Source organism: Mirounga angustirostris, unplaced genomic scaffold (genome assembly GCF_029215605.1).
Source record: "Mirounga angustirostris isolate CCGP_5_RB_7025 unplaced genomic scaffold, mMirAng1.0.hap1 SCAF_4, whole genome shotgun sequence".
In the NCBI taxonomy this organism is placed as follows: domain Eukaryota; kingdom Metazoa; phylum Chordata; class Mammalia; order Carnivora; family Phocidae; genus Mirounga; species Mirounga angustirostris.
The window spans coordinates 1580757-1715804 of record NW_026991712.1 but is presented as its reverse complement, the minus strand read 5'-3'; the positions used below and the strand labels follow the sequence as shown (position 1 = coordinate 1715804).

General features: G+C 61.2%; 9 protein-coding genes across 16 annotated transcripts; 2 read left to right on the top strand and 7 right to left on the bottom strand.

Annotated features, from left to right (window-relative positions):
* Positions 1-929: 929 nt before the first annotated feature.
* Positions 930-12911, bottom strand: ARC (activity regulated cytoskeleton associated protein). Of its 5 annotated transcripts, XM_064587796.1 has the most exons (3): positions 10817-12911; positions 10546-10669; positions 930-10318 (listed from the first exon to the last, which is right to left on the bottom strand). In XM_064587796.1, exon 1 carries the CDS (start codon positions 12721-12723, stop codon positions 11521-11523), a length of 1203 nt encoding a protein of 400 aa, XP_064443866.1. In that variant the 5' UTR covers positions 12724-12911; the 3' UTR covers positions 930-10318; positions 10546-10669; positions 10817-11520. The 5 variants fall into 5 exon arrangements, with proteins under 5 accessions (XP_064443866.1, XP_064443863.1, XP_064443867.1 ...); XM_064587793.1 differs by having other exon boundaries at positions 930-10669; XM_064587797.1 differs by lacking the exon at positions 10546-10669.
* Positions 12912-35995: 23084 nt separating this feature from the next.
* JRK (Jrk helix-turn-helix protein) lies at positions 35996-50698 on the bottom strand. Of its 2 annotated transcripts, none has more exons than XM_045895790.3 (2): positions 50617-50698; positions 35996-47741 (listed from the first exon to the last, which is right to left on the bottom strand). In XM_045895790.3, the coding sequence occupies exon 2, from the start codon at positions 47323-47325 to the stop codon at positions 45730-45732; it is 1596 nt and encodes a 531-aa protein (XP_045751746.1). In that variant the 5' UTR covers positions 47326-47741; positions 50617-50698; the 3' UTR covers positions 35996-45729. The 2 variants fall into 2 exon arrangements, with proteins under 2 accessions (XP_045751746.1, XP_064443861.1); XM_064587791.1 differs by lacking the exon at positions 50617-50698 and adding an exon at positions 50403-50585.
* Positions 50699-56928: 6230 nt separating this feature from the next.
* On the top strand, positions 56929-60037 carry PSCA (prostate stem cell antigen). Its single transcript, XM_064587438.1, has 3 exons — positions 56929-56980; positions 58138-58374; positions 59395-60037. Exons 1-3 carry the CDS (start codon positions 56929-56931, stop codon positions 59607-59609), a joined length of 504 nt encoding a protein of 167 aa, XP_064443508.1. The 3' UTR covers positions 59610-60037.
* Positions 60038-66151: 6114 nt separating this feature from the next.
* On the top strand, positions 66152-70416 carry THEM6 (thioesterase superfamily member 6). Its single transcript, XM_045895801.3, has 2 exons — positions 66152-66764; positions 68880-70416. The coding sequence occupies exons 1-2, from the start codon at positions 66252-66254 to the stop codon at positions 68991-68993; spliced, it is 627 nt and encodes a 208-aa protein (XP_045751757.1). The 5' UTR covers positions 66152-66251; the 3' UTR covers positions 68994-70416.
* Positions 70417-72891: 2475 nt separating this feature from the next.
* On the bottom strand, positions 72892-74388 carry SLURP1 (secreted LY6/PLAUR domain containing 1). Its single transcript, XM_045895561.2, has 3 exons — positions 74297-74388; positions 73828-73947; positions 72892-73482 (listed from the first exon to the last, which is right to left on the bottom strand). The coding sequence occupies exons 1-3, from the start codon at positions 74355-74357 to the stop codon at positions 73283-73285; spliced, it is 381 nt and encodes a 126-aa protein (XP_045751517.1). The 5' UTR covers positions 74358-74388; the 3' UTR covers positions 72892-73282.
* A 4653-nt stretch (positions 74389-79041) lies between these two features.
* Positions 79042-81015, bottom strand: LYPD2 (LY6/PLAUR domain containing 2). Its single transcript, XM_045895560.2, has 3 exons — positions 80955-81015; positions 79803-79922; positions 79042-79314 (listed from the first exon to the last, which is right to left on the bottom strand). Exons 1-3 carry the CDS (start codon positions 81013-81015, stop codon positions 79109-79111), a joined length of 387 nt encoding a protein of 128 aa, XP_045751516.1. The 3' UTR covers positions 79042-79108.
* Positions 81016-84327: 3312 nt separating this feature from the next.
* Positions 84328-90801, bottom strand: SLURP2 (secreted LY6/PLAUR domain containing 2). The gene is made up of 5 exons (XM_045895558.3): positions 89589-90801; positions 89464-89500; positions 87870-87908; positions 86285-86456; positions 84328-86022 (listed from the first exon to the last, which is right to left on the bottom strand). Exons 1-5 carry the CDS (start codon positions 89765-89767, stop codon positions 85886-85888), a joined length of 564 nt encoding a protein of 187 aa, XP_045751514.1. The 5' UTR covers positions 89768-90801; the 3' UTR covers positions 84328-85885.
* A 149-nt stretch (positions 90802-90950) lies between these two features.
* On the bottom strand, positions 90951-97106 carry LYNX1 (Ly6/neurotoxin 1). Of its 3 annotated transcripts, none has more exons than XM_045895810.3 (4): positions 96951-97106; positions 95532-95714; positions 95213-95314; positions 90951-95004 (listed from the first exon to the last, which is right to left on the bottom strand). In XM_045895810.3, the coding sequence occupies exons 2-4, from the start codon at positions 95581-95583 to the stop codon at positions 94808-94810; spliced, it is 351 nt and encodes a 116-aa protein (XP_045751766.1). In that variant the 5' UTR covers positions 95584-95714; positions 96951-97106; the 3' UTR covers positions 90951-94807. The 3 variants fall into 3 exon arrangements, with proteins under 3 accessions (XP_045751766.1, XP_045751768.1, XP_054368398.1); XM_045895812.3 differs by having other exon boundaries at positions 96929-97087; XM_054512423.2 differs by lacking the exon at positions 96951-97106 and adding an exon at positions 95847-95870.
* A 9374-nt stretch (positions 97107-106480) lies between these two features.
* LY6D (lymphocyte antigen 6 family member D) lies at positions 106481-107792 on the bottom strand. Its single transcript, XM_045895809.1, has 3 exons — positions 107686-107792; positions 106938-107036; positions 106481-106716 (listed from the first exon to the last, which is right to left on the bottom strand). Exons 1-3 carry the CDS (start codon positions 107735-107737, stop codon positions 106481-106483), a joined length of 387 nt encoding a protein of 128 aa, XP_045751765.1. The 5' UTR covers positions 107738-107792.
* Positions 107793-135048: the final 27256 nt, after the last annotated feature.

Sequence of the window (135048 nt, the reverse complement as noted above, 5' to 3'; positions counted from 1 at the left end):
GACACAGCAGGAGGGGTTGCATGAACAGGCTGGGAAGGCCTGACTCATCTCGGAGCTGAGGCAAGGACCAGAGCTTGAGACTTGGGGGCGAGAGGGAGGGGGCATGCTGGAGTCTTGGGGCGGGTGACAGTGAGGATCAGGAGGTAAGGGTGGGGGGGTCATTCCAACATACCCGTGCCCCCCCCACCTGCCTTGGGGAGCCCACAGTCACGGAGCTGTGAGAGCAGCAGAAAATAGGGCCAAGGTGGAGGCTGTAGGTGGGTCCAGGAGGAGAGAAGGGGGAGAGCAGGAGCCTCACAGGTTGACAATCCCCCGGGGAAACCCCTCCAGGGAGGCCTGAGGTGCCTGAGGTTGGGGTTCCAGGAAGGCTTGTTGGGGCCAGGGTCGCTGTGGGCGAGGGCAAGCACGAACCATGGTTTTCTGCCCAAGATGAAATGCACCGGGGTCAAAGCTGGCACTTACCTCCTGCCCCAAGCCTTGGTCAAACCCAGGAAGCTGTTAGGACCGGGTCGGGGGAGACTCAGAGAAGCACACAGATACCGGGCAGAAGAAATGCTGAGACCAAGCTTGAAACAGACAGGGTGTCGCCCATGCTCGACACTCCGTGTGTTCTGCGGACCAGCGGGCTCTGCACTGTGATGGGTTTCCACGAGCAGCCGCTAGCATAGCTGGGAAGTGGCTCAGAGGCCTCCCGGAAGGGTGGCAGCACGTCCTGCCGAATTCTCAGAGATGGGGTCGAGCCTCTTCCAGAGCGTGGAGCCCTCTGGGGTCCCTGGGGCTCCCTGGCTGGCTGACAGCAACCCCCCGGACTCGGCGCCCTCACGCAGCGGTCAGGCTCAGCAAACCAGCCCCTGCCCTCCCCGGGGCTGTCCCCTGCCGGGGGCCTCGCTCCCCTGGGTGAGGTACACTGCACATGGCAACAGAGAGAGCATGAGCCACAAATGTGACTTATAATTTTCTAGTAGCCACAATAAAAAATCAAGAGAAATTCATTTTAATTATGCATTTTTTTAACCCAATATATCCAAAGCCTGACCCTGCGCAGGAAGCACTCCAGAAGGGGAGGGAGAGAGAGTCTTCAGGCAGGTGTGATCTATAGGACCAGGAGGTGTCAGAGCGGGGGAGCAGGACGTGCTGGGGAGGCACAGCCCTGCTCTGGGAGCCTGCTCTGCTGGGGCCCAGGGCTCGATGTGGGTCAGACCCCCCTGAGCCTGCATCCCATCCCCAAGCACTCAGCCCCACTGGCTGGCCTGGTGGGGGCGCCGAGGCGGAACTGCGGGAAGGGAGGAGCTTGGAGGCTGGCAGAAGGCCGGCCTCTGCGGCTCTCCTCGGCTCTCCTCTCCCACCCATGGGGCTCATCGGGACTCCAGCTCGGAGCTCCCAGGCACTGTCAACACTGCAGCACGAGCCCAGTGCCTCAGCCCATCCCCGCCCCGGGGGGCCCCTCTCCCCTCGGCTCCCCTCCGTCCTCCGTGGTCTGGGTCCCAAGAGCAGCGGAGGGCTCTGGAGATGCCGGGGTGGCCCTACTGCTGCTGAGATGGGGACGCCAAAGGGGAGGAGAAAGCCCAGGGGACAGCAAGGCCTTGTGCCCAGTGAGCCCCCAGGGCCTGCAGCTCCGGGCACCCCGCACTGCTGGGGGGCTGAGGCCAGCACTAAGTCAGCTCCGCAAGCCACCTGAGGGAAAGGAGGGAGGCCCTGGAGTCGAAGGACAGGCGGAAGGAACGGGGCCGCGGGGGGCCAGGGCTGAAGTGAGGCCCCTGCGGGCCGTCCTGGGCCCTGGTGCCCGGCCGGGACGGAGGCACCCAGGAGGGGCGGCCATGAGGAGCAGGGCCTTGGCAGTGATGGGGTCACACCCCTGCTGGGGAGGCTGGGGTAGCGCGCGGTGTGGGCTTCCCACAACCACCTCCCCCCTGCTCCTCCTACTCCAGGCCACGCACCCCAGGGGCCCTTCTCAGCCCCCGTCCACACCTCCCCCACCACACACGCGCACATGTGCACACCCCCTACCACACAAGCACACACACACAGGTGGTCCTGAAACTCATCCATCACGGATGCCATGGGTACCACAGCCTGGTTCCCATAGCAACACCTGGATGACGGGACAGGGGAGAAGAGTGGAAATGCAGAGAGACATTAAATAAAGAACAACAACTTCAAAACATGAGCATCTGGGGAGAAATAAGCGTGGAGGGATGGCCTTGAAGGCCGGCCAGGGGGAGCCAGAGGTGCCAGCTGACATCAGGGGAGGCGTTGAGGTCTAGAGGCCCCAGACCCCAGGCCGCGTCCCCTCCTGCACCTCCCACCGAGAAGCCTCCTTCTGTGCCTCTGTTCCCACAGGTGCCTGTCTCCAGCCCAAAGAAGGACTTAGGATCCCAGCCCCAGGCAGTGGTGCGCATGGCCACGTCCCATCTGTTCTTGAGGGAGAGTCCTGCACAGCAGTGATTTACCCGCTCAAAGGAGCAAACCCAGTTAGGGTCTCCTCGGAGGCTTAGAGGAACAGCAGGAATACACAGAGTTCCTGCCTGCCAAGGACAGGCTCCAGGAGATGTGGGGGTCTGAGTGGACCCCAAGCTCTTGCTTCATCCAGGGATCAGAGGAAAGCAGCGTCTGCTCCCCGAGGCCAGGTCCGAATCCTCACGGACGAGAACTCTTTGCACAAACAGTTTCACTGCACCTCATCCAGGCCTGGCCCTGTTTTGAGGGCCGTCGGGGCACAGGCGAGGCCTCAGTCTGCAACCCCAGCCACCGTCCCACCCCCGGGTCCCTCTGGCTGGGAGGTGTCAGAATTTCCTCTAAGGCCCTCCTGGCCTCTGTTAGGTGGGGCCGGTGTCTCCTGTAGTGGGAGAGCAGAGCCCCCCCCCGGGGGTGGAATCAGAAGAGGTTCTCTGAGCGGCACAGCCAGCGCCCACCCACTCCATGGTGGGGGTACCCCTCGTCCCCATTTCCCCTGAGTGTGAAGACAGACTGACATTTTCTGGCAGAATTGTACCAAGCACAGGGCAAAACAGAGACAAGATAATTACGAGGATAACAGAGGCTAAAAATAGCCTCCTTCACAGCCCAGACTTCTGCCATGGAAGACGCCAGACGAGCTAGCAGCAGGAGCTCAGGAGCCCAGGGCCCGCCGCGGAGGGGCAGCCCCCAGTGCACAGAAGGGCAAAGAGGGGGGCACAGGGCTGCCACGACGGTCTCTGTCTTCAGAGAGCGCCAAGCAGGTGCCAGGACAGGGAGGGCCAGGGAGGGCCCACAGAGGTGACACCAAGGGTGGGCTGAAGGGTGGTGGCCATGGAGGGGAGGACAAGAGAGAGCAGGGCTTTGGGGGATGAATAGAAGTCCGGCAGATGGGGTGGAGACTGGAGTCTCATGGGCAGCTCTGTGGCCCCGCTGAGACATCGAGAGAGGCAAGTGAGGTGGCAGCCCAGATGGCCTCAGAGGTCCCTGCTCTGACCCTCCTTCTAGAGCCATTTTGTTACTCTTGCAGTGAGGCGCTCACTCCCTCCTCAGGTTGCTGCTGTCCTTGGGGAACAGCCTCTGAGCGAGACCCCCGTCCTTTGGGCACCCTGAGCCAAGGCTTGTCCTGCTCTGAATGGGGCCGCGGCTCAGAGACGGGACTGTGGCTGGCAGCTAGCAGCCACCACGGTCAGAGCCAAGCTCAGGACCCGGCCATGGACAGGGGAAGGGACTCAGAGAGGGACACCTGGCACCCCCAGCCCTTTCCAGGGCTGAGCCAAGGGGGCTGTGCTCAGAGGTCACTCGGTGGGGGGCCTGTGCCCAAGGTCCAGAACTCCTGCAAAGAGGCAGGTCGGAGGGAGGAGGCATTCTGGAGCAGTTCCAGGTGGACAGAGGTGGGCGGCGGGAGAGAGCGGGGGAGAGCTGGCAGGGGGCAGGGGCCAATGGGAGAGAACAGGGGAGGAAGTTTTGCTTCTAAGGGATTCTGGAAGGACACAGTGGCTGGCAGGACGGGAGGGGCCAGAGGATGCTGGAGAGAGAGAAGGAGGCAGAGGTAGGGGCAGAAGGGCAGGGGTAGAAGGAGGGGGACAGGGAGGTCTGCAAAAGGGGGGTGTGGGCGACGGCATGGCATGCCCCGGTAGCACTGTGGGGTGGTGGCCAGGACAGGGGGTGGGTCTGGAACTGGGGCTCTCTGCAGAGGCAGCGGGAGACACTGGGGAGCTGGGCCTTCCTCATGAGCTGTTTGGTTTCTTAAAGGCCTTTGTATTCCAGGATGAGGGTCTCCGGAAAACAAATCAGCACAAACGAGACAGAAAAGCAGACGCAGTGGGGCTGTGGGAGGAAGCATCTCAGAGGGCAGGAGTGAGCGGTGCCTGTGAGCAGTCAGAGCGAGCGAAGAGCCATCTGAAATTCTGGGAGAAACAGAACATAAGAAAGGAAATGTCATCACAGACCACACCCTGGGGGAAGAGCGCACACTGAGTCGGAAATCCACGGAGGGTGCCGGCCTCTAGGGAGAGGCAGGTGCGTGGCGGCTGGGGGGGGGGTGGCGGCTGGGGGGGTGGCGACTCCAGGGCAGGGTGGCGGCTGGGGGGGTGGTAGCTCTGGGGCGGGGTGGCTGAGGCTGGCACAGGGTTAGTGGCCGGCCCTGGGGCAGTTACAGAAGAAACACGGGACCTAAGCCAGCTTGCCCTGGGGCAGGGGCTGGGTGGGGGCATCCCGGCCCTTCCTAGGCCCCCAGCTGGGACTTGAGGGTCACCGTGAGGGGGGGGGGTCAGGCCTGGGGAGCCGGGGTGTAGCCTCACGCAGCGTCCACTGGTTGGTGGACTCGGGGGTGCAGAGAAAAGAGCGGGACTGGCCAGCAGTGGTGGGGGGTCCTGAGGGGCTTCAGGGGAGCAAACCCCACCCTGCCAGTGGCTTTGCTTCTGGAAAGGCCACCCCCACCCTGTGGTCCGGCTTCAGCGGCACCCTCAGGCCAAGCTGCCCCCAGGCGGCCCGGGGTCAGCACTGGGGTTACCGGGCCATCTGGGTAGGCCGGGTTTGGACTGGCTAAGAGGGGGAGGGTTTGGTGAGCAGGGGCGCCTGCGTGGGGCTACACAGGGCAGGAGAGGTGGGAAGACAGAGGATGGGGCCCAGGAAGGAACTCTTGCTGCCTGATGTCCTGCTTTCACTCTGGTGAGAGGTTTGGCCTGAGGTGGACCGAGACTCGAAGGAGGCTATTTGGTTCACCTGGTGACTCCCAGCCCCCTGGGACCTCAGTCCCCCATCCGTACAGGCAGCCGGGCAGCCTCCGAGGCCCCATTGCGGTGGGAAGTGAGGACCATGTGGGGCCTCCAGAGCCACCAGCTGGGGGGCTGGGTCTGCCTGGCCTCCGTCCTGGAAGAAACAGGCTAATGGAAAGTAGGGCGCTGGCTGGGAGCACCACAGCATGGGAAGGGGGTGCTCGGGGGTGCAGGGCAGCACCGCAGGGAGGAGAGGAAAAGCACAGGGAGCCTCACGGGGACAGGAGAGGTCAGCTGGATGGTGTTCCCCAGTCACTCAAGGGACACGCAGCTCTGAGCACAGGGATTGAAGGCCCCTTGGAGGGAGCTCAGCCGTCCTGGGGGCTGCACCCGGGACCAAGGGCTCAGAAGTCACTTTGGTCTTTAAATGAGTGCTGGAGCTCCAGATTACAAATCCCGAACCAAATTTTCTGATTCTAAGGGACACTTAGCAGTGCTACACGTGTGTAGCCCGTTGAAGGGGACTTTAATGTTTGGTCCCATTGATGTCTTCGAACCTTTTAAACTACATCCAGAAAATCCAACATATTCTACGGGGAATCTATTTTTTCAAACTTTGTGAAATTTCTAAATACTTAAAAATTATTATAAACTCGGGGCGCCTGGGTGGCTCAGTCATTAAGTGTCTGCCTTCGGCTCAGGTCATGATCCCAGGGTCCTGGGATCGATCCCCGCATCGGGCTCCCTGCTCAGCGGGAAGCCTGCTTCTCCCTCTCCCACTCCCCCTGCTTGTGTTCCCTCTCTCGCTGTGTCGCTCTCTGTCAAATAAATAAATAAAATCTTTAAAAAAAAGATTATAAACTCAATAAATTAGGCTAAAAAATATGGTGATTCTTAAGCTCTTTCCAATGTTCCAGTACTATACATAAAATTATATGGTTTCTACCTAAAGTCACAAGTCTACACCAGCGACCCCATGAGACACTTCATGTCAACATCATGAGCTTCTCCCTTATTCCTATCAGCCCACTTCTCTCCAGTAGGAAAATGCTTGAAATATGAAGCACATATAAATTCTTGACAAAAATGATAACATTTTGAGTTTGATTCTGTTAAATTTCTATGTTAATCCTAAATCCCCTTGAAGTTAAAAGTCCCTTATGGACTAGAAAGAGTCACATCATCTGTGAAGTTATAACACCTGGGAACAATTCTCAAGAGCACCCTCACTTCTGATGCCAACTGCAGAGTCTGGGGTCCCCGAGACCCCGTCGGGTCCGCTGATTCTCTCGAAGGGCTCCCAGAACTCACGAGAGCTGTCATGCTCACAGTTACGGTTTATCACAGGGAAAGGACCCAGACTGCCATCAGCCAGGGGAAGGGGTGCCCAGAGCAGGGCCCAGGAGGGTCCCTACTGCCCTCTCCCCGTGGAGTCGCGGACCCCAAAGTGACAGCACATATGAGTGTTGCCAGCCGGGGAAGCCCCCAGCCTCGGTGTCCAAGGTCTTTATCCGGTTCCCGTCACGCAGACCTGGTCGGCTGCCCGCATGGCTGACCTCAGTCTCCAGCCCCTCCAGAGGGCGAGCTGATACCGTGTGGCCCAGAGCCTCAGGAGAACAAGGACACTGGACCCAGGATGTCCCCGGGATCAGCGGTGACCTCCCAGCAGCTGAGGACAGAGGCCAGACCTCCCTGGGGCAAGGCGAAGTTCACATTACCCCAAACAATTTTCCGTGTGGTCTTCTGCCCTCTGGCTGTCCACCAAAATCCTCTCTCCCTCCCTCCTACATGCAGCTAGATGTGGCCATGTGACTGCATGCCCTGGGGCTGGTGTGGGTGGCAGTGATGGGCCTCTTCCCTGGGCTTCTCTGAGCCTAAAGCCTGTGGTATGCCCTTCCTGTGTCTTTGCCCTTCCTCTGGCTTCAGCCAGCAGACAAGGACAGTGGCCTGGATGTGCCAGCACACTTGCAAGGTCTGAATAAGCCCAGGAGCCCAGGCACCAGCCACATGCTCATGGGACTGCAAAGAAGCCAGTTTGTTGGGCCTCTTTGTTACAGCAGCTTGGCCTCACTCTGACTCATACACTTTCCCAAGCCCGTTTCTCAGGCTGGCCCTTGCGGCTTGCTTAACCCCCCAGGGCTAAGTGCTCACCCCCAACAGCACATTAAGGGGACATGCAAGACCTATGTCTCAGCTGAGCCTTGAAGGGACAATAGGGAGTAACACTCTGAGCACCTCCCCAGCCTGAGCCCCCTGCCCTCTGACCCTCATGCCAGCTCTATGTGCAGACCTGACCTTAGAGAAAAGGCAGCCCTGGGGCTTGAGCCCACATCCACATGGCTCAGAAGCCCCGCAGCAAGCTGGATCTGTAGGCTGAGCCCCCGCAGGGCTTCTGGACACCCTGTCTCCAGTTCCAGCTCTGATCCCCAAAGGGAGGCAAGCACGGCCCCGCCCTGTGCCTCAGTTTCCCCACGCGCTTGTTGAGAGGGGAGGCTGGGTAGTCTGTGATAATGGGCAGGCAAGACGGGGAGGAGTGAGTGAGGCCTGTTCTGGGAACATCCTGTTCCGTTCCTGGACGTGGCTGGGTCTGGGCCCCTGCAGCCCTCTCCACCCTGCCCTGCTCCTCCCTTGGCCTCGGCCTCTTCTCTGAGGACACAGAGATTCGGAGCTGCATCTCCAATTACATGAAGTGCTCAGATAGCCTGTCTCACAATCATCCAATTACAGGGAGTAGCTTTTTATTATTAAAAAGAAAAAGCACCTACAGCTTCCAGCTTTTGATGTGAGCTGGAGTGTTTCTCTGGGAGAGATCACTACCTCTCAGACGTCGCTGTGCGGCCCTGGCCTTCTGTTCCTGTCAATTTCCCTTCCCCATTCTTGTCAGAGCTTCCGTTATTTAAAAGAAATAAAAGGGAAGAGTAGGGAAGAGGCCACCTTTTCACCATGGAGGGCCTTGCTCAGGGCTGCCAGCCCCCCCCCCCCCCCCCCGCAGAGGTGACGACATTTCCTCGTGGCAGGTGGTTCTTTCTGCCCCCACTCACTTCCTGCCTCCGCAGGTCTCCTCCCTGTGGCCCGGCAGGGCTCCGTCCTCCACAGGACCCTGCAGCAAGGCTCTAGCAGGGGCAGCCCTCCCCAGGCTGGCTATGCTCGCACTACCCACACCTGCCTTCGCCCCCTGGCCTGGCACCCCCTGGAGCAGAGCAGCCCCTCTGGAGGGGAGGACCTGTGCTGGGTAGGTGACCAGCATCTGCCCATGACTGGCATTTGTGGTGGTCAGTTTTACATGTCAGTCTCGCTAGGGAACCGTCCCCCGGTATTCAATCAAACCCTAATGCAGGTATTGCTTGGAAGGCCTTTTGCAGGTGTGACTGAAGCCCATAATCAGTTGACTTTACATAAGGATGATCACCGAGGTCATCTGGGTGGGCCTGGCTCAATCAGTTGACGGGCCCTAATTGCAGAGCTGAGCCATCGCCGGGAAAGAAGAAATCCCACAGCAGCTCGGCCTGAGTCCCGGAGGTCCAGCCTGACCCACAACTGAGCAAGCGAACTCCTCGTAACCAATGGCTCACTGTCCGCCTCCACTGGGCCTGCTTCTCCTTGATCACTGCCTGGTCCAAGGGTTTGAGCCCTCTCCAGTCTAGCTCTCCCTCTCTCTCAGGGGCCTTGGGACCTCACAGAAGCTGGTGAGGTTCCATGCCACCCACAGGGCACGAGATGGCCCTTGTCTCTTGGTTCTTGAACCCACACGTGGATTTATATTAGTGATGGTTTGCTCATTTGGCAGATGAGGAAACAGGCTTGGAGACAACACGTTTACGACCCAGGATTTGTCAGGGTCACCTCCCAGCAGGGATCTTGCCTTGCCTGGGTCCCCAGGGCTTGATGCTGGAGGAGGCCCCGAGGCAGAAGCCCTGGGCCTCCATGTGGGCTGAAGCTGGCGGAGGAGAGCTCTCAGGACACCCCCACGCCCCAGCGGGCAGTGGGCAGAGGATGCTGGGGGGCAGTCCTCAGCTTAGCCAGAAGGAGGTCTCCACCAGTCTCTCCCACAACTGGCTGCCTCAGGCGTGGAGGCCACAGGGCATGGGCTTCCATGAGCGGAGCCCCTAAGGCCCTACTGTCCTGAGGATCCAGGACCCTGACCAACTGGCCTGCGGGGTAATGGGGCTCCCTAGATCCCCAAAGACCCTTCAGTCTGCACTCGTGTGGCTTCTGGGGACCACCACCCTGAGCCACCTCCCTCCAGAGCTCCATGCCAGCCAACGAGAAACAACTGCACACACCGAGAAGTTCCACTGTTTTATTAACAAAATCTTACAAAAGAGTCTGTCTTCAGGTAAGGTGACAGGGGTACACACAGCCTGGCCCGACACTGAAGGCCTGACCTGCTGGGGACCGGGGCGGGGGGGGGGGGGGACTGGTCACACCCTCTTGAGGACCCCAGGGCCTCCCTGCAGCCTATGCCAGCCTATGAGTATGGGTTATGGCTTATGTGCAAAAATAAAATCTGGGGGGGGGCTGGCAGGGGTGCAGGATGGAGGGGCTGACAGAGTCACCTGCAGCCATCAGTCCCCTGAATGTGGGAACCCCCACTGGACAGGCAGAAAGGAGAACCCCCAGCCAGGGCCTGCTCGGGCTGCAGACACGAGTGGCCGGCCAGCACTGGGGCATTGGTGCCGGGGGAGGTGGGGGTCTGGGCCCCGGCTATGGCGGGGCCTGGCAGAGAGCCTGCCTAAGCCCCAGGTGCAAGGCTTCTGGGGTCTCCTGGGGCTGGGCCTGGGGCTGCGGGCAGGGCTGGGGCTGGGGCCTCAGCCTCAGAGCTCCTGGAAAGCTCTGGCAAGAGAGGATGGCCGCCGTGCCGTGGGCAAGGGTTCCTGGGCTGGAGTGAGACAGGGCCCGAGGTAGCAGACCCCACCTCCAGCCACAGCGGCCGTGGGGGCAGGCAGGCTGGTGGTCAGCGGGGCAGGCCTAGTGGCAGGCCCTGGCCCTCACGCTGGCCCGTCTTCATCACCAGCTCTCTGCCGGGCCCACCCTCTCTGCAGCAACTCTGCGGACCTCAGCGTCTCCTTGTGTGGGCAGCTTGCAGGAGGAGAGGGAGGGGCAGGCCAGGCGCCGCAGCGAAAGCTCTGTGGGAGCCTTGAGACCTGAAAGAAAGACGGGGTGGGGGGGTGGTCAGAGACAGGCCACAGGCTGGGAGGGGCTGCACAGGAGGGGTACAGGATGGACACTATGGGGCTGCTCCCCCAGGGCCAAGCCCCCATGCTGGGCTGCCTCTCAGCTTGCCCAGAGCACTGTGTTGGGGGGCGCAGGGCCTGGGATCCTGCGGTGGGGGGAGCAGGGACAGGGTCTCAGTGGAGAGAGCGGGCTGTACCTGTCGTCACTCTCCTGGCTCCTCAGCTGAGTTTGAGGACTCAGGCCCCGTGAGACCCTCCCCCGGCTGCGGGTGAGTCATCCAGCCCAGCGATCCTTTTCCAGGCTGGGGTGGATCACTGGTGCTGAGGAGAGAGAGAGCACGGGGTCGTGTGAGAGCAGGCTCCGCCGTCCCACCGCCCCGCCGCCCCGCCCGGCCCTTCTCCCCGATTCCTTCCCCACAACTCCCCGCTGCAGCCCCCCCCCGCCCCCAACCCATCCCTGCAGCTAACCTGCTGGGGCTGACCTGGCCCCGGGGCCCTCCCTCCCCCACAGTGCCCCCTGGCGGGGGTGCCTTGGGGCCGGGGCTCACCTGAGGAGCCAGGAGGCACCCGGACGCCAGGTCTGCTGCGGCCGTCGCGGGGCTGCCGCCGCAGCGGTCGGTCGCTCCGGAGGCTCTGGCTTTCGGCAGCAGGAGGGAGCCTCGCTGCCTGCGGCTGGCCGGCTGCCCTGGGCAGCGCAAGAGCGCCAGCCGGCTGCACAGCAACTGCCAGGGGAAGGCGGCGCCCCAAAGCCAAGGTTCCTGTGGTGCTGCTGCTGTCTTAGCTTCTGCTCTGGGGTGTCCCTTGGGCTCGGGGTTCACTGGCCTGGGCCATCTGGACATTGATTTCTGAGTGCCCAGGGGGCCCTGGGGGTTGAGCAGAATACCGATGCTGGGAGGTCCTGGGGTGGCCAGAGAGTGTGCAGGATGGGGTCAGAGACCGGAAAAGACAGACAGAAGGAGGGTGACGGGGCAGGGGCCCTTCGCTGTTTGGGGGATACTGCCCACAGCTGGATGACATGTGTCTGTGTGAGTCAGGCTGGGAGGCTGAGGTTGGGTGCCCAGCCAGGTGAGGATGAGGGGCTCCGCTGTGCAGGACTCAGCCCAGCTCGACAGTCCTGGTTGGCAAAGGCCACAGGCGGGGTGTGGTGGGCAGGCTGGGGCCCGGGCTGGCCTCTATTCGGGCTGGGTCCGGTCACTGGTTACAGACTCGTTGGTGAGGGCTGGCGTGAGCGCCTCGGCCTCGGCCTCGGCCTCGTCCTCGGTGGGGAGGCGGGGGCCCACGGGCTCGGCCGCCTGCTCCAGGCCATCCTGCACTTCCATGCCCCTCTGGATGAGCTGCTCCAGGGTCTTGGGCAGTGGATGGCGCAAGAAGCGCTTGAACTTGGGCTGCAGGGTGCCCACCACGTACTGGATGATCTCCTCCTCCTCCGCGTCCACATAGAGCGTCTGGTACAGGTCCCGCTTGCGCCACAGGAACTGGTCCAGTGGCTCCCCCTGCTTCTGCGGCAGGTCCAGCTCCCGCTGGATGGCCTCCCGGGACAGTGTGCCCTCGCTGTACTGCAGGAACTCTTTCTTGAACTCCACCCAATTCTTCACAGAGCCCTGCTTGAACTCCCACCACTTCTTGGCCGGCCCGTTCATGTGGTTCTGGATTTGCGACAGCCAGTACTCCTCGGAGCCGCCCACCTGTCGCAGGTACTCCTCCAGGTGGCTGAGGAACTCCCTCGGATCCTCGAAAATCTGCGTGTCCACACCGGGGCTGGGCTGCCCGTCCTCACCGGGCCCCCAGGGCGGATACTGCTGGGCGTCCACGGGCTCCTGCCCGGGCAGCTCGCCGGTGGCAGGCGGCGGGGTGATGGCGTAGGGGCTGACGGTGTAGTCGTAGGCATCCGCCTCCTGGCAGTAGCCCTCCGGACCCCCGACGCCCACGGAGACGGTGTGGCGAGCCGGGTCGTTGCCCACCGGGTACTTGCCGCCCATGGACTCCAGGCGGTCGGCCCACTTCTCCAGCCGGTAGAAGACCTCCCGCCACACATGCATCTCCCGCTTGACCCAGCGCTCCAGGTTGGCGATGGTCTCCTGGCAGCGACACAAGCAGGCCTTGATGGACTTCTTCCAGCGCTGCGAGTCGCCGGTGGGCACGTAGCCGTCCAGGTTGCTCTCCAGCTTCCCCACCGACCTGTGCAGCCCCTTCAGCTCCCGCTCCACCTGCTTGGACACCTCGGTGAGCAGGTGTCGGTGGGTCCTCCGCACGTGCTCCAGCATCTCGGCCCGGCACTTACCGATCTGCAGGATCACGTTGGGCTTGGCCACCGGCCCGCCCCGCGGCCCGGGGTAGGCGTGGAGGCCGCCGCTCGTCATGTGGTCGAGCTCCATCCGTGCGCAGGTGGCCGCGGCGATCGGACTGGCGAGAGGCGGCAGGCGGCAAAGTCCTCGTGGACCGGCCGTGCGGTGGAGCCAGGACGGTCCCTTCGGTCCAGCGGCGGCAGCGGCGGCGCCAGAGCGCGGAAGAGCGCGGAGGAGCGGCGAGGAGCGGAGAGCCGCGGCGCCGAGCTCTGCAGCCTGCAGCCGCCGCCGGCTCTTTATGCGGCCGCGCGGCCGTGGGCGGCCCCTCGCCGAGCCCCCGCTCCCATTGGTCCCGGCCGGGCGCCCCGCCCCGCGCGCCCCGCCCCCCGCGCCCGCCCGCGCGCCCGGCGCCGGGGGAGGACCCACCCCCTGCACGCGCCAGCGGCCCGGGTGACTAATCCGCCTGCGGGCTCCCGACGCCCCCTCCCCGGCTCATTGAGCCTGCGGGGCGAGGGAAGGTGCCGGGACCCAGCGACACCCCCCTGCCCGCGACCGGCGGGGCGGCGCAGGTGTGAGCCCGCGGGGGCCTGGAGCGGGTCGTGAGCTGCCCCCACCCACCCAAAGGTTAGGAGGAAGCCCCTACCTCCCCCAGGGTCTCCGGTGGGCCCCCTCCTCTCCAGTCTCCCTCCGTACTAGGGGGCGGGGTGGTGCTGGACTCCGCTCTCTCAGGGCCTCACTGCCCCCGCCCCCGCCCCTGCCTGGTCCGGCGTGGCCGGATGTCCAGCCACGGAGGAGCCCTGGCGACCACCCCGACAGCCATCCATACCCTCCCTCCCTGGAGCTGAAGGCTTCAAGGAGCTTTCCTGTGCCGGGCGAGTGCAAGCACGCCCAAGTGTCCCCAAGTCCCCAAGTGTGCTTTCCCAGGTGTGGCCTCTAGCTCCTGCCTACCCCTGTCCTGGGGGCTCTCAAGTCTGGGCGCGCGGGGCTGGTCCTCCCTCCTGCGTGTGTGGATGTATGACACCAGTGTGGCAGTGGCTGGACAGGACTGCCCGGTGCCCCCACTCCCACGCCTGTGGTGAGGGCCAGAACTTCTCCATGCAGTACCTCCAGAGAAATCTGGAAGCTGCTCCCTGCGGATGTGGAGGAGATGAAGGGGTCCTGCTACCTGAACCTTCCAGGCCACGAGGGAACCTGGTCAGTAGCTCCAAGACTTCGGAGAGGATGGAAGAGGGTTGGGGGGAGGAGGGGGAAGGAAGGAGGGGAAGGACAGAGAAGGAGGAGGAGGGGAGGAGGGGGAGGGAGGAGAAGGGGAGGAGGGGAAGGAAGGAGGAGAAGGGGAGGGAGGAGGAGGGGAGGAGGGGGCGGAAGGAGGAGGGGGAGGGAGGGGGAGAGGGAGGGAGGAGAAGGAAGGGAGGAAGGGAAGGAAGGAGGAGGAGAGGGAGGGAGGAGGAGGGGAGGAGGGGGAGGAAGGAGAAGGAGGAGGCGGTAGCCGACGGAAGGGGTGCTGGCAGCCTTATGCAGTCAGGAGAGGCAGAGAAGAGCAGAACACCATATAAGGAATGGGGCTCCGGAAGCTGAGATTCCCTCGGGAGGGAGGCCCCTTCTGCCTCCCTGGCAACAGTGGTGGGGGAGGGACATCCTTTCTGGGTTACCCCAGGTTGGATGCTTAGGGGTTCCAGGTCCTCTGATGTTATGCGGGCACAGGTAATGCATGCTGCCCAAAGCCAGAGGCAGACACACAACCAGTGAGTCAAGCCCCCCTAGCCCCTGCTGTCAGTTTCCCACTCCCTCTCTCAGAAACACACTGCACACTCATGGCCTCCTCTCATACCCCCCACCCATCCCCCAGACACACTCATACCCCACCCACCCATCCCCCAGACACACTCATACCCCACCTACCCATCCCCCAGACACACTCATATCCCCCACCCATCCCCTAGACACACTCATAGTCCCCACCTGTCCCCCGATCCCTGTCCAGCCCCACTCTGTCTGACTCACACACTCTCTGGAATCCCCACTCCCTGCCCCTCCACCAGGCCCCTTCTCCCTGCTCTCCTGGAAACCCTCCTCCCTACCCCAGAGCCAATCTGTCTCTTTCCCCCTCTGAGCTTCCACCCCTAGTTGGGGGGAAATGTCTTTCTGGCAAAAACTTGCCCAGAATCGCTCTCCTGGCATTTCTAATTAAAGGCGAGTGGGTGGGCAGAAAGGGAGGGTGGAGGGGCAGCGTGGAGTAGGAAGGGGGAGCCAGGCAGAGAAGCTGCGAGAACAGGAATCCCAGAGCTGCCCAGCCCAGTCTGCGTTCCTGGGAACCTGCCTGTGCCCGTGTGTGCGATGTCTTTGTGGCCGGGAGCGTGGCCAGGCCCACAGGTGTGACTGGCTGGTCACCACGGGGCCTGCCTGTAGCTCTGAGTCTGTGTCCACGTCTGGGGTGAGCTCGGGCTTGTGTCTCAGGGCCGTTGTCAGGGAAGACACCTAATAAGCCAGCTGGGCAGGGACCACACTCACGTGCACATGTGTGTGCATGTGTGTGCATGCGTGTGCATGCGTGTGCAAGCAGTGGGAGTGCCAGAGAGCCAGCACGTGAATGACCAGTGGCTTACAAAGACCATGTCACACCTGAGGATGACACTGAGGCCCAGGTCCCCTGACCAGCTGGGTGGCCTGGGCCAGGGCACAGTTCTCTGGGTCTCAGGCCCACAGTGACCTCCAGCCCCCACTCCACCCGACCCAAGCCGGCAGCCGTCGGGCAGGGCTTCCTGGAGCGGGGAGCCCAGCTGGGACCTAGAGGGCCGGAGGGGTTGACCAGACCCAGAAAAGCAACGAAGCGCTAGAGGGGCTGGGGGCTGGGCAAGCATCCCCTTTGTGGAGGGCCCAGGGTGGGGAGAGGATCTCAGACTCCAAGCCCTGGGTGCCCCCCCTCCCAGGGACAGAGCAGCCTGCTGCGGGCACGAGGAAGCACAGTCCAGCGGAGGGGGGTGCTGGCGGGCACGGGGAGACCTGGCAGGACCTGCGCGGGGGCTGCACAGTGCTGGCCGTCACAGGTGACAGGCGACAGCCTTGGCATGGGAACACTTAATTGCTGCCCAATTATCGCCCCAGAAGCCCTCAGCACACCCCCGCACCGGAGCCTCGGGCTCCGTTCTTTTGCTGCCTCCGGAGAAGAGGTCAGGCTGGCTCCCCACCAGCCAGGATGGGGGCATCGGCCCCGCCCTGCTCTGCCACCCCCCTTTCTCCACAAGCAGGGGTGAAGGTACAGAGTGCGGCCTCCAGCCCCTAGCCTCACCCAGAGCAGGGCAGCTCAGGGCTGCAGGGTGGGGAGAGGGAGGGGAAGCTGTGCAGGGGGGAGGCCTGGGGGATTGCCACCCCCCCTTAGAGCCAAGCTGGTCAGCTGCTCCTTGGACTGCCTTTGAAGGAGGGGGCTCTGTTGGCAGGGAGGGCAGGCCAGAGTGACCACAGGGGGAGGTCTGCAGGCAGCAACCCCCCCAGCCCCACCCCGTTCTGTCCCTTTGGGGTTCCAATCTTCTGCCGCTAGGGTTCCGGGCTCCCAGACCCCGGGTGCTGGTCCGTGAGGCTAAGATGCCTATTTGGAGAGGAGATGAGGTCTCCCTCCCAAATGCACGGCCTCAGGGAGCCACACCCCCACCACACCCGAAACAGGGCCCCAGGCCCCCTCCGCAGGTCCTGCCTCCCTCTGGCTGCTTTGTGACCCAGTCCTTTCTTGCAGGGCTCACACCTGCCTTTGGGGCCCCTTAGTGCAGGCTCCCTGTCCCACTGCCTGGCTCCCCGGGTGTGCTGGGGGCTAAAGCTCATCCCGGCCCGTCAGGCTGCATGTGCCTATGGACTCAGCCCTGGGACTTTCCAGACTCCCCCTGTCTGCACCGGGAAATCGCCCGCATTAGTCAGTGGTTAGCAGCACTTAGCCCCCGGGGTGGGAGCGCAGGCTCCGTGGGGGGAGCAGAGCACCAGCTGATGAGCCCCCCCCCCCCGCCCCATACCAGGGCCCCGCCGCTGTACCAGCCCCGTGACCCTGTCCTTGTGGGGTAGAAGCCGGGCAGCTGGGGTCCACCCGCTCTTCACCTGGCCCTCCCTGCCCAGCCTCGGCCCATGGTCCCTGCCTGCCACCCCGTGGGGCCCTCCTGGGTCACATGGCCTCACTCCACTGCCCCCCAACCAGTGGGGCTGGAGGGGAAGGACGAGGCCCACCCGGATTGCCCCCGAGCCCTCTGCAGGCCCAGCTCTCCTTCCCCAGCATCTCCTCGGGAGGGGCTGTGTCTTTGGAGGCAGCCCAGGGGCCGGGGATGGCTGCCTTGGGGGGCTGCTGCACAGGCCCCAGGGATGTGGGCTGAGCAGAGGCCCTGGCAGAGCAGCTGGCCCCAGGGCCTGGGCTCACCTCTCCCCCTCTGCCCCCTCTGGGCACCTCCTGCGGGGGGGGGGGGGGGGCGGGGGGCGGGGGGGCTGGGCCCTGGGGAGGCAGGGCCACAGAGGAAGCCTGGAGAGGCAGAGACAGGGCCAGGGCATGGGGCACGGCGTCGTGGAGGTGAGATTGGGCCCCAGGGCAAAGAGGAAGGAAGGACCGGTGGGGCGGAGGGGCAGAGAGATGGAGACGCCAGAAGAGCGGGAGAGACAGGGCCCCGGTTCCTTTCTCAAGGAGACATGCTCGCCCTGCTTTCACGCAAGTTCTCAGGGGTGGGGGGCCCTGTCCCGGGCCCTTTAGCCAGCAAGTGAGAGGCGGGGTCCCTCGGCCACACCTGCCTGACGCACCTGCGGCAGCCAGGCCGGCCTCCGAGAGACTGACGCCTGGGAGCCCAGGGCAGAGTGGGGGCAGGGCGGCAGGAACCCCGTCGGCGGCGGGCGCATGCGCTGCTGAGAGGCCTGAGATGGGGGCCTGAGCACTGGCGTGGGGGGCCCCGTGGGAGGCAGAGGTGTCTGGTTGGGGGGGGGCTCCGAGTGAGCATCCAGAGCTGAGGGAACATCTTCTTTCCAATCCTCCCCCCACCCGAACTTCCTCTTGTCTCCAGCTTGGCAGGGTGTGTGTGCCGCGTCCTGTCCCTGGAACAGGCAGCCTGTTCGTTCTGGGCCCCCACACAGCAGACCCTCTCCCCCCACCTCCTGCCGCCTGCCTCAGCGCCTCCCTCCCTGCGCAGGCTCCAAGGAAAGTTTTGCATTTTTCCGACGAGGCCGGCCCAGAGCGGCCCCAGCCAGCTGCGCCTCGCACCCTGCCAGCACCCGCCCTACGCCGGGAGGTTGAGCCCCAGGGACTGGAGACCATCCTCACCAGCGCCCTGAGCCAGTACGGAAGGGAGAAACAGACCCGGAGAGAGCCAGGGACTTGTCCAAGCTCCGCAGCAAGGAGGCCAGACCAGGGCACTGCGGTGAGCCTGGGTGGGGAAAGGCCTGCAGGCTCCTGGAGGTCTCGTGAGCTCAGTCCGTGCCCTGTGCATCCGTGGGTAAGTCCTCTCAGCCCTGCCCCTTCCGGGCACCCACATCCTTCCCTGTAAAGAATCCTCACCCTACTCGGCCGGGGGGCAAGTCAGTCATTCAATCAGGAACGGCTCCCGAGCCCGATGCGGCAGGTGCTCTTCAAGCTGGGGTGAAGGGGCGTGCAGATGGCCCCATAAAACGGGCATCATCATGACCCGCCCATGGGCCCTGGAGGATGGGGCGCAGGAGGACGCAGGCTGCGTGTGGCTCTAGGCATGCAGCTCAGGCCTCGGCGCGGAGCCTCGGGCTCTTCCCCTCCAGCGAATCAGACTGGCTCCCCTAGCGGCAGAGCCAGGACCAGGGGAGGAAGGAGGCCTCTGCGGTGTGCGGGGTGGGGGGTCTCAGGAGGCAGGTGTGCAGGGTGGGAACCCTGGACAGGTGGGCCCAGGACGCGCTGCACGCACGCGGCTCACCGTGTGAGCGCCCACACGGTGTCTGTGTCTCAAGTGTCCCCTTGGCTCGGCAGGTGCCTCAGGCTGGGTCTGAGCATCCACAGAGCACTGGAGGGGCATTGGGCCCCTGCGTCCCCACCCCGCTTCTCCTCGAGGCACTGTGTGACCTCCTGCAGATGCATTAACCCCTCTGGCCCCAGTGCCCTCCTTGCCACACAATGGGCACCCCGTACCCAGGGGAGGCCGAGGGTCTTGGCATGGGCAGCTTGGTGGGCACTTACGAGGGGTGGACTGTGAACCTCCCTGTTCACTCTGTGAATGCCCGATCCGACCCATGGCACATCACCCCTGATTCCAATGACAAAGGCCTGTCTGGTTTTAAAACCGAAGCATAAAAACTCGGCGTGGTTTTACATGTTGTCTAAATCTGAACCCACTATCACCGCCTCCAGGAAGCCTTCCCATACTCACAGCACTATGTTCACTGGGTCTTTTGTGATCTTGTCCTCCCTAGTACGTGTCCGGCTCAGAGCCCCTGAGCACGCTGTCTTCCTCTGTGTGTCAGTGTATGAGTGTGAACGTCTGGGGGGGGGGTGCGCATCAGTGCCTTCCTGATCCTCTGTCCGAGCAAGGCATGCTCTCGCTCACCGTGCAGCCTCTGAGCCTGTGCTGGGCCTGTGCAGTGGACCAACCCACCAGGTTCCTCCCCTGAGGAGACTCGGTCTGCTCAGATTCCCCAACACCCCAGATGTTCTGGGGCCAGCAGCCCAAGGAGCCCCGACGGGTGGGGAGAGCTGGAGGATGAGCAGGGGTGGGCTGGCTGCAGGGGGGCCAGCAGGGCAGGGGGCCAGGATTTCGGGGTTCTGTCCCTCACCAGGGGCAGAGCCGGGAGGGGAGGGTTACTAGAGAGAGGGGACAGGTCCCAAGGCCACCAACCTGGGTCTGTGGAGGGACACAGGGGCTTGGGCGGGGGCAGGAGGCTGGAGAGCCGAGCTGTGGGTGGGAGAAGGTTCTAGGGCTATGAGGAGGGTCAGGGATGAGGGGAGAGCCAGGGTCCCAGTGTCCCGGCAGTCACGTGTAGGAGCGCCGTGAGGACTCGCAGGCGCGGCTGGGAGCCCGCCTGCGGGGGTTGGAGCCCATGGCCACCCCCTCCTCTCTGCCCCACTGGGCTCCCTGCCAGGCTGCGCCGCCCCCGCCGCCTCCCTGGACACCCAGGGGACTCAGATCAGATGGTGCCGCAGGAGCCCCGAGCGTGGCCGGCCCCTCCGCCCGGATGGGGGCTGTGCTGCCAGCTGGCCCTGGCCGGACACCCCCGGAGCTGGGGGTTCAGGACGTCCAGGGAGGGGGTGGTGGCCAACTATCCTGCCGTTCTGTGCCTCTCCACTTAGAGCGCACCCGGCACAGAGCACCGGCTTGCAGGCACGCTTCCGGAGCCATACAAGGAGACAGGCCGAGAATAGCTCAGTGTGACGCAGCCAGGAGCTTCCCCACGCAGGCAGGCTCTGCGCCATGCCTGCACCCTGGAGGGGCCGCACTGGAGGGACCCCTGCCCCGCACCACCCCTGCCAGAAATGGCTTGGGGTCCCTTCTGCTTTCTGTCTGCTAGCCCCTCCCGCCCGTCCCCTGGGGCTGGGGCCTGGGCCTCCTGCCCCTCCTGCTGTCACCCCTGCTCCGGCCATCTTGTCCAGGCAAGACCTCTCTGCTGGGGCCTTGACCTGGATGTCCCAGAGCTGCCGGCCCGGCCACCTTGCTCCGCGGCAGGCCCCACGCCTGCCCCACGCAGGCATCTGGCATCTTCCTGCGCTCCTGCTTCGTGGGCGTGGGCACCTCCCTGTCTGCCGCAGGCCTCTGGGGTTCCAGGCATGAGCCATGATGGTTCTTGGCCCTCAGGGGCCCGGCGTGTGCTGGGCCAAGGCCGCCCGTTCTCCCAGATGTGAGCTCATTCTCCCCCCAGCTGCGAGGCCCACAGGGGTGCCTTGATAGCACCTGTCCCCAGGGCCTCGCCACCTCCCTTGGGGCCCCAGGCCACACCCTGCCATAGCTGTCCTGCAGCTCTTACTAATTTTGAACAAAAGACCCCTGTTTCCATTTCGCCATGGACCCCAGCAGTGATACGGCCAGTCCCGCCTGCCAGGGTCCCTTCCCCATCCTGGGGGTGGGGGTCCGCTCTTCGGTGATCTGTCTGGAAAGAGGGTCAACACAGAGACTGCATGGGAGAAGGGGGCCCCACTGCATACTGAGCATCACCCTGAACCTTGGAATAGCTGGGCTGGGGGTTGGGGTGCTGGGGAACCCAATCAGGGAGCCAGCGGTCCTGGTACTTCCGAGCACTGTCATCTGCCACTGTGCAGGGTGGGACTGAGCGACTCCAGACACCCTCTGAGCCTTGGCCTCTTTAGCTGATGGGGGGTCGCTCCATAGAGGCTCATCGTGGATGGCAGACCCCGAGGTGGGTCAGCATGTCTGGTGCACAACCCACGTCCCTCATTCTGCGTTCTTGGTCTTAAGAACTGTGTCTGGGGCAGGTGCCTGACTGGGGAATTTGGGAGGGATGGCAGCAACCCCTAGTGGGGGGGGGGCCACAGTGCAAAGAGGCCGGGGTGCTTTGAGGTGGGAGATGACCTCCCAGGCATCTGCCTGGCCTACTACGTGCCTCCCCCTGGTTTCGGGACACCTGTCTGTTCCCCACAAGCCAGTGTGGAGTGCAGAGCTGGGTTGGGAAGGCCAGGGTGGGGCTACTGGGCTTCTCCCACCATCCCTGGACAGGACCTGGCCGATGTTCCTTCTTCCCTCTCCCTGAGCAAGCTCCAGGCCGGCCTCCAATATCCTGAGGTTCAGGAATTGTCCAAGATTGCTGAGGAAACGATGCACAGCACAGAACATGATGGTTGTCTGCGCCCCCAACCTCCTGTCTGGGCTTTTCCCACTTCATGGATTCCTCCAAACGCGCATTCACTCGTCCCTGACCAAAGCGGGGATGGTGGAGGGGCAGCACTTGGAGGACAGGCCTCTAAGGCAGGGCATCAGGGCATCGGGGCAGGCTGGCTGGGGGCTTGGGCTGCATGGGGCCTCAGAATGAGGAAGGGGTGGAGCCCCCAACCTGGGGGGTCAGCGCCACACACCACCCCCAGAGCAAGACTGTCCCCCACCCCCATGACTGCCCTGTGGGCAGCTGTCCTCCCAGGACGCAGTGCTTGTCTCTTACCTGCAGGTGAGGGGATGCTGGGCCCCATCAGTTCTTGAATGCAGGCAGGGCTGGACTCCAGGGCTCTTCCCGCCGCAGCCCCCCCTCCCAGACCCATGGCCGCCCCTGCCCTCTGCTCTGTCTTCCTCCTCTGTCCCTCACCAACCACTGGCATCCTAGGCCCATCCAGGGCCCGGGCGCCACCTGCTGGCTGTGCGCCCACCTAGCACGTTCTCTGGCCTCCCCTCGACCCCTCTCCCCCTCTTCCTTCCTCCCCGTTCCCCCTCTCCCCTCCTCCCCCTCCCCCTCTCTCCCCTTTCCTGAACTTCAGTTCCTCTGTCTCCAGGCCTGATGCCACTGGCCTGACCCCTCAGCCGTCCTTGCAGATGGTGGTCACCAATGCCACTTTCCTTACTCAGCAGCAGAAGGAAGTCAGGCCCTCCCTGTGTGGGGCTGGGGCTGGGGACAAACCACCAGGGGAGAGGAGAAGGAGCAGGTTAGGAGGATGGTCCTGGATATGGCCTCTGGGGGGCAGTTGTCCGACCCTCAAACCTGGAGGTCAGAGTGAGGGTACAGGGCCCCTGGGGGATGCCCCCAACCCACTGCAGTTCCAGCTCAGCACACCCACACCCACACACATGCCCCTCTGGATGGAGAATCAGGGCCCTTTCTGCCTAGCAGGCCCCCAGACTTTACCCCCCATCAGGCTTCTGCAGGCCCCCAGACCCACTCCTGTAAGGGCCCAGAGCACACCCCGTTCACTTCCAAAACCTCAGCTAAAGCCACAACTCCCACATCCTGCCTCTTTGGCCTCCTCCTGCCCAGGGGCAATGGGAGCTATGAACCAGGCCTTCGCCTCCCCCTCCACTGAAGGATGTCACCCGCCTATCCCAGAACCCTCCGGCCATCCCCAGGGCCCCATGTGTCCGCCACAGGTGGGGCTCCGGGTCTTGGCTCCTTCAGACCTGGGTCTGGGCAGGGCCTGGGAGTCCGGGGAGCCTCAGGGAGGAAGTCAGACACCCCCAGACACTGGCCTCAGCCAGGAAGAGTCAGGTTTCCCGCGCCTGAGGCTGCCAGGCTGACACTGGGAAGAAGGCAGACAAGGGGCTCCCCTCCCTAGGCACTGCTCCCCCCCTCCCGAAGCCACCCAGGCCAGAGAGGGATGACTGAGGTGGGTCCCTCACCAGAGCAGAGGCACCAGTTGAGCGATTTACGGCGTTCTGCCCCATTTCTATAGCAGGGGCAGCTTGGGGAGTGTCTGGCTGCCTGCCTGCCTCAGCTGGAAATGAGCCCTTCGTGTTTGCCTAACCACCACATGATGAGATGAGACCACACTCCCTGAACTGAGTGGACACTGCTTTTTCCTACATAAGAATAAAATGCCATGACCAGAGCCCACAAGGACCTCAGTGTCAAGTTGAGAGTGAACCCGGAGAGCCCGGAGACGGTGTCTGGAGAGCCGTCCCATAGGCCCGCAGGCTTAGGCTGCCTGTGGTGGGAGCAGTGTGGCCGTTACCCAGTGCCACCCTCGGTAAGGAGGCAGTCCCATAAAACCCACTGCCACTGGGGAGGGGCCCAGGGCCATGCCATAGCCTCCCTGGAGGACAAACTGAAGAGAGTGAAAATAACTTCCTCTGCCAGCCCACATCTGGGGCAGGAGGTTGGGGGGCAAGGCAAGGTTTAAATCTGTAGACAGTCGTCTGAGCCAATCCTGGAAAAAGTTCTCAATCCATTCAGCTCAGAGCCTGATGTCACCATTATCATCCTTGTCACCACCCTTGACATTCACCTGGCCAACGTCATCACCTCCACCAGAACCAAATGCTAGTCATCAATGCTGTCAGCATCAGTTCTAGCACTGACACCAACACCTTCAGTGCTTCCTTCACTGTATCACTTCTGACATCACAGTGATTATCACCATCACCACCACCCTCATCATCACCACCATCATCACCATCACCATCATCACCACCATCCTCATCATCACCACCACCACCACCATCCTCATCATCACCACCATCACCACCATCCTCATCATCACCACCACCACCACCATCCTCATCATCACCTCACCATCATCCTCATCATCACCTCACCATCATCCTCATCATCACCACCGTCCTCATCATCACCACCATCACCACCATCCTCATCATCACCACCATCATCCTCCTCATCACCATCACCATCATTACAACCACTTTCATCACCAATACTCCTGACACCCAATAGCTCATCGCATTTTGGCCATCCTTATCATCTATGTAACTATGAACACCACAATCATACTTAATCCTTCCCCCATCCTTCTTCCATCCTTCCATCTACCACCTAACCTTCCATTCTTTCATCTAGCAAGATCTTCTCCACCCAGTGTCTGTCCACCTACCCAAGCTTTGAGGTGCAAGATGGTTAAGACCAAACCACAGTCCTCATAGAGTCCAATGTATGCAGACCTCTGGGGCACAGACCATGAGGGGCTCTAAAAGTGTACATCAGGGCTCCAGGGACCAGAGGAGGAACCACTGGTCTTCTGGGGTCCTAGGGACAGAGCCCGGAGCAGCTACTAAGGAGTGGGTGGATGGTGAATTTGGCTGAGCAGTGGGCCTGGGAGCCTCTGTCCCACAGACCCCTTCCACTCCATCCAGACAAAGGTCAAGAGGCTGTGCAGGGAGCCCCAGACCTTGGAGGTTTGAGGTTTGCAGAGAGCACAAGCTTCTCTTCCCTGCCCTCAGTCACAGGCGGGTTCTTTGCTGCACTCCTCCTTTGTGTGACAAAGGACCCTCCCATGCATTCATCTGCTGTATTCAGCAACTCTGTACTGGTGACTTGCTTTGGCCATACAGGGTGTTGGGGTGGTGCACCAGTGACTCATCACATCTGCGCTGGAGGCATCTGGGCTTGTTTGCAGGTGGCTCTCACCCATGGTGGGAATGCCGAGGGCTGCAGAGGTCCAGGGGTTCAGATGGCTCAGCCCTGGGGAGGGCAAACATGCAGGAACAGGGGTCTCGGGGAGGCCAAGCTGGTCAGGGACCACCCCAGCTGCCTCACAGGGAGAAGGCCTGAGATCTGGCTGGTGCCCCCAGGTGGGCAGAGCCCCATCAGCCCAAGCACCCTTCTGCCTGGCCTGACACCACTCCCACAGTGTTCCCTGCTCCCCCAGACCAGCTCCAGCACCCAGAATGGTAGGCTCAGCCCTTGTGCTGGCATTTGGGCTCCCTACGCAGGGAGCCTGCCAGCACAGAGGGGCCCTGGGGGTGGTTATCTGCTGAATCACCGCAGAGATGTCACTGAGCTCTGGCACCCAGCTGCAATCCAGGTTGGGAGACAAGTCTCCCGCCTCCGGCTCCCCGTGCTCACTCTCTCGCTCGCTCGCTCTCTCAGAGAGGCCTGGCCCAGCCCCAGCAGGAAAAGGAGGAAGGGTCTTCACGCACGCTGGCCAAGTTTTTTCCATTCAGGGCCTGGCTGGATGCCCCCTGTCCCCTACTCCCCTGATTGAGGGGGCGCTCACCCAAGCCCTGGGCAGAACGTGCTCACAGCTGTGGGCAGCGCAGGAAGAACTGCCCCCAACAGCACTCCAGAGGTGGGGCCCCCTCCTCACCCATGGCCTTGGACACCAAGGGCCAACCTCTTGGAATGGCTGGGGGTGGCCGTGGCCTCCAGTCTGCTTCCTAGAAGCAGGACCTAACGTGAGGACGTCTGTTCCAGCGACTCACTGAGGGGGCCTCTCCGTCGGGGGGCGGGCGGGGGCAGGGCCAAGGAAGGGCTTGTACACAGCCAAGTCCAGCTTCAGCAACCCCCGTGGGGCTCCGAAGGGTGAACGTGGCTCCCTGGAGCCCCTCAGCCCACCTTTCATCCCAGGCCACTCAGTGGCCTCCACCTCCGAGAGGGGGTCCCTCCCTGACAAGGGCAGTTCTCCAAAGGAAGGGGTGCTGTGAATTGTTCCCAGCCAGCACTCATGGCAGCCGGGTGGGGGGTGCCACCCAAGTGGCGGGGGTCTGGGAGGGCCCGAGGGATGGGGCGTATGCCCCGAGCTCAGCAGCTTCAAGCAGCCCTTGCGTTCTCTCTCTCGGCGTCCACGGGCCAGGACCTTGGAGGCCTGGGCTCACGCAGGGCTCTGCTCAGCGCCCTTCCAGGCTGGCTGCCTGCATCACCTGAGGGATGGACCCAGGACGTATCTACTCCTGAGTTCATAAGCGTGGCCGCCGACGGGAGGCTCCAGCTTTTCACTACTTGTTGGTCAGCCAGCACAGCAGCCTGCTTATGATGGGGAGGAAAAGGAGAGGGTCAGAGAGAGAGCCCTTAAAAAGGGATCTGGGCTCCTCCGGATGCTGGGCCCACCCCCTCCTGGAAGATGCCTCCTCCCCGCCCTGACACTGACCTTCTGCTCTTTTGCCTTCCCAGTGTCCCCTCTGGGAAGCTTCTCAGGCTCTTTTCTGCATCCCCCCAGCCCCTGGGCTCAGCCAGCATCCATCTCCAGGCCTCTTCAGGTGGGAGCTGTGTCCCAGGGAGCACGGGGCCAGGCAAGACAGGTGCCAAGAGAAGGGAGTTCCCTGCCCCTTCAGGGGGCCCCCGGCTGGCTCGCTGGGCTCACCCCCACCCGGGGACCTACAACCCTCTGATTTCTGCAGCGAGAGGCCACTGACTCCAGCTGGTGACTGGGAAGGACCGGAGCCCAAGACCCTGTTAGGTGGCGGGGGGGGGGCGGCAGGGGGAAGGCAGGGCAGGTGGCCACTAGGCCCCAAAGACCCATGGCCACAGAGGGTGGAGCCCGGCACAGAGGGATCTCGGCTCTGGCCCCGGCAGGCCCCTGCCCAACGTGCTCCGTTCCGCAGGAAAGCACAGCCCTGGTCGCTCCCCCAGGAGCCCCCGGGGGAGCTGCAGTCTGGGAGCTGTGTGGGGAGCCCGGCTCAGCACTGACGCCTCCCCGCCGCTCTTCAGTGAGTCAGCTCCAGGACCACTCGTCCGCCCCCACACCCGGGACTGCTGCTCTCACCCAGGGGACCTGGAACCACACTCAGAGCTGGAGTTGTGACAGAGGCGGGGCAGGGGGAGTGTTTCAGCAGGGAGAGCACTGAGTCACACGTGGGAGGAGGCAGGAGGTCGGCACAGGCTCCCGGCGTCTAGAGGTTAAGAGTAAATCACACACAGGGGCTCCAGGCTCCCTGGTCTTGTCCTCTTTAGGAGCTGAGAAAATACAGGGGCCAGTGAGAACTCAGCCTGTGACTACCTTCAAGGATTAACCCGTGACCAGGGTCAGGGCTCAGAGTGTGACCGGGGTCAGGGCTCGGAGTGTGACCAGGGGCAGAGCTCGGAGTGTGACCAGGGTCAGGGCTCAGAGTGTGACCAGGGTCAGAGCTCGGAGTGTGACCAGGGTCAGGGCTCAGAGTGTGACCGGGGTCAGGGCTCGGAGTGTGACCACAATCAGGGCACAGAGTTTGACCAGGATCGGGGCTCAGAGTGTGACCAGGGTCAGAGCTCGGAGTGTGACCAGGGTCAGGGCTCGGAGTGTGACCAGGGTCAGGGCTCGGAGTGTGACCACAATCAGGGCACAGAGTTTGACCAGGATCGGGGCTCAGAGTGTGACCAGGGTCAGAGCTCGGAGTGTGACCAGGGTCAGGGCTCGGAGTGTGACCATGGTCAGGGTTCATTTGTGACCAGGGTCAGGCTCGGAGTGTGACCACAATCAGGGCACAGAGTTTGACCAGGATCAGGGCTCAGAGTGTGACCGGGGTCAGGGCTCAGAGTGTGACCGGGGTCAGGGCTCGGAGTGTGACCACAATCAGGGCACAGAGTTTGACCAGGATCAGGGCTCAGAGTGTGACCAGGGTCAGAGCTCAGAGTGTGACCAGGGTCAGGGCTCAGAGTGTGACCAGGGTCAGGGCTCGGAGTGTGACCACAATCAGGGCACAGAGTTTGACCAGGATCAGGGCTCAGAGTGTGACCAGGGTCAGAGCTCGGAGTGTGACCAGGGTCAGGGCTCGGAGTGTGACCAGGGTCAGGGCTCGGAGTGTGACCGGGGTCAGGGCACAGAGTGTGACCATGGTCAGGGTTCATTGTGTGACCAGGGTCAGGCTCGGAGTGTGACCACAATCAGGGCACAGAGTTTGACCAGGATCGGGGCTCAGAGTGTGACCAGGGTCAGAGCTCGGAGTGTGACCAGGGTCAGGGCTCGGAGTGTGACCAGGGTCAGGGCTCGGAGTGTGACCGGGGTCAGGGCACAGAGTGTGACCATAGTCAGGGTTCATTGTGTGACCAGGGTCAGGCTCGGAGTGTGACCACAATCAGGGCACAGAGTTTGACCAGGATCGGGGCTCAGAGTGTGACCAGGGTCAGAGCTCGGAGTGTGACCAGGGTCAGGGCTCGGAGTGTGACCGGGGTCAGGGCACAGAGTGTGACCATAGTCAGGGTTCATTGTGTGACCAGGGTCAGGCTCGGAGTGTGACCACAATCAGGGCACAGAGTTTGACCAGGATCAGGGCTCAGAGTGTGACCATGTTCAGGACTCAGCCTGTGGTTGGGATCAGGGCTCAGTGTTGCACCGGGGTCTGGAGCATAGTCTGGGGTTCAGGCTGTGTGGGATCCTACTGCCCCTGCTGTCGGGAGGAAGCATTATTGGGTACCAGGGGTCACCCCGAATGGTCCATACCTGTCCATATGCTCGGGCACCCAGGTGTGCCTTCCTCAGCTGCCTTTGTGGCCTCAGTGTACTTTTCCTGGCATTTATGGGGCATATACGTGTCCTGGCACGCAGGGTTGCCCAGAGGAATCAGCCTGGCCTCAGCCCTGAGAAGCTCTGGGACCTCGCGGGGCTCAATGCTTGGACGCTGGGGTCTCCCTGGGGTAGGAGATGCTGGGAGGAGGTGGAAAGATTGGAGGCTGCAGTGTTCTGGGCAATGACAAGGCCCGGGGCTGACGGTGGGCAGTAGACAGTGGAGGTGGGAGGGGAGAGGAGGCATGGAAGGGATGGGGGGAGAGGCGGGTACTGGCTTGGGAACGGAGGGGCCTCGGGGGCTGTGAGGGGAGGCCTGGCTTTCACCCCATCTCTCGGCCACCCAGACACGCACCTGCCTGCCCAGAGCAGGCACAGCAGATCCCTGACTCCTGGCTGAGTGGAACCTTCTGGCTCTGTCGGCGGTGGGTGGGAGTCACGCATACTCCCCCGTGTGTCCAGCAGAGGGCACTGTGCAGTCCAGAGAGAGAGAGCAAAGCGAGCCCCTGGCTGGTGAGGGTCTGCGGGGTGCTGAAGGCGCCGTGTCCACACTCACAGGCCTGTGCCCAGGCTGGAGACTGTTCCTGGAGACGGTGTGACAGAGGAGTGACAATCACATCTTACAGCCTCGTCTCTGTGGGGGCGGTGGGAGCAGCCCATCAAACCAGACAGGGCAGCCCCACGTGCCCTCCCCTTGCTGTGCCTCTGGCTCGCCCCTGGCCCAGACCCAGGGCGGTGGGCTGACCCTGCCAGAGAGCTGTGGCGACCCCCCAGCTGGGCCTGGAGGCTCTAGCCTCTTCTTTGGGCCGTGACCAACAGTCCCTGCCCACGGTCCAGGGAGGTAGACACACTGGATGGGCATCACACGGGGGGAGATCAGTGGTCGGGGGCGCCGAGGGGCCCCTGCGCAATGGGGCAGTGGTGGGCATAGTCCACGCTCCACCCCCTTGGCCTGGCCTTCTCCACCTCCAAAGGCCCATGTCCCCAGAAGGTCTGGTTGGGGCCAGAGAGGTGGCAGGACCCGGCCACAGTTCAGGAGGGCACAGGAGCCCCATGCCATGAACCCCAGCCAGATGGAGGCCCAGGCCACTGTCCCCACAGCCGGCCTCGGGCTCCCCGTGTGGGCACTGAGTGGGCAGAACAGACTTTCCAAGCTCCACAGGCTCAGGCAGGCAATCTGGAGAGGTCTGGCCTTCTCCCAAGCTGAGAGGGCTCCTGACCCAGAGTCCCTGGGCCCGAGCTGCCCTCTAGAGCTGTGTGCCCTCGGGCCATCTCTGTCCCCCGTCCCTGAGGGGGTGGGGGGAGCCGCTGTCAGGGGGGTGGTGCAGGGCTGTGTCCGTGCACAGGAGGGACGCGTCAGCATGGAGCTGGGGCAGGAGGGGCAGGATGTCACACAGCCCTACACGTGGGGTCTCCCTGGGGTAGGAGGAGCTGGGCATTGCCTGCCTGTAGCTGAGGGCCCAGCCGCCCTCTCTCCCGCCCCTCCTTCCCCCTTTGGGGAAGGGACCACCCCCGCCATTCCTGTGCCGGTCCCCGCGCTGTCCAGAGGGACAGAAGTGACCCACAAGCAGTGACCACTGGGAGTGGCTGGTGCGCCCCCGGGGGTCTACTGGGACCCTCCTCTTCAGTGGCAAGAGGCTTCGTGCCTCCGGGGAAGGCGCGTCCAGCAGCCACACCGCACAGCCCCCGCAGGCCTGGGCTCTAGGGGCGCCCGGTGTGCGCCGTGGGGCCGCAGAACAGCGCCCCCGTGTGCCGGGGCGGGAGGAGCTCTGCTGAGCAAAGGCAGCGGCCCCTCCTGGAGGCCCCTCCTGGGCCCCTGTGAAAGCCTCTCCCTGAGCAAACAGCACGCACAGGCGGGGACGGCGGGCTGAGGGCCCGCGCACCCTCGTCGCCCTGCCCTGCCTGACATTCCCCGTTTCCCCTTTGTTCTCCCCTTTCTCCTGGAGCATCTTGGAGCAAACCGCACACCCCACGTCCTTTTCCCATAAGCCCTTTGGTATGTATCTGTGAAACAAGCCTTCTGGGAATAGAAACAGACATTACTCATGACTCCAGTAACACTTGCACCGTCCCTGCTAGGATCTGAGGCCCGACCAGGCTGTTTTCCCAGCTGACCACAGAATACTTTTTACCGTTGGTTTTCCAGTCAAGAGTGAACGCGGCCCTGCATTGCATGGCTTGGTTCCTGGTGGACCACCCTTGCTTTGGGGCCCTGAGGGTCAGCCAGGAGACAAAGCCTGTGTGCTGACACGGTGAGACAGACGCCCAGGGCCCACCATAGTGGGGTGGCCAGGGAGGACTCCGTAGAGCCACCTTGATGGACTCAGGCTGAAAGGAAAGTACATGCAAAGGCCCTGAGGCAGGAATGAGCTTGCCATGTTTGAGAAACAGAAGGAAGGAGCCCTGGGAGGAGGGGAGGCATGGAATGTTGGAAAGGAGGCCGAAGGTGAGCAGCAAGGTCCAGCCGAGAAGGCCCGTGGGGGGGGGGGGGGGGCGGGCACTTATTCCAGGGCAGAGGAGGATGTGCTCTAGCCTTTGTGGGAGAAGGGTGGGGGAGCCAGGGCTGGGGAGGGTGGTGGGGCCATGGTCCAGGTTGACCATCCCCTTCTTTTCTCTATGGATTAGAGGTCCATGATGCGGAGGCTGACCTTCTCCCCTGAGGCTGAATGTCCCTGCAGGCGGGCCCAGGACCAAGGGGCTGGCAGGAGCCCGGGGCACCCCTTCCTCTGTCAGGCGGGTGGCTGAGGGTGAGGCGGACGGAGAGCAGGCGGCCGTGGGGAGGCGGGCAGGAATCCCCCGAGCAGCTCCTGTGTACCAGGCACTGTTTCAGACCCTGCAGCAAACACAACAGTAAAATCCCATCTCTGTGTATTTTCTGCCCATTATCCTCCTGCTCCTGGTCCTCCTCCCCTGGGTACGCTCAAAGCTCCCTCCCCAGGGCAGAGTCCCCTCTTCTCTCTGTGTGGGCTGCCCTAGGTGGGGCGCCAAGGTGGGGGCCGGCACAGGGCCAGGCTGCAGGGAGGACCGAGGGGTGCCAGGAGTCTACAAGCCTGGCCTGCAAGGCCCAGGGGTCCTGCTCACTGTCTCGGGCTCCAGGTCCCCATGACTAAGTGGCCCGGACCTCAAATAAGGCAGAGAAGATTGTGACTGGTGACCACACGGCCTGCTAAAGAGCCCATGCCCAGGCCAAGGGTGGGAGGGGCCGCGTCCTATGTCCCCCGCCCAGAGAGCACAATATGGCTGGCAGGCTCAGGGTGGGCAGAGGGAGACCTACACACCTACACACACACTATTCCCGGGAGCGGGCAGGTCCCCGGAAGTGGGTGAGTCCCCTGGGAGTGGGTGAGGTCCCTGGGACTGGGCAGGTCCCCGGGGGTGGGAGAGGTCCCTGGGAGTGGGCAGGTCCCCGGGAGTGGGCAGGTCCCTGGGAGTAGGTGAGATCCCTGGGAGTGGGCGAGTTCCCCGGGAGTGGGCAGGTCCCCGGGGGTGGGCAGGTCCCTGGGAGTGGGAAAGGTCCCCGGGAGTGAGCAGGTCCCCAGGAGTAGGTGAGGTCCCTGAGAGTGGGAGAGGCCTCCAGGAGTGAGCAGGTCCCCGGGAGTGGGTGAGTCCCCCGGGAGTGGGCAAGTTCCCTGGGACTGGGCAGGTCCCTCAGGGTGGGAGAGGTCCCTGGGAGTGGGCAGGTCCCCGGGAGTGGGCAGGTCCCTGGGAGTGGGAAAGGTCCCCGAGAGTGAGCAGGTCCCCAGGAGTAGGTGAGGTCCCTGGGAGTGGGAGAGGCCCCCAGGAGTGAGCAGGTCCCCGGGAGTGGGTGAGTCCCCCGGGAGTGGGCAAGTTCCCTGGGACTGGGCAGGTCCCTCAGGGTGGGAGAGGTCCCTGGGAGTGGGCGAGTTCCCTGGGAGTGGGCAGGTCCCCGGGGGTGGGCAGGTCCCTGGGAGTGGGAAAGGTCCCCGGGAGTGAGCAGGTCCCCAGGAGTAGGTGAGGTCCCTGGGAGTGGGAGAGGCCCCCAGGAGTGAGCAGGTCCCCGGGAGTGGGTGAGTCCCCCGGGAGTGGGCAAGTTCCCTGGGACTGGGCAGGTCCCCCGGGGTGGGAGAGGTCCCTGGGAGTTGGCAGGTCCCCAGAAGTGGGCGAGTTCCCCGGGAGTAGGCAGGTCCCCGGGGGTGGGCAGGTCCCTGGGAGTGGGTGAGGTGCCCAGCAGTGGGCAAGGATGGAGACAAAAATCTGCCGGGGAGCCTGGGTGGCTCAGGTCATGATCTCAGGGTCGTGAGATTGAGCCACACAGCAGGCTCTGTGCTCAGCGGGGAGTCTGCTTCTCTCTCTCCCTCTGCCTCTGCCCTTCCTCCTTCTCTCTCTCTCTCACAAATAGATAAATAAATCTTAAAAAAAAAAAAAGTGCCTAGGAGCACCAGCATCCCCAGTGTCAGGAGTCCAACAGCCTGGGACACAGGACAGGAGGGTGAGGTTCTAGAAGTTGCTGCAGAATGTGAACAAGGGGTGGTGTTCCCCTGCTTGTGTCCCTCCACATACATGCCCCTTGTCTATGGACCCTTGTCCTCTATTGCCTGGCCTTTAAGAGCCCCTGCCCCTGCCCATGCTGCACCCCCACCTAGACTGCCCAGCCCTCCTTGCCGCTGGCTGGTGGCCCCTCCCAGAGAGCCCTCCATGATGCATCCCCTGCACATTGCACGTGCCAGGTCCTAAGGCTGTTGAATGTTCTGGGATTGGTTGGTGACGTGTTTGTCACCTTCAGGTCATGGCCCCTCAAGTGTCCCCAGTGCCCAGGACTGGCACATGGTAGGTACAAAGCCCCTGAGGACGATGGGATGAACCAGAGAGGGGATGGGAGTACTAGAGAACCAGTGGAGACCCCAAGAGAAGCCCCAGTGCTGACTCAGGCCCAGATTCATGTGGTGACTCTGGATGGTAGACTTCTGGATGAGGGGACTTCCCAGGGTGGCACCATGAGCCCACGCCCAGCAGCACTTCTGCACTGGTCGCTAGAAAAGGCCACTGGACCAGGAAGTGCCAGCACCCATCAGACGAGGCTGGAGCATGGGCCCTGGCACCTCTGGTTGGGATGGGGCACCCTCTACTTGCCCACTCTGGTCCCATCACGTCCCTTCTGCCCACATGGCCATGGTCATCAGAGGCAGAGAGCTATTGATGGATGTTTTTATTTCCCATCAGGGCCTGGGGACCAAGGACACCTAATTCAGGGAGTGGAGCCAGGTAAAGCCCCTCACCACCATGGCTTAGCATGCAAATACCAGGAGAAAAGCTGGACTCTGGAAATTTCTGGGCTGTCAGAGGCAGTGAACTGTTCTGTGGGAAGAAGTGGGGTGGTGACTGGCTGTGTGGTGAAGGCACAGGGGGATTTCTTACTACAAGTCCCGCACCCACCCCATGGCTCCAGAGCCTTTTCTCCATCCCCGAGAATTTCTGGGGCTTGGTCTCTTAGTGGCTCAGGTGACTTTTAAGGGCAGTGGGCCAGCCATGGACATGACTTAGGAGGCTGAAGGACTGCCCTTCTCCCAGTGGGTGCCTGGTTGAGTGGACACAGGGAAGCCAGCTCCTCTGGCCTCAGGCTCCCCACTGGTAAAGGAGTGAGAATACTCTCATCCACAGGATGCAGCAAGATGAGGGGTATTAGGGTCCAGCACAGCCTGGCACCCACCAGGAGCAAAGCAGAAGTCCAGGCGGAGGATATTCAAGAAGGCTGAGCACACTTTGAGAAGAAACCCAGTGTCTCAGCTGGTCTAATCCGTAGCCCGCCAGCGATTTGTCCTTTCTCTCTGGGCCTCTGCTCCCATCTCTAAGGTGGAAACACCTACAAGACGATTGTGAATCTGGGAGGTGATTGATAAGGAGTTCACATTGTGAACTCTTATTCTAAGTATGGGAAAGGCATGGCCCCAGTTGTCCCCAGGAGTAAGGGAGACCTAATGCAGTAAGCTCCAGGAGGGAACAAAATCACAGCAGGCTGCTCAGTGAGAGTGAGAGGGGTGGATGGACAGACGGATGGATGGATGAGTAGAAGGATGCATGGATACACTGATGGATGGATGGGTGAATGGGTGGATGGGTGGATGGACTGATGGACGGATGGATGGATGGATGGTGGATTGATGGATGGATAATGGATGGGTGGATGGATGGATGGATGGATGGATGGATGGATGGATGGATGGATGGATGCTTGGGTGAATGGGTGGGTGAGTGAATTAATGCATGGGTAGTTGGGTGAGTGAGTGGCTAGGTAAGTGGATAGAAGGGTGTGTAGATAATTAGGTGGATGGATGGGTGGGTGGGTGGATGGATGAGTGGACAGAGGTGTGGGTAAATGGGTAGGTAATTATGGATGGATGGATGGATGGATGGATGGATGGATGGACAATGGATGGGTGGGTGGATGGATGGATGAGTGGATGAATGGATGGATGGATGGATGGATGGATGGATGGATGGATGGACGGACGGACTGACGATGGATGGACGGATGGGTGAATGGGTGGGTGAGTTAAAGCATGGGTAGTTGGGTGAGTGAGTGGCTAGGTAAGTGGATAGAAGGGTGTGTAGAAAATTAGGTGGATCGATGGGTGGGTTAATGGATGAGTGAATGAATGAGGGCCTGAAGTGAATGAATGAGGGAGTGATCATTTGCTAAACCCAGGTGAGTGCCAGTTCTGTGGTGGACATACCCCACATATTATTTCTCTTGACCTTACAGATGTGCAAGAGGAAGACAGGTCTCAGGGGTGGAGGGTGCCCTGTCCAGGGTCACATTCTGGCACGGCTGAGAGCCAGGTCTGTGACTGCCAAGGCTATGTGCTCTTGGCTGCCCAGGGAGATCTGTTAGGCTGAGGCCTCAAAACAGCCAGGCACAAACCCAAGAAAGCCGGGCAAGACCTAGGCCATGTCTATGAGCACCATGTCCCCGCACAGCCTGGTCCTCACTCCTGGCTGATGCTGGTCCTCCTTGGAGTTGCCCCCCACCCTCGTAGGCTCACAGCAAACACACGATGAATAACCAAGGCCTCTCTCCTTGACCATCTCCCCCTGGCCTGCGAGTCCTATGCCACACGGGCCTGCTGTCGTGTACAGCAGAATCCGCAGGGCCTGCACACAGTGGGGCTCCATAAATGTGATGAAAGAGGGATGGTGGGCAGAGGCAGGCAGGCCTGGATGGCTTCCCAGCACTCACCCCAGGCTCACCCCACCGGAGCACGGCTGGGCAGAGGACACAGCCCCAGAGCCCTGCCCCCAGGGCCTCTTCTTGCTCTAGCAGGGGTGGGGCAGGAGGGGTGTCTGATCTCTCCGCCTCTCTCAGTTTCTCTGGGCCTAGGTTGCCCACAGTAGGTGTTCAGTAAACATTTGCTGATGGAAGGACCAAGCAAAAGACCCCCAGTGCTTCCCCACTGTGCCAGCCCCAGGGCCCCTCTGGCTGGTCCCTCCTGCAAGCTCAGCCCTTGTCTGTCCCAGGCTTGCGTCCCTGTGGACTGGGGGCTGGGTTGCTGAAGGGCATGGGGAGGCGGACGAGAGGGACGGGCTGGGGAATGTCTCCCCACACCCTGCATTGCTTCCTCAGGCTGCAGTCCCCAGGCGTCCCCAGCCCTGGGTGCCCGTCCCTCCGGCGGCCCGCTAGGACTGGCCTCTTGGTGGCCTCACCTCTCCGCTGCGGCTTGTCCATGCCCTCAAGCCCAGAGTCACCAGGTCCTGACCACCAGGCCCTTATGTCCATTTCTTACAACTCTATTTATTGAGGCAAATAGACATACCATTTTCACATCCTCAGTGGCATTGATCACATTCACAATGTCATGCTCCCCTCACCAGCATCTCTACAACTTTTCTTCACTCCAAACATGCTCTGTGGCATGAAGTGCCCTGGCATTCATTCCGTGGAGAGTCCCCAAGCACAGCCCTTAGCAGGGCCACACCCCCGGGGCCTCACTGGGGCCTCCAAGGAAGACTCGAGACCGAAGGACCACACGCCTATCCCCGAAACAGTGGCACAGAAATCCCAACTCAGGGCCCCTCCTCTGCTCCCCACCCCCTCACCTGTGCTCAGGGGATCACCCAGGGCTGCCCAGATGGCGCTCAGAGTGGGGACAGAAAACGCGACTACTAATGAGAGAGGCCCGTGATGCATTCATTACCTGGCAGACAGCGGCTGGAGAACACAATTCAATTAACTGCACACTTTAAGTTCAATCAAGAGAAGGGCTGTTTTATTGACTTGTTTTAGCTGCAGGAGAGTGCACGCGTGCGTGCATCTAATCCTCTGTCCTCGGGAAGTGGGGTACGTGGGTCTCCTTGTAGGGCAGAGCATCCTGCACGAATGTCGGGGGGCGGGGCTGCAGTCAGAAGCCTGTGGGTGTGCTGTGGGGCTCTCCTGGTCTAGGAATGGTGGGATGAGGCAGGCAGCAGGGGTGAGCGAGGGGCCCAGCAGCAGGACGGAGAGGCCGGCCAGGGGTCCTGCAGAGCGGCAGCTGGCCCCACGCGGAGAGGCCAGAGGGCCAGCACTGCGAGGGCCCTGGGAGACCCCTGGCACGTTCCCCCCAGCCCCGGGCTCCTCCCACCCAGAAGCTGCCGCCCCCTCCCCTGCCCTGCCCCCTCTCTGTCGTTCCAGTATCGGTTTAATTAAAGAATGAGGCACCGCGAGAGCCCGTGGCCTCATTTTTGGAGGCACAAGTGAGAGGAGATTCATGGGTGCCCTCACTAGAGTTGCCGGCAACAGGCACATCCCTGAGCTAGGAGTAAGCCTTGCACTCTGGGCTCCCAGAAAAAAAGCACTTCATTAAAATGATTGCCCCCATGGAAAGGGGCAAAATGCCTTCCTCAGTCAGGAAGAGGAAGTGTGTTATGGCGGGCCCCAGGGACCCACCTCCTCGCACACCTGCCCCGGCCAGGGCCTCCCCCACCAGACAACCCCGGGCCTAGTTCAGGCACCTCCTCCCACCGGCCGCTGGAGCCAAGCTGTCGCAGCCCCTGCCCGAGTCCTCCCCCACAGGCTGCATGTCTCTCCACGTTTGTCTCCCCCGTTCCAGCCAGGACCCCCAGCCTTGCCCTCTGCAGCAGCAGGGCCTCTGGTACCCGCACTGGAAGGAGGACGTAGCTGGCAGAGAAGTGGGAGGGAGGTGAGAGTGGGGCTGATCTGCACCGCAGGGTGCAGGCTGGGACCCCAGAAGGGGAAGCGAGAGAGGGGAAAGGCGGGGAAGGAGGGCCGGCTAGGAGCTGGCAGGAAGAGCCGACTCCGCTGGGGAGAAGCCCGCCGTGGCCGCACCACAGCGCTGGGAGACTGGAAGGCCGTGTGAGGACCGGGGTGGGCCCTCTGTGCAGGCCCATCCTGGCCCCGACACCCAGCTCCCCCCCTCAGGGTACAGGCTGGCCCCTGCTTAGCAACCACCTCAGGCTACAGAGCCTTCACTCCACGGCATCCAGCCGCCCATCCGAGGCCTCGGGCCAGCTGAGGGCACATCCGCCAGTGGGGGGACGTGCAGACTGTCGGGGACACGGACAGGCCACTGGAGGCTCCATCCCTCCAGGGTCCCACTGACTAGAGTAGTAAGCCCATCAAGCCCAGGGTGGGGGTAGTGGGGGAGGTCTGCCGCCCAGCCTAGAGATCTGGAAGCCATCTGTTAGCTTCTGCAGGCCCCTGGCTCCCAAGGTCAAGGGCCTCTGGTCCACACTCACCTCCACTCCTACCCACAGGGCAGGTGCCCACACCCCACCTGGGTAACAGCCTCCCTGCTGCTCCTTGCTTCCTGCTGGAGGCCCGTCCCCTGGGGGAGAATTACCACCTGTGGGCCTCCAGGCCCCCCCCAGCCTAGCGAGGTCATGGTCCACGTTTCAAGGTGGACCTTGGGACAATGGCCCCCAACACATGGGCCAGGCTGAGGCTAGCTCCTGTAGCATCAGACGGCCCATCTGCTTGACCAGGGGTGGGGGCATCGTGTGAAGAGTGGGCCTCAGCAGGGTGTCCCCATGAGATGAGCTGTCCAAACCCAGACCCTGGAGAGTGAAGGGATGCTATTAAGGATTGTGCCCAGACACCAGGTGCCCACCAGGACCAGCCCAGGCCAACCAGGACATGGGGTCCCCTTTGGGTCCCCCAGCCCAGCAGGCCCCAGACAGCGCAGAGCCAGAAGCCCCTGAGACTGAGGAGAGCGCCTCCAGCTGCCGGGGCTGGCCAGGGGGGACACGGCCAGGCCTGAGTCCATCTGGCAGCTGCCCAAAGAGGGAACTGGCCTCAGCTGGGCAGCCTTTTGACGAGTGACAATAGCCCGGGGCCTGCCCCCTTCACTTCTCCCCTTAAGCCCCCAGCCCACCACCTGTCCACACTGGAGGGGGTCTGGCAGGCCACAGACCCCTTCTTATTTCCAACAGAGTCTAAGGACCAGAGAAGACTATGTTCATCTCAAGTCCCTCAGCCCCTGTGGCAGAGCAGGTGCTGAGCCCGCTGGCTGGGCCCAGGCCACTGGCCCTACTGTGGGGCTTCTCCTGGGTTTGGGCGGCCTGGTGACCTCTGTGCTCTGGTGTCCGACGCCGGTGGGTCACAGCCACGTGGGGATCCTGCACCCACTGGCGGGAGGCAGCCCAGAGACCACCCTCTCACACCACCATGACCCCACCTGCTGGGTCTCAAGTGTCCTGTCTGTCCTGCTGGGTGGCTGACCTACCCGGGGGCTGTTCCTGCCCTGTAGCAGCCTCCCCGAGCCCTTGTCTGCCTGCAAGGCCCGGTTCCCAATTTCAGCCAGAGAACTCCTACGCACCCTCCCTGACCCACTTCCAAGCTCACCACCTCCATGAAACCCTCTCAGTTCCCCCAAGCCTTTCCTACAACCCCAACCTTCTGCTCAGCAGGCCACCTCTCTCAGGCTGCATTCATCCTGCTCACCTCTGTCCCACCAGCCAGGCAGCCCCCGGGGACCTGAAAAGCCTCAGTGAAGGCTGAACAAATGAGTAAGGGCCCTGAATGGCACTGGGGGAGCTACCTTTCCGCACACAAGACTGTCCTGGGCTCCTGCTGGCTCCCAAGTCCACATTGGCTCAGGTGGAATGACAAGCATTTAGCTGGGGCCCTAACCTGGTTCGGCTCCCTCTCCCTCCTGCCTCCCCGTGGGTCTCTGGGACTGAAGGGTAGGACGCACGCACAGCCTCGAGGACCGGATGGCCAGAGCCGCACCTCCCGTGCCGTGGCTCCCAGCCACGGAAGCCACACTGGGCTTTAGCAGGTCTTTTCAGTTGTAAGAATTGCTGCCCCACCCCCACCTTCCTGAACATTCCTCTGTGGCAGCCCAGTGCGGGGTCTCCCGGAACTCCCCGGGGTCGGTGGACGGCAGCAGATGTAGACGCCGAGGGCCCCGGGTCTCGAGCAGGGAGCACACCCCGGATCAGGCTGGGGAGCGTGCACTGGGCTGGGGAGGAGGCAGCCCGCGCCTCCCGAGTACGCCGTGGAAAGCCGCCCCATCCCGCCCGCCCCTGCTTAGATGGGGCCCTTCACCTTGGAAGCTCCCCTCCCGGGTCTCCCCGGGACGTGGAGGCCACCGCTTCTCATCTTGCTCCAGCTGCCTGACCACCCGGGAGCTGCCGGCAAAGAACGAGGACGGTGCTCTGGGCGGTGTGGGGGCTGGTGTCCGCTGACACGGAGGTGAAGACGGGGTGCGGGGGACCTGGAGGCCCTCTGGGCCCCTGCGGGGGGAGGGCATGGGAAGCGCACGCCGCCCTGTGTGGGTGCCCACGAAATACGCTTCTGCACCAAAATACAGAACACGTTCTCTAAGGCAAGTTTGCTGCGAATGGTCAATTTTACGTAAATCCACGAGGCCTGACGTGGCAGTGCTGAGCACACTGTCCTTCCCGGGTCCTGGCCAGCTCCGAGCGCCCGTGGGGGCCACAGTGGCCGGTGGCCACCACAGCGCCCGGTGGCCACCGCAGCGCCCACCCTTCAGGCCCGAAGCGCGGCCCCGCCTGCAGGGCTCAGTCACTGCAGCTGCTGCTGGCTCTGCGGGAGGAGCCGAGGTCCAGGGCCGCTCTGTGCGGCGGGGACCACACTGCCAAGCTCAGCAAGGGCCAGGGAGGCGCGGCAGGTCCCCGTGCCGCGGGTCCCGCGTCCTTCTGTCCCTCCGTTCACTTGCGGCTTTTGCAGTTTCTGCTAATGTAGCACTTGAATTTCTCTAACAGGTTTGTTCACGACTCTTGGGTTCTCTCCTGAGCGGTTGCTCTCAGGCCGACCAGAATGTACTTTGGATGTGGACACGCTCACTTCCTGCCGGAGACCCTTCCGGTGTGGTTGTGACACAGGGCACATCTATAAACGTGACGAACCCAAGATTATCACTTTATGGAACGACAGGCTTTTTCAAGAAGCTGCCAGGGGCACCCAGGTGGCCAGCTGGTTAAGCATCGGCTCCTAGCTTCAGCTCAGGGTCGTGCGATCGAGCCCCACGTCCGGGTCCGTGCTGGGCACAGAATGCTTGAGATGCTCTCTCCCTCAGCCCCTCCCGCTCATGCTGTCTCTAAAATACATAAATCTTAAAAAAAGCAGCAGCTGCTGCAGGAGCTGCCAGAGGAAAGGGCAGCAGGGGCTGGCACCCGTAACCCCAAAGGTGTCCAAGGTCAAGTGGACACTGTCTTCTCTGAAGACAGAACTGCCTTTAGCAGGGCTTGTTCTGAGTGGATCCGATTTACCGTCTGCGTCACTTGCTTTGAGCCCCAAGAACTTCCTTTAGCATTTCCTGAGAGGCGGGCCCACCAGCAGCAAATCCTGTTTTTGTGCATCTGCAAACATCGTTCACTCACCTTATTCTGAGAGCGCTTTGGCAGACGCAGGAATCTTGGCTGTGAGTTTCCTGAGCTCTCGGGCTGTGCCGTCCCCGACTGAGCTCAGCCGCCAGCCCCACTGGGCGTTCTCAGGACAGGGACAGCTTTCCCTGTGTTCCCGACTCTGTGGATCACACCGTTAGTCCCACTGGAGCTCACCGGGCCTGATTTGTAGATGAACATGGGGATTTTTCGGGCACCATGTGAGTATTTTTTGTTCCCTTCTGCCCCCTGGGGCTCCGGTGACACGTAGGTGTCCCTGCACTGTGTGGTCACCTAGGGCTCCGGGTCAGTCGAGGTCACAGGTTCTTTCTCCTGCCAGCTTACAGCAGCTGCTGAGCCCCTTGGGAACGCTCCACTTCGGTTCTCGTACTGTTTGGCTCCGGAAGCCCCACTCAGTTCTTCTGGGTGTGGTAATTCTCACCTTCCTGTTGATGCTATGTGATGCGCCATCACCAGTCTCTCCCTTCGCCCCCCACCCCCCGACCACGCGTAGAACGGCCAAGTCCAAGTCTCTTCCTGTTAAGTCCAGCGCCTGCCGGCTCTGCAGCCTACTCTTCTCCTGCGGTCTGAGCCATACCTGTTTCTTTGCACGTTCGGGTGGGAAACGGATCACTTCGGGGAGCGCACTGCCGCAGTTCCGGGTCCTGGCCACCCCACCAGGTCGTGTTACTGTCATCCTGTCGCTTACTGTGTTTGCTGGCGCGGCACTGGGCTCGTCCCTGCCCCCGCAGCCCTTGCTCCGGCCTCTGCTGCCTCCAGGGGCGCAGCCGTGGGCTGGCCCACCGTCACCCTGGGAAGACAGCGGCTCCGGCGAAGCTGGCCTCTCCTCCCGGCCCACACCAGCTCCTCGGCACCGCTCCCCGTTGGCAGACTGCTCCGGGTTTTCCAGTCACGCCTGGGCATAAAGGCTTCAGGGCCTAATCCAAGCAAATTTGGCTTTTGCAAGAACAGCTCCTGAGATCAGTGAGAGTCTTCTGACCCGCAGCCAGCCTCCAGCTCAGCCCGTGTCACCTATCAACCCACTGCCCCTCCCACGTGCTGTCTCTACGAGCTCCCCTTTCGCGAGCACCCCTGAGCCTCTTGTGGAGGGAAGGGGACTGGGTCACAGCCTGCCTCTCCGGACAAGGCCGCTCGTCTCTGACAGCTCTGGGGTGGGCGATGGCAGTCCCAGCTCTCCGGGGCTGGTCTCCGTGTGGAGCCCCCACCCCACGAGCCGAGACCACCACGGGCTGCCTGCCTCCATCCTCCACACGCCGGGCCCTCGTGGTGCACCTGCCCGCTGTGTCCTTGCAGAGAGGGGCTGAGGCCAGAACGCGGCTGCTGGAGAGGGCACGGCAGAGGGGGGAGTCAGGAGACCCGGCCCGGCTTTCCCAGATGGCTCCCCGGTGCGCACGCTCCCTTTTCCAACCACACTGCCCGGATGCCCCGGCGGCCGGTGGGGCCTGTGGGACTGGGACCCGGCCCAAAGGACTGGAGCAGAAGCGATGCGTGTCGGCAGACGGGCAGCTCGGAGGAAGTGTGCTTCCTGCGGCTGAGGGCTGGAAGCAGTAGACACCAGGGTGGGACCTGGAACTGTCTCGAAACACACAATGGAGCCACAGGTCCCAGGCGGCAGAGGAGCCTGGCTCCACGTGCGGAGCTGCCTCACCACCCTGGGTCACCCTCCTGGACTTGGCGGCTGGACCCGAGGCAGGCAGGAGCCCGTCTGTGCTCTCCCGCCCTCACGGACCCACTGACGCCCCGGGCCACCTTCTGCCCCTCACCTGTGTTCCAGCCTCCCCAGCAGCTTCCTGCCTTGTCTTCAGGAGGCAGGACAGGGGCCTTGTCTGATCACCCTCCAGCCTCGGGCCGAGCACGATGGTCAGTACACGCCGGCAGGGAACACAGGCCACGCTCTATGCTCAATGACGGATGAAGCGTGAGCACATCTGCACACCAAGAAAGGCCGCTGAAGCTCGCACCTGCGCCTCCCACAGCAGCTCAGGCTGGCCCTTGGGGGCGGCAGCGGCGGGTCCCGTTTGCCCCCAGTTCTGCTTCCCGCGCACCCCGGGCTCCCGGGAAAGCACGCAGTCTGCGTGGCCGCCTACCCCTGCTTCTGCCCCATCCCCCCAGGGCCACATCCGACTCCAAGGGCCCTGAGCTGCCTCCAAAGGCTCTGCCTTCTGGCCCAGGAAAGACCGGCCAGGAGGGGTGCAAGCATGACCCAACGGGATGGAGAAGCCTCCCAGACGCCACACCCGCGGACCCCACTGCCGGGGCTCTGGGCCACGTGCTCATGGCAGACGCGGAGCCCGGGCCTCCTGCAGGTGCCTCCACAGTGGCCAGAGAGGAAAGAAGGGGGCACTGGTCCCACCTGCTCCGATTTCACATCCAGCCTAGTCGGGCTCCACCCAGAACTGCTTGGGAAGGATTCCGAGGCGGAAGCACGCTGACCCCTGAGCCTGAGGGGCCGGGCAGAAAGTGCCTAGCGGAGCAGTTGGGAGGGGCTCCCAGAGGACAGGGAGGGCGGCGGGACGGGGTGGAGACGCTCACCAGCCGCCGGGCCACACAGCTCACCAGACGGCCTTGCTGGGCCCTGGGCCTCTGCCAGCACCCACATGTGGCCCCGCGGCCGGCTGCAGCCCAGGGCACCTGGCTCCGCCCGAGCCAGCAGCAGAGGCCACGTGCGGAGAAGCGTGCTGCCCATCAGAGAGGGAGGCAGGGGAGGCCAGAGCTTGCTCTGCCCCAGGACCTCCTGAGCAGCAAGAGGGCTCGAGCTGGCGCCGTGCTCTGTGGCCGCTTCTGGAAGGAGCACCTTGAGGACAGACACCCCTCAGGCTGTCCAGTGACAAGCATTTACTGACTGGCCACAGAATGGCCAGGACCGGGGCAGGTCGCGAATCCACGGCCTGGGGTCTACAATCTGATGGGACAAAGCCTCCAAGGGGACCCAGGAGCCCCACGTGTCCTGCCCCTCCCCCGGCTGTACCCAGCCAGCGAAGTCCCGCTGTTCGAGAAGCACGGGAGAGCTCCTCGGCGTCCGGCCGCCTCTCCGGGCCACCACCACCTACACCGAGGCGAGGGCAGGCGCTCCAGGGACCCAACACCTCACGTCCCGTGACACCACAAGCAGCCGCAATTCAACAGCACGGGGCCACACGAGTCCGAACCAGCAGCCAAGCACATGGGTGCTCAGATGTCACCCCGGGCACAGGAAGGAAAGGGTGCGACGGCAGCACGATCCCGAGGCAATCTGGCCTGAAGACTCCACGAGGATGCTCTGAAAACGGCCTTGCTCGGTTCACGCCCTTCAGCCCTGCATTTAAAGCAGGAAACACGCACGTCCACAAGGCGACACGGTGGCGGCGACAACCGTCGCCTCATGCTTGGGAAGATGCACACAGCAGAGGAACGGACAGTGAACCAAACGCTGTGTGGAGGCCGGTGGGCGCCCCAGAGGGCAGGGGGCCGAGAACCACGAGGCGGCCGGACGGCCAGGCCGGAATCCCAGGGCGCAGCGGTGAAAGACAGAAGTCACAGCCCCCCATGTGCGCGCAAGGAGGGTGCGCCGTCCCGGGGCGCAGTCCAGGCCGCGGGCAGCGGGGGGCCACAATCCGCCCACAACCAAGCCATGCAGCCGGCTCTTCCCCACACGGCGTACCGAGGCATGAACGGCCAACGCTGAAGTTCAAATGCAGCCGGAAATCCAAACAGCTGGACTTAACGCAGGGCACGAGCGCACGCCTGAGACGCACTGCTGAGCGCTCAGCAAACTCAGTGACATGCACGCGGTCAGCACGAACTCCTGTGGAACGGGGGCTCGGACGACGCAGTAGATTCGGCACCAGGACGCTGGACTCGCCCGCAGTGCGGCAGGGACCCTCGGGGCAACAGGAGGCCCGGGCGGACAGTCCTGCTTGCGTTAGGGGAAGCGACTCCGCCGTGCCAACCCAACGTGCGGCCCCCACGCCCTGGGGCCCAGCCCAAGGGGCGAGACCGCCTAGCAGCACGGAGGAGCTTGCAGGGGGCTGCGCAGCTGAGCTCACGGCTGAAGTGAGGACCCGCCACCTACGAACCGCAGGCACGGGCGCCCGCCTGACACAGGGACGGCGCCACACCACCGACCGCGCCCCGAGGGGATGGCAGGCGGGCCCAGGGCAACACTAGCCCTGGCAAGTGGCCGCAGGCACCGCCATCAGTTGGCCCGAGGGCCGGCTTTGCTCCTCCCGGACGGACAGACACCTCCACCCACGCACACAGTGGGGCTCAGCCAGCCAACACGGAGCCAGAATCTGCCCGGCACGGTCCTGGCTTCCGGCCACGGGACGCTCCGCTCGGCTTCGGGTGTGTGGGACCCTTCCGGAGCGGCTGCTCACATTGACGGGCCAGGACGGAAAACACGGTAAGCCCGCGATGCACCAGACGCGCAGGGATGGGCCGTCGCGAGCGGCCGGGAGCCCACACCGGGCGCCCCGACCTCCCGGACAAGCTCCGGCCCGCAGGCGAGGGCCACGCCGACATCAGTGCTCGCCCACCGTGGAGGAGCAGGGCAGAGGGGGGGCCTCCTGGGGGGCCTCGAGTTTGACCACGGCCCTGAGGGCCACGCGCCGCCGCTTCACCTGCCTCTGCCTGGCGAACACGGAGCGCAGCGCACGCAGCTGCCCCACCTCCTGTGCCGTGAAGCAGGGCTGTCCCTCGGCGAAGCGCACCACGGCGTCAAAGGACAGGGCCGCCTGCTCCCAGGCCGCCTCGTCGCCGTCCTTCTCAGCCTGCTCCGGGCTCCCGGCAGCTGGGGCCGGGCCCTCTGCGGCCGCGCCCCGGGGAAGCCGGCTGCCAGGGCGGGCCGGGGCCTCTCCCCGCAGCTGCAGGATGTGTGCGAAAGTCTGATCGTGAGGCCTCGCTCGGAGGCGCTCCGGCTCCTCCTCCGAAGACGAGCCCTCGGCGAACGTGACCGCGGGCCACAGCTTCCTCCAGGCCCGGCTGAAGACGTCGCCGGGCACGGCGCTCCAGGCGCAGGCCACGTTGAAGACGGCGTCGTTCACACTGTAGCGGGGGTGGCAGGCCTGCAGCGGGACGGGGGGGTTGATGAAGTGCCTCATGAAATCTCTCCGAATGCCCTGGTCCATGGGCTGAATCAACGAGGTGATGCTGGCGGGCAGGAAGACGGTGAAGATGTTACCGGAGGCCAGCTCGGACTCCCGCGGGCGGGCGCGGGCGTTGTCCAGCAGCAGGATGGCTTTGCCGTCCTCGGGCAGACCCGCTGCCCGGAAGTGCTCCTTCACCGACGGAACGAAGATATGATGGAACCAGTCCGAAAAAATCTCCTTGTCCACCCACGCGTTACCTTGGGCCTTGTAGGCGACGGGCAGGTGCTGAATGCCCCCGAAAGCCCGGGCACCGCCGCCTTTCCCAATCACCAAGGGCTTGATCTTGTGGGAGCCCGTGGCATTGGCGCACATGAGGACGGTCAGCCTGTCCTTGCTCTGCTTGATGCCGGGCACCGTCCCACCTTCCAGGCTGGGACTGGGCAGGCACCGCCAGAAAAGGCCGGTCTCGTCGGCGTTGTAAACCTGCTCAGGGGACAGGCCGTGCTCGGCCGTTAGGCTCCGGAAAAAGCCACAGAACTGCTCGGCTGCTCGGTGGTCGGCCACTTGTTTCTCACTGGACGCGTCCAGCTTCTTAATGCCGTGCCTGGCCTTAAAACGCCAGAGCCACCCGCCAGAAAACACGCAGGGCTCCGTTAACTGCATCTGCTCGTAGAAGTCCTTGGCCTTCTCGATGAGCATGGGGCCCGAGACGGGCACGCCCTCAGCCCGCTTCCCCAGGAACCACTGGTACAGGACGCGGTCCAGGTGCTCGAGCTTGGGCGTGTGCAGAGTGCGCCGCTGCTCCAGGGCCTTGTTGGAGTCCGAGTTGGCAAAGAAGCGCAGCAGCTGTGCCTTGTGGGCCTTGATGTCGTACAGGGTGGACATGCCCACGTTGTACTCCTGCATCAGCACCTTCCTGCTCTCCCCCTTCTCCAGGCGCGTGCAGATGTCAATCTTCTCCTTCAGGGTCAGCACCACCCTCTTGCGCTTCTCCCCTGGGCTCCGCCCAGCGGCCTGCTTGGAGGCCATGGGGGGAGTGGCTTGTCCCCAAGGGCTGGGGAGGACACACGTGGCGGGGGGGGGGTCCTGGCAGAGTCCTTGCCTCTCCTCCCCCCGTCCTCTGCTCCCTCACCTGCCTGTCCCGTTCCGCTGATCCTGGGCCACCATGAGCCACAGTTCCTCCTTTGATCCCCCCTCCAGGGCTAGCGATGTTGCCGCCTCCCCGCCTCTCTGCAGGAGAGACGACTCATGTCACGCTGCCCCTGGACGTGTCCACACTGTTGGAACTCCTGGCCTTCTCTGAGGGGGACGGGGGCCGCTCCTCCCTTCAAACGTGGACCAGAGAGTCGAGGGGTCCCGGGAGCTGGCTTCCGGTTAAGCGAGGCTGTACTGTGCGGGGACGCCTCTCCGGGCTCACGGCGCCGTCTGACGCCGTGCTTTAGGAACTGGAAAGCAGAACAGGGGAAGAAAGAACATTACGGACCGCGGGCCTGGGCCACCTGCAGGCATGCGCTCGCGACTTCAGGCACACGGGGAAGCTGCAGCAGAAACCACGGTGCTGTAGGGGCAACCAACACGGGAGCTGGCCCGAGCGCACAGCGTCCGGGAGGCTGCCCAGCTGGGCACGCGGGCTCCTTCCAGCGACCTCTCGGTCACCACAGCTCCTTCAGGATGGACAACTCCATCCTCTCCTGACCCTCCCTGCGCCGCTAAGCAGGCTTGCAGGGCTGAGACTAGAGGTAGCCTTGCTGGATCCTTCGGGAATCACATCCCCGCCGCGCTTTGCCTGCTGAGACACCAACATCCTCCAGCCTGTTGCCAGCAGTGACCGGCCCTGCTGGTCTACTCAGTGCAGTGTTTGCTGGGACAGTCCCGTCTCCTCCTTCACAGCCCACATCCCCTCAGTTCCTCCATGACTTGGCCCCTCCCAGCCGGGAGAGATGGCAGATCGCCAGGGAGGCTACAGCCAGCGCACCGCCAGTCATCCCGTCCTGCAATGACAGGCATGCAGGACTCACAGGTGGGCTTCGAGCAACTCCCCACAGCCTCCCACCCAAACCCTTATTTTGGCTGTCTTCCCACCTTGTGCAGATGCTGAGGCCACAGGACTACTCATATGTGGAGCATAAAAATGCAGCTCTTTGAGAACACAACTCAAGAGAAATGATGTTTATTCAAATGCAGGAAGAGCTCCAAAGACTAACTCTAGGCCTGTCACCAGCCAGCTCTGGGCACATCCCTTCCCCCTTCTGAATCAGCCTCCTGGTCTGCCAGGCGAGCATGCTGCTCCGTTAGGGATCCTATCTTCATCCTACTTACGGGGCACCAGTGACGGTGTACTGCTTGACCCTCCCGGCAGCAGAGGGAAGTAAAGGCCACCATGAGAGGCTAACTCCAAGCACAGCAGAGAGGAGGAGGGGGAACTGCCCAGAAAGGCCTCCTGCCGGCTCCGCCCCTGAAACGGAGGGTTCTGGATGTTTCCTCTCCCTGACATGCAGGTTATGCGAGATGTGTGCAGGGTGACATTCAGTAGTTGAAAACACTGTGGTCCCGCCTGCGAGACAACACTTCTTTTAAAACTGAAATTCAGATATCCGGATATTCTGAAACAATTTCTTAAACCAAAAGGTCACCTCGCACAGCAAGAGAATTAAGGCGGTTTCTAGCCTGAGACTGAGGCCACACGAACAGGGGCGTACACACCTCATCCTCCTGCGCTGGAGGGACAGACAAAACACGGGGCAGGGGGCATGAAGGGACAGAGGGGGCAGGAGGCAAAGGCCGGCGCGCCCCTTCACATTAGCTCCCTTTCCCCATGAGGGGAAGCCCGGACCTGAGAAGAGAGCCCGAATGATTCAGAGGACGCGGAGCAGCAGTGTGCGGGGGGCGGGGGGGCCATGAGGGAGAAATACTAGAGAAAACAAGTAATTTAGAGACTGAGGCAAACCAGGGGAAGACTCCACCGGCAGGGAATGCGTAGGGGCAGGTGCACGGGGAAGGGGGCGCAGCCTGCTGGGGGGCGTCGGGGGGCGCGGCCTGGTGGGGGGCGCCGGGGGCGGAATCCAGGAAGAGCGCCGGGGGGGCGGGGAGGGGGCGCGGCCCGCTGGGGGGGACGCCGGGGTGGGGTGGGTCCTGGGGGCCGCGACCTGCTTGGGGGGCATCGGGGGGGCGCGGCCTGGTGGGGGGGCGCCGGGGGGGAGGGGGCGCGGCCCGCTGGGGGGGACGCCGGGGCGGGGGTGGGTCCTGGGGGCCGCGACCCGCTTGGGGGGCGTCGGGGGTGCGCGGCCTGGTGGGGGGGCGCCGGGGGGGGAGGGGGCGCGGCCCGCTGGGGGGGACGCCGGGGCGGGGTGGGTCCTGGGGGCCGCCACCTGCTTGGGGGGCGTCGGGGTCCTGGGGGCGCGGCCTGCTGGGGGGAGACGCCGGGGGCGGGGTGGGTCCTGGGGGCCGCGACCTGCTTGGGGGGCGTCGGGGGGGCGCGGCCTGGTGGGGGGCGCCGGGGGCGGGAATCCAGGAAGAGCGCCGGGATGGCGGGGAGGGGGCGCGGCCCGCTGGGGGGGACGCCGGGGCGGGGTGGGTCCTGGGGGCCGCGGCCTGCTTGGGGGGCGTCGGGGCGGGGGTGGGTCCTGGGGGCCGCGACCCGCTTGGGGGGCGTCGGGGGAGCGCGGCCTGGTGGGGGGGTGCCGGGGGCGGGAATCCAGGAAGAGCGCCGGGGGGGCGGGGAGGGGGCGCGGCCCGCTGGGGGGGACGCCGGGGCGGGGTGGGTCCTGGGGGCCGCGACCTGCTTGGGGGGCGGCGGGGGGGCGCGGCCCGCTGGGGGGGACGCCGGGGCGGGGTGGGTCCTGGGGGCCGCCACCTGCTTGGGGGCGTCGGGGTCCTGGGGGCGCGGCCCGCTGGGGGGAGACGCCGGGGGCGGGAATCCGGGAGGGGCGCCGGAGCGGGGGGTCCGGGGAGGGGCGTCGGCGGGCCCGGTTCCGCCCACAGCGCAGCTGCGGGGCCTCCACGGGAACCCCGGGGCCAGGAGACGAGGGCCGGCGTCTTTTGAAAGCGCTTCCCTCCCGGAGCCCACGTCTGGGGGCAGAAGCTCGGCCCGGGGCAAACGCACACACCGGAAAGGGAAAAAGGAAAGCCGCGCAAGTCCCCGTCCGGCAGGTCCCGGGGCGGGGACCCGGCGACCGACGCTCTCCGCCGGCGAGGCCCCGAGGGTCTGCGAGCGGCGGCGCGGCCAGGCGCGGCGGCGGCGGCGGGGCTGGGACGGGAGGAGCCTCCGCCCGGGAAAGCACACACCGCGCGGCGCCCGCCCCCGGCCCGGCCCCCACTCACCTGCGGACCCGGCCGCAGCCGCAGCCGCGCCGGAAGTGCCCCGCTCTCCCCGCCGCCGGCCCGCGCCCGGCCGCCTTCCCCGGGCCACTTCCGGGACGCTCTAGGCAGCCGGGAGGACTGACTCGGCCTCTCGGTGGCCTTGCGGGTGGCCGAGCGCCGCGGCGGCGCGGGGCGGCGGGGCCCCCCCGGTGCACCTGCCGGCGGGGCGCACCCGCCCGGGCGTCGCGTCCTTGTGTGCGTGGAGCCCTGTGCTGAAGGACTCGGGGCTCTTGCAGTCCCGAGCCAGGGTTGGCGGGAGCGCGGTGATGGGGCCGCTCGCGTTAGCGAAATGCAGCGGCCAGCGTGGTTTTCTTCCCACTGGGCCTCTGACTCCGCCGGCGCCTCATCCACACCTGATGTGCGGGGTTTGGATGTTGCCGTGTGAGGCTTTAGAGCTGGTGAGACTTGCAAGGGACCTGATGCTGGACAGATGGGAGTCTTTGGAGACCAGAGTCCAGCCCTGGCGGCTGAAGAGTGCCCCCCCCACGCCCACACCCCCATCCCCAGAACCTAGAGATACGTGACCTCAGGTGGCAACAGGGGCTTTGCAGATGTGATGAAGATTCTTGAGATGGAGAGATCATGCTAATGGGGGGGGGCAGTGTAATCACGGGGTCTTAGTAGGAGGGAGGGAGGAGGGTCAGGGAAGACGACATAACCACAGGAGAAGAGGGAGAAAAGGAAATGTGACCAGAGATACGGGTCGGAGTGTGTGCTTTGTAGGCAGAGGAGGAGTGCGCATTCTTTCCTGGAGGCTCCTTCTTTCCTGCAGAAGGAACCAGCACTGCTGACCCCATGTGTGTCACTTTTGGCCACCAAGTGTCTACTTACTTGTTACATAGCCACGGGGGACTAAGACAGACTTCCGTCACTCCTTCCCACTCCATTCACTTTCTTCCCGGGCTCCCAGGGTGCTACCACCCCAGGCCCTCCTTCCACGCAGCCCCCTGAGGGTTCCTGACTGCCTGGGCTCACTCCTTGGCTCTCCCCTCTCTAGCCACACCCACTCCCTGGGTGATCTCGTCTCTGGGCAATACCAGCACCGGCCGGTCCTGCCAGGACCCCTCTCGGGAACTCTTCCCAGCATCTCCATGTGCAGCACCTCACGCCCTGCATTTCTAGGCCTGAGCTCAGGACACCGCCCAGCCTTGCCCCATCCGCGCACTCCCCATCTCTTTTTTTTTTTTTAAGATTTATTTATTTATTTGAGAGAGCGAGAATGAGAGAGAGAGTACATGAGAGGGAGGAGGGTTAGAGGGAGAAGCAGGCTCCTCACCGAGCAGGGAGCCCGATGCGGGACTCGATCCAGGGACTCCAGGATCATGACCTGAGCCGAAGGCAGTCGCTTAACCAACTGAGCCACCCAGGCCCCCAGCGCACTCCCCATCTCAGTGAGTGGCACTGTCATCTTCGCATTCACTCGGGCCAAAAATTCAGTCATGCTTAACTCGAGCTGTGCCTTGCGCCCTGATTGACCAGGAGCTCTGCCCAGCTCTGCCCTCCCCATCCGCGCCTCATCTGATCTCCTCACGCCCACAGCTGCTCTCTCCCTGGCCCAAGTCCCCCTGGCCTCCTTGCTTCTGTCTTTGCCCCCACAGCAGCCACCTACTACTGCATGATGAAGCACCCCCAAACTCAGTGGCTTGAGACTAACCACCTTGCTGCACGTGGTTCTGTGGGTCAAGAATTTGGAGGTGCTAGAAGCAGATGTGTTTCACAGAGGAGAAAATTGGGGCCACTGAGCATAACTCGAGGGGGACTGAGCAGGGTCTCTGGGGGCAGCCAGGTGACCCCCCCAGGAAGGCTGGCTCCATCCCTGTGGGTGACACTCTGCTGCCACCTCATGGACATGGGATCGCATGCACCTCCCCAAATCGGCATGGGGCTGGCAGGGGCCTGGGGTTTGACCCCCAAGATGCATGGGGTTCCCCCAGATGCTCCCATCATCACTCCGGGACCCTTGGGCCGCATCCCCAGGGCTGAGCCCACACTGATAGAGAAGAAAGGGTCAGAAAGAGGAGGAGAAGAAAGATGTGGTGTCTCCTGAGGACTCCCCTCTCCCTATCACCCCCCATGCACAGGACCGAGTCTCCAGACCACACCTGCTCACCACGATAGCCTCCCCATCCCTGTTCACAGCTAGAGTGGCCTTGAGAGCGTCATTCTGAGCAGCTCACCCCCCGCCCCACCCCTGGCATCCCAGTGGGCTCCACAGAAAGGTCCCCAGCAGGCCACACCACAACTGGCTCTCCCTGCCCCCTCCAGGCCCGTCACAGGAGCCCCTTCTGGGCATGTTGTGCCTCAGCCTGCAGGCCTCCACCTGGAGGCAGGCCTGGATGCAGCAGAACCACTCACCCGGATCCTGGAGGCCTCAGGTGGGGAAACATCACCAGTCAGTCCCCAGCGCAGGGGCCTTGGGGTGACAAGTCTCTCACAGCAAAGAGGGGGCTTTGGCTCCAGGCTGGGGGTGCTTGTGAATTCCACACCGTCTGGCAGAGGGGTGGCGCTGCCTGAGTGGGCCGGGTCTCCTGGGTTCCCTGACCTCACTCCAGGAGGGAGGAGAGAGGGACAGATCTGAGAGGCACCGGAGGAGGAGGGACCCAGCAGGGGGCTGGAACGGAGGAGGGGTCGGGTGTGGGGCAGAGCCTCCTAGTACATAGGACACCTTTGTGAGGACCAGGAAGAGGCCCCGCCTCTGGGGAGCGAGGCCCTTCACAGAATCAGAGATGATCGGGCACCCAGGCTGGTGGTGGGCCGTGGGAGCTTGGCCGTGGTGGACCGGGGGTGAGAAGCAGGCTCCCAGGGCCCGTCATGGGACTCAGTGCCCCCAATACCCACAAGCACGCACACACACACACACACGCAGAGCTTGCAAGATGCCTGAATTTCAAGAGCCCAAAATGGGAGGCCGGGCGCTGAGCGTGCTTTCCCCGGTTGTCAGTGGTCTGGCAGCATGTGGATGACCCTCTCGATTTTACGAATGCATTTTTCTAAAGGAAAAGGTCTACAGAAGTGGAAGGTGAAATCAGTGGTGGTTTTGTATGGAACCTACCATCTTTATTTTTAAAATTAATTCTGCCTAAAATAAAAGATTCATCCAGAACTGGTGTCCATTCACATAGCAGCCCTGGGAGGTCATGGTCTGTTGGCAAGGACCCTGCACGAGGTGGGGTCAGCAATCCTGCCTCCTCCCAGGGCCTGGCCCTGCTGCTGGTCCCATCAGCCCCGGCTTTCTGCTTTCCGTCCTGGCGAGAAGGGAAATGTGAGCAGGCAGGATCTCCAGGGAACCCAACGGGTTGGGCAGGTAGGTGGAGAGATGAGCGAGAACAGGAAAATCTGGAGCCCCAGAAGGTGACCTCCAAAGCAGAGGCGAGGAAGGGCGATAAGGGTGAGTCATACCAAAGCCCCACCCTGACCCCGTCCGCTGCAGGGAGGGACTGCAGGGACTCATGCCCCTTAGTGACAGACCTTCCCGGAAAGTGGGACAGCCAGAGGATCCAGGCTTAGTCTAGGCTGAGGGGCTGTATTCAGGATGTGCCCAAAGCATGGGTAATGGGACAAGACACAGTCAGTGACCGGGGCCAGGTCCTCTGGGTGACCGGGGTCAGGGCTCGTTTGGTGAGCAGAGTCAGGGCTCAGACTGTGACCCTAGTGAGGGCTTAGTTTTGGACTGAGGTCAGAGATCAGCCTGTGTCGGGGTCTAGGGCATTGTGGCCATGGGCTTCAGGATTTCAGCTATGGCTTATAGGCCATGAGCTCAGTCAGCTCGGGCCGCTGTAACAAGTGACTACAGACCGGGTGACATAAACAACAGAGACTGATTTCTCACAGCTCTGGAGGCTGGAAGTCTGAGACCGGGGTGCCGGCAGGGCGGGCCTGGCGAGGACCCACGTCCTGGACTGCAGACGGCCCCCTTCTCGCTGTGTTCTCACCTGGTGGGGGGAGCTCTGGTGTCTGATCTTATCAGGGCACAAACTCCATCGTGGGGGCCCCACCCTCATGACCTCATCTGAACCTAATCACCTCCCAACGGCCCCACCTCCAAATACATCACACTGGGGCTTCAACATAGGAATTGGGGGAGACACGATTCAGACCATAGCATTTTTGCCCCTGGCCCCCCAAATTTATGTCCTTCCCTGTTTGGTCTACTTCTCCACCTTCCGTCCTCAGTGGGACAGCAGTCTCGTCCCCGTGGCTCTGGGTGGGCCTCCTCCCCCTGCGGTTCTGTTCACATCAAGCTGGATGTGTCTCTGTCGTGGGCGCGTCCTGTGCAGGATGCTGAGCGGCATTCTTGGCCTGCACCCACTGGAAGGCAGTAGCAGCCCCCTGATGGGACAACTGACAATGTCCTCAGGCATTGCCAAATGTCCCCTGGGGCCCAGAAGCCCCCTGCTTGAGAACCACTGCTTTAGAGTAATCACCTCAAATCAGATTAACAAATATTTATGCACCTGTCAATATTTGAGGAATGAATGTTCCAGGCTGGTGTTAGGTGCTGGGTGCCTTGAATAAAAAGGCAGATAAGAAAGGCTCCAGTCCAGGGCACCCCCAGTCCCAGTGAGCTGGGCATGGGCCGACAGGCAGACAGCCATACACTGAAACGGTGAAGTCACAAACATCTTACCACGAGGCACCTGAGCCGATGGGACCGGGGACTGTGGGCTGGAGTGGGGGTGTTCAGGGAGAAAGTTCTGAGCGGGCAGAGTAGACCAGAAAGGCAGCTGGTGGAGGGACCACATTCACCTCCCCCCCCCCATGTGACCTTGAGCAAGGTCCTGTCTCTCTCTGGGCCCCAGGCTCCTCATCTGCCAAAGGAGAGACGCCCTCCACAGGAAAGGGCCCAAACTGGTGGGTGCCAGGGGGCCGTGCAGGAAAGACCCCAGAGGTGTGGCAAATCCCAGGGAGCTCTGGGTCTCACCCCTAGCCCACATCACCGTGTTATCTTGATCCAGGACTCAGGGTGAGAGGGTGGAAGCTGCCCCCCACCAGGGGCGTCGTTCTGCTCCCCCCACTGCCCAGGAGAGCTGGGAGATGGAGCCCATTTCCCCAGCGAGGGCCTTGCCAGCAACATGCACTCGGCCCTGCCCAGGGGGACGAGGTCAGATGCCAAAGTGAGGTCAGAGGTGCCATCCCAGGGCCAGGCGAGCATCGGGAAGTGAAAGGTGCTCTCTCCACCCCTGGGAGGGGCCTGTCCCCTCCCCAGACACATGGGGTCAGCAGGCGGTGGACGTGGCCTGTACCTGCCAGCACCCAGCTGGACACTCCAAGGAGTCATGGGGAGACTGTTTACAAAGGGAGGGTCACGCTTAGAGGGACAATGGGGAGCATGAATGGGCCCCAGGCCAAGAGCAACAGGAAGCCCCTGGGCCCCGGGGCTTGGAGGGGTGAGGGGAAGGGACTGTTACCCCAGGCTGGTTGAGGCTGGTGGGAAGGAAGGAGGCTGGCCCCCAGGACACGGCCACGCATGGCCACTGCAGCCTCGCTGTTGGGGCACAGCAGAAGAGATGGCCCAGCCTCTGCACCTCTCACCCTCAGGTCTCCAGCCAGTGGAAGCCCTTTGGGATCCTCATGGGATCCCAGGACACAAACAGGGTGGAGAGTGGGTCTGGGCTGCAGACGACGTCCAGCACGGTGCCGACCCCCTTCCACCTCCTCCTATAGAGGCTGCTAATGCTTTGTTTCCCAGACTCCCTTGCAGCTAAAGCTCCATGGTGTGTGGGGATTAAGGAAGGTCACGAGGGCTAAGCCTGCACCCAGCGTGCACACATTTCGATGCACCACACCTGTGTACTTGGGCTGTGCCAGCCCCCCTCTGGCCTCCAGGGCACTTCCCAGAATGGTCTCCCCCTGCCCCCCCACCGAGGCACCTCTCGTGTGTGGCCATTCAAGGCCTGTTGCCCCTGGGGGACCAGGAGCCCTGGGAGCAGAGCAGGGCCCAAGGGAGGCTGGCCCTCAACCTTGCCCCCCCCCCCACTCACAATTGTCTGCCCTCACTGCTCACTGTGGCACCTCAGCACCTCGCCCTGGGGTGGCTAAGAAATGGCCCCTGCCCTGGGCAGGCCCTGCCTTCTGGAAGCAGACAGAAAGACAAAGGGAGTGGCTGGGAGCGGCCTGGCAGGGCGGCCGGAGATTGGGATCTACCTGCCCCGGAGTACTTGCTGGCCCCGGGGAACCCGTCCCTGTTGACAGTGGGCGGCGGAGCCTCCCCCTTGCCAGCCAAAGCAGTATAAAGCCACCCTGAGTCCAGCCCACCGCCGCCCACTGGTGACCATGAAGGCTGTCCTCCTCACCCTGCTGGCCATCGGTTTGGCCCTGCGGCCAGGTGAGACCTCCGCCACCATGGGGCAGGGCCACGGGAACAGGGCTGGGGGGATAATCAGGGGAGACCAGAGGGGCACTCAGAGAGGGGCCCACCCAGAAGGACAGACAGAGGAGGTGGAGGTGGGGGCGGGGGGAGGGAGTCAGGTGGGAGGTAAGAGAGGCAGCGGCAGGAAGAAGGGGCTTTGGTCCTTGCCCGTGTCACCCCGGGGCAGCTCCCGGTGCAGCCAGGGTGCAGCAAGGCCTCACCCAGAGGCAGGCGGCCAGGACGGCGTTCTCCTTTACCACCGTGGCGCAGGGCCTGGCTCCTGGAGCGCCACCAGCGGAGGGATGCACGGGGAGCCTGCAGGGTTGGGGGAGGCACAGGGACAAAAAGCCTCAAGGTAAGAAGTGCCATGGAGGCAAGGAGGGCAGAATGAAAGGGGGGAGCCTGGGGGTGTCCTGAGACCACCTGGGGCCTCTTCCCAGGCCCAGCCCTGGGGTCCGCTGTGGGCAGCAAGGACAGCAGATACCCAGGCTGGGGTCCCGGGGGAAAGGTGCAGGCCTCAGCTGCTCTAGTCTGCACTCCAAGCCCAGCTCGGTCTCACTAAGTCTCTTAGAGCCTCAGCTTCCTCTTCTGGAAAGTGGGGGTCATGACAATGGCTGCTGGGAGTCAGCTAGTGTGTGTGGTGACCGAGCATGGGACTAGCAGCATGGGGCCTGCTTATGCTTGGGTGACTTTATCCCATCCCATCATTGTTTTGACCGGAAGGGACCTTATCATGCCAGCTGGGGCCATTACCCCCGGGGACAGAACAGGGCCTGGCCAGGGGCCCACACAGGGTCTCCTGGCACTGGGGAGGCCTGAGTGGGGCTGGGAGGCTGGGTCGGGCTTGCACAGGCTTTTAGAGACAGTAATGGAAGGGCCTCGATGCCTGGTGGCAGGAGCAATTCTGGGAAGGGTCCTGTCCACCCTGCCCTCACCTGCCCAGTGCCCGGCTGGGCCGCCTGCCAAGCGGGGGGAACCAGTTTGCAGTCACTCCCTTCTGTCTCAGACCACGGGCATTTCACAGAGGGGTGAGTTGGGGCACTAACCATGGGTTCCAGGGGCCGTGGCAGCAGGTGGGCAGAGAAGCGTTCCTGGTGGACTTTGATGAGTGGAGTGCCCTCCCTGGGCACTAGTGCTTCCCACTAACGGGGGTCCCAGTTTGCAGTGGGCTCTTGTGCTCTTGCACACTCCCAGCAACCTGGAAGCTGTGACAGATGAGAAAAGGAGGCTGCTTCCCCACTCTGAGCACCCCCACCCCCCAGGCACCGCCCTGCAGTGCTTCTCCTGCAAGGCCCGGGCGAGCAACCACGATTGCCAGTATGTGCGGAACTGCACTGACTCTGAGACCTACTGCTGGACCAAGCACATCCGTGAGTAGCCCTGCCGTCCCCACAGGCCTCCCCCTGATCCTGCCCAGATTCCCCCAGGGCTGGGTGGGGCTCTGTCCTGCCTCTTGCCATTCCCTTTGACTCCCTGCACCTTCCCACCCCCTGGTAGGGACTCAAAGAACCTTCTGTCCACCTGCCCACTTGTTCATCTATCCACCCACAGATACAGGTGCTCAGCTTCCCATCCATTCATCCCCCCACCCATCCTTTGTCCATCTGTCCATCCATCCCCCCTCCATCACTCATCCATCCATCCATCCATCCCCCCTTCATCACTCATTCATCCATCCATCCATCCCCCTTCATCACTCATCCATCCACCCATCCATCCATCATCTCCCTCCATCATTCATCCATCCATCCATCCACCCATCCATCCACCCATCCATCCCCCCTTCATCACTCATCCATCCACCCATCCATCCATCATCCCCCTCCATCACTCATCCATCCACCCATCCATCCATCATCTCCCTCCATCATTCATCCATCCATCCATCCATCCACCCATCCATCCCCCCTCCATCACTCATCCATCCATCCACCCATCCATCCCCCCTTCATCACTCATCCATCCATCCATCCACCCATCCATCCCCCCTCCATCACTCATCCATCCATCCACCCATCCATCCCCCCTCCATCACTCATCCATCCATCCACCCATCCATCATCACCCTCCATCATCCATCCATCCATCCATCCATCCATCATCTCCCCTCCATCACTCATCCACCCACCCATCCATCAGTCATTCATCCATCCCTGCCTTCACCCATTCATTAGGCATTTTCAGTGCCCAGCAGAAGATCTGGCTGCCTTGGGCATGTGGACGGATGTGGATGAGCCCCTGCACTTGCCCTGACACTGCAGTCTTGAGGTCGTCACCCAGGGTGACTATAGAGTGCTAGTTAGGGCACAGGAAGAGGGTCATGGGAGCAGGGACAAGGCCAGTGGGTGAGTATCCAGGACCCAGCCCCAGCTGAGCGTCCCAACCCCCAGGTGCTGTTGGCAACGTGACGACCATTAGCAAGGGCTGCAGCTCACACTGTGTGGAGGACTCGCAGAGCTACTCCATGGGCAAGAAGAACATCACGTGTTGCTCCACTGACCTGTGCAACGCCAACGGGGCCCATGCCCTGCAGCCAGCTGCTGTCACCCTTGCACTGCTCACCGCTTTCGGTGGCCTGCTGCTCTGGGGCCCCAGCAGGCTGTAGGATCCGGGAGGACCCCACTGTGCCCCACACGGGCTGTCAGTGCCCAGGGGCCCCGGAGCACTCTTCGCACACGCCTGGCCCAGTTGAGGCCCCTCCTAGACCCTAACTCAGGTGGCCCATGCCCCTCTGCCCCTTCCAGCCTTCCATGGCTCCCTCCAGAAGCCCTGCCCAGCTCCTACTGCTCAGCAGGCTGGGTTCTATTGATGCGGCACTGTTCCAAGTCGATAGAACCCAGCCTGCACGCAGGCCATCCAACCCCCATGTTGCAGCCTACTCCTTAACCCTTGCTCGGGCATCTCTTCCTCCAGGAAGCCTTCCCTGCCCCACCCCCTCCATCAGCTGAGCCATGTTCCACCCATGGTGTCCCCTGCAACCAGCAAGGAGCAGGCACTCAGGAGGGCCCCACAAAGGCTGAGTAGAATTAGGGGCAGGGAGTGTGAGGTCCCACGGGCCCAGAGATGAGGCGTGGAGAGGAGTCCAGCTCCCCACGGCCATGGGAGTCCTGGGGCAGGAATCCCAGCACTCAGGAGGCCCTTAATAAAGTCCCCCTGACCTGGTGGCAGAGAGTTCTGTTCTTGCGTGTCCCCACATGAAAGTCAGGGCTTGGGTCCGGGGCTGTCGTGGGTGGCCACCCGGCCCCGTGTCCATGGGCTGTGGCCACGTCATCGGCCAACCACATGGGATGGAGCTCCGGCCTGGGCAGGAGCAAATGACCGACCCCTGGAAGGGAGGGCCTTGCTGCAGAAGGTGGCAGCCCCCCTGAGGACTCCCGGCTTTGCTGTGCGCCTCACTCCTGTCTTTCGACCTCTCTGAGCCTCAGATACTTATCTGTGGCCCCTCTCTGCTGTGAGGATTGAGGATCCACAGGACACAGAAGCTCCTGGGTGGGAGGGGATGCTACTGTGTGAGGTCCCCACAGTGTCCCCTCCTTGTCCTTCCCTTTCACTTGAGGAGAGCCCCTCTGTCACTTTCTTGAATTTTTTGTCTCTTGTAAGTTCTCCACATCCACAGTGAAAAATTCAAACTAGGCAGAAGGGTCCCCAGCAGACCGGCCTCCCCTGTCCCCTGACCGCCTGTCCCTCCCCACTCTAGGGAGCCCTATCACACCTCTTGGGGCTCCTTTCAGAGTGCTTGTGTACCTGGGGCCCACACCTTGCCTTTGGAATTCCTGGAAAGCCTCTCGGAAAACTCAGCCTGCCTCCCTGTCCCTTCAGGGGCCCCCCCCAGGCTGAGGTAAGGGCAGCCTGTGCGGGTGGGGCGGCCATGTGGGGGGGCAGCATGTGAGCTGGGGGGCAGGGCGTGTGAGCGGGGGCCGTGTGAGTGGGGGCAGTGGGGCCATGTGAGCAGCGGGCCAGGGCAGGAACCCGCACGGGATGGTGCTTCCAAGACACGTACCAAGCGGTGTGTAAGGCAGCATTAAACCTGGGCTCTGGAGCTCTGAGCTGGGGGTGGGGCAGGGTCACACTGACCAGTAAGTCCGGGCCAGAGGCCCAGAGTCTCCCTTTGCGTGTCCTCAGGCGGGACACTGGGTCCCAGGGTCACCACATCAGAAGGGTAGAGTTCCCCACCCTGAGTGCTGATTCTCCCCACTCCCTTCCCAGTCCACGTGCCTGGCTCCTGCGGAGGAGCTGTGGGCTCCGGCCCCTCCCACGATGCCCCTCTGGGGCCCAAGCCACACTCAGCACACAGACCTGGCCTGGCTCCAGTCCAGGGTCCAGGGTTCAGGGCTGGGTCTTTGTTTCCTGGGAGGGCACCCCAGAACTGGGCAGTCCTGAGCAGAGCATTACGCCCATCAGGGTCTGGGCTGGGCTGGAGCTTGGAGATTGAGGACTGGTGGGCACTCAGGACTGGGCTTCTGGTGGTACTTTGTGCCCTGAAGCTGCGGGGCCCAGGCTCATCGACCTGCCCAGGTGACCATAGAGGACACCGGGGACATCTGCCCAGAACAGACACCTACCATGTTCCAGGCGCTGTTCCAGGCACACCAGAAACAGCAGTGGCCCGGGCTTGGATGGATTCTCCCCGACCTATCTTGATGCCCTAGAGCCACCCCAGGTCACGGAGCTTACAGGACAATGGGGTTGGGTGAACAGGATAAATACAAAAATATGTAGCATGTTAGCAGGAGAAGCTTGAAGAAGAATAAAGCACAGAGAGAGGATCACAAACACCGATGTGGCTGGGAAGGCCTCTGTGGGGCCTGGAAGTCCAGAGGGACAGGCCACACAGTCCACTGAGCAGGGCAGGGAGCCCACAGTGGCCCACACATCAGCCACACCCTTGGGCAAGGGTCCTCCTCCCTGGGGCTGAGGCTCAGGGCGGTGAGGCGGTGCCCCAGACCCCCATACCCTGTCCTGGGCTCCTGGGTTTGAAATATTTGGGCCAGGGTGAGGGGAGACGCAGGCAGGCCCTGTGATGTGAGAGGCCCAGCTGGGTTCTCTATGTCCCGGAACCAGGGGATCCTCTGACCTCCTGAGCTGTCCCCAAGTTCATGCAGCCTCAGGCTGAGAGCCTGAGGGGGCCAGCCTTCTCCCCTCCCCCCCCCCACAACAGAAGGAGGGGCAAGAGCCCCTCCCGACACACAGCACACTGGGGCAGTGGTCCTCCAGGACCGAGGGCCGATGGGGGCTCCTCCTCTCGGGGTGGGGACAGCAGGGAGGCCACCTGAAGGAGCAGCCCACTGGCCCAAGGCAGGGTCTGGATGGGACCCTAATCTCCCTCTCCCCTCACCATCCCGTCTTTTACTACAGAAAGGCAAGGAAGAAGAGAGTGCGGGACTCAGATCCCCGCACCCTAGACTAGCGTCTGTCACCGTCTGCACCATCTGCGGGACACTTCCTGTGCAAGCACACGCAGGTGCACGCCGTGAATGTGCACACCTGGGCCACGGTACACACGCTCCCCAGCAAACTGCTTTCTAAACACAGATCTTTCCATAGCCAGGAATAGAGACCCTCACGGTTCTATCCAGGCGCTGAGGTGTTCCCCTGGACAGACGGACTTGTGTTCGTTTTTAAGATGCCATTTCCCAAGCATTTTCCATGCTGGGGACACTGTCTGAACATTTTGCACATTTTGCCACAGGCCAAGTGCTCTCCCATGGGCCTCCGTGCCATCACTCATCGATGCTTCCCCACCATCCGGCGAGGCCGGGCTGTACAGGGAAAAAACCAAGGCACAGAGAAGTGAAGGAACTGACCCAAGGCCATACAGCTGGCTCCTCACTATCCTCCCCTGCGTGCGTGTTCACCCCAAATCAGGCCTCCAGCGGCATCCCTGAGTGGGCATCTCTGGCCCTGGCACCGGGCCCAGCCTCAGGCTGGAGGTGGTCTGGTGCTGTCCTCCCCCTGGGGACTCTGGCTCAGCCAGACCATCTGTCCCTGGGCCTATCTGCCGGCCACTCCAGGGCTGGGATGGATGCGCCTCCCCCTCCCCCCCTCCGCCCAGGTTGGTGAGGTCTTCATCCGTGACCACTCTACCACTCGGGTGTTTATAAAGAGTGCCCTGCCCACGTGACCCAGGACTGGGCAGACAGATCACAGTGTTGGTCAGCAGCCTGGGCCGTGCTCTGTTAAGTGTCACTCCTCCCTGGCTGGACTTGGGGTGCAGTGGGGAGGGCTGCTGGGGTGGGGGCAGGGCAGCTGCCTGAGGGGTGACACGTCAGACCCTCTGCAGGAGGGGAGGGGGGGTTGGGCAAAGAGTTTAATCCTCCTCTGCCTCCAGAGGCTCCATCTTTGTCATGTGGCTCCCAGCCCCTCCTCCCTCTTAGCCTCTCTCTCTGCGCCTCCCATCTCTCCCTGCCCCCGAACCTCCCTGCGGCAGGGGCCCACCTACCTCCTTGGGGCTTCTCTCCTTCCTCTCCTGAGCCCATACACGGGGAACACAGCTGCAGCAAGAAGGAAGCAAGCTAGACAGGAAGGAGCCCTGGGTCCCTGGCTGGGGCAGGGCAGGGGCGGGGCAGGGCAGGCCCTACCGGGGCCTTGGGGCCTGGCGTCACTCACCAGTGCCAGAGAGGCTCCGCACCGTGCCCAAGTCCCCATGGCTGCAGGGCACAGAGCCGGGACCCCATCTGCCCACTCCACAAAGGCAATGGGGGCAGGGGCGGCCCCGGCCAGTGGCCCTCCTGTGCCAGGCCCGGCTCTGCTCTGCCACAGAAGCCCTGAGCCCATGAGGTGGCCGGCTGCCTGGACGTCACCACGTGCCCACGGACACACGGCCTGCCTCACTGTGGAGCACTCCGGCCCCCAGCCCAGGCGTACGCACACAGCAGGCAGGCGACCCCTCAGGGAGCAAGAGGCTGAGTGTCCCCGGAGTGCATCTGGGGAAACCAAGGCACGGCGGGTTCCCTCCCCAGACTTGCAGCAGAGCCACCATCAGCTATAGCGACCTCTCCCTGTTTATGGCCCTGAGGTGCCAGTGGGCTGGGGGCCGGCCCCGGCTGGAGCCACATACAAACGGGTCTGGGCCGTCTCAACCCCTGCTTCGCCTCGCCCGCGGTCTACTCCTTCAGTGTGACAGTTACCAAGGCGGGCGAGCCTTCGACCCCGACAGGTGGGGCCAAAAGCTCGGGAAGAGCGGCGGCCTGGGATGGGCCGGCCTGGGAGGTGGCGGGAAGGGGCCGGGGGAAGGGGGTGGCGCTCCAGCGGCTGGCACCGCTGCTCCTGTTCTGCTGGGTGGCGCCACGAGCCCGCGCGCCTCCTCTCCCCCTGGAGCCCCGAACCCAGGCGGCAGTCACTAGTACTTAGGCTGCGGGGCTGTGGGTGCCGGCGACACCAGGCACTCTACCCAGACAGGACTATCCTTGAGGAATGAAGGGGGCCCAGGAGTACCTCTCCAAACTCCTCCACCCTGCGCGGCTCCTGGGGCTCAGATACTTCAAGCCAGAGCAGAGGGAGGGGGTTCCAGATAGGACGCCCAAGAGTCCCTGACCTGACTGGGACCCCTCATCATCTGCCGATGACCACCCCAGGGTGCCCCGCGTCTGCTGTGGGGGGACTGATGCAGCCGGACGGTGGGCAGCTGATTGGTTCCTGTGGCCTTCCCGGGTCTGGGGCACCTGGCTGGGCACTGTCGTGCCAGCCCTGGGTTTGAGCCATCAGAGAGGCAGATGAGGCCCTACCCGGCCTCCTGGCCTCAGGGTCCAGCAAGGAGATGGCACTCCCTGCTCACATGATCGAACCCGTGTAAAAGCATGGTGAGACCGGGGCCCTGGGAATCTCAACGGTCCAGGGATCCGGGAGGGGAAAGATGGGAGGGGGGAGTCCCTGGCAGAGAGAACAGCACCTGCAGTGTGTGTCCGGTGGGGGGCTCAACGTGGGTGGCAGAAACTCAAAAGGAAGCTGGGCAGATGGAGCCCAGGCTATGAGGATGGAGGCAGGGCTCTTGTGAGCCCCCCAATCCCCATTTTATCATTTACCAACCTTCACTGACATCTCCAGAACAGGCCTCTAGACGCAGCCCCTCCCGCGTGGGGAAGAGACAAGGTGAGTTCACAGAGCAGCTGCCGAGGGGGCTCAAGGGGCACTGTCATCCCAAGAAACTGCCCCATTTCAGGGACAGGGCAAGCATGACAGGGACAAGTGTGAGCAGGTTCCTAGGGCAGCTGGGCCTGCCCTGATAGAGAATGAACTTCCTGTCCCTGGGAGTATCCAAGCAGATCCAAGGACTCAGGAAAACCCAGATCCCATTCTGCCCAACTACTGGCCCCAGAAGCAAAGCCAGAAAAGCAAAGAACGTGTTGCAGGGAAGGGACAGGACGCTGGAGTGCGGGCTGCAGGCTGCTGGGTCCACATCGCACGTGCTTGCGACACCCGTGAGTCCTTTACATTTGCGACTCCTCTCCTCCATCCCTGGCGTTATTTGCTCCCTTTGCAAAAGGGCCAAGGTTGGGAACGCTTGGGAATGAGTCTGAGATTACCGGGACCCGGGGGTGGGGTTAATGAGGTTACAAGCTGGAACTGAAAAAGCCACAGGGGCCAGACCGTGATGCACCTTGAATCCACCGCAGAGGCACGGGCGCGGTCGCCCTGCCGGGGTGGGGTGCCCCCGGATGTTCTGGAGCATCGGAGGGTCGATTTCCAGCGGAGTCTTGAGGCAGTGCCGCTGGGGACGGCTGCGTCCGTTTCTCTTGCAAAGCCCTGCCACCGGGGCCGGGAGGGGCGGGAGCCTCTGATTCTGCTCCGATCAGTGGCCAAATCTCCCAGGCCAGGCCGAGTCTTCAAGGGCTGGGAGAGGCAGCAGGGGTCCGGGCTCCCACCCAGGCGGGGGTGAAGGGTGGGGGGAGACCAGGCGGAGCCTCCCGGACGCTTCCGCGCCTGCACTGCGGAGCGCAACCGCCAGATGGCGCTGTGGCGCGGCGCCAGGCGGAAGGGACAGCGGGGCGGGCCGCGGGCGGACGTGGGGGGGGACGGACCACTGAGGGCGCCGGGGGGGGGCGCCGGCGCGGGGGGGGCGGGGCCCGGCCTGCGGCGCCGGCGGCGTCCGGCGCGTCCCTCCCCAGCCCGCCTCGCGAGGTGGTTCGCTCCGGCGGCGCGGCGCTCCCGGCGGGCGGGCAGGCGGGGCGCGGGCGCCGGCACCGCCGAGACCAGCGCCGTGGGCTCCCGCGCCGCGCCCCGCGCCCCGCGCCGCGCGCCCGCCGCCGAGATGCTGGGGCTGCTCGTGGCGTCGCTGGTCGTGGCGCTCGCCTACTTCGCGCTGCTGGACGGTTGGTACCTGGTGCGCGTGCCGTGCGCCGTGCTGCGCGCGCGCCTGCTGCAGCCGCGCGTCCGCGACCTGCTGGCCGAGCAGCGCTACGCGGGCCGCGTGCTGCCCTCGGACCTGGACCTGCTGCTGCACATGAACAACGCGCGCTACTTGCGCGAGGCCGACGTGGCGCGCGTGGCGCACCTGGCCCGCTGCGGGGTCCTGGGGGCGCTGCGCGCGCTCGGGGCCCGCGCCGTGCTGGCCGCCTCGTGTGCGCGCTACCGTCGCTCGCTGCGCCTGTTCGAGCCCTTCGAGGTGCGCACCCGCCTGCTGGGCTGGGACGACCGCGCCTTTTACGTGGAGGCGCGCTTCGTCAGCCTGCGCGATGGTTTCGTGTGCGCGCTGCTGCGCTCCCGCCAGCACGTGCTGGGCACCTCGCCGGAGCGCGTCGTGCAACACCTGTGCAAGCGCCAGGTGAGCACCCTCTACCCCCCCCCCCCCCACACACACACTCCCCCGGCCCGGGTGCACGCCCCCCGCCCAGGGCCCTCAGGGCTCCTGGTCTCTGGCCCCTCCCCTAGGGAAGGCCAGCCGCCTGTGCCTCCTTGGGGTGCCCCTGTCCCTCTGAGGACCACTCCAGCCCTTTCCTTTGATCCAGGGCCTCCCTTCACTAGAGCCCATTCTTCCCGGGAGCTCCCAGGGTCCCCGAATCAGCTCCTCATGCACATTCTTAGCATGCTTCCCTCCCGTGGCGGCTTAACCTTGCCCCTCCGGACTCCATGCCATACCCTCCAGCCCTTCCGGACTCCATGCCATACCCTCCATTCCCTCCGGACTCCATGCCACACCCTCCACCGTTCCCAGTACAGGGAACCCCAGACCGCATCCCTCCCAGGAGTCTGAGTCCTGGGCGGCTGTGTTGCTTGGAGTGTGGAGCCACTTTCTCAGGTCCTTGGTTCTGAATATGAGGGATGGTGTCAGTAAGAGGAGGTTACTGGAAATTCCCCAGGACCTGAGGACACCCACCCCTCCCCCTGCCCTTTTCACACAGCTTGGCTCACCGTCCCCTGGGTTTGGGGTGGGGAGATTGAGCCCCAGAGAGCTGCAAGCTTTTCTGCCTTTGCCAGTTGGAGAGAGTACCTGAGTGCCTGCGTGGGGCCGAAGGACCCTCCCCAGGGCCTGCTCCTTCCAGCACAGCCTGCTACTGCAGCCTGGCAACAGGGGCCCTGGGGACAAGCTAGGGCACCACCACGGTGATGCTTTCCAGGGCAGGCTCCAGCCTAAGGCAGGTTCCCAAAACTTTGCCTGGAGCCTCCATGCCAAAGCCAGGGCCTGCCCCAACCCCTAGGTGCCCTAAACCAGGACGCTACCCTCTCTGGCTTTGGACAGGTGCCTCCTGAGCAAGGAGGGACACAAGCTCACCTTAATTGTGAGAGGCCAGCCTTTCCCCCATATCAGAGGTGGGGAAACTGAGGCTCAGGCAATGGGAACTGCCCAAGGCTGTACCATGGGCCATGGGCACAGCTCCCTGGTTTTTGTCTCTGTCTCTGAACACCCCCAAAGGTCCTGGATGTGCCCCATGCCGTAGGGACAGAGATGCTTTATGTGTCCCTTCATGTGGACATGTCCTGGGCCATGGAGGCTTTTTTATTTGAGGGACTGAGAGCTGGAACTAAAAGACAGAGGGAGCCTTTCCTGCAAGAGAGGGTGCCAGGCGGCCAGTGTGGGCTGGAAGGGGCTTTGGAGAGAGCCGGTAGCCCCACTCAGCAGGCATACCCTGAGGACGCCTGGCCACGGATGGGAGGGCCAGGGCGTGGGCCGGAGGGGCCCCGGTGCCTGGCCTAGCCCAGCCCCTGGGTCAGGGAAAGCCCCAGACGGAGTCTCGGGTTTAGCGCAGGGCAATCTGAGTCTAGTGTCCGGGGATGCTAAGTGCTGAGACTCGGGTGGCCTTGGGGCGAGAGCCGGCCTACGGCTGATCGATCGCTACGGCTGGCTGGGAGGAGAGTGCTCCCGAAAGCCTGGCCCGGATGCTGAGCAGAGCTCCCCCGTCTGCAGGGAAGGCCAGGGCTGTGGCTCTGAGCAGCAAGGCCGTGGTGCGGCTGGGCGGGCCGGGGTGGGGACGCGGTAGACAGGCGCAGGGCTGCGGGGCCGCGTCTCCCATCCGCTCAAGAGAAGAGAGGCTCCGGGCAAGCCCCTGTCCCGCACTTCGCCAGCAGAGGCGCTCGGACAGCCGCCCTTCCACCCCTCCATTCCGCAGCTCCAGACTCCTGAAGCCCTCTAGGCCTCCCCTCTCCAACCAGCTGGCCTCGGAGGCTCTCGCCTGGGTTCTGGGGACACACAGAGGGCTCAGGTGTGGCCCTGTTGGGGAGACGGGGCTGGTGAAGGAGGCTGGGGACTTGAGCGCTGGCACGGGGCAGTGCAGGCGCTGAGGGCCTCGGGGAGGGTGCCTGGAAGAGGAGGAAGAGGGAACAGCGTGAGCAGAGGCCCGGAGGTGTGAAGGCAGCACTCTGGCGCCGCGCCCCGCCTTGCGCCCCCGCTCATCGCCATTAGTAGTGGTGTGGGCGGTAACATTACCATCTCCCCCTGCAGGTGGAGGCCCCTGAGCTACCAGAAGACCTGCGGCACTGGGTGGCCTACAACGAGGCCAGCAGCCAGCTGCTCAGGGCTGAGAGCGGGCTCAGTGACCTCGTCAAGGACCAGTGAGCACCGCTCCCTGCCCGCCGGCCTCACCCTGGGGGCCCCTGCCCTCCCTTCCGGGCCTGCGGGGGCAGAGAGTGCCGAATGGGCCCGCCGGGCTGGGCTGTCCCCCAGCTGCGGTGGCCTGCTGCCAGGCGGGCTCAGTCCAGCCCCCTCCCCACGCTCAGGCCCTCCCTCCACCAGCCAGTTATCGACGCCCCTCCCCCCCACGCTGGGTACCGGCGGCCGGGGCGGGGGGTGGGTGGGGGGAGACACACACACACACAGATGCCCTGACCCAGCTCTGCCCTCCGGGTGGAGGTGATGAGGAAAGTGGGAGGCCCAGGGCCCTTGGCGTGTGGGCTCTGGGGGGCTGGGGGTTGGGCCCCAGCCTGCAGTTGAAGACACACTCCCGCAGCCTCCTGCAGCCTCAAGTCGGGAGAGTGCTTGGACCAGAGGGGCCGGCCAAAGCCACCCTGAGCCCCAGAGCCTGGAGTCTGATGGAGCTGCAGGGGTGAGGCCAGCAGTCCTGGGGGCAGGGCTGCAGCCTGACTCGGGCCTGGTGAGGAGCTGTGAAGGGTCGGAACAGCATGTCGAGGCGGATCCCTGTGGCTGTGCGTGGGGGAGAGGCAGGCCCAGGCCAACTGACCGGAGGGCGCGGGGGTTCCCCTGGGGTGGTGGTGAGCTTCCCGTCCTAGCTGGGGCCTGCTGCTGCGGAGGGAGCGGAGCAGACAGCGGGATTCTGCCTGGGTGCCCTCTGCACCTTGCCCTCGCTTGTCTGCACCCCGGGTGCTCCTAGGGCTGCGCTCTATGACTGGGTAGGACCCCACCGTCTCTGGGCCTACAGCACCTCAGGTGTGTGCCCTCCTCCTGGGGTCGTCCTCAACATGTGCCCTGCTGGCGACTCTCCCCTTCCAATGCTGAGGGGCTGCCTCGCTCCCTGGGCTGGGGCGGGGGAAGGGTCTTCTGGGCTTTGCCTGAGTGGCTCCCTGATGGGGTCACCAGGCTGCTGGGACACCTGCTCAGTCATCTGCTCCTGCCTAATTGCTTGCCTTCCGGCTAGGGAGGCCTGGAGAGAAGCAGAAACTGGCCCAGACGGCAAGGCAGGGGTGGGCAGAGCAGGGAGCCTTAGCTCCCTGGCTGGCTGGGGACACAGGGGTCAAAGCCCTGGGGGTGGGATCACTGCTTGCTCCCGCATGTGGCTGCCCAGGACGAGGTGGCCACCCGCCTGTGCCCCCAGCAGCCTGTGGTGTGGGCCAGAGCCGTGGAGCCCGGAACCGCCTCTTTTCACCCTATCGGGCGCCCCTCCTCCCACTAGAGCTAGGAGCACAGCAACGCCCCGATCCCTTGCCTGCCCCCCACGCCGACGTCTGCCTTATAGCGCAATGGGAAAGCTGCAATGTTTCTGTTTTATTTAAAGAAAGCCCAAGATTAAAGAGTTTTTAACGTCTGTGTGCTGGGGGAAGTCCTCATTTGTCAAGGCCTGGCCCCCCAGGGAAGCAGTGGGCCACTCACGGCTCTGTGTTCCCACATGGGGGGCTGTCTAGGCTTCTCAGGTTCCTGTGAACTTAGCGACCCGGTAGGCAGGGCAGGACTTGCTCCCATTTCACAGAACATGGGACCAAGGCCAGAAAGGATTTGCCCCAAGCCCCTTGTAGGCCCTGCTGCTCTCCTTGTCCCCAGCCCCTGGGCCTTGCTGCCCAATCTCTGGGTGGCTGGTGTCCGTTTCTGGTTTAGTCTCAGGATCCAGTCCCAGGATCCTCCAGAGGAGTTGGGGAGGTTAGGCCTCAGACTGGGGTTACGGGGGTGAGGTTGTGGGGTGGCAGGTGGGGCAAAGGTCAGTGGACCGTAATGGGCTTGGGGGTGGGGTCAGCATAGGGGCTATTCTGCAAGCCCCTCAAAGGAGGTAGGAGGTGGGGCTGCCAGGACATAAGGCAGGGGGCTGATGGCATGGGCCACGTTGTGCTCTGACCACCTGCTCAGGAGGGCCTGGCTCTGCAGGCCTGGAAAAGAACGGGCAGCTGGAAAAGTTGGATTCGCAGCAGGCATTCAGTGATGGGGTAGTGATGTGGCCTGGCTGAGGTCGCGTTGCAGGCCCGTGGTCTGCAGCCAGGGAAGTGGGCTGAAGCCTCACTCTTCCCACCCCCTAGGCAGGCCCCGGGCGCCCTGGGCTGGCCACGCTGGGCCTCGCACCTGCCCTGAGCAGCCAGTCCCCGGCCTGCAGGGGCGCTTGGGTATCTTCGTGGAGTATCTGTCTCTTCGCCTAAGAGGTGTTCATGCAGGTCCTGGGGGGCACATACAGGCAATGGGGGAGCTTGGAGATCACTGCAGTTGTCAGACAGGGACAGATTCCCCAGAGGGACTGGGGACAGGAAATGGTGTGCACACAGCAGGTCTGGGTCCCAGCAGGTGCATTGAGTGGTGGTGGCCAGTTGGCACCCTGGAGCAGGGCAGGAGCTGGGGGGGCAGGACAGGGCTGGGGGTCTATAGGAGGTGTTCAGGACAGTCGGGGGCATCTGGGCTGAATGTCACTGTGTCCCAGGGGCACTGCAGTTTCTCTGTCCACTCAAGGGAGGCACACCCCAGCCAGGTGGGAGCAGGGAGAGGGGAGGCGCTCTCGCTCTTTCTGTTTGGAGGCGGTCCAGCCACCGAGGGGAGGAGGGTCTTGCTGACTAGGGCACAGTGGGGTTCGAGCAGCCTCCCCCATCCGCCTGTGGATGACCTCCCGTCCTTCTGCGTTCTCTGTGACCCCACGAGCCACCTCCTCCATCCTAAGGCCCCAGGTGCCCCTGCCGGTGTGAGCACCCCCGGTCTGCACTGCGGCCACCCCAGGGCCAGCCCCCCCAAGGCCCAGTCTGTGGCCTCCCCAGCTCCTGAGGGGGACACGGGCTGTGCAGGGCTGGGAGGTGTTCTCAGGCCTGCAGACGTCAGGGGCTCTCCTCGGGCTCTTCAAGGTGGCAGCTCCCGCCCTGGGAGGGCCCGGCAGCCGGCGCTCAGGTGGTGATGGGCAGGGGCGCCCTCTGTTGGCCGTGCCGATGCTGTGCGGAGGCCCCGCAGGTGCATGGGGCCCCCCCACCTGTTTTCCCCAGGAACGGGGAGGCTGCCGAGCGTCCTACCGGCCCACCCCCTCTGCGTCCTGGAAAAGCTCAAAGGCAATGCCCTTGTTGCCCACTGGAAGCTGAAGCCAAGAGCTGCAGCGTGATCCTGCTCAGTCCCCACTTCTGAGGTGGTGGCCCTGGCCCTTGCCTCCAAATCCAGGGCCCAGTAGAAGTTCTCTGGAAGGCCGGCCATATGCAGACCCTGGAAAGCGCCCAGCCCAGAGGGCACCGGTGGGCATTTGGCCTGGAGCGGGGCAGTGGTACGCTGCCAGCGTGCTGGGTGCGGCTTCTGCCCTCCACCTCCCTCCAGGGCTGCAGAGCCAGGTCACGACCAGGGCCAGCTGGGGAGACTCGTGAGGGGAAAGCAGGAGCCTGAGGTTCAGCCCCCTGGGGCCACTGCTGCCCGTCTGCTGCCTGGGGGTGCTGCTGCCGGCCCAGGGGGCACAGAGCCCAGCGCTGGCCTTGGTATCTGGGATGAGCTGGCCTGTCCTTGCACACGGTTCCATGCGCACGGTTTCTTCTCATTTCAGCTGTCCCCAGGGCCAAGGACACGGTAGGCCCTTGTCAGGGGAGGTGACTGAAGCCCGTGGAGGTGTGCAGGTGTCCACTGGCCCAGATGCGCCCCACCCCACGTGCTCCCGGGGAGACCCGGGCTGGGCGGGCAGGCTGCCGGCACGTCCACGGGCTCCCTTCCCAGCTTCCCCGTGCTGGACCCGTGGAGCCGGACATGCCTACCCTTGACTCCAGCTTCCTTCCCACCTGGGGGACAGGGGGTGGGGTGGGGGCGATGCCTCCGGGGGCTGAGGGGAGACTGGGAGTGGGGCCAGACTTCCCTTAGGCTAAGGAACTGGTCCTGCTCTGAGGTGGCGCGGGACTGGTTTGCAGGAAGCCCGGCCCGGGATGCATTTCTCTCCTGGAACCTCTGTTTCCCCTTCTGTGAAATGAGTATGAACGGCCCTAGGTGAGAAGGGGGGTCAGGTGTCCCGAATGGGCCTGGCTCAGCCCGGCACTCCTGAAGGCTGGCTCCGTGGGCTCTTGGCACCCAGGAAGGAAGGAGGTCGCCTCTGCCTCGGCTTTATTTATTCTCTGTAAGTGTGGGAGACAGAGAGTGCCCCTGTCAAGGTTCTCGGCCCTTGGGCCCCGTGATTAACCTGAGGCTCAGGGAGCTCATGGAAGCACGTGGCTACGTAGAGATGATCTCCGGTGGGGCCGGGCCCTTCAGGGAAGGAGGCGGCCGAGGAGTGTGGCTCCCAGCGGGGCCAGGGCCCCGGCACCCAGCCTGCTGGCCTGCACGGAGTTGCACAGGTCATGGAAGCAGCAGTAGACGGGGTGGGTGGTCCCCATGCTGTCGGGGTCGGTGGCTATGCAGGAGCTGGTGCAGGAGCAGGTCACCACAGGGCTCTGGTTGAAGGGGTACTCTGCAGGGGTGGGCAAGCGTCAGAGCCTGCTCCTCCCCTGCCCAGTGCCCTCCCCAGCTGGCCCAACCTCCAGGCACTCGGTCCGGCCCTTCCTGACTGACTGCTCCAGTGAGAGCCGGTGACCCCCAGACTAATGGCTGGGCCTGGAAAGTCGTCCATGCTCCTCGCTCCAGGACCCTGCTCGGTGTGCAGTGCAGCCGTGGGGTGGGGGCCTAGAGCCCCAAGGCTGACGCAGCCACCCCAGAGCCAGTCTGTGGGACCTCCGCCGCTGCCCTCTCCAGCCCCAAGGACCATTTGGGGAAGGTGACCGCTGTGGACCCCCCGCCCACGGTGGGCTGGACTCACCTGACTCCATCTGCACCACCGTGGTCTTGCAGGCCGTGGCATCTGGCTTGCAGTAAGAAATGTTCTTGCACAAAGAAATGGGTGTGGGCTGCTCACATGTGAAGCATTTGAAGGCCTCACCTGGGCGAGGGATGGGGCAAACCTCATCACCTGGCCTTGAGACCCATCTTGGAGGCTGGAGCCCAGGCCCTTCCAGTCTAGCCCCTGGGCATACCCCACCTGGAGTGTCTCCCTTCCCATCCCTGCTTGGGGGAGGTAGCTCGCCTCGCTGGGACCCTTCAAGGCCCAGCCTATCCTGAGCAAAGGCTCTAGGGCCCAGGAGGCTTATTTAGGGCAAGGGAGATGAGCCTAGGGGATGCCCAAAGAGGCGTTCTGCCCAAGCCGCGGAAGGGCCTTCCCCTGCCAAGGAGATGGGCCAAGTGAGGCCTAGAGACATGTCCCTTGTGAGCCACACCGCCGTCCCACTCACCGGCACGCAAGCTGGAGGCTGCGATGAGCAGTAGTGGGAGCACGGCCCTGCACCAGGCCATCTGCCACACTCAGAAGCCAGGAGGGGCAGAGTCTGGGCCACCTCTGTGGACACTTATACCCTCCCCTCCCTGCAGTGCATGCCAGGGTGGTGGCGGAAGTGGCGTGTGAGTCAGCGGGGTGGCCCGGGGTAGAAGTGGGAGGTAGCGGGCGGGACGGTGGGCCGGCGGGCCAGATCACTCACAGGCCTTCAGGGAGGGGGACCCCCATTGCTCAAGCCTGTGTAGTGCCGGCCTGCACGGATGCCACACGGGCACTGAGCCCCATTGGGCAGGCCCTGGCCTGGACTCAGGCCAGTCTCCTTCACACCCAGTTGTCCTCCCTGACATAGGTGCTCACCAGAGCACAGGCCCGGATGGGGGGTCAGGCCAGGTGCAGAGGAGGGTGAGTGCCTGGTGAGGTGTGGGGATGGTGTGATGTGGGGTGGTATGGGCCCCCCGGGCTACCCTCGGGCTGATGGATGTGGGGCTCCAGACAGGCCCCGCAGTCACTAGCCCCTTCCCTACAAATGACCTTGAGGCCAAGCCTGAGTTTCCCGGTTTAGGCCCCAGACAACAGGGTTCTGCCCACCCCCCACCTCCCAGCCTGACAGCCTTCTCTGACTTTGTTCACTGCCCACCTCCCACCGCAGGGTTTCCCATGCCCACACCTTTGTCTGTGCTCTGCCTCTCAGTGGACACCATCTCTGGTCTCCCATCCTAGCGTCAAATCTTCCCCATGCTATAAGGCCCAGTCCAGGTGCCCCTCACCCAGAGGCCTCCCTGATGTTCTAGACTCTAGTTTCTCTGTCCTCTGACAGCCTAATGGGTGGATGGGAGGGTGGATGGATGGATAGATGGATGGATGAGTGGGTGAGTAGATGGATGGGTGAGTAGATGGATGGGTGGATGAGTAGATGGATGGATGGGTGGGTGGGTGGGTGAGTAGATGGTTGGATGGGTGGGTGGGTGGGTGAGTAGATGGATGGATGGGTGGGTGGGTGGGTGAGTAGATGGATGGATGGGTGGGTGGGTGGGTGAGTAGATGGATGGATGGGTGGGTGGGTGGGTGAGTAGATGGATGGATGGATGGGTGGGTGGGTGAGTAGATGGATGGATGGATGGGTGGGTGGGTGAGTAGATGGATGGGTGAGTAGATGGATGGGTGAGTAGATGGATGGGTGGATGAGTAGATGGATGGATGGGTGGGTGGGTGGGTGAGTAGATGGTTGGATGGATGGGTGGGTGGGTGAGTAGATGGATGGATGGATGGGTGGGTGGGTGAGTAGATGGATGGATGGATGGGTGGGTGGGTGAGTAGATGGATGGATGGATGGGTGGGTGGGTGAGTAGATGGATGGATGGATGGGTGGGTGGGTGAGTAGATGGATGGATGGATGGGTGGGTGGGTGAGTAGATGGATGGATGGATGGGTGGGTGGGTGAGTAGATGGTTGGATGGATGGGTGGGTGGGTGAGTAGATGGATGGATGGATGGGTGGGTGGGTGAGTAGATGGATGGATGGATGGGTGGGTGGGTGAGTAGATGGATGGATGGATGGGTGGGTGGGTGAGTAGATGGATGGATGGATGGGTGGGTGGGTGAGTAGATGGTTGGATGGATGGGTGGGTGGGTGAGTAGATGGATGGGTGAGTAGATGGATGGGTGAGTAGATGGATGGATGGATGAGTAGATGGATGGATGGATGGGTGGGTGGGTGAGTAGATGGATGGATGGATGGGTGGGTGGGTGAGTAGATGGATGGATGGGTGATTGGGTGAGTAGATGGATGGATGGATGGGTGAGTAGATGGATGGATGGATGGATGGATGGATGGATGGATGGATGGATGGATGGATGGATGGGCGAGTAGATGGGTGGGTGAGTAGATGGATGAATGGGTGGGTGGGTGAACAGTTGGATGGGTGTATGGGTGGATGAATAGGAGGATGGATGGGTGGGTGGATGGGTGAATAGATGGATGAATGGGTGGGTGGGTGAGTAGATGGATGGGAGGGTGAGTAGATGGGTGGATGAGTAAATGGCTGGGTGGGTGGGAGGGTGATGTTTGAGGGAGTGGATGGGTAGAGGGTGGAGTGAATGGCTGGAGAGTACATGAATGGAGGGAGGAAAGATGGGGGAAGAAGGTAGATGATGGATGGAAGAGTAATTGGATGGGTAGGTGGCAGATGAAAGAATGTGAGGGTGCTACAGAAGGGTATGGAGTCATACCCCAATCTCCCGGCAGGATGACATGCTGGGAGGAGCTTGGTCTAGCACTCAGGAGGCCTGGGTTTTGGTCTTAGCTTTGCTGCTGGCTCCACGTGTGGCCTTGGAGTGACTCCCTTGCCCCTCTAGACCGCATTCCTGTTTGTAGGATGAAACTAGGGACCCAGGGCAGTTTCGAGGACAGACATGACCTGGCCTTGTGGACTGAGGAAACAAAGGAAGGGCGTTGCTTGCAAAAGAATAGATGGCGGTTGCTGCAGCTCCAACAATTGGGCCTCACGTGGCAGGTGCAGGCGCGGCCAGCGGCCAGGGTGCCCTTCCCCAGGGCAGCCCTTCCCTGGGGCCTGGTCCACGATTGCGCCCAGGATGTTGCAAGAGGAGCCAGGGAGTGTCTAGTGTGGAGTCTGACAGGTTAAGTGGGTCCCAGCCCCGCCTGACCTCCTGTGTGACCAGTCTGCTCACGAATCCCTCTGATCCCCTTTCTTTCACCTGTAAACCAGGCAGAGCATCCTGTGCCTCGGAGGGCAGCTGTAAAGACGAGGGGGTGGAGGGGACCTGGAGCAGCCGTGGGGCGAGTGTGCCGAGAACACGGCTGGCATGGGCAGGAGGGGGAGAGACGCCGTGTGCTGTCAGGAGCTGCCTGGAAGGGCCCTTGCTCTGGCTTCAGAGGGGCGGGAAGGTCAGGTGGGAGCAGTGGCCAGGAGTGGGGCACAGAGCTTTCCCATGTTTCCCCGGAAGGCTGTGTGTGCGTGTGCGTGTGCGTGCGCATGCACGTGTGTGTACTGGGTCCCAGACCAGGCTCTAAGACTCAAGTGACCCCACCACTCTCCTCACTTTTGTGGTAGACACAAGAAATGCCAGGGGAGAGGTGTGAGGAATTACTGGACGGGGCCTGCTCCGTGGCAAAGTCAGAGCTCAGAGCTACAACCCCAAACGGAGGCGTCTTGACAGCACTTGACCGCGCCTGGCTTCCCGAGTTCCCTGCCCTTCCCGGAGTCTGCCAAAGAGGTCCCTGGCAGGCGGCGGCCATGCTGTGCGGTCAGCCTGTGCTGGACACATGGGGTGGGGGCTCGCTGGGCAGTGGGGGTTCTGTCCTCCAGGGTCTGGCTCGGGACCAGAGCCCCTGAGACTGTAGGTCTTGCCACAGGAGGCAGAGGTGTGGGGTTCCTGGCGTCCCAGGGATAGGGGGCCTTCTGGCCACTGGTCTCCTCTCCCAGAGGCTTGGGGTGTCCCTTGCCCCAGGACAGTCCTGCTTCAGGTCCTGGCTGCCCCCTGCCATCCAAGAACAGGGAACCCCAGAGAGGGGTGAGGGCTGGTTGTGAGAGCTCTTGGGACTCAGAGTTAGAGGCCAGTGGGGAGAACCCTCATGAGTAGGAAGAAGGGCTTCCCAGCCCCATCTCAGCTTGGCTGGACGCCACTGCTGTGCCCCGCCTCCCAGGCCCAGGCTCACCCAGGGGCCCAGGAGAAGCTGCTGGAGCAGGAGGACAGAGAGGAGGGGCAGGTCCCAGGGTGACCGAAGGCCCTCTCCTCCCTTGCCCGTCTCACCTCCTCCAGGTGGTCCTGGGGAAGGGCCGACATTGGGCGGGAGAGCTGGGGCCTGTCCTTCCTCAAGTACTGGGCCCTTGCTGTGTGTTGCCAGGACCGCGTGTGTGCACATACATGTGTATGCGTGTGGATGTGTGGGCATCAAGCCTCAACCCAGATGCAGGCCTGGGAGCCCTCTGGGGACAAGAGGCCTGTGGGGCCGGTGACTCCCGGGAGGATGATCTGGGGGATTTGGTGCTGGCCATGGCCAAGGTGGAGCGAAGGTCCCCTCTGCACTGGAGCTTGGGCTGCCCCGGGCACCCAGGGAGTGGCGTCTGGTGAGCCGGGAGAAGGCAGGTGGTGGACGTGCCCGGCAGCATCCCCTGCCGCCCAACATAAGGGGACCGTGTCCAGGGGCCGGGTGAGCAGGCAGTAGGTGCTGCATGGATCGACCCCGGATCCCAGGCCACTCGTAGCCCGCCTGGATCTCCCTTCCCCCTGGCTTGGCCTGCTCTCCTCCACCCAAGCAATCTCTCAGTCACTCAAAGCCCGGCCCTAACGGCCCCCTCCTCTGAGAAGCCACCTGTGACCCGGCCCTGGCAGGAGCGGTGCTGCCCCTGCCTGTGGGGTCCCACTTTCTGCCCCACTGCCGTCAGGCCCCCTGCAGGGCCCAGAGAGCAGAGCCCTGCCTGGTTTGCTGGCCTAGTGACCATCCCTGCTCAGCATGTCTCGGGACATGGACAGGAGACAGAGAGGGGCAGCCATGCGGGTGAGGAGAGCCCCAGAGAGAAGCCAGAGGCCAGGAGGGGCAGAGACGGACCAGGAGAGGAGGGGCTGAGAAGGGGCGGGAAGGGGACACAGGACGAAGGGGACAGAACCAGACTCGAGGCTCGAGGCCCTCCCGCGCTGGTGGGCAGGGCCGCCCGAAAGGAGATTCAGGAGGCCTGGTGCAGGGACAATGCTTCTTCAGGGGCGCTCAGGGCTGGTTTGCACGGGAGGAGGGGGCGGGGCTGGGGGGGGCTCTAGAGGCTGAGGCTCCAGAGCAGGAGGAGCGCCGGCACCAAGGCCGGGCTGCGGCTGCCGTCCAGGCCGGGGGCCCCGTCTATGTTGCAGAGGTCCGTATTGCAGCAGGACACAGGCCGGGTCTGGCCGATGCCGTCCACGTCCGAGGGCACGCAGTGGACCGCGCAGGCCTTGGTCACCGTGGAGTCCCCCAGGAAGGGGTACACTGTGGGCCATGTTGGATGCCTGGTCAGCTCGCGAGCTTCAGGGACCCCACACCCAGCCCCATGACCCCAGGGTGGGGTCAGTCCCTCTGTGACCCGGCCCCCCCCCTTCCTTCCGCCACTGTGGGCTGAGTGCCGCCTCTGTGCTGGGGACACAGCGACTTGCGCAGGATTTCTGGCTGGATGAGGCAATTCCTTTCCAGGTAATCCCCAGGCAAGGTGAGGATTCCTTTCCATTAAAGGAAAGAAGGGAGGAGGGAGGAAGACCTAATTGCTTGGACCAAAAACCCTTTTGCAAAAGGCTAAGGCGGTGGATGCGCACTGTGCATAGCTGGCCAGGGGTGACGGTCCTGGAGGCAGCTCTGACCCTGGGACCCTGGCCCCGGCCCACCCAGCCCCCGCTGACCTGGCCCCCGGCCCACCCAGCACCCTGCCGCCCTATCTCCAGGGGGTAGAGGGTGGTCGCCCCGCCCACCCAGCCCCCGCTGACCTGTCTCCAGGGAGTAGAGGATGGTGTTGCACATGGTCTCGTTGGCATTGCAGGTGGCAATGGTAACACAGCTGGACACATCAGTAGGCTCGTGACAGGTGTAGCATTGCAGGGCCACCACTGGATAAGAAGGGACAAAGGACGCATCAGGCAGGCCCTGCCCCTCCCCAAGCCCGCTGTCCTGGAGGCCCAGGTTTGAGGGGGACCATGCCATTCAGGCTCCAGTTGCCCAGCCACCCAAACTCTGGGAGGACTCAGGAGGCTTGAGCTGTGGTCCTTAGAGACAGAGTGTGCCCCTGACGGGCTCAGCCTGCAGAGCCAGGGTGCGGACGGAACAGCTCTGGAAGCATCAAGGAGGTGCTCCCTGCTGCAGGGTCAGGGAGGGCCTCGGTGTGGCTGGACACCGCCCTGGGGTCCTGATCAGCAAAGAGCAGCACCCGAAGAGCGGCAGTGGGCATCAGGAACAGACAAGGAGGTGTGTGGGGTGCAGGGTGGACCGGGCTGGGCCTGGGGCACCCACGGGAGCCAGCTTAACAAAGGAGGGAAGAGCCACAGCCCAGGGGCCCCGGGCAGGTTGGGGTGCGGGCCAGCAGGGGCGGGGGCCCCAGGGTGCGCCGCTCAATGTCCCACCCCACCAAGGGAGCCTAGGTGGGCCTGACTGGCTCCAGCTGGTCCGTGCACAGTAAGGCCACAGACCCCTCTACCCCCACTGTGTGTCACTGCGTCTCGGGTGGACCTCAGTTTCCCCTCTGGCTGGGGCCCCCTCTACCCAGCTCCTTTTCTGGTTGGGTGTGGGGGCCCCGAGGGGCTGGGGTGTCTCTCCCAGTTGTTCTCCCAGACCCCCTGTCAGCCCCAGTTCCCAGCACCTCCTGGTCTCCCCAAGACACCCCCTGAGGCCTGCCTCCACCATGGCCCCGGAACCAGGGAGCATGATCCTCCAGCTAAAGCCTTTCCGGGGTGCCCACGGCCCCCAGGGACATGCAGTTCTGCTGCCGCCCCAGCCCTGGGGGGCAGCCCCCTGGTACCATGCCCTCCTCTCCCTTCCCTCCCGGCTCACCCTCGCTCCCCGCCCTGCCTCTCCTCAGTCTCCCCGCCTCTCCTCAGTCTCCCCGCCTTCCTCCACTCCCCGGCGCCCCTGCCTGCGCCCCTCACCGAGCTCGTGGCTGCAGGTCGCCAGCACCAGCCCCAGTAGCACCAGCCGTGTCCCCCTCATGGTCCAGTCCTCCCACCGCTTCTTAGCACGCTCGCCTTCGGCCTGCCCGCAGGGACAGTGGACACCCAGTGCAGCCACCCAACCGGTTGGTCAGCCAAGCTGATCTGTGGGACTGGGTTTCCTGTGGGCGGCAGAGGTGCAGAGACCCGCCCCCCTCCGCCCACTGGGGCCCCTCCTGCCTCCACTGGACGCCCCATTCCTCTGTGGGTACTCCTCCTGACCTCCCTGGCCCCTTCCTCTACCTCCCACAGCCTGGGGTCCCTCCCCGGCCCTGATGGCCCCTCTCTATGGTTTGGGGGCCCTCACCTCCCTCTGTGACTCCCTTACCTGGGCTCCCCACCTTCTCCTTCCTCCTCCACCCCTACCCCCACCCTGGTTTCTGCCTCTGCCGGGCACCCTTCCCACTCCAGGGCAGAGTCCGGGTCTAGTAGTTCTGGGTTTGAATGCTAACGGGGTGCCCGACAACCCACCCCCAGCTCCTCTGAGGTAGTCTCGTGCGGCATAGTGATATAGGGACAGATTGCTGCCTGGACAAACAGCCACAGTGTACTCAGAGGGTTATGGGCACAAAGACAGGAAAAGTACTGGGTCAACAGAAAGGTCCTCAATGGAGGCTGGAGATGGGGAGGGGCCAGGGTCGCCTTGGGTACACTAAACCCGGGGTCCACTGAAGGAGCAGGTCCACCTTGGTCTCTAAGGAAGCCAAAGGGGGTGCCCCGCGGGCAGGGCTCTCCTGGCCCCACTGTACGTCAGGAAATTGACAGGAAGGTCCTTGCACAAGGCCCAGACGGGACTGAAGTGCGGCTCCGGCCACTGGTCCCCCCCAACACACACATGCACACAGGCACCCCCACTCCCCCAGAGTGCCTGCACTTCAGCCTCCCCAGGATGTCCTCCACCTGTAACCAGGTCACACCCTCCACCAAGCCCACAGCTGCCAGGGTGAACCCCGGGGTGGGGTGAGGAGGGTTGTTGACAGGTCCCAGGGCCTCTAGCTGGGCAGTCAAGGCCTTGGAGCCCAGACTCACTTGGGTCCACACTGCAACCCCACCCAACTCCTCCACCTTCTCTCAGAGGGTCCAAATCTTACTCCCAACCTAGACTTTGCATCTGCTCTTCCTGCCACCAGGGATGCCCATCCCTCCCCTGCCCTCCTATGGTTGAAATTCTCTGTCTGGGGACTCTCCCCCCACCCCCCTCCCACAGCCTTTTTATGGTCCTTGGCTTTCCTTTGAGATCAGCTCCATGTGGGAACTGAAGGGGCTTGAGCCTCCCTGGGCACTGGGTGGGGCCTGAGGGTGAGGCTCGTGGTTTCCTGTAGCATCCAGCCTGTGTCAGCCACGTCCTCTGCTGGGTCTGTTTTCCTCTCTACAGCTCTGGACGCACACAACACTAACAACTCTACTTTGGATCTAGGATCAGATGCTCCTGGCAGCTGCTGACTTGGGCGGGTCACCTCGCGTGGGCTGAGGAAAAGCAAGCAGCAACTGGGCTTGTCTGATTTTACACTTCATTGCGCCACCACGCTACAACTGGGCGCTGATGCTGGATGCAGCTAACTGGATTAGACACCCACTGCACACACCCTAACTTCCTCCCTCGGTCTAGCCCAATTCCATTGCTGTAGCACATACCAGCCCAACTCCTTGTTCTCAGACCTAAGGGCCCCACCCGTGCTTTCTATCTGGAACACACCCCTGACCCCTGGGCATTCGCTCCTCCTACAGTTTCTGCCTGATCTCTGGGTAGCCAGGCTGAACCTTACTGCAAAGTTGCACCTGTCCACTTAGGTAGAGGAGGAATGTGGCTCAGTCAGAGTCTGGGTGGGCTCTGTCTAGGATGCCTCCATGTTGAGAGGTCTCCAACCACCCCTCAGTTCTACTAGGAGCCTTGAGGGCAGGGCTCAGAGTTTGACCAGGATCAGGGCTCAGAGTGTGACCAGGTGTCAGGGCTCAGACTGTGACCGGGTTCAGGGCTCAGAGTTTGACCAGGATCAGGGCTCAGAGTGTGACCAGGGGCAGGGCTCAGAGTTTGACCGGGATCGGGGCTCAGTCTGTGACCAGGGTCAGGGCTCAGAGTGTGACAAAGATCAGGGCTCAGTGTGTGACCAGGGTCAGGGCTCAGGGTGTGACCAGGGTCAGGGTTCAGTGTGTGACCAGGATCAGGGCTCAGAGTGTGACCAGGATCAGGGCTCAGTGTGACCAGGGTCAGGGCTCAGACTGTGACCGGGTTCAGGGCTCAGAGTTTGACCAGGATCAGGGCTCAGAGTGTGACCAGGTGTCAGGGCTCAGACTGTGACCGGGTTCAGGGCTCAGAGTTTGACCAGGATCAGGGCTCAGAGTGTGACCAGGGGCAGGGCTCAGAGTTTGACCGGGATCGGGGCTCAGTCTGTGACCAGGGTCAGGGCTCAGAGTGTGACAAAGATCAGGGCTCAGTGTGTGACCAGGGTCAGGGCTCAGGGTGTGACCAGGGTCAGGGTTCAGTGTGTGACCAGGATCAGGGCTCAGAGTGTGACCAGGATCAGGGCTCAGTGTGACCAGGGTCAGGGCTCAGTGTGTGACCAGGATCAGGGCTCAGTCTGTGACCAGGATCAGGGCTCAGAGTGTGACCAGGATCAGGGCTCAGAGTGTGACCAGAATCAGGGCTCAGCATGTGACCAGGATCAGGGCTCAGAGTGACCAGGATCAGGGCTGAGCGTGTGATCAGGGTTATAGCTTCTCTGCTGGGGCACATCTCTCTGCTAGGCTTCCTCTCCAGCTGCCTTTGGGTGACTCCTCTGGGCAGTGTGCCGAACCCAGGAAGGCAGAGGGGTGTCCTCGGCTCCTGGTCACCTGTTCCCCTGTGGGGTCCAGCAGAGTAGACGGATGGCTCCTAAGCTCATGTTTCTACCCCGTGAAGGAAGTGCGGGGTGTAGAGTTCTCCTGGAGGCAGCCCTTTCTGCCATGCGCTTCCTGAAGGACCCAGATGTGGATGTGCCCACTGTACGGCCACCTGTGTATGAGCAGGTGTTGGGCTGCTCCCGTCCGTGCTGTGGCCAGCATCTTCCAGTGGGACGTGTGCTCGGAGGCACAGAGCTGGGGACACCTGGGAACCCTCGCCGTCCACCCGCCATGGGCTCCTCGTCCATGTGATCAGTGCTTCTACTCCCCCGCCCACCACGGCCTGACCCTTCCAGGAGGTTTGCAGGAACTTTGTGAAAGACCCATCCGCTCTTCAGTGAAAACCAGGAGACATCCGTTTACACCTCTAGACTCAGAACCCCTGCCTAGGAGTCCTGAACTACTTTATCAGGGTGCTCACCCAGCCCTCACCAGGCGCCCACTTTGGGAGCCCTGCCTTTCACCAGATTCTTGAGCCTCAAGCAGGGGAGGCGCAGGCTCTGTGTGGGCGGCCACTCCTTCCCGTGCATGGGTGTTTGGTGACATTTTGGGGTCCAGCACGCAACAGAGTTCTGGGGGCATCTTAGAGTTTCATGCCTGCGGCGGACTTGCCCTCTGGGGGCAGGGCCACCCCACACCCAGAGGCACAGCGGGATGGCTTCCCGCCCGTCCTCACCCCGTCTTCCCTGTGTGCTCACTCATCGATGGAAACACCACTTTGACTTTGTTCCTTTGTGACTCTGAGTGTGCTTGACTTTCCTTTTCGGTGAACCTGCTGCTAAGGTCCTTTGCTCCTCCTTGCGGATTCGGAAGTATTCTTTAGTGTTCACAGGTATTCCCATGTGTGGCAGGCATTTCCTACTTTGTCTTCTGTGTTTTAGTTTTGTGTATCGTACTTTTTCATGTATTTCACTTAGATATTCTAAGAAACATGAGTCTTTCTCAGTCTGGATTTTCCGCCTTGTTTTTCTTTCAAACACTTTTTTCTTTTTTCCTCTTTTTAATTTGTAACAGCTTTATTGAACATGCTTCACATTCCATCCAATTCACCCACTGCAAGTGTTTCTGGTATTTTCCCAGGTCCTGCAACCATCCCCAGTCAGGCTCAGGAAGAACCCCCTCCCCCGCCCCCCGCCGCCCTTGGGCTGCCACCCCCGCGCACCAGCGCATTCCCAGCGGGCCCTGGCCACCGCTCGCTGGCTCCCTGCCTCTTCGGATTTGCCTGTGCTGAGCATCTCGAAGAAATGGACGCGCAGAGAATGCGGTCTTCCGTATGTGGCCTCTTGCTCTCCGTGTCTCAGGTTCGTGCAGCCCTTAGCAGCATCAGGGGACGCACTCCGCGGTCTGCAGAGACACCCTCCCACGCGCCCCCAGCCCCGCTGGCCCGAGGCCCTGCTTGTGCCTCTGTGTGGGGTCACTCTGTGCCGGGACGCTGCCCCCCGCCCCCCACACTGGGCGGCTGCACCACCGCACTGCTCTTGCACGTTTTCTTTCATGAGAGCGTGGCCAGGGTAAGGACAAGGAAAGGCCTGGGCGCTGTGCCTGGGGGTCATGTGGTGGGGAGGAGCCATGCCCCCTGGTTGGGGGGTTCTTGGTCCACTTCGCAGCTGGACGCTGGCTGGAGCCACGATTAAAAGTTCCCCGGGGCTGCGGGGGCGGGGGCGCGCGTGCACCTGTGCGTGGGCGGGGGCGGAGCCGTCCCCAGCCTCACCCTCTCACCTGCCTGCTCTGTTCCTTCCATCCTCCCCTTTCCGGCTCCGCCAAATGCCTCTCCCCCTCCCCCGACCCACCCAGGGCCGCCTCTAGTTCTTCCGCGCTCCCGCTCTGCCCCGGGCTCCTCCTCGAGCGCGCCCCCCCCCGCCCCCCCTCCCCGGCCCTGGTGCCGCGGCTCAGCTGCCTGGGGAGCAGCGACGGCCTGGGGCTCGGGCGCTGTCTTAGCTCCGTGAGGGGGGGACAGCGCGGGGGGGGGGAACAGCCGGGGGGGGGGGGTGTCAGTCGATGTTGCAGAGGTTGTACTGGCAACAGACGATGGACACGTTGGGGCCCAGGCCCAGGCTGAGGATGTCCGGGCAGTTGCTGTAGCACGATTTGGTCACCAGAGGCAGGTCAATGACGCTGAAGGGGTCTCCTGGGGTGGACAGAAGCTCCCTGAGGCTCTGAGCTGCCCGTGCCCCCTGCCCCACCTGCCACCAAGCCCAGAGTCAGTCCCCAAACTGGGCATCACCGGCCCCCTCCCTTGGGTCCTTTCCTGTGCGGAGGTCAGCGGATGCTCCCCTCGCCCTGTTCCTGACTGGTTGGGAGGCTGGATCAGCTCTGCCCACTCTGAGCCTGGGTCTCTTCTCCTGGGCAAGGAGGGCACAGCTGGCCCACCCCGCGCGTCCCCTACTCACGGGTGCCAATGCTGACGCAGTAGTTGGAGCCCCGGGGGCATTTGGCCGCATGGTGGCACCCTCCGAAGCCCTTGCACTGGTGACATTTCAAGGCTCCGGCTGCAGCCGCGGGCGGAGGGACAGGTGGATGGACACACACACAAAGAGGGACACAGGGATGGGCAACGCCCGCCTAACAGCACCCTCTTTTCCCACCCAGTGCCCCCCTCTCATTCTTAGCACCCTAGGCCCTCATCCCGGGGTGCCCGATCCCTCAAGACCTCTCAGATAGGGGGGTGGGGAGAAGGTCACCATGTCCCAAGCCTCAGCCCGGGGCTGGACAAGGTCCTGGCCCTCTGCCCTGCCATCCTGTGGGACTGCTCTTCCCAGGATGCAGGTGGTCAGGCCCAGGGCCACAGCTGGGGCGGCTGCAGCTGGAGGCAGCTCTTCGAGTCCATCCACCCAGGACAGTGCTGGGCTGGGAGGCAGGATGGGGTCTTCCCGGGCTTGCTGTGTGCCCCCCCCCCAGGGGAGTGGATGAGCAGGGGCTTCACGCAGAAGGAGTTGAGGGTTGGGGGAGTTTGGGATGGGGGGAAGGTGGTGAGGGCTCCCCAAGACATGACCATGCCCATGTTTCCTCTGCGGGGCCTGAGCAGGACCCCTTAGGCCCACAGACACCTTCGTGGTGGTGGGGCCTCCACAGCCTCCGTGGGGAGTGGGGAAGCAAGGGGGACAGAAGAGCTGGACAATGAAAAGGACAGGAGAGAGGCTGGCACAGTTTTGGTTGATGTTTCATCTATGGGGACAACCTGGAAGCTTTGGAAATACTAAGTTCATCCCCGAAATGTCTGGCAGATCTGCCCATCAGCCCTGTCCTTGCATGTGGGCGCTGCGTGGGGCTCTCTGTCCCTCTGTGCCCACCCCCCATGCTTCTTGCCTCGAACTTCCTCCCTCCCTCCCTACGTCTCCTTCTCTGGTGCCTGCACTCAGGGTTTCTGTCCAGGTCCCGAGCCACGGTGCCCAGGCCTGCTCCGGCCTTCTGCACGTGCAGACCCAGCACCCTCCCAGTCACAGAGCCAGTGGGACGAGCTGCGAGGCCCGCACCACGCACGCTCACCATGTGCAGGCTCGGAGCCCCAGGAAGCTCCTGTCACAGTCCAGGGCAGTGTACTCGCGCCTCCCCCCGCCCCCCCAGTCAGTCCTTCGGGCCTCTGCTAGGCGGCCCCAGCCCCGCCATCAGCGTTGCCCTCGACCTGCCCCAGACCAGCACGCTTTCAGACCCAGGTCCGTGGCCACGATGATGCATCGCACGCTTTCACCAAACCACAGTGTGCACGGGCACACACATGCACACCTGGGCAGGGGCACACCGCGCCTCCTGGCCAGCCCTGAGCCCTCTGCTCACCCCCTGGGGATGTGGGTGGCCTCCTCCCAGAACCACAGAGTAGGTGATGGAGACAAGGAAGTCTCCACCATGGGAATGTGCCCACCATCAGCCTTGACTCGTCTGCCAGCCCCACAGAGCAATCTGAGACCCCACGGGTGACCAGGAAAGGTGACAGCGCTTGTCACAAAGCCCATCAAAGCTGCTTGAAGGCACCCTCACATCAAACCCGATGAGGGTGTGGTAAGCTGAGTAGGCCACCTAATGGACAGACAGGGGAAGGTCACCTGGAAAGCCGGGGTGTCTGTGCCCCAAGGGTACCCCGGTGAGAAACGCAGTTCCTGCCTCCCGCTCCCGTCTGCTCAGCCTCCCAAATGCCTCCCTGCTTTGCCCATGTTCTTCCTTCTGCCTTCCGGGCAAAACAGGCCCCAGCTCAAATGCCACCTCCTCTAAGAAGGCCTTCTGGATTTCCCAGGCAGAGTTGATGGCTCCTCCTTTGACATGCCCACCCCGAGTTGCTGGCACCTCTGCTCCAGCCTGGTGACAGTGTCCCTGCCCCCATGTGATCTTGCTCAGGGCTCCCTCCCTGCCCCCACCGCCTCCGACGTGAAGGACATGGGTGGGGTATTTCACCCACTCTTCCGTGCCCCCAGAGCATCCTCCTCTCTACCTAGTGGGGCTCGGGAGAGCTTTGTGGAGGGAAGGAAGGAAGGAAGGAAGGAAGGAAGGGCAGCCAGGTGGCAGGGCTGTGGGTGCAGCTGACCACGCTCGTGTCCTGTCCTGGCTCACACTGTGTTGCAGACGGCACACCTCCCACTCTGATCCCGGCTCACTCTGAAGCGAGGCTGGCATGTGGACTGGGGGGCGGGTGTGCTTCTCCTGGGGAGCAGGGAGAGGACACCAGCAATGCTGTGGCATGTGGGGCGCCTGTGATCCACTGGACCTGGGCTGAGCCACGGGAGGGAGGAGGGGCCTGTGGGTGGCCACTCCTGGATGCCACGCAACCCGTGACAGCCCTGGTGGTGACAAAGCCTTTCCCCACCCCTGTCCATCCACACCGATGACCCTGAGGCAGTTCTTAGGGCTCATTGAGGAGACCTGGGCCCTGAGCCTCACAGACCTTCCCCACCGAACAGAGAGCCTGCAAGAGCCCGGGCCTGGGGAGGGTTCCCGCAGGTGAGACAGTAGCGGATCCCAGACGGTGCTGGGTGGAGCCCGATGCCCATGCCAGGGGCCGTCCGTCCACTCGCTCTATCTCATTTAGGGCCGCGGGCCGTGAGGAGGGTGCTGACCCAGATATAGAGACAGAGGCCTTGCCAGGTGAGGGCTGGGGGGGTGGGGCTGGTTGCGGTTGGATCGGGGGTCTAGTTGGTTTTGTTCGGGCCTCTGGGTGGGCGGGTGGAGATGCCATCCCACCTCGGGTGCGGTAGGAAGGTGAGGCCAGATGTGGGCAGCCCCATTTGAGGAGAGGTGCCCAAGAAGCCCTTAGGCAGGCATCTGGTCCAATGGGCCTGGAGCTGGACAGGATGGGGCCAGTGATAGCAGACGTGGGCTGAATACAGCAATGGCCAGAGTGGGGAACTGGCCCCTCAGGAAGCCTGAGCAAGGGAGGAGAGACCCGAGTCTCAGCCAGAAGAGAGTTAGGAGAGGGCCAGAAGAGGGTGGTCCTAGGAAACAGGTGCAGGCCAGGGGGAGCTGAAAGAGGCCCTCACACTCAGTGTGGGGGGTCACTGTTGAGTTGGAGAAGCTGTGGGGGAGGTGGGGGGAGAGGGCTGTCAAGCTCGGGGCAGGGCGCTGGGAGGTGGGCAGCCCTTACAGGGACAAGGACAGCACTGAGCGCTCGGCTGATGGGCCTGTGGGTCCAGGAGGGGGTGGAGGAGAACTACTGAGTGCTGTCCACAAGCAGGCGGTAGGAGGTGGCAGGTGGGGAGGGTCTAGCGCCCAAAGGGGTGGAGGGGGCAGGAATTGGGCTTCCCTGAGGTGAGGAGCCACAGTGCAGGGCTCGGTGCTGGCTGGGGTTGGGGGACCGGCTTAGAGCAGTGGGGGAGGAGGTGGCCCCTGGACTCACCCAGCTCCAGGCTCAAGGCAGCGGCCAGCAAGAGCCCAGGGAGCAGCCGCATGGTCTCTTGGGGTGAGGCTGGCTCCCGGGGTACCCAGCTGCCGTCTTATACCTGCTGCTCCCGCCCCGCCCCCGCCGACTCCACCGTCTGACTCACCTGGCAGCTGACTCAGCCACGAAGCCAGGCTGGGGCCCACCCAGCCCCCAGGCCGGAGGGCAAGCCCAGTTTATCACGCAGACCTCTTTCCTTGCCCATCAGGTTGCAGGGTGGGGATCAGGTAAGACCACCTGGCACAGGGCGGACCCTCAGCTCACAGACTCTGGTTTTCCTGCGAGGAACTGGAACGAGGGTCCAGCACGGGCCTGAGCGCACCTTTCCCCCTCAACATGCCAGCGAAGCTTAGGGCCAGCCAAAACTGCCCCCTAGGCGCTGGATGACCAGCACGCTCCACAAAGGCAGAACATGGGCATCCTCAGCGGTCCTGCCTGTCAGATGGGCCTTTGTCCAGAAGTGGCCGTGGGGGGCTGCCTGCCTTGCTAGGAGTCATGCGGGCTCGTGGCTGTCACCGAGCTCACACTGCAGGACACAAGACCTGCAGCTGTTTGCCCCCGGGGGGGGGGGTGGCGGGAGGGGCGGGTAGCAGAGACGTATTTAAAAGGGTCCCATGATGGGTGAGGGCCCAAAAGGGCACAGGTCCGCCAGCCACACTGTTCTGCCCAAGCTGGCGGGGGCTGGGGCAGGATGGGGGCAGCGCAGGGGGCGTCCGCGGGGCGTTGACGTTGCCCACCCGCGGAGCCCTGTGTAAGCTCTGGCTGCTGAGTGGCATTTGTCCCCCGCTCTATGTGGTGGACTCCTTAGGGCTGGGGGCTGGGTGGATTCAGACCCTGCTCCCAGGTGGAGGAGCCTGAAAGCCCGGGTGGCAGGTGGGTTCCTGGGGTCACGCCTCCCTCCCCTGGCCCCCCACAGCCTTCTCTAGGGACCCCTCTCAAAGGGAGCAGCTGGGTGAGTTGGTGGGCCTGCCGCTTTCCCTGGAGCCCCGGGATCCTCCTGCCTCTCCGGCTCGCTCCCCTCCCACGGGTCGTCCCCTTGCACCGTGCCAGCCCTGGCTCCAGGGGCAACTGGATGAGCCGGGGTGAACTGGAGTCCGGGACCAACACAACCGACAGGGCCAGCCCTACCAGACCGGATAGGGGGAGCTGAGCTTGGGCTGAGGTGGCTGGTGAGGACCGACCAAGGGCAGACATATTTATTCATCCATTTATTCACACACTCGAGATACTGAGGGGGCCTCTCTGAGGGCTAGAGTGAGCCAAGGAGGGCGCCCTGGCCTGAAGGCGGATTCTCATGCTGATCAAGGTCAGGGTCAGGGCTAGGGGTTAGCATTTGCTGCCGGCAGGGGCACGGCCCTCGAAGTGCCCAGACCTCGCAAGTGGCATGAAAGGAAGAGGGACCTCCCATCGATCCGTCCGTCTGTCCGTCGGAGGCTTCCTGTGTGCTAGGCCCTGGGCTGGGCACGTACACCCACAGCCTCGTCCATCCCCCCGAGGCCTCGGCTTGGTGGGAACCATCATTCCCACTTTATCAATGAGACCGCTGAGGCTCAGAGACGTGCGTGATGACCTCCAGGCACCCCGAGTTGTAGAATCCAACAAAACTCACTGAGGGGGGGGCAGGAGAAAGAAAGAGCCGTCCCAGTTTCTTTGTACCCTTTCCAGAGGCAAGATACATGTTTAACAAACAAATCAGCCGCTGCCAAGGGAGGTGGGGTGGTTGGTCCAGCCTCCCTGCCCCCTGCCCAGCACCAGCCCACCAGCAGCGGGGCTGGCTGGGCTGGCGCTCTGGATGCACCCCTTCCTGGTGCCTTCTGCATGCAGCGGGGCCAGGCTGCACGCACAGCCCTGGAGCTGCCTCTGGCTGCAGACGCCAACCTGTGCCCCCAGCTCAGCGCCTGCAGCCCAGCTCCTCAGCTGGGCTCCGAGAGTCGTCACGGGCAGCGGCCCGGCACAGAGACGCTCAGGCTGCTTCCAGACTTGGGACGCCCCAGAGAGCTTCCGGGAGCATCCATCCACATCGAGGGGGTACTCATTTCTGCTGGAGGGATCCCCACAGCGGACATGCCCACTGCCTGGGGGCAGCCTGCTGCCCCTGTGCCCTCCTCTCTGCGACCCCAGCCCACGGCCCGGGACACAGACACAGGGCTGGACGCCTGCCTGGGGGCCTCACGGCTCCTCAGATCTCTGGTTCCACTCTTCTCCTTCTAGAGCTTTCCTGACCCTAAGCTCTTAGAAGTATTTCACAGGCTCAGATCGCTTTCAGTTTACAATTCCCCTCCTTGGCTTCCCCGCCCGGGCTCAGGGATGCAGTCTCCCAGCTGGTGGGAGAAGACTCTGCTCAGTGGGGCAGGGGTGTGGTGGTTGGGCACCCCGGTCATGCTGGGCCTCAGCTTCCTCACCTGTAAAGGGGGCGTGGTAATGGCTCACACCTTGCAGGGTGGACATGGAGTGCTTGCAGCCGGGACAAAGGAAGCCACAGAGATCAGCTCCCGTCCTCGTCGGTGCCATTCCCACTGGCACTGCCTTCAAGTTCAGTGTCACAGGCTTCCCACTAGGGGCCGGCCCCGTATTAGTTGAGGGCCTCCCGAGGGCTCTGTGCTGGGTTCTGAGGACAGCCCAGCAGGCCAGGACCCTGTGGGTAGGTGGGTGGGGTGGGGGCATTGTCCTGCGGGCTGGGTGCAATGTTGTGGGCCCTGGGTTTGGACCAGGTCACAGCGGAGGATGGACAGATGGGGACAGAAGGCAGGTATAAGAAGCACCCCCATACCACGGCAAGCCCAGCTCCCTGCTCTCAGTGACCCCAGAGCCCACAAGTGGCCAGGCAGGCCTCTAACTTCATCACCCACCGAGGGGAGGGAGGACTGATCCTATGCTCCTCCCAGCTGTGGCCTAGGACGCCTGCTGACCCAGGACAAAGGTCTTACACAAGCAGTTTACCAACTGCTTCCAAGCCTCTCCCACTGAGTCAGGAAGCCAAGGGAGGCTAGGGTTGGAGGCCCATGTCCACCCTTTCTTCCTGCTGGCTTCCGCATCCAGAGGCCTCTGCTGGCCTTCCAGCCAGCTCTGTGGGGGAGCTGAGTCACTTCCCCGAGGCTGACCACTTCTGGGGATCCTGCTGGACCTGTGGGAGCTCAGGGCTGGGGTCTGGCTTGCTCCCAGCCTCCCCCAGGGAAGGTCTCATACTGGATTGGGCTTCAGGGGGAGGAGACACCCAGGTCTCCTGTGGGGACCGAGTTCTTAACCAGACACTCCTTGGGGTGCAGCTCCTTCCCGCCCAGGATGAGGCCCATCTTCCCGGACCTTCTGGGAGGTCCAACCAGCTCTGCCTGAGGACCCCTACTGAGGCTCACGCAGGCTCTCCCAATCCCTTGAGCTCTGGGGACACTGGGTGAAGCTCTCCAGGCAGACTCTCCAGCACAGGCCCCCCGATGAGGGCCACGTTTTAGGGCCATGGGCTCCTGAGTTCCAGGGATAATCCCACCACATAGGCATTTGCCACAATCCTGCCAACTGAGGACCAGACAGCCAGAAGGGGCTCCTGGGCCCTCTACAGACACCAGAGCTGGGGACACTGGTCAGGTAGCCCTTATCCAGGATAAGGGCTGGATATGTGCTGGGTGGACATATCCCCAGCTGGGCGGTGCTGTGCTGGGCGGACTCTTGTTTCCCAAACCAGGCCAGGGATGGGATTCACCTAGGCTGGGTACCCTTTAAATAATGCCAATTCTTGGGCCCTTGGGGGTCCCAATGCCCCACTGGGTTGGGGGCACCTGCAGACCACTCATCAAATCAAGGAGGGAGCTCTTCAGCCCAGGGTGGATCTCTCTCTCCCCTCAGGTGGAGTCAGAGGGTAGAGGGTCCTGTGGAGACTCTCAGGCTGATGGGCTCTGCCTTTGGGGCCAAGGCCAGCTCAGCCAGCACTCATTCAGCCAGGCCTGCAGGCCACAGCGGAAAGGGGCCAGTGGGTGTGGACAGTGGTTGTTGGGATTGGGGTTGCAGAGGAAATCCCAGGGCGCGACTTCCTCTTCCCGGGGGAAGTCTGGTCATCTGCATCCCAGACCCCGCCTCTCCCAGCCTCTGTCCCGGGTTGACTTCCAGGATCCCCCCAGCCCTGGCTGACTCAGGTGGATCCTGATCCAGGATCCCCCCAGCCCTGGCTGACTCTCGGACACCGGCTGCAGCTCACCCCCCTCCATTAAGGGGCATGCTTGGGCTGAAGACCAGGCTGTTTTGGCCCCACTCAGCTTCCTTCCCTCCCTGCTGAAAATAGCCCTGGGGTCAGCTCTCAGGCTCCACCAAATATAGCCGCCTGCCTGCCCTGCCCCCAAGTGCTGGCCAGCCTCAGGCCAGGGGAGGGGAGGGGGAAAGGTCAAGGATTTCGCAGAGCAAGAAGGGAAGAACCTCTTACTAGGCTTCTGAGACTGGGGGCCTGAGGGTCCTCTTTAGGATGAGCCCACCCCCAAGCCCCCAGCCAAGGGCTGCCTGGATATACCGGGCTTCCTGGCACTCCTATCTGGGACAGCTGACGGGGACAAAGGCCTTCCTCACATGGCCCTTTATGCCACACTTACCCTGGGCAGCTCCTGGCCTCAGTCAGAGCACAGAGACAGCCCTCCTGGCACCCCAGCAAGCCCTTCTTCCCAGGACGGTCCCCCACCCATCCTGGGTCCCTGCTTTGCCCTGCGCCTCCACACACTTACCGGGCAGACTGGGGCAGGGCTTTGCTCCCAGAGCTGCCAGGAAGGTGGGCCAAGTCTCCCTGCAAATCAGTGTTCCTCAGCCAACTGAGGACCCCAACTAAGCAGCACACTTTGCCAGACACCTTTGGGAGGGCTGATCCCACATCAGTCTTTCGCTAATGGAAGGTTGTGGTCTGGGAGCGAGGCCCAGGGTGGTGGGCACTCTAGCAGGCAGTCCTGGGTGTGGCTGGGTGGGGGGTGGGCGGTCTCTGCGCGTGCAGAAGGTGGGTGGGGTGTGCAGGGTGAAAGGGTAGGGCTGAGCCTCTCAGAACTTTGTCCTTGAGTGGGTCTGGGTGGGGGGCGGGGGTTTAGAGCAGACCCCAGAGGGTAGCCAGGAATATGGGGGCCAGGGCCAGGGTCCCGGGGACGGAGAGGCCAGCTCTGTTACAGAGGTCATATTGGCAGCAGGAGGTGGTAGAGGCGTGTTTGGAGTAACCATCATACACGGTCTCGAAGCAGCTGGGCACGCATGACTTGCTCACCTTCATCTTGGTCGGGGTGTAGTCTGCAGAGGGGAGGTGGGCAAGGACCCCAGGTTGGCCCACCCTGGTGTGCAGGGCCTTTAGGGCCGGTTCTCCCTGAGCCAGGTGCTCCCAGAAAGAATCCTAGGGCAAGTGGGAGCCTCCCTCCTCAGGGTCCCACACTCCCAGGGGCAGGAAAGAACACCCCTCACGCCTCCCAGAAAGCGCTGCTGGGGGCACCCACTGACTCACAGGTGCGCGTGGTCATGCAGTAGGTGACCATGGCCGGGCAGCGCATGGGGTTGAAGCAGTTCTCTCCATTGTAGGCGCACACGTGGCAGTCCAGAGCCTGGGCTGGGGGCCAGGGGATGGGGTGGGAGCTGGGTGGGGCGGGTCCCCGAACAGGGAGAGGCCCTTCCTCCAGCCCACCAGACCCCAGGTCCCATCACCTTGACCAGGGCAGAACAGCTGGAAGGAGAGGTGGTTAGGAGTTCTGGCCTCCCTCCCCACTTCTGGCCCACCTGACCCCGAACATGGGGCTGTCCATCCTTCTGTTCTCCATCCGTCTTACCCAGAGGGAGGCCCACCAGGGCCACCAGGAACAGGGTGAGCAGGGGCGCCATGGCTGGAGGTGAGCGGACAGAGTGGGAGTGGTGAGGTGAACAATCCAGGCTGGGGCTGGGGCAGGGAGAAGAGGGGGCAGACAACCCCCCTGCTGTCCCGAAGCTCCTGGTTTACTGGAGGCACGGCAGTCCTGCACAGAGGGGGACGAAGACAGGTGGTCACCACGGGGACTGAGGGACCCCAGGGGACCTGGGCAGAGAAGTCCTGTGCAGACCTGTGCAGACTGAAGGGGCAGTGGTTCATGCAGGGGCCCTATCCTCACCTAAGGCCCTGAGTGCAGGACTGGGCCCCAGGGGTGGGTCTCTCCTCACTGCTTCCCCTCCCCTTTGCTCCTGGTGATGAAGGCGAGCTGAAGACAAAGCATAAGCGGACACCTAGCAACCTCCCCCCGCCCCCACTCTTGGGTAGGATATGGGATATTGTTCCAGGAAGCTCCCAACTGTCTTAATGTTATTGCTTTACTACAAGGAAAAAAAACCCTTGACAACAGCAAGGCCTCCAGTATCTTGTAGGTCCTCTTCAGCATATGAAAGTTCTTTTGAAAACCTCCGTTTTTCCTTCCCTCCACCAACCCCATAGTATATAATCAATTGCTCCTCACAACCCCAGTGCAGCTCCTTCTGCCCACGGTCCCAACCTGGGCTTTAATAAAACCACCATTTTGCACCAAAGACCTCTCAAGAATTCTTTCTTGGTCGTGGGCTCCAGACCCCACCCCACCAAACCTCACCTATATCCCAAAACCACATCACTGGGGTATCCCTGAGTGGGTCCCCCACTTCTGCTCCTTTAAGGGCCCAGGTGGGGGCCGCTCTCCCAGGAAGACCTCCAGAGCCCAGCCTTACTTGGGCCTTTCAGGTCTGAGTCGCTGGCCACAGGGGGAGCCCCTGGCAGTGATGAGCTCTGATCAGGCGGTGGGGGAAGTGCGCTTTGAATGTGTTCCAGAGGGGCACTTGGGCAAAACAGCAGGAAGAACTAACTTCCCAGTTTCCATACGATGTTTGGGATGAAGACATTCAATCTCTGGTAAGGGGTTGGGGGAAGTCTGGACTACGACTCCCCTCCGCCCTGCGGGGGTATTCGGGGGCGGTGGGGGGTGCACAGCGTCCCCACCCCAGGGGACTAAATTAGACTCCGCCCTCCCCGAGAACATCAAACCAACACTTCTCCCAGACCCCATTTCCCAAGAGTCAACTTCGGGATGCCAAAGGCCTGAGTGAGGCCAGGCCTGCGGCTTCAGCGCTCCCCGCCCCCTCCCGGAGAGCTCCGCCCCAAAGACTGCGGTCCCAAGCAGAGGGGGAAGGTTTCGGGGTGACCTCAACAGTGACCTTCAGCACACTGTACCTCCGCTGCGCCCGGGACTCACCCGCGGCCGCTCGCCGACCGCTCGGTCTGACAGCGCGATGGTCCGAGCCCCGCAGTGACCAGGCCGCAACACCGCTCCGCAGCCTCTGCCGCTGGAAGCCTCCCACCGCGCGTGAGCTCACTGCAGGAGGCCCCGCCCCGGCCCGCCCCGGCCGGCTTTGACCCTCCCCGGACCCGGCCCTGGCCCGCCCCCCTCCAGCTCGTTCCAGTCTCCGTACCCCACCCCCGCCCGCGCTCCAGTCCGTCCCAGCCCCGCTCCGGCCCCGCCCCCTCTGCAGCTCCGACCCCCTCGGCTCTATTTAGTCTCGGCCCCGCCCCAGCCCTGCCCAGTCTCGCCCCGCCCCGCTCCACTCCCCTTCCCAGCCCCGCCCAATCCCCGCCCCGGCTCCGCCCCCTCCGTTTCGCCTCGGTCACGCCCCAGCTCCGCCCAGTCTCAGCCCCGCCCCGGCTCCGCCCCCTCCGTTTCGCCTCGGTCACGCCCCAGCTCCGCCCAGTCTCAGCCCCGCCCCGGCTCCGCTGTCTCCGCCCCCACCCCAGGTCCGCCCAGGCTCCACCTCCACCCCCTCGGGTCTCGCTTCAGCCCGCCGCCCCCCCCCCCCCGCCCACGTGGACTCAAGCCCCAGCCCTCAGATGCACGTGCACCATTCAGGAGCTCTCTCCACGGGGTCTGGCCGCAGTCACCCCGCTGAATCTTCTGGCTCTCCCTGTCCTCTCCCTGCTTCTGCCAGATGCATTTTGCCCCCTGGCCCACACCATCACCCGGGCCCTAGTCCTTGAGCCCAGTTCAACAGAGGTGCTGCTTGGAGCTGTCCCAGGGCGCAGTGACCCCTGGACCTCGCTCCCTATTCAGCCTGCCTGGGTCCCCACCTCGCCCTGCCTTAGCTGCTGAGTGACTTCCACATTTTACCTAGCATTTCTGGGCTTCAGTCCCCGCTCCTGGTCCCATCTAGCAAAGTGTAAAGGCAAGCCTTGAAAGGATCCCATTATTTCATGGACCCCCTTCAACCATAATAATATCAATATTAAATAACTTTTTTACTTACATAACTTTACTTCAACATTTAGCTTTTGTTCTGTTTTAGGCAAAATTTAAAATGTTCATGGGCCCTAAATGTTTCATTTTTTTTCTAATGTGAAAAAGAAAACACAACATTCCATTTGACTATAAAAATTTTTTTTTCTTTAAAAGAGATGAATCATTTGGGGGGCCCTAGGCACTGAGCCTCCAGAGCCATGGAGGTAATCTCTCTGGGCAGACTGGAATGGTTGGTCACCCTATTTGCCAGTGATCACTGAGATGACCCATGTACCCCAAATATTCTCATCCTCATGAAGCTTACACTCTAATGGGGCAGAGAATAAACACATGGGTCAAAACCAGAGCATGTCACAGGCTTCAGCATCAAGCTATGATGAATTAATGAGAACTGGGTTTACCACCCTGTCTTAAGCAACCAAAAAAGGGAGAACAAATGAAGCAGCACTTTTTGGACATTGCATGACAGGCCAGCAGAGGCAGGGATGCTGGAGGAAGGGACTTCAGAGAAAGGAACCGCAGGCTTTGCCTCAGGGGCCGGGAACCAAACAGAGCCCATGCTCTCCCTGATGGAGGAGACAAGTGGAGAGTCAGTCAGGGAGGCCAGGGCAGCTGGAATTCACAGGGCAGAGCTCAGATTAAGGGGAGCTGCTCAGGAGAGAGCTAGGAGGTGAGCAGAGGGAGCTGTTGAGAAGGAGCAGGCAAAGCAGTCCCCAGAGTCACACAGAGCTGGGGGTTCGCCTGTGTGAGCCGGGAGCAGAGACCTTAAAGTATGGGGTCACTGGGCAGAGTGCTCAGAAGGAAATTGCCTTAATCGTGGGGACTACTCACCTGGATTACAGATCACACCTGGTCCCACCTACCAAAGCCTAAACGCAAGCCTCAAAAGGGTCCAATCATCTCCAAGTAACTTCATTGCATCCTAAGACAAAACTCTAAAGAGAAAATAAGCCAGCATCCCACAACATAAAATTCATCTGATTAAGTGCCTGACACCCAATTGAAAACACCATCAGGTATGCGAAGAAGCAGGAAAATGTGGCCCATGGTGGGCAGAAAAAAATCATTAGAAACAGACTTACAAATAACACAGCCGATAGCGAGCACGTGCATTAAAACAGACATCATATTTCCTATATTCAAGCAGATAGAGGGGAGCATGACTGTGTCGGGGAGCCGCGGGAAATAAAAAAATACAAATTGAATTTCTAAAGATGAAAAATAGGTCTGTGATGAAAAACACGCTGCGGGCGGGTGATTAACATCCCACTCGAGTCTGCGGGTCAAAGATCAGTGGGCTTGAGGATAAAGCATCAGGCAGAGGATGCCAGGAAACAGAATGAGCGGGGACAGCGCAGCGGGGAGCAGTGTGGCTGCAGCTTCTAGTGGCCCCGTGTGTGTCACCAGAGTCCCAGAAGGACAGGCGAGGAAGACAAAAAATGTTTCTGAGAAATAATGGCCTCATTTTCCCAAATTTGTTGATAAGTATAAACCCATGGGACCCAGAAACTCAATGAACCCTAAGCACAAGAAATATGAAGAAAACCAGGCCAGAGCACACCGAGGCAGGTGCGGAGAAGCAGCGACAGCAGGGGACCCTGAGGGCACGCCGGAGAGTGCATGCAGCGGCCTGGTGAGCTAGCCGCACGGAGAGGCGACGTCTGGAACCCCAGAACCCAGGCCAGACTGTAGCAGCGCCTGGAGCATCTGAAAGTGCAGGGAACATGGCAGGCAAAGCCCTCCCCCAGGGCAGCGGGCAGGGGGCGTGCAGGAGCGTGGAGGTTCCTTGCAGGGGGCGTGGAGGGGCGTGCAGGGGCGTGCAGGGGGTGTGGAGGTTCCTTGCAGGGGGCGTGGAGGGGCGTGCAGGGGCGTGCAGGGGGTGTGGAGGGTCCTTACAGGGGGCGTGCAGAGTCGCCCCCCCCCCGACTGCATGGAGGGAGCGTGGAGGGGTGTGGGGGGGCTTGGAGAGACCCCCGGAGGGCTGCATGCAAGGGGCATGGAGGGAACGTGGAGGGGGCGTGGAGCCCCCATCCCTCCGACCCCAGGCAGAAGGTAAACTATGCCTCTGGGACACAAGTCTACACAGAGGAGTGGAAACAGTAGAATTGGGAAAGAGAAGGTACTTTTTTCTCATTTTGAAATTGCTTTAGAAGATAATTGGCTGCTTAGAGCAGAAGTAGTAACACTCTACTAAGAGATGTTCAGCAAATGCAGAAGTAAATTGCATGAGGGTAGTAGCTGCCCGGTCCTGGGCAGAAGGGAAATGCACCATTGTCGATTTATTTCCTGCAGGTGAGCTGGCTTCGTTCTGGAACACAGACTGTGATAGGTTAAAGATGTACCCTATGAACACTGAAGCAATCACACACACACAGAAAGAATGAAAAGCAAAATCAAAGAGCTCTACGTAAGAAAGCAACAAAGGAGATGCAATGGACTCAGAAAAAATTAATCTGCGAGTCACAGAGAAGGCAGAGAAGGGTGAGGGGGGAAGAGCTCGGGGGCCAGGGAGAAGACAATGGCAGGAGAACAGACTCAAAGCCACCTGCACCCGAACCCCTGCTCCGTGGTCCAAACCCCCGGAGAGAAGCAGAGACAGAGCCACACCCGTGCTGTCCTCAAGAAGCCCGCCGCTCTGTCCAGACCCGAGCAGGGTGAACGTGCAAGGGAAAGATACACATTAACACTGAGGAAAAGAAAGCAAGGGTGGCCGCAGTCCTACCAGACAAAGGGCGTCTAGAGCAGAGAATATAACCAGCAAGGGAGAGGGACATTCTACAACTGCAAAGGGGTCCGTTTAGAAAGGCACAGAGCAATCCTAAATGTTTACTTACCTAACAGTTGAACTTTGGACACACGAAGCACCGTAACCTGGCAAAATTGAAGAGGGAAAAAGAAAATCACACTTACAGTCGGAGGTTTCAGTTCTCCTTTCTCAAGATCCGAGAGCAGAAGTGGACAAAATCGGTAAGGGCAGAGAGGACCTGAGCAACACAGCGGCTTGCTTTATGTGCAGGGAGCCCTGCACCCTGCGGGGGTGGGGGGACAGAGCATTTTCCAAGACAGCCTGTGCGCTGGGCCATAAGACAAATCTCAGTGCATCTACAAGGATGAAATCCTGTGAATTGTTTCCTTAGACAACAGTGGGATTAAATTAGAAGCCAGGAACAGAAAAATATGTGTAAGATCTGCCAAATATTTAGACACTGAGCAACGCATTTCTAAATAACTGATGGGTCAAAGGAGAAATTTGAAAAGAAATGAGAAAGAACTTCCAGCCCAATGAAAGTGAAAACACAACCCGGCAAAGTTAGTGGGCACAGCTTAAGGCAGTATTCGGGAGGGGAGTGTCCTCGCTAATGCTCACATTGGAAAACCAGAAACCTCTCAACACAGCGAGACTCAAACCCCAAGAAAGCAAAATAAGGGGAATAATAAAAAATAAGAGAAAAAAAAAAACAAAAACAATGAGATAGCAAAAGAAAAACAATAGGGAAGATCAGTCAAACCAAAAGCTGATTCTTTGAGAACATCAATGTGATTTTTAAACCTCTGTGTAGACTGATGAAAAAGAGAAGAGATGAGACAAACCACAAAGCAGGAATGAGAAAGGGGACATCAGGACAGGTCATGACAACATTACACCAATGCGTCCTACAACTTAGATGACTCGGGCCAGGCCCCTCACACACACAGGCCCTCGGTGCTCCCTCGACAGGAAGTACGTAACGGATTATCCCTGTCTTCTGAAGAAATTGAATTTGTAGCTAAAAATCTTCCCACAAAGAAAACTCCAGTGAATTCTACAAAGCATTTATTTAGTTATTTATTTGTTTATTTATTTTTAAAATTTCTATTTATTTATCTGAGAGAGAGAGAGAGAACATGAGCAAGGAGGAGCAGCAGTGGGAGAAGGAGAAGCAGGCTTCCCGCTGAGCAAGGAGCCTGATGTGGGGCTTCATCCCAGGAGCCTGGGATCATGACCTGAGCCGAAGGCAGACACTTCACCGACTGAGCTCCCAGGCGTCCCTACAAAGCACTGAAAGAAAGACGCATACTGACACTCTCCTACCCCTTCTGGAGAAGGAGGGCTGTGCCCACTCGTTGGGAGGCACCATCCCTCTGGGACCAGAACCGGACAGACGTTACAGGGAACCACAGCAGACCAGCATCTCTCTGGACTTAGCTGTAAAAGGTATGAACATAAGTGTAGCAAACGAATCCAGTAATAGAGAAAAGGAAATATAACATGACAAAGAACAATGCCAGTTTGACATTGAAGATCGAGTGTGATTCACCACATCCACAAGACAACCATGTGCATAGATTTGGGAAAAACGTTTGACAAAATCTCACGTCCGTTTCTGATTAAACCAACCAACCAACCAACCAACCTCTCAGCAAACTAGGAACGGGGGGATCTGTCTTAGCCTGATAAAGGCACCTGCAGAAAACCTACAGCTCATCTATTCAGTTTGGAAAGACAGAGCGCTGGCCCACACTCGCCAGAGCAGAGCAGGGCCTCTGATGGTTCTTACTCGGCCTCATGCTGGAAGCCCAGCCATACAACAAGGCACAACAAAGACTTAAAATACACAAAGACTGGAAGGGAAGTAAAAACTGCCTCTGGTTTTCAGATGACAGGTATTCACAAAGAAAATTTCGGGGAATGTACCAAAAAGAAAAAAAAAAAAAAAAGCCAACTCAAGAAAGCCCTCCTAGACCTATGTTGGTTTAGCAAGGTTGTGGGATAAAAGGTTAACAGGCAAAAACTTAGGGATGATGTTGACGAAAGACGTGGAAGACATGTTCACTTTGAAAGCCACAAAACATTGCTGAAATACATTCTTTTTTTTTTTTTAAAGATTTTATTTACTTATTTGACAGAGAGAGACACAGCGAGAGAGGGAACACAAGCAGGGGGAGCAGGAGAGGGAGAAGCAGGCTTCCCGCAGAGCAGGGAGCCCGATGCGGGGCTCGATCCCAGGACCCTGGGACCATGACCTGAGCCGAAGGCAGACACTTAACGACTGAGCCACCCAGGTGCCCCACAATTCATACTTTTTTTTTTTTTTAAGATTTTATTTATTTGTCAGAGACAGAGAGAGCATAAGCAGGGGGAGTGGCAGGCAGAGGGAGAAGGAGGCTCCCCGCTGAGCCAGGAGCCCGATGCGGGGCTCGATCTCAGGACCCTGGGATCATGACCTGAGCCGAAGGCAGACGCTCAACGACTGAGCCACCCAGGCGCCCCCATTGCTGAAATACATTCTTAAAGGGCTTCACCAGATGGAGAGGTTTGTCATACTCATTGATACTCATACCCATTGATGAGCAGACTTCACAATGAGATGTAACTTCTCTCCAAACCCATCTGTGGTTTAGGTGCATTCCCAGCCCCAAACCCAAGGGCATTTTTCTTGAAGAAATTACCGGGCTAACTCTAAAATTTATATGGAAATGCAAAGGATCTAAAATAGCTAAAACCATTTTGAAAAAGAAGGTAAAAGGTAGAGGTCTCACAGGACCTGATTCTAGGCCTTAATAGACTCACAGCAGTGTGGAAGGGGTGTCAGAATGGACAGGGCTAGCGCCCAGAACAGGCCCCACGCGTATGGTGAGCTGGCTTTTGACAAAGGTACTAAGTCATTGCAACGGAGAGAGGAGTACCATTTCCACCAGAGAGGCCATACGTGAGCAAGCTCGACTCTCCTTCTGTGCGTCCCGTCGCGCTCACAGACGGGCTCCCAGTGGGTCTCAGACCTTACCTAAGAGCGACACCACCAGAAATCTTAGCGACCTCAGGTATGGCAAACATTTCTTTAAAAACACAGACTATACGAGAAGAAATCCATAAACTGGACTTCATCAAAATGAAATTTTTGCTCTTCACAAAACAACGTTATAAAAATGAAAAAACAAGCCAGATCAGGAGAACATATTTGCAAAATGTGTATCTAAGAAGGTGTATCTAAAATGGATGAATAAATATTACAAATAATCATCAGCCAAACGACCCAAAAGAAACAAGGGAGTAAAAGGATTCTAACAATTTATCAAAGAAGATACCCAGACGGCAAACATACACACGAGAAGATGCTCAGTGTCCGTTAATGAGGGGTGTGCAAACCAAACCTGCAGGGAGACCTCACGACCCCCGAATCAGGACGGCCCCAGTCGAAGACTGACAACAGCAAGGCAAGGATGTGCAGTGACTGGAACCTTCTTCCTTTGCTGGGGGGAATGTGGGGAGAACAGCCACTTTGGAGAACAGTTTAGTGGCCACTCAAAACGGAAGCATCTTCTGTCGTCAGCCCCGTGCACCCCACTCCTAGCTTTTGTCCAAGTGAGAGGAAACGTCTGTCCCCACGAAGACCTGGATGTGAACGTTCATAGCAACGTCACTCTGAGAGCTCAGGCCCGGGAACGTGCCAGCTGGCCGTCCAGGTGCGCGGATGGACCATCCACACGGTGGCCGCACCTCTTGGTGGTCGGACAGCCGAGCTCTGGCAGCAGTAGGAGCAAAAGACCGAGACGCCCTGGAGCAGGGCTGCATCTCTGAATCCTGTCGGATTCCATTTTACCGAAATCTGGAAAATGTGGGCTGATGTGTAGTGTTGGGGGGGTGGGTCTCGGTTTGAGCGGTCACGAGTAACACTGCCACGAACAGAGCAGATCCGTGGTTGCTTGGGGTGGGGTGCGCAAGGAAGGATGGAGGGGGCATGGGCAGGGGTGCGGGCGGCTTTGGGGGGAATGGCTGTGCTCGTTGTCTTGATGGTAGGATGATTCGTGCGCCTGTGACACGTTCGAGCTCATCGCCTTGCACACTTCGGGCGTGTACTGTTTATCGTACTCAAGTGTACCTTGATTAAACTGAAGACAGTGTGTTAGACGGTGCAAAAGCTATGGGGAAGAATGGAGGGGGATGAGCCCCACCTGGGCAAACAGCTGGGACACAGGCGCGTCAGGTGGTGGCGCCCAAGGGAGGCTCCTGTGATGAAGACAGCCCCGGGGGAGCAGGCACTGGGCCCGGCAGCTCGGGAAGCGGCTCTCGCCGCAGTGCTCAGGCCACATGGGGCCCTGCTCCTCCTGCTCCTGGTTGGGCCCCACATCTCCGCCATCCCTCAGCCATGCACCCTGCCGGGGCCACCACCAGCCACAGCTCCTCCTTGCCAGCACTGGAGCTGGGGCTCTGTCTGACCCACAGTGAGGCCTGAGAGGGTGAAGACTGCCCCGAGAGATGCAGCAGAAGCCTCCGGTCCTCCCTGGAGTAGGGAGGGCTGCTTGTGTGGGCACCTGCTGGGTTCTGGGAACTCCCAGACACACAGTGATCAAAACTGCCCAGATCCAGACAGCAAGCCCCAAACTCAGGCAGGGGGGCCCTGAACCGAGGCAGGGGGCCCAGATCCAGACAGCAAGCCCCGAACCCAGGCAGTGGGGCCCTGAACCCAGGCAGGGGGGCCCAGACCCAGGCAGTGGGGCCCTGAACCCAGGCAAGGGGCCCAGATCCAGACAGCAATCCCCGAACCCAGGCAGTGGGGCCCTGAACCCAGGCAAGGGGGCCAGACCCAGACAGCAAGCCCTGAACCCAGGCAGTGGGGCCCTGAACCGAGGCAGGGGGGCCCAGACCCAGGCAGTGGGGCCCTGAACCCAGGCAGTGGGGCCCTGAACCGAGGCAGGGGGGCCCAGACCCAGGCAGTGGGGCCCTGAACCCAGGCAAGGGGCCCAGACCCAGACAGCAAGCCCCGAACCCAGGCAGTGGGACCCCAAACACAGGCAGTAGGGCCCAGATCCAGGCAGTAGGACCCAGGTAAGTTTACCTACCTCGGGTTGACCCCGTCCAGGTGAGCTCAGCAGCGCCCTTGGCCAGCCTTCCCAGGGTGGAGATGGTACGTGTGTGTGTATGTCTGTCTGACCACTTGGGCTGGGTGCCAGAAAGAGCACCCAAGCCTTCTGTCCTACGCTCCCACTCAGGACCCCCCAGGAGCATCCCTCCCTTCTGGGGCTGCAGAGAGGGTGCCTGGGGAGGCTTGTGTCTCCTCTGAAGGTGAGGAGTGACAGTGGCATTTCAGGCCTCGTGGACGTTGCCAAGACTGGCCCCGGTGACAAGCCCCAGAAACTGGGGGCCTGTGTGGCCGGGCGGCCTCCTCCCCACCTCCTGTACCCCGGATAGCACAGACACAACCACGCAGATTTTCAGGCATTTATTCCTATGCAAGTAGAAAAACAAACGGAAACGGAACAGAATTAATGTCAAGTCAGAAGGGGTCAGAACGCCTTCTGTCTGCTGCTTTCCTGCTGCTCAGGGAAGTACATCTTCCTGTCTTGGGGGAGGGAGCCCCCAGACCTTCGGAGGCAGGCTCAGCCCAGGGCGTCCCAACCTCCCCTTCATGGCGCCCGTGGGAGGGGCCGCGGAGTCCCCCGGGCAGGAAGAGGAAGGGACCCCGGGGGCGTGGAAGTCCCCCGGGAAAGGGATGGGGGCCCCTGCCCGCGGGAGGTCACAGGCTGGGGGCCACGAGGAGGGCGAGGAGGCCGAGGGCCAGCGCCAGGCGGAGGGCAGCGCCGGGGAGCAGGGTGCGGGCGGGCGCGCGGCTCTGCAGACTCCAGTTGCACAAGTCGTCCTGACAGCACAGGGTGGTGGCCGCCCCGCTGCTCACCTGGCCCCGCAGGGTGTTCGTGGGCGTGCACAGCTCCACGCAGTCCTTCTCCACCAGGTTCCCCCTCAGGGGCTCCACTGGCAACACGTGGGCGTGGTCAGGCTGGGCAGCGGCTTCTGACCTCCCACAGCCCACGCGGCCGGGCTCCGAGGCACCCCGAGTCCCTGCTCCGGCCCCCATCGCCACCGCGACCCACCCGCCACCGACACCCTCCCGCCAGCCTTCCGGCCACGGTCCCCTGAGCCCCGGGGCACCTGGACAGAGCTGCGCCCCGGCCCCGCGCCCCTGGAGCACTCACCCTTGGTGCTGGTCCGACAGTAGCGTGCGCTGGCTGCACAGTTCTGGGCTTTCTCACAGTTGCTGGAGCTGGAGCAGACGTGACAGCGGAGAGCACGGGCTGGGGGGGACGAGGGACACAGGGAGGCCTGGGGTCGCTGTCTGGACCCTGCCCTCTGCCACCCCTGCCCTAGACCGACCGGGCCCTGCAGGGGCTCCTGTCCTGCGCACAACCTCCGGACAAGTCGGGAGGCGACAGTCCTGGACGGCTGGGACCGTGGGACCCCTCGGGCCTGTTGGTGGCTGGTCTTTCCCAGGGGCGGGGGGGGCTCCTCGAGACAGCTCCCCGCCTCTCTCCCTGCTCTGCGTGTCGGGTCCCGGCCGCTGATTCTGAGATATTTGAAGTCTGATTCCACTAAGCTAAGATGTGGGTTCATTTGGTTTTAAATCCGTTTTTTTTTTTTTTTTACATTTAATTTATTTATTTGACAGAGAGAGAGAGAGAGATCACAAGTAGGCAGGCAGAGGCAGAGGGAGAAGCAGGCTCCCCGCTGAGCAGGGAGCCCGATGCAGGGCTCGATCCCAGGACCCTGGGATCATGACCTGAGCCGAAGGCAGATGCTTAACGACTGAGCCACCCAGGCGCCCTGGTTTTAAATTCTGAGTCTAGCATCCCAGGAGTCCAGGATGCTCCGAGCCTAAAGGCCAGTACTGCCAGCCTCCCGTCCCACAGGTCCCAGCTGCCCACCCCACCCCAGGCCCTCACCCACCTGGCCCGGCGGCCACTGCCAGAGCAACGAGGAGCAGCAGGGCTGTCTTCATCTTGGGGCGTCTCTGGGAGCAGTGGGGCCCCTCCTCTCTGGAGGCCTTATAGCTGGGACAGGTGCTGGTGGGAGGGGTGAAGGTGGGCAGCCAGCCAGGGGGCGGCATTCCATCTGCCCCGCCCTGGCTGGCCCACACCCACCAGCTCGGCACCCGGCTGTCCCAGCCACGGCCACCTGGAGGGACCTCGGCCCCTGGCTGCCTACCCCCCAGGGCAGGGGTCTGCCCTCCCCCATCTCCGGGCTATGTACAGAAGCCTCAGCTGACTCTGCAGCTCACTGCCTGTCTCCCTCTCTCTGGCTCTCTGTCCGTCCCTAGATCACTTTGTCTCGGACCTTCCAGTCCTTCCCTTGCAACCCCCACCCTCAGATAAGGTCAGCAGAGTCACAAGCCTAAGCAGCTGCCCTGTGGGTGCCCAGGGCTGTGCCCACGGGCCTAGCAAGGCAGGAGTAGGCGCTGGCCCTGCCTTCCTGGGCTCGGGGCTCAGGACTGCTAGGTCCGCCCATGGAGCCCTGGGACAAGGACACCCACGGAAGCAGGGCATCTTGCTGAGATGTCAGGATGTCAGGGTAGTGAGGAGAGGAAGAGGCCATCCTGGGGGCGGGCAGGCAGCAGGCCAAGCGTGTGGATGTGCCTGCAGAGAGGTGAGCGCCGGACCAGGTGCATCTGGGAGAGGGGCAGGGGCAGGGCTGATGGGGGAGGGAAGGGTGTGGAGGCAGAGACTCAAGGGAAACTGAGGGCCCCTGTGTCTCCACCAGCCCTGCCTTGGACGCCTCCCCTCCAGGACTCTGTCCACCGTGCTCCGGCCCCCGGCCGTCCTGGAGGGGCACCAGCCTTCATCCTGCTTTGGGACCAGGCGTCTCCATCTCCTGCTCTGGTCCCTGAGGGCAGTGAGCTCTTCCAGACCAGGGGCGGTGGGTGCTGGGTAGAGCCCCCCAACTTCACCGTCTCAGAGTACCCGTGGTGGGGGGAGACTTGGCCCCTAAGCCCAGGCACTGCCCTCCCTTCCCCGAAGGTTTCCCTGTCCGCTCACTGGCCCCGGGACCTTCCTGCTGCTCTGCTGTGCCCAGCGGACCCCGCTGGGTTGTGGGGGGGCCTACAGAGGCCTCCCGCTGACCCTGTCCTCGCAGACCACGCTGACTGTGACGGTGAGTCGGGCCAGAGCACAGAGCTCAGAACTGGAGGGGCAGGGCCTGCTGCAGGGAGGGTGGCCCTGGGCTGGAGGGAGGGCAGAGGGCAGAGCCAGCCTACAGCTCTTGGGAGCACTGTGGGCTCAGGCCGGGGAGCTCTGGGACCCCTTGGCCCTTCCTCCTGGCATGGCCTGGACAAGCCAGCTCCTGAGCCAGGCCTCACCTGGGCGAGGTGGGCTGCCTCGTGCTGCCTGACACTCTGGGCCGCCCTCCCTAAGGATGTTACTGGACCTGGTGAGACCCGGCCAGAGGTGCAGGGCTGGTGTGGCGTTCCTTCCAGGACCCTGGCGGGGCAGGGAGGGTGCAAGCAGGAGCCCCTGAGGCAGCCCCACATCAGCATCCTGAGCCTGTCCCATGGCTGGTCCCAGGCTCCCCGGGTCTTATTTAGGGTAGCTGGGGTCTCTCTTGACAAGGCAGTTAATATGGGGGACCTGTGCCCTCACCCAGAGAGAGGAAGTCACTCCAAGCTCTGAGGCCTGGAATTCATCAGGCACAGCCCTTCATGGGCAGGTGAAAGGAGGATGCCCTAGAGGCCTCGGGAAGCAGGATGTAGGGCTCGGTGACAGAGTGGTGACTGGCATGGGGTGGGGGGTGGGAATGACAGGTGGGGAGGGGTGACTCACTGAGGCCAGGGGGCATGGAAGCCACTAGGAAAACGGGTTTGGGACATTGGATTTCCCATAGGGCCTGGTAGAGTAAGGGGTCCAGGGGTGTTGGGCAGACCAGGAGTGCAAGTCTGGTGTGAAGCTGCTGGGCAGCAGGCTCCCCTCACTGGGGCTGGAGGGCACCCCTGCAGCCCTGGCCCATCCTCATGGGGCACCTGAGGCTTCACTGGCCGTGTGCCCTGCAGGCAGGGACAGACACCTACTGAAGCAGAGGTGGCAGCCAGGTTCTGGTTCCATGGGAAGAAAGCCTTGTCTCTGACAGGACTGCCAGTGAGGGCCTGGGCTGCCCACCTAGATGTGAGCTGCCTGTCCCGGGGGCTTCCTAGCAGGACCATCAACAGCAGCCTCAGACACAGTTTACCTGTGCGAGAAAGTGGGCGATTTCCATGGCAGGAGCTCTCGGAGAACTGGGAGTCATCGGAACAGTGCAGTCGGGGAGGGCTTCCTGAAGTGGTGACCTGATTGCCCTGATCTTGGAGGCAGATATCAGGGGAGAGAGGAGCCGTCATGGGTCCTTAAGTTGGCCCCTTCCAACATCCTTTTACTGGTGAGGAAGTGAGGTTCTGAGGGGGCCCCGCTGGCGCCAGCCCCTGACACTTCCACATCACGTGGCCTGTCCTCCTGTTCCCCCTCACCCTCTGGAGAAAGCTGCCACTGTCCAGCACCCAAGCCCTCTCACCCAGTCCCTGGAGCCAGCTGGGTCCCTGGGCATGACGGTGCCAGCAGAATGTTGGCAGCAGAAACAAGGTCTAGAGGAGGTCTTGGGGGCACGGGGTCGGGAGCACTAGCACCCCCACCCCTCAGCCCTCCTCCTTCCTGAACTCAGCGGCTGGAAGCCAGGCGCCAGGACAAGCCCAGACCTCTGCTGCCTCCTGCTTTCCCTGCTCACGCCCCCCCCAACCCCCGCCCTCCTTTCCACTGCTCCCCAGGGGCTCGGGCTTGGAGTGGGGGAGGGGCCAGAATCAAGGCCTGGGGTCCAACACAGGGAAGCGCCTGGCCTGGCACAGACAGTGGCCAATCCAGACTTTCTGAAAATGCAGCCTAGGGGGTTCCCGGGCCTTGCCTTGGGCTGAGGGTGGGCACCAGGATGGGCAAATCGGGTTCCCTCCCTGGAGGCGCCCCCACACCTTGGGGCCTGCAGACAAGGCTTCTTCAGTTTCCAGGTGCATCATGGGCGAGTGCTGGCTGGCCGCACGCAGGGAGGCACTGCACCTGCCCGCTCGCTCGCTCATTTAGCAGCACCCACCATGGACCACGCACTCAGGGCATGACAGAGACAGACAGGAGAGACAGGGCCAGCCCTCGGGACCCCCAGATGAGCTGGGGAGGCGGGGCACAGACAAGTGGACCCCATGTGAGAGGGACGATCAGGGAAGCCAAGGGATGGGGGCTCCTGAAGGATGGAGCAAGGACAGGGGGTCGGGGCCTGGGTCTGGGCCTGGGGGGCCTCGGGCATGGCACACCCCTTCTTCCCCACAGGGCTGAGGTGACTACCCCATGAGTCAGGCTGTGGAAGGATACAGAGTCACGCTGCCCTGGGGGAGGGCTTGGCTTTTCCCTCCATTCATGGACCTGCACACACTGACAGGGCCTCCCTCAGATGACACGGAGACGGCAGGGCCTTGCCCAGGATCACCCAGCCAGCCAGTGGGAACCAGAGCTGGGCCTGCCCTCCTTCCCCAACTCCGTCCCGGCTGGCCTGGGGCTCTTACCCCACTCCCAGGCTTCCCTACTCCTCCCTCCTGTGCAGGAGACTCACCTTTACACACAGGGCCACAGGCCTAGACACGGGTCTCTCTCACCTGCTTCCCAGGGCCTGGCATGGCCCCACCTGTCTAGATCATCCCCTGGGACCCTGGCCACCAGTGTGGGGCTTCTCTTTCCTGCTCTGCCAGAGTGCAAATCCAGGGAGCAGCCACATGGGCGGCCCTTCCCTGCCTTGGGACCTAGCCTGTTCCCCGGGAATGGCTGGATGGGAGCCCCGGGTTCCTGAAGGCCAGGAGAGACACACCGGTTCTCAGGTCTGGCAGGCAACTCCCCTGAGAGAGGCTCCACAGGATCTCTGCCTGCACCAGCACCTAGCACCAGCACCTAGCACCTAGCACCAGCACCTGGCACCTAGCACAAGCACTTAGCACCTAGCACCAGCACCTAGCACCTAGTACCAGCACCTGGCACCTAGCACCACACCTAGCACCTAGCACCAGCACCTGGCACCTGGCACCAGCACCTAGCACCTAGCACCAGCACCTAGCACCAGCACATGGCACCTAGCACCAGCATCTAGCACCTAGCACCAGCACCTAGCACCTGGCACCAGCACCTAGCACCAGCAGAGGTCTGGCATGAGCCTTGCTTATCAGTTTCTCTGGCTGTGTCCCTTCATGAAGTGCAGGAAGAGGGCCTGCAGAAGGGCGTGGGCACAGAGCCACAGAACCACAGCAACCTTGGGGAACTCGGAGGCCCCAGGGTGCAGGCTCTTAGCAGTGTGGGCTTGCAGAGCATGGAATTCCAGAACTGCGGGACCCAAAGAACCTGAGAATCAGGGATCCTGTAGGGGGTTTATTCTCTCCATGTGAGGAAAGCTCCCTCTAGGGTTCTAGAAAAGGACAGAGTATTTGTGTTCATGTTTTATCCCTAGGTTCTCCGTTCTGCTGTGCCACTGCTGTGCTCCTCCTGTTGTAGCCTGAGCTTGTGGCTCTAAACCCTTGAGCTCCATGATGGCACTGGGTGTAATCTCCAGGGTAGTGAACACCTACCACCTATGTAATCCACCCATCTAACTGTTACTTATCCATTCATTCATCCTTCCACCAGCCAGCCAGCCAGCCCTGTATCCATCCATCCATCCATCCATCCATCCATCATCCATCCATCCACCCACTCATCCATCCATCATCCATCCATCCATCCATCCATCATCCATCCATCCATCCATCATCCATCCATCATCCATCTATATATCTATCCATCCATCCATCCATACAGCCATCATCCATCCATCCATCCATCCATCATCCATCCATCCACCCACTCATCCATCCATCCATCCATCATCCATCCATCATCCATCTATATATCTATCCATCCATCCATCCATCCATCCATCCATCATCCATCCATCCATCCATCCATCATCCATCCATCATCCATCTATATATCTATCCATCCATCCATCCATACAGCCATCATCCATCCATCCATCCATCCATCCATCCATCCATCATCCATCCATCCACCCACTCATCCATCCATCCATCCATCATCCATCCATACTCCTTACGCGTCCTGTAGGAGATAGTTACCATGATGTCTCTCTCTCCTGTCCCCTCTTCCCTTTCTCATTTACTTGCCCACCTGCCCTGGACAAGAGAACACAGTAATTCTCAAACACTGTGGAGTGAAACCCAGTGGGGTCTCCAAGAGCCTTACACCTGCAAGTGGCTGGCAGGCAGCTCTGGGACTTGTGACACCCAAATATGCAGACATGCTCTTTTTACTTAAGATTATATAATCCGTTGGGGGTGCCTTTGGGAGGACATCATTGATCCTAACCCTTCAGAGTCTGTGTCCTGTTGGTCTGTCTGTCCATCTCTGGCCACTAGCACCTCTCACACAGAGCAGTGTAAATTCCTTTCCTTGACAATCCCTAACGCTCTCATCTGTCCCTTGTCCCTTGGGAGCAGTGAATGGCCCCTTGTTGGGCCCTGCTGCTCTTTAAGCCCCACTAAAACACTGCCAGGACAACCAGATTTTTTTTTTAAAGATTTTTTTGGAAACATTTGGTGAAGTTCTCAGATGGGGACTTCTGTCCTCCCAAGTATGTGTGGGGGAGGGCTTCAATCTTGCAGTGAGACCCACATTTCAGACGTGGGCAGCTTCTTTCCAAGCCTGCATTTTATAGACGAGGTTCCTGGCACTTATCAGGGTACAGGGTAATGGGAGCTGGCAGGGCTGCATCTGCATTGGCCAGGTGGCCCGGGGACAAACGGTGCGTTGTCCTCAGATGCTGAGGAGACGCAGGTCCTGCTCCTCTGGGTCTCAGGCAGCTGCTGAGCTTTGAATCTGGAGAAGTCCAGCTCAGCCACTCCCTGCTCAGCCTGGTGGCCTCCGGGGCTTGGCTTTGGCACCCGGCGATGGTCCAGGGGGGTTGCATGTTGTTGCAACCTGCTCTGGGGGTGGGCCAGGCTCCCCAGGGCAGGGAGTGGGTCATAAGCTGGGCCTGGCAGGGAGCTCAATACCTACAGAGCTTAGGGGATCAAGGGGCTTGTGTCATCTCATCCTGGGAATATTATAAGAACGGAGAAGGGCTGCTCCTTGGGGAGCAGGGGATGCTGCGGGGAGGCCCAGGAACCCCCCAGAGCTGAGTGCAGGTCCCAGAGGCCAGCCCCGGCTGTGACCCCCAGGGCACACAGAGCCAGGACAAAAGCCACCTTGGTGCTGCCCGCAGCATGTCGGCCAAGCTCATAGCTCCGGCTGCCACCCTGCCTTCCTGCCTGTGCCCTCAGCCACTTCAGGAGGAACAGGTCAAAGCCCAAGTCCATACCCACGCCACCCCAAGGTGCTCCTCCTTGAGGCTCCAGCCCAGCTTCCCTGTCTTGCTGCCCACAAACCCTGCTCAGCGGACACGTCTGCAGCCCACCCTCGGGGTTCTCGTGGCGGGGGCCTCCCTGCAGACCCTCCAGCCCTTTCTTACCTCTGGGCCTTCGTACCTGTTGTCCTCACGGCCTTCCCAGGGTCAGGATGGCAGCCGTCACCGACCCCTCTGAGAGACTGGCAACCCCCCAGCAGCCCACCCTCCCCACAGCCCTGGTAAGCACCAGGCCGCGCTGGTTTGTGAGGTTTGTGAGCTTGCTGGCTGTGTTCTACTGCACTGGTCCCAGCGCCCGCACGATCCTGGTGCACAGTGGGTGCTCTCTGAGTGTCTATTGATTTGACGACGTGGTGCCGCCGTGGGGGCGGCGGAGGCAGAGAGAATTCAGGCTCTGGGGCAGACCACTCTGCCAGCCCAGAACTGAATCCGAAAAGCTCTTGTGCCTCAGTGTCCTCTGTAGCAAGGGAAGTTAATGTCCTCCTAGGGAACCATCTGCTGGCCCCACCCCTACTTCTGAATGCAGAAGCTCCTGGAGGAGGAGGCCACGGGTCGGATCATCGTGTGGCACCCAGTGTGGTTTTCCATTGCCACTTGTAAGGGTGGGACCTGCCCTGGAGGGAAGGCTGGTCAGACAGGAATCAAGAGAGGAAGTTTCCACTCCCCTTAAGAAAAGAAACCCAAGGTGGCGCCAGGGTGGCTCAGTCGTTAAGCGTCTGCCTTCGGCATAGGTCGTGATCCAGCGTCCTAGGATCAAGCCCGAATCGGCTCCCTGCTCTGCGGGAAGCCTGCTTCTCCCTCCCCCACTCCCCCTGCTTGTGTTCCCTCTCTCGCTGTGTCTCTCTCTGTCAAATAAATAAACAAAATCTTAAAAAAAAAATTTAAAAAAGAAAAGAAAAGAAACCCAATCTTCCGAGGCTGGGTGGGGTGGCCCAACCCTGAACCCCAGCTTTGCTCCTGAGATGGCCACTTCACGTGGGCTCCATGCCAACCTCCCCCTGGAGCCCGGCAGGCCTGGCCATAAAGGGAAATTGTATCTGAGGCTTGGAGGAGCCCCAAGGGAAAGCTGACATCCTCGTTTTCAGCCTGGGCCCCCTCCGCCACCCGGTCTTCCAGCATCTTCCAGGGCGCACACCAGGCCACAGCAAGTCTGCAAGCGGGCAGGCATCCTCCCACCGGCCTGCATCCCCGCACACCTGCGGAGCACCGCGCTCCCCCTGGGAATGGCTGCCACAGGACTGTCACGGGCACAGGGCACCCGCAGCAGGCCAGGCTCACAGGCACCGGGGGGTGGGGGCAGGGGCCCTGCAAGTCCAGAGAGGTGGCCACTGGGAATGGGAAGGGCCTGTGTCCCTCCAGGGGCAGGAGGGCAAGGCTGGGCTGGGGGAGGGCGGAGGCTGAGAGGAGGACGGTGGGGAGGCTGGGCATGTTAGCTGCACATCTGCCGCTTGGTTCCCAGAACTGCGGCCCACACCCAACTAGGGAAGCGCCCGCCATCACCAGGCCCCGTGGCCTTGGGCACTTGAGCTGTGGGAGCCCAGCTCTGCCAGACAGGCCCCCCGGGAGGGATGTGAGGGTCAGTGACGTGGGGGAAGGGAAAGGATTGGGGCCTGCGTGGGGCGGAGGTAGGTGGGCCAGGGCAGAGCCCCACAGTCTAGGAACAGGGAGACCCTGCGGGAGCATAGGCAAGGGAACCCATGCGGGGGTTGTGAGGAGAGGCCCTGCGTAGAGGTGAGGGAGGAGAGCTGGAGCCTCTAGAGGGCCCTGTCAGCCAACAGGAGCCCTGGGTACCCGGCAGGGCCCTGACCGGGGGTGCAGGACGGTGAGGGTGGTGGGGCACACTGCAGGGCTAGACACAGGTGCTGGGGGACCCCATGTGAGCCCTTAGGTCAAGGGGGTGGGAATGGATGCTGGCTTCTTGGATTCTGAGGGGTGTGTGCTTTTTCCTCTCTGAGTTCATGCCTGGAGAGTGCTCCCACCCTCCATGAAGTGCCCCCTGCCTGCGTCTGAAGTACACCCCCCCAGATTCAAAGTCTCAGAGAATGGGGACAGGACAGGATGTGCAACTTTATTCTCCTCTCACGAGCTCCTGGGGGGTGGGCTCTGCGCTCTGCGGGAGGCAGTGAGAACAGATGCGCGCGGCTTCCGCCCCCACAGCGGGCAGCCAGGGGACCGGGAACAAGCCTGTCTTCACCCGGCAGGGACTGGGGGTGGGGATGTGGCGGCCACTGAAAACCCTCACCCCGTCTCGGACTTCGGGCAGTGGGCGGAGCCCCTGAACCACGGCGCTGGGAGGGGCCTGGTAGCTCTGTTAGGGCGCCTGGCTCCCAGGAGGCCCCGGGGGTTCGGTGGGTTCGGGGGGCGTGAGCGTGCCCACTGAGGTGTGAGTAAGCAGTGGAAGGAGTGGGATGCACGTGGGAGCACGGGGTGGCTGGTGCGGGCGGCGGGGGGGAAGCCCACCCCTCTGACCCCCTCCCGTGTGCACACGAGGCCGGTCGGGGAGGAAGTCCCAGCGGAAGCCCCTGAAATGGGGTAGAGGGTGCCGGGGAGGATGGAGGTGCCCTTCCCAGCCGGGGGGCCAGGACCCCAGGAGAGGGCTGAGGGTCCCTCCGAGGTGGGTTCCCTGAGGCAGGGGGAGAGCTGCCCTCTGGGGGGGAGGGGCCCGCGGAGGGGGCTGGGCGTGGCCGGGGGAAGCCCCGCGGAGCGGCGGGGAGACACAGGGGCTGGCGGTGTGCGGGGAGCTGCGCGGGCTGCCAAGGACTGGGACGGGCCAGGCGAGAGCCCGGGCCAGCGCGGCACGGCGGGCTCAGCAGGCCGCCCGGAGCAGCGGCCACAGCAGGCTGGCCGAGGCGCTGAGCCACAGGGCCCCGTGGCTGCCCGCCAGGCCGGCGGCCGCCCCGCGGTGACATTGGCTGCCCTGGCAGCAGGAGACAGACAGGGTGCGGCCGTCCGAGGACATGGTGCTGTTGGGGCACAGCGGGGCGCAGGACTTCATGACCAGGATGCCACCAGGGTTCGCTGTGGAGAGAGGGGCGAGGGCCCATGGCTGGCGTGCTCCGGGGGCCCCCCACGCGGCCGGCGCGAACGAGAGTGCCCCGAAGAGCCTGCTGTGGCTGGGGGCTCCTTCCGTGGCACCCGTGGGTCTGGGGAGTCCTGTCTCCCCCCGAGGCCGGGCCCCTCTATGACACCTGTGGCAGGGAGTGGCTCAGTGACCCCCCCACCCCCCCTTCCCTCTGACAGGTGCGTGGGCTCCCTCCCCGGCTCGGAGTCTCAGGGTCTAGAGGAGGTGCCAGGCCCAGCCCGCACCCCTGCCCCCTTCCTGGGCCGGGAGGCAGGACGCCTCCCCCTGTGTGACCCACTGGCTTGGCTTCTGTGCCTGCGCTTGGGGACAGCTGAGCACAGGATTCCCGAAGCGCCTGGCAGGCGCTCAAGCCAGCGGTGCCTGCGAAGCGAACCTTCCCTGCCCCTGGCACTCAGAGCGCGCTCGCCGCTGCAGCCCTACCAGAAGGGGACTTGACGGCTGGCACAGACCCCAGGCGGGGCGGCCTGACCTCTCTGGCTCAGCTTCCTCATCCGGAAGATGGATGACCAGAGAAGCCGCCCCCGAGACTGTTTGGGGATCAACTAAGTTAATTCACACGCAGCACTGGAGCTGGGCGGAATAAACGCTAGTTTTAGTGAAGGTGGTCAGCAGGGGTGCGTAGGGCCGCCGGGCGAAGAGCAGCCAGCGCTGGGAAGGACAGAGCCTTATCGGCCTTGGCAGAGCAGAGGGTCGGACAGGCTGTGGCAAGGCTAGGAGGGTGTCGGGGGGCCCAGCCGAGGGCCTCAGGGTGGGTGGCAGGCCCCAAGCCACCCCTGTGCACATCCCCCTCCCTGGGCCCCCAAGGGGACACCGAGCAGCCCAGGAGCAAGTTCTTCGTTAAGCCTGATGGTTGGTCAGGCCCATGCTCAGTTCCTGCGGGAAAGAGCATGTATTTGTGGATAGAATGGAATGGGGGCAGGTGCCACCCCGAGGCTCCAGGGCCTGGTGGCATTTACGCAGTGTGGCCGCCTCCTCCCCGGCTGAGCCTCAGGCTCTTCCCTTGAGAAACGGGGTACATACTAGGCCAGTCTCGGTAGGGCTGAACCAGAGGGCGACTAGCGCATGGTGCCGCGGCAGCCCCTGACATTTATCTTTGTCACAGGCAAGACCCGCTTGGCTCTTTGCTGTGAGGACAGCCGTGTGCCCCCCCCTTCCCGGGGGTTGCCAGCAGGGAGCCAGGACGTGCTGCCACCCCCACAACCCGCTGGGAGAGCCTCGGTGATGCAGGGAGCACGTGGGAGTGACCATGCTACCACCTGCCCACGCCTGGACTCACCAGCCAGGGGTCCCCCCAGGTGCTGGTCCAGGATGCCCCCTGCCTCCCCCCGCCCACACAGGAGGGCCTCTGCTCACTGCTCCCTCTAGGGAGCACCCCGTCCCCCTTGTCATCCAGGGCACCCCATTACTGCCTTGTGGTCAACACATCTGCCGCCCCTGGAGGATCCGCTCAGGGAGCGCTGCCTGGCCGCACACACGGATGGACAGACAGATGCAGCAGATGGTCCATGAGGAGCAAGCAAGAGGGGGGATGAGGGTGGGGATGGCAGGCCCGTGGGTCTAAAGGAAGCCCCCAGCCTGGGGACGGAACTGTGGGCCCTCAGGGCGTGTGGTCCTGTCCAGGGTCTAAGAACTGATGCTTCATGGGCAAAGGGAACCCATGGGGGCTCCTGGAATGCTGGGGACCACTGGGGAGAAGGCCCCCTCAGCCCCTCTGCAGCTCTCCCACCCACCCGCTCATGTCCAGGTGTGTGGTTTTAGGGCCCCTCCCCCACGGGCGCTGCGCAAGGCCGAGAACGTGCTGGCCCGGCCAGCAGCGCATGGGCAGGTGCTCAGGCTGGCGGCCAGGTGACGCAAGGAGAGCACCGTCTGGCTGTGGCCCCCACACCAGGCGGTGTGGAGCCCCGGAGGAAGTGACACGGTCCTCTGGCAGGGCCCCCCTCCGCCCGACAAGGGGGGTCCTGCAGACACTGGAAGGGTTTGTGCAGCTTCCTCACAGGGGCCCTGGGCCAAGCGGGGGGCAAGTCCTGCTGGGGCCCCGGGCCAGACACCATGTGTCCTGGTAATAAGGGGGCTGTGTCCCGTGCGGGAAAGCCTTTGTAGTCATGCAGGTTTATAGGCAGCGGGGGCCTTGGTGAGGCTGCCCGGCTGCCTTGCCTGTGGCAGCGCCCCTGCTTCATCCAGGGAGTCTGGGGGTGCTGCCGGAACCCCCCCACAGGACACCCACGGTGACAGCAACATGCAGGAGGAGGGGGCTCCTTGTTCCCTCCCAGGAGCCCAGGGCCTCCTGCACTGCACACCGCCGTCTATGGGGGACCCAGGCCACGTCACACCTCCTCCTCCCTCGGGGTGGGGGGGCTTCACAGCAGCTTCCAGCACCCCCACACTTCAAACCCCACCCTGTCCCTGCTGTCCCTCCAGGCCAGCTTCCCCACTGCCCTGTCCAGCCCTCTGCCATTCCTCGGGGCCACCGCAGCCACTGCACCCTTTGCCTCCCTGCCGTGTGACCTTCTGCGGCCTGCACCCCGACCCTGCCAGTCACTGTCACCATCGGCACTACGCGGGCCCTCCTGCCCCGGCTCAGCCCTTGACAGCTCAGGGAAGGAGCAGAGCCACGGAGGGGATCCTGGGAAGTCGGGGGAAGGAGAGAGCCTGTCCCATGGGGTCAGAGGAGGCGGGTTACAGGTGTGGCAGGGGGACAGGCCCTGGGGACGGAGGCCAGCGGGCCATGCCCGCCAGGTCTTCCAGGGGCCAGCCTCTCTCCACGCCTAGTCTTGCCAAATCCCTGCAGGGCCTGCTCCCTCCCTCCTGCATCTCCTGACTCAGGCTGCAAGGCGCGGGGTACTCACTGGCCTGCGTGATCACACAGTGCTCGTCAGTTGGGGCGCACTCCACCAGAGACTCGCAGTCTTTGTGGCCGCAGGACATGTGGCAGCGCAGGGCCAGGGCTGGGGGGCAGGATGCACAGGCCCCTGTCAGTCTGGGCCGGGGGGAGCCCGGGAGCCTGGGCCTGCTGCCCGCCGCAGGGCCACTGCCCAGCTGGCCCTCTCTGCGCCTCGTCTTCCTCCCAGCCTCCCTGCAGAGGTGCTCCCGGTCGCCGGACTTGGAGGTGCAGAGACGCGCCCCCACACCGGCCCTGCGCTGTGCGTGTGAGTGCCTGCCTGCCAGTGGGAGTGGGGGTGCGGGCTGCGGCCCGGGCGTCTGCAGGCCGCCCTGGGACGGAGGAGGCGGGCGCGGGCAGCAGGGCGCAGTGCAAGCAGAGCTAACTTCAGGGGGCTCTGGGCTCTGCTTCTCACTGTCCCCGCCCCTCTCCGAGTGACAGAGTCCTCCCTCTGCGACGAGACTGGGCGCGGCCTTGCCGGGAGGTGACATGCCGCAAGCACCAAGCCCTGGGCTCCTGCCCTGCCCTCCTGCACTGGGCTCCCGGCCGGGGCCTCCGAGGGGTTGGCTCACAGCAGACACTAAGGGCTGTTTAGTTAACAGGAGGCGCCGGCCCTGCCCCTCGCTGCCCGGGACCTGCCAGCGACCCCCACCCTGGACTGATCGAAGGGGAGTCTACAGCAAAAGGCCCGGGTCCTAGCCAGACCCCACGTGCGGTGTGACTGTCCTCAGGTCCCAACAACGAGGAGACCCTGCAGGACCCCGGGGGTGGCCCGGAGGTACAGCGTGTAACCCTGAGTGGGATGGAGTGGAAGGTACAATTAGACACTCTGTGGGACACCTGGCCCAGAGAGAACTGGGTCTCCATACAGGGCGGGGTCCATCTGGGAAGGCTTCCTGGAGTGGGTGCCCCTGGAGCTGTGACGGGGCAGTCGGGCAGGTGGGAAAGCCAGGAGCACCTCCGCACCAGGTCTGGGGGGCCTGTGCTATGCTCCGGCAAGGCAACGCCCACTCCGACGTCAAAGCCGGTACCTGAGCAAGGGGGTGCCAGCATCTTCCACACATGGGTCAGCTGCCATCCAAGACCCTGCCCCCGTGTGGAAAGTGAGGACGCTTGTGGCTGAACCACGGGCAATCAAGGCAGGCTCAGACCCCAGGCTCAGAGGCTATCTTCCCAGGTTAGGGTTCTGGAACCCCAAGGAGAATAGGGTGTCTGGGGTGACCCCTGGCCGTTCCTATGGCCCTATCTGCAACTGAGTCTTGGGTGCTGGTGGGGGCAGGTCCTAGGCTCCCCTGAACAAGAACCTTATAATGCCTCTGCTTACCCCTGAGGGGCTGGGGAGGCCGTGTGAGCTGGGGGACTCTGAGCAGAGCCTCAGGGGAGCCCCCCCAGCAGCTGCTCCCCACCTCTGTGCCAGCCTCTTTTCTGATAAGTGCCTTGTCCTCTGCCCAGTCCCCAGAGCCAGCCTCACACCCTTGCCCAAGCGTCCCCTCCCTCGGTTTCCAGCCCCCCCAGGCTGTGTCTGATCCCCAAGGGGCCTCCCTCTCCGCCTTCCCCCAAGGCTGGAGGCCCCACCTCACCCACGTCCACTCAGGGGACGCTGAGGGGCTATTATCCCTAGATGGTAATTACTCCGCTGATAATCACAGGCTGTATCACCCCCTCCCCAGGCCCCATTTCCGGTGGCCCCAGAAGAAGCAGGTGCTCTTGTTCAAGGTCACACAGCCAGGTCATCAGGTGGAGGCAGAGCTGGGGCTGGGAGGGAGTGACCCACTCCTTTTCTGGGTTTCAGCGCAAGGGCTCTGCCTTCCGAGGATGCCCTTCGTCCAGGAGCATGGGATAGCCGTCACCTGGCTGGGAGCTGGTCCCACTGCCAGCCCAGAGCTCTGGAGACTCAGGGCCCCCACCAGGGTCTGTCACCCCGCAAGAGGCAGATAGACCAGAGACTGTGCCCAAGGGAACACAAAGGTCTCCAGGTCTGGCCAGTCAAGGAGTAGCCACGAGAACTCCCCCTTCACTCCCTGCAGCCCCCAGCAGACTCCTCCGGTGGAAGCCAGTCCCGCCCAGCACCTGCGTGTCCCCGTCCCTCCCACCCAGGTCAGTGGCCCTTACCCAGGTCAGCGCACAGAGTAGCCAGAAGCAGAGAAAACAAGAGCAGCCTCATCATGGGGCAGCCGCCGGCTGGGACTGGGGAGCCGCCAACACCAGGTGCCTTTATATGGCTGGCTTCCTGGCAGGGGTCAGACCTAGTAATTTAGCTGGAGCTGAGCTTGGGGTGGCAGGGCTGGCCTGACTCATGCTGCCTGGGCTTCCCTCTGCCCCACTCCCAGGGCTCCGGGGGCTCTCAGAAGGCCACCTGTGTCCTCTCCCTGCCTGTCTCTCTGTCCTGAACCATTGGCCTCCTGGTCCGCACAGGTATCATGAGGCCCCAGGTCAGGCTGGGGAGAAGGAAGAGGCATGATGGTCTATGGGTGATAGCCCACTCTAGGGGCCTAGGGGACACAGCCCTGCTGGGGGTCTTCTGAGTAAGCACCACCATTTCTCCTAAGGCTCTCCCTTGGGCCAGGGCAATCAGGGAGTCACCAAGCCCTTTGTGATGGGGACACTGAGGCACTGTAGGCTAAAAGCTGGCCTTTGACCAGTCTGTCTCAATTTTTGTGTGCACACAGATCACATGGGACTCTGGTAAAATGCTGGTTGTGGGCTGGAGCCCAGGCAGGACCTGAGACCGTGCATTCCGAGTAAGCTCCTGGGCCTGCTGGTGCTGCTCGTCTGCAGGGCTAACCAAGCAGGGATGGGCAGAGCCGAGGTGCAGCCCAGCATCTCAGGTGGCAGCAAATCACTGCCCACTGGCCTGCAGGCCAGGCTTGGGGGACCACGGATGACCAGGGCACCTTGGGAGGATGCAGGGAATAGTCTGCTCACAGTAGACTGACCCCTGTTGCTGTCTGGGGGTCTGGCTAGAGTCCCGGCGGCTGAGGGGGGGAGCTCACACCTCCTGGTGTCTCTACTCCACCCCTTCCCAAGGCCACCAGCCTCTCTCTTCTGGCGGCTGGAGTCCCCTCCCAGTGACCATAGCCACCCTTCTAGATGCCACTCTGTGTCCCCGTCAGCTGAGGACCCCGCAGGTGTGCACCACCCGCGTAACCCCACCTCCCCCGGCCTCCCCCGTGTCCTCCAGCTCCCTGCCCTCCCCTCGGCCTCCAGAATGAGCCCGCACACCTCCATGCCCTCGCCCAGGCCTGGCCTGATATCCGAACACCCTTCCCTCCTTTCCTTCTGCAGCGGAATCGTCTTGGTCTAGAACATTCTTAGACCCAGTATTCCTGCCTGTGCCACTTGGAGCCTGTGTCAGGCTGTGCTGGGCCGAGCCGCTGGTGTCCATCCCTCGACACAAGGGTGGCAAAGGATGGGTGGGGGGGCGGGTAGAGCAGGTGCACAGGCTGGGAGCCACGTGCTTGCATGTGGGGCCCTTGCTCTGCAGCACAGATCCGACCCCTGGTGTAGAGACACCAGGAGGTGTGAGCTCCCACCCTCAGCCGGGCTCGCTGCATGGCCACGGCCTAGCAAAAGTGCCAAGGAGCCTGGCATCCAAACGCACATCAGACTGCGCAGGCTATCTTGATGGCATGTCTGTCAATGATATTTTATGTTCCTTTTTTTAAACTTCTTTTAGAACTTTCATAATTTTAGCCACAAGGGGTGTGAGGCTTCATTTGCCCCAGCACCAGAAAGATGGGGGTGGGCTCACCCTCATCAGGAACCTGCTTCCAGGGCACCTAGTGCAGCCGACACACAGCTCAGGTCACTAAGCCTGGAATTCACATCCGGGTGCTAAGATGGGAGGGATACCGGCTGCACAAACCCAGCGTCCACTGCATGCCTTCTGTTTCATTCACCTTCCCTCCAGTCCATCCCCTCCGTCCAATCCATCCACTGCATCCCCTCCATCCTGTCCATCCCCTCCGCCCATACCATCCAATCCATCCACCCCATCCTCTCCATCCTCTCCACCCACTCTGTCCACTCCATCCACACCATCCACTGCATCCACTCCATCCCCTAAATCCCCTCCATCCACACTCTCACTCGATCCACTCCATCCACTGCATCCAAACCATCCCCTCTATTGTCATCATCCACTCCATCTACTCCACTCCATCCACTCCATCCCCTAAATCCCCTCCATCCCCTAAATCCCCTCCATCCACACTCTCACTCGATCCACTCCATCCACTCCATCAAAACCATCTCCTCCATTCTCACCATCCACACCATGTCGTCCATACCCTCCAGCCACTGCATCCAAACCATCCCCTCTACTGTCATCATCCACTCCATCTACTCCATCCTCACTGTCCACTCTGTCCACTCATCCACTCCATCCACTCTGTCCAATTTATCTCATTCCATTTACTCCATCCACTCTGTCTCACTCCCTCTACTCCACCTCATGCACTCTATGCATTCTACTCCATCAACTCCTCCTATACAGTCCAATATACTCCCACTCCATTGACCCCAGTCTTCCCACCTCCATCTCCCCTCTGATCTTGGTGACCTCCTGTAGCCTTGGCCATGACAGTCAGCTGGGCCTTGCTCAGCAGTCCCTGGCTTCCTTGACTGAACCCCTGCCTTGCATGAAGCTGTCCTGAGATAGGGACCGGACCCTGAGGATTGAGTTCCTTCCCAGACTCCACCTCATCCTCAGCTCAGGCCTGAGAAAGTCCTTTACTCTGCTTCCAGGATTGGAAGGGGTGTGATAGAGCCCAGATTGGTACCCTGATATTGGAGCACAAGGCCAGGGGCTGGCCCTAGATCCAGCTCAGGGTCAGTGGGGAGAGGCCAGGGGAGTGCTCAGTGGCTGATAGCATTCTGCTGCTCTTTTAGCAGGGCCCCACCTGGGTTCCAGGGAAGGGGAGCCCCTCCCTACACATGCACGCTGCCATTGCTATCTTGGGTGACCCTGACTACAACCCTTCCTCTCAGTGAACTCGGACCCGCCTGTCACCTTGCTCCCACCCCCAGCATCCAGGTAACCCTGCCCGGGCCTCTATGCCTGTCTGAGTGTACAACAGAGCAGCTGTGGGTGGGGGTGGGCCTGGAACCCTGGGATCACCCTAACCCAGATAATAAGCAGTCATTGGTTCCAGCAGCTCTGGTTCCTACTGGCTGTCAGGCTCGGGCCCTTGGTGCAAGGGTGCAGAAATGAGAGGCTGAGTGTGGGGGTGTGGTGGGCCTGCACTAACAGAAATCAGGTAACATGATGGCGACCCCATGCACAGCCTGGTTTTCCAATGCCAGAGGCTGCTACCTGGAGAAGGTACCAGGTGGGCTGCATTTTGAAGTAAGGGTGAGGAGAAGGGGACTCTTGAAAGTGGAGGAAGAATCAATGCAAGGAGCCAGCCAAACCAGGGTGGTGGGTCCCCAAAACTCTCAGTGCAAGCAAAGTTGGCTGGATCCTACCCAGTGGACACAGCATTTCTCAAATCAGGGTCCATATTCCTAGATTTCTGTGAGTAATATTCTCCTCTAGTAAGGTCATCTGAGAAATGCTGAACTTAGTGCATCTTAAAGGGCCTTTGGGACAAAGATTCTGCAGTGTCATGGGGTAGGGGCCTTGGGAAGGGCCTATCTATGTGGGGAGCCATCCCTCAAGGAAGGAGTGACTCTTCCCATGGGAGAAGCAGGGAGGACAGGGCCTGTCCTGGGCTGGGGTGGGATGGGTGGTCCAGGTGCTGGCGGAGGAGGTGGGCCCACCCCTCATTGAACTAATTGGGCATCTAAAACTTTACAAGCTGGGTATTCTCCAATTAAGGCCCAGACTCCCACCCCAGGCCACAATTAACGCATGGCTTCCCTCTCCTGGAATGGAACTTCATTCCTCAGAGTGACTGAGAGGGAGATGTGAGACTTCCTGTCCCACAGGTGTGCAGGGCAGGTGAGGGAACTGGGGCAGCAGTGAGGCTCTGGACCAGACACCCAGCATGGACCTTGCCAGCCCAGCAGAGCTTCATCCCACCTTCCCGGAAATGACCTTGATCTCTGTTAGGAGCCCCAAGACCTCCACACGGACCAGAGGCAGAGTCCTGTACCTACCTCCCCTTCCCTTTCTCCTGCCCCTCCCTTGGCCCCTCCTTTCTACCCTGCTTCTTACCCATCTTCCCTCCTGTGCTGGGGAGGGAGGGAGGAGGACCCAGAATTTGAACTGAGGCCCCTCCCTGTCAAGCAGGGGCTGGAAAAGGGGTCTCCCGTGCCTACATTAACCAAGGAGTGCCCTGATCTTGGTCACACACTAAGCCCTCATCATGTTCACACCCTGAGCCCTGACCCTGGTGAAGGGGTTCAAGACAGCCCCCACCCCACCCCCAGCAGAAAGTACCACATTGGTATGTAGATTATTTTGAGCTGAAGGCACTTGAGACCCTGCAGGCTCAAGGGAAACTTTTGTCCCTCCTTGAACTACAAACAAGAATCTAAATTGGGGGTTTTTCCCAGAATAAGGGTTAGCAGAGATAAATTTTATCTGAGTGACCCATCTGTATGACAGGGTAAATATCTAATTACCAAACATCTGCTCTTCTTTTTTTTTTTTTTAAGATTTTTATTTATTTATTGAGAAAGAGAGAGAATGATAAAGAGAGAGCATGAGAGGGAGGAGGGTCAGAGGGAGAAGCAGACCCCCAGCTGAGCAGGGAGCCCGATGCGGGACTCGATACCGGGACTCCAGGATCATGATCTGAGCCGAAGGCAATCGCTTAACCAACTGAGCCACCCAGGTGCCCTAAACATTTGCTCTTCTTATTGCCCTGTGAAATGTATCCTTTTCTTCTGAAATCCCAGAGCCCCTTTTACTTAGTTCAGAATGACATATATACCTCATTTTTCCTGTCTTTGGAATTTGCATGTCTATGTTGATTCCTTGTAGTACACCTATTAATTTTTTATTTTCTCCTGTTAATCTGTCTCATGTTGATTTGATTCTTAATCCAAACAAGCTAGGAGGATCTTGAAGGGGACAGGAGTTCTTGCTCCCTGTGAAGGGGGTGAGGCATTCTTGCTCCCAGACCCCGATCACACACTGAGCCCCGATCCTGCTCACACTTTGAGCCCTGATCATGCTCACACTCTGAGCCTTGACCCTGCTCATAGGCTGAGCCCTAACCCTGGCCATAGAGATTAGAAGCTGTTCTAGTCTTAGGACCTACAACCAGAGCGTGGGGAGAAGCAAAGAAAGGCCAGTTTGCTCAGGGGGCAGAGAGGAGCCGTTGGAGGGGTCAGGATAGTGCAACTCTTGAGTGTTTTGAACAAAAAGGTTGATGTTCTGAGCTGTTCTGGCCCCTGCCCTTGGTCAGCCTCGCCTCTTCCCTCCCTGCCCCTGGCAGTGCTGCCTTCCATTTTCCTATAGCAGGGAGAATACCAGCTTCTCTGTATCCATCCTGAGGGATCCCAGCCTCAGGGTTTGGGGTTCTCTTACAGTGCACACAGAAACACAATGACCTCTTGTCTGGGCATGTCCCAGCTGGTCCCTTTGAGGGGAGGGATGGCGGGGGTGGGGGGATTCCCTCTGGGTGCCTGGGGGTGAGGGGGGTTGGCTGATCCAGTTCTGGTCCGTCTGGACAGCAAGGAACCAGGATACAGGGACGCCCATGTTGCTAAGTATGGGCAGCTGGTATTTTCCAGGAGCAGCAACATGGCAAACTGGATAAACAAGGGTGTCCCTGCTGCCGGCATCCCGTCCCGTGGGACGCACCTGAGACAGCCCGGCCTACCCTCCCCTACAGGTTGGGGCTGAGCCATGGGCAGGACCCCACAGCCGGCTTCCCAGAGGAAAGGCACTGGCAGTGGGCCAGGAAGGGTGGGGAGGAACTCACTAGCCAGAGCAGGGGCCAAGGTGGATGAGGAGGCCGTCCTAGGGATGCCTGTGTGGGAGCAGCTCCCTCTCTGAGCAGGGTGCTCTAGGCTTCTGTGCCGGCGACACGCACGGAGATGCCGGCACTCCCTGGGCAGAGGCAGGCCGTTACCCTGCTCACTGCGCGGCCAGGGGACGGGGTCGTGAGCACGCTGTGAAGGCACACACACGAGTTGTGTCTTTCCCCAGTGTCCGCTTTATTCAATCAGAAAGCAAGGTTAATATAAAGCAGGTTTAGGATTCCAGCCTCAGTGATACTTCACCATGTGATTAACTTGGCTTCTTATACGGCACACAACAAACAAGATAACAAGGGGGTAGGGAGTTCACAAACCAAACACGAAGTCAGTCTGTGGGCGGCGGCTGAGATGAGGTCTCAGTCAGGTCCGGGTCAGCTCTCGGCACTGACTGCTCCTTGTGTTCGAGCAGGGAAGCATCTCAGTCCTGTTGGGAGATCAACCGGGCAGAGCCTTGGGCAGCAACTGCCTTTCTGAAGTGGTCACACTGAGGGCGTCTGTCTGTCTAGAGGGGTCAGGTCTGAAGAGACTGATAGTTTGCTGCAAAAATCCTCCCTTTTTATTTATTTTTTGTTTTTATTTTGTATTTAAATTCAATTAATTGACATATAGTATGCTATTAGTTTCAGAGGTAGAGGTCAGTGATTCATCAATCTTATACAACACCCAATGCTCATTCCATCGAGTGCCCTCCTTCATGCTGGTCACCCAGTTACCCCATCCCCTCACCCCCCTCTCCTCCAGCAACCCTCAGTTTATTTCCTATGATTAAGGGTCTCTTATGGTTTGCTTCCTTCTCTGATGTCATCTTATTGTATTTTTCCTTCCCTTCCCCTATGATTCTCTGTTTTGTTTCTTAAATTCTACCTACGAATCAGATCATATGATATTTGTCTTTCTCTGATTGACTTATTTCGCTTAGCATAATACCCTCTAGTTCCATCCACATTATTGCAAATGGCAAGATTTCATTTTTTTGATGGCTGAGTAATATTCCATTGTATATATATATCACATCTTCTTTATCCATTCATATGTCGATTGGACATCTTGGCTCTTTCCATAGTTTGGCTATTGTGGACATTGCTGCTATAAACACCGGGGTGCATGTACCCCTTCGGATCACTACATTTGTATCTTTGGGGTAAATACCCAGTAGTGCAATTGCTGGGTGGTAGGGTAGCTCTATTTTTAACTTTCTGAGGAACCTCCATACTGTTTTCCAGAGTGGCTGCACCAGCTTGCGTTCCCACAAACAGTGTAGGAGGGTTCCCCTTTTTCTGCATCCTCGCCAACATCTGTCGTTTCCTGACTTGTTAATTTTTGCCATTCCGACTGGTGTGAGGTGGTATTTCATTGTGGTTTTGATTTGTATTTCCCTGATACCAAGTGATGTTGAGCACTTTTTCGTGTGTCTGTTGGCCATTTGGATGTCTTCTTTGGAGAAATGCCTGTTCATGTCTTCTGCCCATTTCTTCACTGGATTATTGTTTTTTGGCTGTTGAGTTAGACAAGTTCTGAATTCCTGTATGAGTTCTAGCCATTTTGGGGTGGGGTCTTTGGGGTTTTCTACATAGAGTATCATGTCATTTGCAAAGAGTGAAAGTTTGGCTTCTTCTTTGCTGATTTGGATGCGTTTATGTGTTTTTGTTGTCTGATTCCTGAGGCTGGGACTTCTAGTACTATGTTGAATAGCAGTGGTGATAGTGGACATCCCTGCTGTGTTCCTGACCTTAGGGGAAAAGCTCTCAGTTTTTCCCTGTTAAGAATGATATTCACTGTGGGCTTTTCATAGATGGTTTTATGATATTAAAGTATGTTTCCTCTATCCCTACACTGTGGAGAATTTTAATCAAGAAAGGATGCTGTACTTTGTCAAATGCTTTTTCTGCATCTACTGAGAGGATCATATGGTTCTTCTCCTGTCTTTTATTAATGTGGTGTATCACACTGACTGATTTGCAGATGTTGAACCACACTTGCAGCCCAGGAATAAATCCCACTTGATTGTGGTGAGTAACCCTTTTAATGTACTGTTGGATCCTAGTGGCTAGTATCTTAGTGAGAATTTTGGCATCCATATTCATCAGGGTTCATCATGGTCCGTAATTCTCCTGTTTGGTGGGGTCTTAGTCAGGTTTTGGGATCAAGGTAATGCTAGCCTCATAAAATGAGTTTGGAAGTTTTCCTTCCATTTCTATTTTTTTGGAACAGTTTCAGAAGACTAGGTATTAATTCTTCTTTAAATGTTTGGTAGATTTCCGCTGGGAGGGCATCTGGCCCTGGACTCTTGTTTGTTGGGAGATTTTTGATTACCGCTTCAATTTCCTTAGTGGTTACAGATCTGTTCAGGTTTTCTATTTCTTCCTGGTTCAGTTTTGGTAGTTTATACATCTCTAGGAATGCATCCATTTCTTCCAGATTATCTAATTTGCTGGCATATAGTTGCTTGTAATATGTTCTTATAATTGTTTGTATTTCTTCGTTGTTGGTTGTGATCTCTCCTCTTTCATTCATGATTTTATTTATTTGGGTCCTTTCTCTTTTCTTCTTGATAAGTCTGGCTAGGGGTTTATCAATCTTATTAATTCTTTCAAAGAACAAGCTCCTAGTTTCATTGATCAGTTCTACTGTTCTTTTGGTTTCTATTTCATTGATTTCTGCTCTAATCCTTATTATTTCTCTTCTCCTGCTGGGTTTAGGCTTCATTTGCTGTTCTTTCTCCAGCTCCTTTAGGTTTAAGATTAGGTTGTGTATTTGAGACTTCCCTTGTTTCTTGAGAAAGGCTTGTATATTATATATACTTCCCTCTTAGGACCGCCTTTGCTGCATCCCAAAGTTCTGAATTGTTGTGTTTTTATTTTCATTTGTTTCCATGAATTATTTTAATTCTTCTTTAATTTCCTGATCCACCCATTCATTCTTTAGTAGGATGCTCTTTAACCTCCATGTATTTGTGTTCCTTACAAGTTTTCTCGTGTGATTGAGTCAAGCTTTAAAGCATTGTGGTCTGAAAATATGCATGGTATAATCTCAATCTTTTGGTACCAGTTGAGACCTGATTTGTGACCCAGTATGTGATCTCTTCTGGAGAATGTTTCATGAGCACTTGAGAAGAATGTGTATTCTGTTGCTTTAGGAGGAAATATTCTGAATATATCTGCGTAGTCCATCTGCTCCAGTGTGTCATTCTGCTTAGATGATTTGTCCATTGCTGTGAGAGGGGTGTTAAAGTCCCCTACTATTATTGTGTTATTATCAATGTGTTTCTTTAGTTTTGTTATTAATTGGCTGCTCCCAAGTTAGGGGCATAAATATTTACAATTGTTAGATCTTCCTGTTGGATAAACCCTTTAAGTATGATTTAGTGTCCTCCTTCATCTCTTATTACAGTCTTTGCTTTAAGACCTAATTTGTCTGATATAAGGATTGCCACCCCAGCTTTCTTTTGGTGTCCATTAATTAACCATTAACCATTAACCATTAACATGATAAATGGTTTTCCGCCCCCTCACTTTAAACCTAGAGGTGTCTTTGGGTCTAAAATGAGTCTCTTGAAGACAGCATATTGACGGTCTTGCTTTTTTATCCAATCTGATAGCCTGTGTCTTTGATTAGGGCATTTAGCTCATTTACATTCAGAGTAACTATTGAAAGATATGAACTTGGTGCCATTGTATTGCCTGTAAAGTTACTGTTTCTGTATATTGTCTGTTCCTTTTTGGTCTTTGTTACTTTTCGGCTCTCTCTTTGCTCAAAGGATCCCCTTTAATGTTACTTGCAGGGCTGATTTAGGGTCACAAATTCTTTTAGTTTCTGTTTGTCCTGGAAGCTTTTTATCTCTCCTTCTATTTTGAATGAATAGTAGCTGGATAGAGTATTCTTGGCTGCAATTTTTCCCATTTAGCACCCTGAATATATCATGCCAGTCCTCTGGCTTGCCAGGTCGCCGTGGATAGGTCTGCTGCCAATCTAATGCTTCTGCTGTTGTAGGTTACAGACCTCTTGTCTTGAGCTGTTTTCAGGATTCTCTCTTTGTTTCTGAGATTTGTAAGTTTCACTATTACATGTTGAAGTGTTGACCTATTTTTATTGATTTTGAGGGGGGTTTTCTGTGCCTCCTGGGTTTTGATACCTGTTTCCTTCCCCAGATTAGGGAAGTTCTCCACTATAATTTGCTCCAATATACCTTCTCTCTCTTTCCTCTTCTTCTGGGATCCCAATTATTCTAATATTGTTTCATCTTATGGCATCACTTATCTCTCAAATACTCCCCTCATGATCCAGTAGTTGTTTATCTCTCTCTTTCTCAGCTTCTTTATTCTTCATCATTTTGTCTTCTATATCACTAATTCTCTCTTCTGCCTCATTTATCCTAGCAGCTAGAGCCTCCATTTTTTATTACACCTCATTAATAGCCTTTTTGATTTCAACTTGGTTAGATTTCAGTTCTTTTAATTCTCCGGAAAGGGATTCTCTAGTTTCTTCTATGCTTTTTTCAAGCCAAGCTGGTAACTTTATCATCATTATTCTGAACTCTAGTTCTGACATCTTACTAATGTCCATATTGATTAGGTCCCTGGCAGTCAGTACTGCCTCTTGTTCTCTTTTTTGAGGTGAGTTTTTCCGTCTTTCATTCTGTCCAGAGAAGAATAGATGAACCAGAGAGAAAAATACTAAAATGGCAACAACGACTCTAGAGAAACATACACTAAACAAATCAGAAGAGACCTGAAGCTGGGGGAAAAAAAAAAGAGAGAGAGAGAGAGAGAAAGAAAAAAAAGAGAGAGAATATAATCAGACTGGTGAGCAGAATAGAGCAATACACTGGATTCTGTGTGTATTTTGGTCTGTTTTGTTTGTTTTTAGAAAACTAGATCCCAAAATTGTAAAGAAGAAAACTTATGTATGTACAAAAATAAAATTAGATACAATGAAAGGGTAGAATTTAAATGTAAAAACGGAAATTGAAAGACAAGAAAAACAAAAGAGAAACAACAACAACAACAAAAAGTGAGGGATATAAACAGAGAGGTGAACAGAGCAGAGCAGCACACCATCTCTTAAGTGTATTTTGGCCAGTTTGTTAGAGGAAACTACATCTCAAAATTGTAAAGAAAGAGAACCTTATATATAAAAATAAAATTAAATACACTGAAAGGATAGAATGTAACTGTAAAGATGAAAAATAAAAAAGACCTTAACAAAACAAAACAACAACAACAACAAAAACAAAGTAAAAAAGGAAGGGAAGAAGAAAAAGGAAGAGAGAATATGATCAGACAGGTGAATAGAACAGAGTCATACACTAGATTTTGGGTGTATTTTGGTCTGTTAGAAGAAATTACATCCCAAAATTTTAAAGAAAGAAAAAAATGTATATATACAAAAATAAGATTAAATACAATGAAGGGATAGAATGTGACTGTAAAGATGAAAATTAAAAAAGATTTTTTAAAAAGGAGTTGATAAAATAAGAAGTTGGTTGAAAAAGGAAAGAAGAAATATTTAGAAAAAAATTTTAAAATTAAAAAAATTAAAGTTGAAAGACTAAAGAATCTTGGTAAAAAAGCCATGAATTCTATGTGCAGTATTCCCCTAGTGCTGGCATTCTGCCGTTCTCATTGATGGGTAAACTTGGTCTTGGCTGACTGTTCTCGCTGAGCTTCTGGGGGAGGGACCTGTTGCCATGGTTCCCAAATGTCTTTGCCAGAGGCGGAATTGCCCCGCTCTTGCCCGGTCCGGACTAAGTAATCTGCTCGGGTTTGCTCTCAGAAGCTTTTGTTCCCTGCAAGCTCTCCATACAGCTTTGGAGGATGAGAGTGAAAATGGCAGCCTCCCAATCTCTGCCCCGGAGGAGCCGAGAACTCAGGGCCCCACTCCTCAGTGAGCCCCCAGAGAAAAGCAGTCAGTCACTCCCGTCTCCCCAGTCTCCGGCCGCACTCCGTGCTCACCCGGCCTGTGACCGCGCGTTTCTATCTCTGGCACCCAACCCCGTGTGGAGTCTCCAAACCCAGCAGATCCCTGCGGTGCCCTCCCGCACGGCTCCCCCCGGGGGAGGAAGGTGAGTCTCCCCGGATCTGCCGCTTGTTGGGTCCCTGCTGGAGGAACAGTGGCCCGACTGTGCCACAGATCACGGTTTATGGCAACCCCGAGCTGAGAGCCTGCTCCTTGGCTCTGTCTCTGCAGCCGGCTTCCCTGCTCCGATCCCTGGGAGCTCTGCCGCACTCAGGCATCCCCAGTCTTTCTGTGACCCTGAGGGTCCTGAGACCACACTGTCCCATGAGGGTTCTACCCCAGCTCAGCCACTGGAGCGACATCCCTCAGCGGAGCCGACTTCTAAAAGTTCTGATTTTGTGCTCCGCGGCTCTATCACTTGCCAGAAGCGGCCGTCGGAGGCTCCCTCAGCCGCCGTCTAGCCTCCCAAATATCGCCTCGGATTCATTTCTCCGCACGTCCTACATTCCAGAAAGTGGTCGCTTTTCTGTTCAGAGAGTTGCTGCTATTCTTTTCTTTGATCTCCTGTTGAGTTTGTAGGTGTTCAGAATGGTTTGATCCCTATCCAGCTGAATTCCTGGGACCAGACGAAATTATGGTCTCCTACTCCTCCATCATCATGGACTCTCCCAAAATCAGAACTTGTAGAAGTCTGCCTGAAAGGTGCTCCGGAGACAAAGCAGGGCAGAATCCCAGGTGGAACAGTGTGGTTTCAGGATCCCCAGGGTCACAAAAAGACCAGGAGGGCCTGCGTGTGGCAGAGCTCCCAGGCATCAGAGCGGGGAAGCCGGCTGCAATCAGTGAGCCCAGGAGTGGCCTTTCAACTCAGTGTTGCCATAAACCACAAAACGCAGCACAGTCGGGCAACAACTCTCCAAGCAGGGGCCCAGCAAGTGGCAGAACCATGGTGAGAACCCCCTCCCTCCTCCAGGAGGAGTGTGAGCCCAAGGAGTTTGCAGGGTTTGGAGACTCAAAAAGG

Coding starts and splice junctions, on each gene's coding strand:
- LYPD2 (XM_045895560.2), bottom strand. CDS start 81,015: ATGAGGGGGACACGGCTGGTGCTACTGGGGCTGGTGCTGGCGACCTGC. Junction 79,923..80,954: donor GACCTGCAGCCACGAGCTCG/GTGAGGGGCGCA, acceptor CTTCTTATCCAG/TGGTGGCCCTGCAATGCTAC. Junction 79,315..79,802: donor CCTCTACTCCCTGGAGACAG/GTCAGCGGGGGC, acceptor CATGGCCCACAG/TGTACCCCTTCCTGGGGGAC.
- ARC (XM_064587793.1), bottom strand. CDS start 12,723: ATGGAGCTCGACCACATGACGAGCGGCGGCCTCCACGCCTACCCCGGG.
- PSCA (XM_064587438.1), top strand. CDS start 56,929: ATGAAGGCTGTCCTCCTCACCCTGCTGGCCATCGGTTTGGCCCTGCGG. Junction 56,981..58,137: donor CGGTTTGGCCCTGCGGCCAG/GTGAGACCTCCG, acceptor CCTGGGCACTAG/TGCTTCCCACTAACGGGGGT. Junction 58,375..59,394: donor CTGCTGGACCAAGCACATCC/GTGAGTAGCCCT, acceptor CCCAACCCCCAG/GTGCTGTTGGCAACGTGACG.
- SLURP1 (XM_045895561.2), bottom strand. CDS start 74,357: ATGGCCTGGTGCAGGGCCGTGCTCCCACTACTGCTCATCGCAGCCTCC. Junction 73,948..74,296: donor AGCCTCCAGCTTGCGTGCCG/GTGAGTGGGACG, acceptor TCCCTCGCCCAG/GTGAGGCCTTCAAATGCTTC. Junction 73,483..73,827: donor GGTGGTGCAGATGGAGTCAG/GTGAGTCCAGCC, acceptor CCACCCCTGCAG/AGTACCCCTTCAACCAGAGC.
- LYNX1 (XM_045895810.3), bottom strand. CDS start 95,583: ATGGCGCCCCTGCTCACCCTGTTCCTGGTGGCCCTGGTGGGCCTCCCT. Junction 95,315..95,531: donor CCTGGTGGGCCTCCCTCTGG/GTAAGACGGATG, acceptor CCTGGCCCCCAG/CCCAGGCTCTGGACTGCCAC. Junction 95,005..95,212: donor CTGCATGACCACGCGCACCT/GTGAGTCAGTGG, acceptor TCCCCTCTGCAG/ACTACACCCCGACCAAGATG.
- SLURP2 (XM_045895558.3), bottom strand. CDS start 89,767: ATGCGGCTGCTCCCTGGGCTCTTGCTGGCCGCTGCCTTGAGCCTGGAG. Junction 87,909..89,463: donor TCAGTGCTGTCCTTGTCCCT/GTAAGGGCTGCC, acceptor TCTGTCCATTAG/GTGGCCTACTCAGCTTACCA. Junction 86,457..87,869: donor ACACCCTCATCGGGTTTGAT/GTGAGGGTGCCT, acceptor GGGTGCTGTTAG/GCGGGCGTTGCCCATCCCTG.
- LY6D (XM_045895809.1), bottom strand. CDS start 107,737: ATGAAGACAGCCCTGCTGCTCCTCGTTGCTCTGGCAGTGGCCGCCGGG. Junction 107,037..107,685: donor GGCAGTGGCCGCCGGGCCAG/GTGGGTGAGGGC, acceptor CGTCCCCCCCAG/CCCGTGCTCTCCGCTGTCAC. Junction 106,717..106,937: donor CTGTCGGACCAGCACCAAGG/GTGAGTGCTCCA, acceptor ACGTGTTGCCAG/TGGAGCCCCTGAGGGGGAAC.
- THEM6 (XM_045895801.3), top strand. CDS start 66,252: ATGCTGGGGCTGCTCGTGGCGTCGCTGGTCGTGGCGCTCGCCTACTTC. Junction 66,765..68,879: donor AACACCTGTGCAAGCGCCAG/GTGAGCACCCTC, acceptor CTCCCCCTGCAG/GTGGAGGCCCCTGAGCTACC.
- JRK (XM_045895790.3), bottom strand. CDS start 47,325: ATGGCCTCCAAGCAGGCCGCTGGGCGGAGCCCAGGGGAGAAGCGCAAG.